The sequence below is a fragment of the Dipodomys merriami genome, unplaced genomic scaffold (genome assembly GCF_024711535.1).
Source record: "Dipodomys merriami isolate MVZ:Mamm:240054 unplaced genomic scaffold, mDipMer1.0.p SCAF_9, whole genome shotgun sequence".
Lineage (NCBI taxonomy): Eukaryota > Metazoa > Chordata > Mammalia > Rodentia > Heteromyidae > Dipodomys > Dipodomys merriami.
Window position 1 is genome coordinate 9,079,452 of NW_027206512.1, and position 120,231 is coordinate 9,199,682.

At 37.1% G+C, this 120,231-nt stretch overlaps 1 protein-coding gene across 5 annotated transcripts; it reads right to left on the reverse strand.

The window, feature by feature from the left end:
* Positions 1-16,074: 16,074 nt before the first annotated feature.
* Gucy1a1 (guanylate cyclase 1 soluble subunit alpha 1) lies at positions 16,075-89,643 on the reverse strand. 5 transcript variants are annotated; one of them, XM_070012995.1, is made up of 10 exons: positions 89,518-89,643; positions 89,106-89,179; positions 51,278-51,465; positions 45,848-45,909; positions 41,166-41,224; positions 38,905-39,614; positions 34,329-34,814; positions 29,127-29,270; positions 25,112-25,266; positions 16,075-18,039 (listed from the first exon to the last, which is right to left on the reverse strand). In XM_070012995.1, the coding sequence occupies exons 3-10, from the start codon at positions 51,434-51,436 to the stop codon at positions 17,835-17,837; spliced, it is 1,980 nt and encodes a 659-aa protein (XP_069869096.1). In that variant the 5' UTR covers positions 51,437-51,465; positions 89,106-89,179; positions 89,518-89,643; the 3' UTR covers positions 16,075-17,834. The 5 variants fall into 5 exon arrangements, with proteins under 5 accessions (XP_069869096.1, XP_069869093.1, XP_069869094.1 ...); XM_070012992.1 differs by having other exon boundaries at positions 51,278-51,635; XM_070012993.1 differs by lacking the exons at positions 89,106-89,179; positions 89,518-89,643 and adding an exon at positions 88,691-88,817 and having other exon boundaries at positions 51,278-51,635.
* Positions 89,644-120,231: the final 30,588 nt, after the last annotated feature.

Here is a 120,231-nt window from a genome sequence, read left to right on the forward strand (position 1 = left end):
ATCAATGAGCTTTTTAATATCAACAATTCCTCAAATAATGATTTACTTTTAATTCATATGCTTGAACACATCTCTCTCAGAGCCTCATTATTGGGGTTTTTTTTTTGAAACTCTTTTATAGAGATACACAAAATTTATACCTTTAGGAATTTTTACTAAATGTTACTTGATAGTTAAAATGAAAAGCTCAGAATGCTTCCAAAAAAAATAGAAGAGTGCATTCTAATATTTGATAATGGAGTAAAAAACATAGATTGGAAAAAAGACAACCTCTTCAACAAATGGTTTTAGGAAACTGGAAATCTGAATGCAGAACAGTGAAACTGAATCTCCATTGGTCACTTTGTACTATATGAATTGAAAAATGGATCCAAGACCTCTTAAATCCATGAAACTACTACAGGAAGGAGGGAGAAAAACAAAACTTCTCTGATTAATACGTTTCAAGGGCTCAGCAAATCCAAGAGGGAATTAACAAATGAGATTGTATCAAACTAAGAAGTTTCTGCATGGCAAAGGACAGAGTTAACAAGATTAAAAGGAAGTCTACATAATAGGAGATCTTTGCCAGACATATGTCTGACACTGACCTAATAATATCCAGATTATACAAAGAGCCCAAGAAACTCAACTCTTAAAGAATCAATAACCCAATTAATAAATGTTAAATGAGCTAAATAGAGAATTCTCAGAGGCAGAAATATAAATGATGAACAGACATATGAAGAAATATTCAACATCTCCGCCCATAAAAGGAACACAAATCAAAATAACACTGAGATTCCCTCTCATCCCAGTTAAAATACAAATAACAGATGCTGGCACAGATGTAGGGAAAAAGTAACCTATTACACCGTTGGTGGGAGTGTGAAATTGTTTACCACTCAGCAAAGCAGTTTGGAGATGCCTCAAAAATCGAAATATAGAATTACCTTATGATACTATTCTTTGGACATTTATCTAAATGGTTACAAATTAGGATACAATAAAGCCACCCACACAATCATGTTCTTTGTTCCACCATTCACCATAGTCAAGGTACAGAAATATATCCTTCAATGGATGCATGGATCAAGAAAATGTATGATATATACACAATGGAATTTTACCCATTCATTAGGAGGAATGATTTTAAAAAGGAGGGACTTGGTAAAAATAAGGGTGAGTGAAGTAAGTTAGGCCCAGAAAGACAAAGATTTCATATATGGAAGCTAGAACTAATATATAAATGTACAAGTAAACACAATGAGGCTGTGTGCAGTCATACCCCAATTTATTAACTGATATATAGTATTTTCAGTAGATGATTTAAATAGAATAATTAATTCCCTAGAAAAACTAATTCATAGTCCAACAAAATGAATATCAGGAAACGTACTTGAAAAGTGAATGGAGTGGGTCAAGGGATGGGGTAGGCAAATGAAGAGAGGAAGGCAGGGAAATCATTATCACAACACTTACTGCATATGTATGAAGCTAAATCATTGAAAGGAGGGCTTGGGTTGGGAGGGATGTGGGATAATTATGAAAGGGGTGACATTGATCAAGAAGTATGTACTCATAAATTAATTTGTTGAATGCTAAATCTTTTGTACAACTACTACATGGTAATAAAATAGATTTATTTCTTAAAAGGAAATAGCCTATTTGAGAGGTTCCCTTAAGGCATACACCCTGTTAGCAATTTTACCATTTCTAACTTTCTAACTGAGCACACACACACATTGTGTGTGTGTGTGTGTGTGTGTGTGTGTGTGTGTGTGTGTGTGTGCTTGGTTAGACTTTTGAAAATGCTATTGAATGTTCTACGAAGCCCATATGAACTTTTTTGTGAAAGTCAGTTTTGTTAAGTACTTTAATCCCCTGTGATTGGTATTTGTTCATATTTCTCATTTTTCACCATTTCTTAAGTAGTTGCTGATCACCTAGCTTGTAAAAATCCCATTAGGTCAGTTCATCTAGACACTCCTTTATTCCTGATGTTTCATCTAGCAATAGATCTCTCACCTTCCTTCTTAGTTATACATTCCCACTTTCCTTCCCATGCTCACCTTGGACTGGAACCCAATCTTTCTACTCCACTGGAAATCCTATTTCAGTGGTGCCTGTACCTGTCATGGTGATGCTCAATAAAATTATTGTTATCACACTTTAGCATACAACACTGAGTCATTTTTTCTTTAACAGACATTCAACTAGAATGTCCGTTAGCTGCACCAACTTTTCACATGCAGATTACTTTCATTTTTGTTTGAAACAAAATTTGAACATAAATAGATGATACAACTATATTATGAATTTTCTAACAAATATAATAGGAATAAAATAATTAAAAGGTGCTCCCCTGAATGGGTGTTCACATATAGTTGCATAAATATGCAATTAGATGGTGTTAATCTAATGATAAAACCTTAGTAACTTTTATTGGCATACAAAGCAGTACAATTACATTGGATATAATCACTTCCATCCTTACAAAATGTGCACATTGCATAGTCATTTAGAATTTATTTCAAAGAATCTTTATCTTTCCAATATTCCCATATGATAATCTCCAAATGCCACAGCGCATCAGACTTCAAGATAGAAACAAATGTCTTAAGCTACTTTGCTAAGATTCAAAGCTAATAATGATGCTTCACTTGAGAAGCATCAAAACCACATTGAAAAGATTCAAGTGTGAAAAAAAGATTCAAGTATGAAACAATTTTGATCCAATGAAATGATTTTAATGATATATAGCTGATTTTTAATTGCTTGTAAATAACTTTAGTTATTAATTAATTTTATATTCATTATCACCTTTGGTTTTCTACTAGATAAAAGTGATTGTGTTTGTTTTGCAGTAAGGATCAGATGCTTAGGGACTTTAATAAAATCACCAAGTGACTTAGTGACTCATTGTAGAACATTGATTCAAAATCTAGCCCTCCTTCTACATACAATTATGTTCCTTCATGCAACTAGAGAATCAGGCGTTGGTATTGGTTCCTTATGGTGCCTAAATGAATAGAAGAGTTTAGAAGAGAAGTCTCTGCCACTTACATAGCTTATTTTAGTTGCATAAATTTGGATAAGAATTCACATTTATTCCTTAAACTTTCTTCTCTGTAAAACAAAAACAGTAAAAACACTGATTTCTATACCTTTTGTAGTGTTTTACAGATGAGTTAACATTTATGAAAATGTTTTATGTGCAGTACATTTTAGTGTTCATTTGATTTGCTATTATTCATTGTATGATTGTTTAAACTACCTGGATTTTCATGTGAGAAACATCATGAAGGAAATATGATTTTCAGTTTTACTCTGAACAAATGACTGAACCTTTCTAACCCTGTTTTCTCTCCTGAAAATAAGGGAAATTGTGGTTTATAGTTAATCATACTGGAGAAGAACATACTACTCTGCTTGTTAATGGTAAACACTTATCAGATGTAACTTAAGCCATGTGCTTGTGAAATGACTTAAGCCAGGTGCTTGTGAAAGCATAATTTATATTTTATAGATGTTGTATTTGCTTAAATCCTTTAGTGACTATGTGTGTATGCATATGTGTGCATGTGTATGTGTGAGAAAGAGAGAGACAGGCAGACAGACAGAGACAATTCTTTATCTCTTTATTTCACTCCAGCTCTACAGACAGAAGACAAAGTCTACAGACTTAAGAAAGGACAAATGCTGTTCATTATATTATTGCAGTTTAAATAAACAAAAGCTCATCCTGGGGTATGTTTTGATGTTACGGCTACTAAAATTAGCTGAAATTCTCTTATCAGTTTTTTTCCCTTATTTCTTTCTTCTTTGTAATTTGTTATTTTTGTTTGCACTTCTATTTAAAAAAACCTAACAACAAAAACGTTCATTAAAAAGTTGGCCAACAGTTTCAAGGAAGCTCAGACCTCAATTGTTTGGCTTACTATAGGAATAAGTGAGTTTCTCATGCTTGATCCAAGATAAAGCTAATTTTACTGCAGCTATGGATTTTCTCATATGGAAAAAGATAGAGTGAACAGGAATTCTGAGTGATTATTTCAATATCCTAAAGAAATAGTAATAGGTATACTGTGCTTGGTTTTGTTGTTGTTGTTGTTGTTTGGTGTTCATGGGGCTTGAAATCTGGGTCTGGGTGCTGTTCCTCAGCTCTTCAGCTCAAGGCTAGTGTTCTACCACTTGAGACACAGCACCATTTCCAGTTTTCTGGTGGCTTATTGGAGATAAGAGTCTCACAGACTTTCCTTCCCAGGCTGGCTTTGATTTGTGATCCTCAGATCTTAGCCTCCTGAATAGTTAGTATTTCAGGCATGAGCCACCAGTGCCCGGCCTACTGTGGTTGTCATAATGATAATCCCCACACCAAGACAATATCCATATTCTGATCTCTAGAGCCAGTGAATCTCACCTTACATGGGAAATGGTTGTAGCAAATGTGATTAACTCAAAGGTATTTAAATTGATATGTAGCAGTTAGACATGTGTAATGGGAATAGAGAGATGCAAGCTAAATGGAAAACCTTTCATTCAGTGGAAACATATTGAAAGCCAAATTCTGAGACTGCCTAGAGATTTTGTTAAGGATTAACTATATGTATCCCCCTCAAATTTTTGGATTGAAGCCCCAACTTCTCACACGATGCTACTTGGCCTTTTGGGAGGTAATTTTATTTAGATGAATATATAAAGGTGAGGATTCCAATACACATAAAAAAGCCAGTCAGTAAGGCTCTCATCAAGACCTGAATCTACCAGCACCATAATCCTGGACTTCACTGTCTCTAGAACTAATAGAATACATGTCCTCTCAGTTTAAGTCACCCAGTCTATAAGATTTTTGTGATAGCAGGCTGGGAAGTGGCTTAGTGGTACAGTGCTTGCCTGGCATGCATGAGGCCCTGGGTTCCATTCCTCAGCACCATATATGGAGAAAAAGCCAGTAGTGGCACTGTGGCTCAAGTGGTAGAGCGCTAGCCTAGAGCTGAAGAACTGGGGGACAGCGCCCACAGAGTTCAGGCCCCACGACTGACAAAAATAAGATTTGTGATATCAGTCTATCTATCAGTCCAAACTGACTAAGACAGGTCTACAAATTACATTGGTATGTTAATTTTTCAATATTGTCAATAAGAGTTGAAAGTTTTACCTAATGCTTCCTCTCATAGTATGGCTTTGTCATCATGAGTATCAATCTTTTATTATTCTCCTCCTTATTACACTGCATTTCACTGAGAAAATGACCATAAAGATAAAGCTTACATACAATATAGAAGTCTCATCTCACCCAAAGGTAAATGTTGTTGTTTCTTTCTCTCTCTTTTTGTGAATGTGACTCAATATTTTCATTTTATTTTACTTTTATTTTCTTGGAGTAGTTGTATAAAGAAGTGTCAACTGGGAGAAAACAAGGGAAGGGCAGCATTGTCCAAAAAGAAATATATATTTCACCTGACTTACATAACTAGGAGAAGATTTTTACTAGCTATGCATCAGACAAAGTCCTCATATCTAAAATACACTTAGAGCTCAAAACATTAATTGCCTCAAAAATAGATTCTCAAAGAAACAATAAACTGATTAATAAATGGGCTAAAGACTTAAAGAGAGATTTCTCAGAAGAAGAAGAATGGGCAAAAGACATATGAAGAAGTGTTCAAGATTTAATTTATAAAATATTGTAAATCATTGAGATTTCACCTCACCCCAGTTAGAATGCCATTATCAAGAAACCTAACAATAACAGATACTGTTGAGGATATGGCTAAAAGGTAATGCTACTGAATTGCCGGTGCAATTGCCAGCTACTAATTTGCTGATGCAAACATGCTCAACCGCTCTGGAAAGTGGTATGAAGGTTTTTAAAAACATTAAACATAGATCTTCCCTATTCCCCAGCAATCCCACTCCTGGGCATTTACTCAAATGACCACAAACAAGGCCACACTAAGCTACCAGCACAACTATATTCATTGGAGTATTGTTTACAATAGCAAGATATGGAATCAATGCAGATACCCCTCAGCAGACAAACGGATCACGAAAATGTGGCATATTCCATTACAGAGAATGATATTGTACTACTCATAAGGAAATGGAAAGAGTTGGAAACGTGATTTTTAAAAAATCTTTTGGAGCATATGTTTAAAATGTAGATTCCTGAGCCAGTAACAAGTGCATGCTTATAATCTCAGCTACTGAAGTTACAGAGGTAGGAGGATCACTGTCTCAGTCTTGCCTAGCCAAAAGAAAATAAAGAAGAAAAGAGAAAACAAAAATAAAAGATCTTATCTAAAAATAATAAAAGAAAAATGACAGAGAGTGTGCCTAGTTCAAGGAGTTGACTTGAAGTCTCTGTACCGAAATAAGAAAATTACAAGCTCTGGGACAGGAGGTAACCTTGTTATTTTAATTGTTGGGTATGTTTGTAGAAATAGATCACTTTGACAGGTTCAACTCTTCTTCCAGTAATTTTTCAAAGCAGGTCGCTCACATTTAGTCTACTGTTTTTTTTCTAGGCTAAGTGCAATGCCTATACTTTTGGGCTCTTCTCATTTGATCTCAAGATTGAAAAGTGAGAGACGGAGACAGTGAACTCCCTGTGAAAATTTACCAGAGTCCTAAGTAGGCTGCATCAGTGACAAGAAGATTCTATATAGACTATTTCCACCTTTAGCAGTAAAGAGGTTCACTTAGAGTCAGGCAATTATCGTAGCTACTCAGGAGACTGAGGTCTGAGGATAGAAGTTCAAAGCCATCCCGGATAGGAAAGTTTGTGAGACTGATATCTCCACTTAATCACCAAAAACCAGGAAGCAGAGTTATGACTCAAGTTGTAGAATGCTAGCCTTGAGCAAAAAAACTCAGAGACAGTGCCGAGGTCCTGAGTTCAAGTCCCAGAATGGGCACACACACACACACACACACACACACACACACACACACACACACACACACACACACACACACACACAAAGATATTTGCTCACCACCTACTTGGCCACACTCCTGTTCTTTGTGCCAAACTTCTGCTTGGAAAAATCAACCTCCCTGTGCAGTTGGCTGTGTGGGATGTAACCAGAGCACAAAAACTGATCCCCAAATGAGGATCATCTTCCCTTAAAGTAGTGGGTAAGATGAGAGAGGAATCAGCATAGGCCCTTTTCAGCCTATACTATAGCCCATGACAGTGGCACTTTTATCCATATTTGTCAGAAAGCAACACTTACTTCCATGACTTTATCAGATACCCACAGCCCTATTTGTTTGTGTGTCCTTTGTTGTGCAAAACTCCCAGGTATGTAACTAGTGAGGGCATTTCTTGCCTCTATTCAGGAGCTACAGGGGTCCAGATTGTGCTCTAATAGTTACAGTAAAGGATGGGTAACAGCCTAGAGAATACCATCAGCGGTACAACTGTGGGAGAGTGAAGAAAGAACTTGAAACTCTCTCTATGAGGACTTACATAGGCTACAGCATTTAAGTTCTTCCTCAGATTCATCCCTTGAGCTGGAGGGACGAATCTTTTTTCTTCTTTTTAATCTCTTTTTGGCTGGGATCTTTATGCATGATAGTCACCCCAGGTTTTCTCTTCATGGGATAAAGCAAAAGTTCCTGCAGTTGCCATTAAACCCTAATAAACCTGATGCTTCAGTCCCGTTTGTGCCTCAAGAGTTAGTGCATTGGAAAGTTAGTCATCAATGTGACAATATGAGGAGACTTTCCTAAGTAAGATATAGTGGGAGGTCCTTGATTATTGGAGAGGCAGGCTCTAGGAAAAGAGTAGGCTAAATCTCCAAGGACCCTTGCTTCTGAAAGAGATTTGTTATAAAATGACCAGCCCTGGCCACAACAGCACTCTAGTTTCTTTTTTGTGGAGCCATCACTATGCTTTTTAGACTTTCAACCTTGAACAAAGTTAGCTAACTAAACTTTCTTTCTTTCTTTCTTTTTTTTTTTTTTTTGGGGGTCGGTCGTGGGGCTTGAACTCTGGGCCTGGGCGCTGTTCCTAAGCTCTTCAGCTCAAGGCGAATGCTCTACCACTTGAGCTACAGCGCCACTTCCGGTTTTCTGGTGGTTATTGGAGATAGGAGTCTCACGGTCTCTCCTGCCTGGGCTGGCTTTGAACCGCGATCCTCAGATCTCAGCCTCCTGAGTAGCTAGGATAACAGGCGTGAGCCACCAGTGCCGGCTTAACTTTCTTTCTTTATAGTGTTAGCTTAGTGTACATTTTGTTATAACATTGAAAAATAGACTTAAAACAATTGGTACCAACTTAGGGAGTTGTTTCTCTAACTTATACCTGAAAATGTGGTGATGGTTTGTTATCAGCTCTTTTTTTATTGTCAAGGTGATGTACAGAGGGGTTACCATTACATAAGTAAGATAATAAGAACATTTCTTGTCAAACTTGTTACCCCTTCCTTCATTTTTCTCCTACTTTCCCTTCCCCACTCCCAACCCCCAAGTTGTACAGATCATTTCCAACATATTAGCTCAGAAGAAGGCAAGTAAAAGCCTAAAATACTGTGATCAGAGTGTTGTGGGTGATTCTGGTGAAAGCTCAGAAGATGAAGAGACTATGGAAGAGCTGAAACATCTTAGAAATTGGTCAGCGCTGGTACAGTGGATATGGAAGGCCATGCTATGGAAGTCTCAGATGGAAAAGAAACTTCTATTAGACATAGGAATATCTATTACTTGCATGTTTCAAGTAAGCTAGGAAAGTTTTGATGAAATGATCAGAATGGCCATTGATTTCCCTTTTTTTTGCCTTGCATGTAAATATTGATCTATATGTTGCTCAAATGATACAAAATTCCACTCAGCAAGGATGAATAGATTCTAGTGGTCAACTATAAAACATGATAAAGTGTGTACTTAAAAAATGCTATGAGAGAAATTTTGAATATTCTCACCACAAAAATTGTGAGACAAAATGATCGATGTTTTCCACAGTATATAAAAAAATCATGATATATATCATCATCCTGTACATTTTTGTCAATTAATTATTGCCTTAAAATATACATTGTCTTAACTGTTGCCTGAAGGTCAGAGTCTTGGTTTAGCCTAGGGTGTATATTTGTATTAATTATGACATTGGAGCACACTTGAAGATCTCACTCCAATTATAGAGAAAGCTTATTTAATCAGGAGGAAATAAACAATAAATCAACACACTGTTCCTGAAGTTGTCTGTGAATAGTTAACATGAAACTTTCTCTTCATTTTTTTTTATACTTCATTCTTTTTCAATAAGGAGGGCCATTTGTTGTAGTGTTGAATAATCAATTGGTTAGCACTTTTATATAATTGCTGATTTCTAGGAACATTTCCCTCAAACGTCATTCATTACTCAGCATACAAGCTCCTCACTTTTTCTCTTTTAGACAGCCAAGACACTTTTGGTATCTTTCTTTGTTGACAGAACAGCAGAGAAGGGCCTGGTATTTTGCAAGTGACTAAGTTAGTTGTCACAGTTTTCATGGTTGTTCATAGAAGATCCATGATTCCTGGAAAATCAGTGACCAAGGATTGACTTCCTAAAATAGTACCAGAGAGAAGGTATTAGAATGACTTAGCATTGATTTCCTAAGCTTCGGTTTCCACAGAGCTGAATCACACCTACACAGGCAGCAGCAGGCACTTTAGGATACCCAGAGCTCAGATGCACACATCTTTTATCTTGTCATAAGTATGTCTGCCCTCTTCTCTGAAGGAAGATTTCATCTCTGTCATTTAACTGTGCTTGCTATAAAAAAAAATCGTGAAAAGATAAAGGACAATAAAGACAACTAACACTTCCTTCCTTTTTTGTCCTACCCTAACACTAACTCTGGTTTTCTGATGGAAAATTGTGTTCCAACAGAGCCCAATGGAGACAAATTGACTTCAACCTTGTACTACAACATATTTGGATAAGAAAGGATAATTTCATTATAAATTCATTTTTGCTGAATTTTTAGTTCTCTGTGATTTGATGGACTTCATAATTTTTGTTAGAACAAGTAGGTTTATACCTAAAATGTCCTATATCTTATTTACCTATAACCTTAAAAAAGGTATTTTGTGCATGACCTGTGCATGCCAATAGCTTGACACAATAATATTTTATTCTTTCTGTACCAGTAATGAGGTTTGGAGCCAGAGCCTGGGCATTGTCCCTTAACTTTAGTGTTCATAGCTAGTACATTACTGCTTGAACCACGGCTCCATTTCTGGATTTACTGGTTAATTGGTGGTAAGTCTCAAGGACTTTCCTGCCTAGGCTAGCTTTAATTTGTCGTCTTCAGATCTCAGCCTTCTGGGTAGCTAGGATTACAGGCCTGAGCCAGCAGTGCTCGGCATATAATAATCCTGATGTATTAGAGGTTTTGTCCAACTGTAGTTGCAAGATCTACATCATGACAAATGTATTTGTGTACCTTGGAATAAAATATATTAATTTTATGATTCATATTTCTTTCTAAACAGAACTCATTTTATCTTTTAAGAGCATTTTCATTTAAGCACTTTTATTACCATTTTTATGTAGCAGCAATGTCTAACAAACTTCTAAGACAAGGAGTAATATTTTGATAGACTTTGCAGCTCTGCCAAAAGCAGAACTCAAAATAAATGTGTTATTTAAAGTAACTGAAAAAGAAAATAAGAAAGGAATAGTCTTTGTTCCAAAGGGTTTTCAATGCAAAGTTCAATAACTATCCTTTACATAAAAAGCAAAATAAAAGAATTATTTAAACTAGGAAACAATGGGACACCTATTACAATGAATACTTTTCAAAAGTGGGAGAAAATTGTGGTAATGATGTTAAACATTTGCTGAAAAGCTCTAGTTGCCTCTTTATGAAACTGTATGAACAAAATATCTACTTTCCTTTATTTCTCAAAAAACGTAGTTTCCTCTAAACCAAAATTAATAGACTTCTTCCAGTTATTCATTCTCCCTTCACGTCAAATATTATTTCCCCCTTTTAAATAAGTTCCTGGACAAAATTTTCATTTATAACTATATATATTTATAACTATCTCAGTCTATATACCAACTATTAGTATGCTTTTCTATATAAGCATGGATATCAGTGTAGAAGTTTTATTTAATTTTCACTTACTCTAGAGAATCATTGTTATAGTTTCATTGGAAATGACTCCAAATTAGCCAGTGATTCTTCATTTATATTGAATCACATGTCACTTGGAGATTGGGGAAAAGGTAGAAGGTATGTATATGTGTGTGTGTGTGTGTGTGTGTGTGTGTGTGTGTGTGTGTGTGTGTGTGTGTGTGTGTGTGTGTGCATGTGTGTGTGTGTATACACTTAATTTTCTATCTATATACACATACATTATATATGTGTGTATGTGTGTATACATACACACAAGTTATAGAGCTACAGGAGAGAAGATCTTTTTTTTTTCTTTTTTTCTTTTTTTTTTTTTTCCGGTAGTGGGGCCTGAACTCTGGGCCTGGGCACTGTCCCTCAGCTCTTCAGCTCAAGGTGAGCACTCTACCACTTGAGCCATAGTACCACTTCTGGCCTTTTCTGCTTATGTGGTGCTGAAGAATCAAACCCAGGGCCTGATGCATGCAAGGCAAGAACTCTACCACTGAGCCACTTTCCCAGCCTGAGAAGATCTATATATCTATATCTATATCTATATGGGGCTTTGTGGGTGAGAAGGCTGTGGGTACGCATGCATGCACATATGAAGACAGAGTTAACATATCATGATAACTAATGTACTAATATCATGTAGTTTTCATAAGATTGGTGAACACTGCTCTGGAATAGTGACTAGCAAGATAGCAAGTCATACAGTTTACAAATTCTCAGTTGCCATGTGAGAGGAGTTGTAACTATATTTTTAAATAGTAAAATATTTTATTCATTTCAATTTTACAGGTTACAATCTATTCAGATAGGAAGACAGCTCCTTTGCCTGGATTCCCAGTTTACAAATTCTCAGTGGCCATGTGAGAGGAACTGTAACTATATTTTTAAATATTAAAATATTTTATTCATTTCAATTTTACAGGTTGCAATCTATTCAGATAGGAAGACAGCTCCTTTGCCTGGATTCCCTCAGCTGTACACAACTAAAATTGCTGCCATGTCTATAAAGTCAGAGAATTCCATATCCACTGTCACCATAACTTTTCAAAGAGCTTCATTTCTGAGCATTAATACCAGGTATAATAATTCATTGGGCTGCCCAGTTTCTGTAATAGCATATTTACTTTGACTTGCAGTTCTTAATATTTTTTTAAATTTCTTATTTTATTGTAAAAATGCTGTACAGAGGTTACAGTTACACAAGTAAGGTAATGAGTACATTTCTTATTGAACATTCTTACCCACTCCTTTGTTGTTCTCCCACTATTCCTTTCCTCCCCTAATCCTCCACCTTCTCCTTTACCAAAGTTGTAAAGTTCATTTCCGACACAGTGTCTTGTGAGTATCATTGCAATGATCATTCTTGTCCTTTCAGCATTTTTGTTATTACCATTAAGTAGTTGTACAAAGGAGTTGCCATTTAACAAAGACATTTATGAATACAATGCATCTTGCTCAGTGTCACCTTTTTCAACATTCTCACCAATCCGTTTTTTATGCATCTCTTCCCTCTCTCTTCTTAATTTATTAGGCTATACATTGAATTCTTGACTGAATTCTCTCTCTCTCTCTTCTCCTCTTCATTCATCTTTCCCTTTTCTCTTGACCCCATCCACATCTTTCAAGGACCTGGAGTTTATTTTGTTGAACTTTGACTGCCTAATCAGAATACAGCAAAGCCACCAAAACAACCATTTTCATTGCAGCAGTATTCACCAAAGCAAATGTATGGAATCAGTTCAGATGTCCCTCAATGGATGAATGAATCAAAAATGTTATACTCACTCATTATAATGAATGGTCTTGTACCATTTATAAAGAAATAGAAAGACATGCAATTTGTTTAAATTAACTTTGAAGTTAGCTCATACTTTTTTCTTCAATAAATATGGATCTGGCAGCATTTTAGACTAAATAGCTACCTTTAGAGTTTTACATCTACAGAGTTAAGTTGTGCTAAACACTTTTCTTCATATTTTGGGGGATTTTTTGACATGACATTAGTTAAAAAAATGTATAAGCTTGAAAATTAGCCCACTTTGTTCTGAAATCTTTTCCAAACATTTCTGAGATTAAGTCTTGGATATATCACTATGATTTTATGCTGATACCTACCCTAATTTTTAAGACTATGATATTTATATTTCATGTTTATTTCAAGTTTATATTTCAAGTTTATTATGATGCCAAGAATCAGAATGGATGGTAAGAGAAATATGGCCATTAGAATATCTCCTTTTTCTTAATGCTCATGTTTTTTAATTTAAAAAAATGCATTCATGAGGACTTCGCTATTTGTTTACAGGCATAGAGTATGGAAACAAATGAACATACAGGAAGTAAAAAGATGGTAGTTTCAGATAAAAGAATGTGTGGATTCTAGTGGCAAATCAAATCAGGTGCAGGTGTGTCTAAAACCAAACTTTCTTCAAAGGAAATATAGAGGGAGATAACATGCATACAGTTTGATGTGGTTTAAACTCAGAAAAACAAATGAATACCTATCATCAAGATAATGAAAGGAGCATCTAAGAAGGAACAACACTTCATCCAAAACCTACCAAGAACCAATGGAATCTGAACTTAACAAAAGTTACAAGGGTCTAATTAGTTCTTTACCATGAACTCTGGGCTGGCTGTCAAGACTGCATATTCTTCCCTGATTTTCACAAAATGTTTAGGACATGGAAAGTATCCCAGCCTAAGCTGTTCATAGTGACACTGTAAATAGAAATCCAAGAGACATTTTGATGTTATCTGCTTTAATGGGCTGTCAATGCTGTTTATCTATGCACAGAAGTGAATTGTGCTTCCTCTTGACTCTGAGGCATTGCATTTATCTTGAAGGAGAACTACAACGCATCTTGTTGAGGTTTTATTACATGAGGGGGAGGGGAGGGGAGGGAGAACCCTGGTGTTCCGTATCCACCCATGGGTCTTTAACTATTTCTCCAATTAACTGTCCAGGTTCCATTAACTGAAGGGTGGATTAGTACCAGGATACAACCTTAGGTGCTAAAGTCTGTTTTGTTCCTCAGTAAAAGGCAGGATCTGAATTAGTTCATATCTGGAACATCACCCAAAGATCCTATGGTAAAGGCATCATTCCAAGCTGCCTTTAAAGACAATAGTGAGACCCCCTAGCTCTTGCTCTTCCTCTTTCTCCCTTTATTTCTCAGCCATGAGATTGTTTATCTCAGCCATGTGATCCTACCATGATATGCTCTCCCAACCACAAGAAGAATAAAAATAATAAATCTACTTAATTATGGATGGAGATCTTTGAAACTGTAAGCCAAAATAAACTTTGCCTCTTCACAAGGTGATTTTCTCAGTATGTGTTACAGTAATGGAAAGCTGATTAACACATGATCTATCAAACCATCCTGACAAATATATATCTAAAAAGATTTCTTCACTTATCAATAATGGTTTATTTAGGTCAAACACATGTACTTAATCCTCTGCAATAAGTCATCAACATGTTCTTTTTGGGGACTTTAACAGTTGAGCTAACAGAGACTTGAGATATGAAAAACAAAACAAAACTTAAAAAAAGCATTTAGCATTGACTTTATTAGGGCTTTGTATGTAATGCTCTTGTGGAACAGTTCCTGCCTGGGCAATCTCAGGAGCCCCAAACACATACCCAGTACTATTTGGATTAGAATCTCTTGTTCATAGAGCACCTGCTTCATGCATCCTGTGCCTTCTTTGAACCTAAGCAGAGGACAGGTCTAGCAAGAGTGGTGTTGGTGTGAGTGGCAATAATAAGAGAAGCAATTTGGAGAAATATTAGTTAAAATAATACTATAACTCTTCTATTTTCTCTACCAAGGGATACCAGTGGCTTGAGTATTATGTGAAATTCAAGTGCTAGATAGCTGTCTGTTTATACTATTGATAAAATATCGAGAGGATAGCATGACTTATTTTACTTTGAAATGCAGACAAATATTTAGGTAAAATGTACAAATAGATATCCATTATTTTCATGTGTTTTCCAAAACTACTGTTCACAGATATGCATCTCATCTTCCCATTTTCAACCTTTAAGGCTTTCTCCCTATCTAGAATCTTTGATACTGTGGCTCACACCCATACTCCTCTGATTTGCTTCTTTTATTATTTTTTTCTGTGATTAACTTGCCCTGGTTGGTTTGTCTAGGGAACTTATCAGAGATAGTTTCTCTGGGAAAATACAGTGTTGATGCCTTTTTATTTAGATATAATGTCAAAATTATAGAAAAGTTGCAGGAATAGGAATACAAGGAACTCCAGTACAGCTTTGAACCCAGATTTATACACTTCTCACCAATTGTTCTATATGTGCAGGTATCTGTGCATGTAGTAATACATCACATACACATGGAAGATAACTTTATCTTCTTTGCAGTGATGGGATTCAAACCCAGGGCTTTACCCATGTGAGGAAAATGCTCTACCACTGTGCTGCACTGCCAACTCTGAAAAATATTATTGAATGGTAACTTACAAACTTTTAGAGCACAGATTAATCAAGTTGGGGACACTAATATTTGATGAAAATTGTTGTTATTTTATGTCTATTCAATTTCTTTAGGTTTTTTTCCCCCTATGTATTCAGTTCTAAAAAGAAAATGTTGGGCTGGGAAGATGGCTCAGCAGTAGAGTGCTTGCCTTGCATGCATGAGGCCCTGGGTTTGATTCCTCAGCACCATATAAACAGAAAAAGCTGGAAGTGGTGTTGTAGGTCAGGTGGAAAAGTGCTAGCCTTGAGGTGAAGAGCTGAGGGGCAGCGCCCAGGCCCAGAGATCAAGCCCCATGACTGACCAAAGAAAAAAAAAAAGGAAATGTCCATCTTTCTTTTTAAAAGAAATTCTTACTGAGTTTCTTATCATTGTAAGACTATAAATCTATAAATACACTTCCCTCAGACCTATGGTACACCCAATAACAGGGCAGGTTTTCAATGAGACATATCCAGTCCTTTAAGACATTAGGGTATTTATTGAACAGTAATCATTGCAGTATATACAATAGTGCTCCTGCTATATAGAGGTCAATTAGGGATTACTTTGCTTCCAAGCCTGGGCACAAGTAGACAAACTTAAAGAACTTTTAAACTGAGCTACTTTATAGAACCCTAACTAAGTAGTCAGTGTATGTATACATTGTATGGTTCTGCTGATCCTGATTTACATGCTATAATCCTCTCTTGCTTTCAAGTTGATCTCTTCTTTTGAGTTAATTTTAATCGAAGTATGAGTACATGATTATATACAATAACTGCACAGATATTAAGTGTCCAGTAAGTTGATCTTACCTCAAAAAATGAATCCTTTTTTTAAATCAAACTCTGATTTCAACAGAGTTCATCAGAAAACAGACAGTAAATATAAAATTTCATACTCTGTTACTATAACACTATGGTAAAATACTTGTTTAGCATTTGTGAAACCCTGGGTTCCATTCCCAGCGTAGGAAGGTAACATTCAAGCTCCAGAAAAATGGTTAGTTATTTCTGTGATGCAATCTCAGCCTTGTTTTTTTTTTTTTTTAAATCAATACTAGTGGTCTCCTAAGAAAATATCTTAAGATATTTCAAGTAGATAAAATAATTCACAGATATACACTTAATAATATAAAAACTTGATTCTAATATATATACACACACCATAAATGCTTAGCACAAATATTTAAGAAAAATGAGCTACAAAAATCATTTTTAAAAGTCTATTTTCCACTCCTGAACTTAAGAATTTTTTCCCATGGAAGTTGTATGGCTCATCAAGGCAATGGGTGATGTCTGCTGAATTAGACCCAAGTTATTCTCAGTGTGTGTGTGTGTGTGTGTGTGTGTGTGTGTGTGTGTGTGTGCATGAATGTGAATGTTGTACTACTTTATAACTTATCCCTTGGATGCACACATTAATCCCATGTTGCTCCATTCTTGCATATTAATAGAGGCTATAAGCTTCTATTATTTTGGATATTTTTCTGTTATAATACTCAAATTATTAGAAATTAAATTGGTAATATAAATTAATACAGCCTTTGCCATGTATAAAATAAAAATAATAAATGTCTAACAAAGAAAATTCTTATGGAATGATACATTGTGTAATGGGGAAACTCTAAAAATATTATTTGATAGTCACAGAAAAATTTGTAACATATTGTAATATAACACGTAGTTGTTTATTTTCTATTAAAAAAACCCAAGAAATAGAAAGGTGCAACTGAAGAAAAATATCTCAACCTATTTGCTTATATTGGCTAACAGCTAAATTAAGCATGACAATCAGATGCACAGTTGAAAGATTGAAATATCTTAATACTTCCAGGAATAGAGTCACTAATCAAAAGCTTTTATTAAGGTGACACTATCACAAACACACGTTAAATCCAGGAGCTTTTCCCAAGGCAGACGCCAGCAGGGGACTCCATTGCTCTATACATGTGAGTACAATAATTGGTATATGTACAAAGTGCTGAATTTTAGGTGCTGGAAGTTAGTGATTGTATAGAACAGAAACATTCTCCCAAAGTCACACTTTGAGGTTTGCTTTCTTTAAAGTACTGAGTGATTATGTCATTGTCATGTTACACTGAAGAGTAGATTGTGACTTAACTCCTGAAACTTTAATACTTCTCTTTTAACCTTCTGAATCTTAAAGTGCTTTCAGAGGTCCCATACATCCTCATAGGAGTCAAACCCCAAATACAAGGAAACAAACATCTGCATCACTAATCAATCCCTGAAGCTTTGCCTAAAAAGTTGGCATTGCCATATTCAATGTTGTTCTTTTGGAAGGATGGTTTTGATTCTGTTCCTTCTTGTTGATAAGCATCCAGAAAATGGCAGATTCCAGGAATTTCACTGGGGAAATTTGGTGGAAGCTCTTCCCTTGACCGAGGGGTAAACACAAAGCCAGGGCAGTCTTTGAGCAATCTGAAAAGATTAAAGATATTAATATGTGATGATGTCATAAATTAGTGACAACTTGGGAAAAGAAGATAATATGGTTACTAAAATATTCTAATGAAACCAGGAGCCAGTGACTCACACCTGTAATCCTAACTACTCTGGAGGCTGAGATCTGAAGATCAAGGTTCAAACTTTCCCTAGCAGGAAAACCCATGATACTCTTATCTCCAGTTAAGCTGTGGTTTAAGTGATAGAGTGCTAGCTTTGAGCCAAACAACCTCAAGGAAGCACCCAGAACCTGAGTTTGAACACCAGGATCAGCACACACACACACACACACACACACACACACACACACACACACAGATTCTAAATGATATTATCAGACATTTCCACAAAAGAAATAAAAAGAAAAATCAAATTCATAATAAGAATTCTACTATCTAATGTGTTTGACTTACATTAGAAGAGAGTAATTATAAAGTATTATTGTTTTGCAAAGCACTTGTGACTCACGCATGTAATCCTAACTACTCAGGAGGCTGAGATCTTAATTTGAAATCACCTTTGGCAGGAAATTTCCTGACACTCTTATCTTCAATTAACCCCCCAAAAGCCGGAAGTATTCCTATGGCTCAAGTAGTTGAGGGCCTTGAGGGCCAAAACTAAATGAAAATGCCCAGATTCTTAGTCCAAAGGCAAGCAGTGGCAAACACACAAACACACACATACACACAAATAAATGAGTAAAATAGAATAAAAATAGCTAAAAGTTTAACAATAGCAAAGTAAACCTCACGTATAATTATAATAGTATTGATACAATTTCCTGGATTGAAAATGGTATGTAGTGTCCATTTATCAATTCATTAATTGTACAAATATAACAGAGTACAAATCAAGGACAAGGAGTTATAAAAATATTAAACATATGTGAAAATAAGTTTTGAGTATTTTAATAAGATTTTTATATATTCCAAATTACTGGGATGCCAATAAGATTCATTCAGACATACTGGCTTTCTGTGTACTATTTGATACGTATGTGGAACATTTATCTTCATGAAAGCTTCTCTCTAACCAACTTGTCTCTTATTTGTTAGTATGGCTATTCAATTATGTTAACTCATTGTAAATTCTAGCCTCAATGTTTACATTTATGGCTTCTCTCTCTGTTTCTCTACATTTTATTAAAGGCAAAGTTAATAAGCATTCTACATAATGTTCTCCTCAGGCCATGGATGAAATTTTGTGAATAGTTTCAGGCTCTAAACAAACTTCTATAAAAATATCCTATATCATTTTTGTTCAACCAGATCGTGGCCCTCTGTTAACCAGTCCATGAGCTATGTCTGAATGAAAGAGACCAAGGAGGCTAAATTGGATTCTGTACTGTGATATTATTCTATGTACAGAAGAAGCCAATTGGGTAGAAATCCACATCTCAAGACTAAGTCTTTCAAGCAACACAGCATGTGAAGAATCTGTCAATTAAATTTTTTTACTAGTACATAAATAAATATGGAGTCATAAAACTAATAAAACTAATAGATATTATGTTTTCATCATAAAAATCAACATTGTTGAGTGGCTATATTATATAAAGCCTATTATTTGAATATACTCCAACCATTGGTATAAAATAGACTGGTTTATCTGGAACACAAACACATATTATGCAACAAGTACAGTATGTGTCTGAGTGATATGCTATATTTGACTCCCACTAGCTTGTGAATCAAGTATTAAATATTTAAGACTTTTAGAAGACAGACCTTTGGTGTGAATGTGGTATGAAATGTGCTGAAGTAGACATGTTAAAATCATAGCAACTGGGCTTGGAATGTGGCTGAGTGTTATAGTGTGTGCCTAGCATGCATGAAGCCCTGTTTGATTCCTCAGTATCACATAAACAGAAAAAGCACTGTGGTTCAAGTGGCAGGGCTCTAGCCTTGAGCACAGAGAGGGCTCAGTGATAGAGCCCAGGCCCTGAGTTCAAGCCCCAGGACCAGCAAAAAGAAAAATTAGAACAACTGATAAATATTACAAATCAGCTGTTTTTCCAGAAAAGTCACTGAGTTAGGGCTATGTAAATATATATATATATATATATATACATATATACAAATATATATATATATACATATATATTTACATATATTTATATATATATAAAGAGAGAGAGTATGTTCATGTAATATAATGTTCAATATAATGTACATACATTATATATATTATATAATATACATTATGCTTTAAAAAGAAATCACAAAACCACTAGCCAAGTACTAATGGCTCACACCTATAATCCTAGTTAACTCAGGAGAGTGAGAAATAAGGATCTCAGTTTGAAGCCATTCTGGGTAGGAAAGTGGAGTTGTGGCTCAAGTGATAGAGTGCTAGCTAGCCTTGGGCAAGAAAGCTCAGCATCTCAGGGACAGTGATCTGGCCCTGAGTTCAAGCTCCAGGAATGGCACCCATACACCCATACACACACATAATCCCAAAGCCAATATTGGGTACATTCAACGAATATCATAAAGAGACATGGGTATCTTGAATGAGGACACTTTTTTTGTTTTTTCTGGTCAATTGTGGGGCTTGAACTCAGGGCCTGCGTTGCTGTCCCTGAGCTCTTTCACTCAAGGCTAGTGCTCCACCACTTAGAGCCATAGTTGTACTTCTTTCTGGTTTTCTGGTGGTTAACTGGCGATAAGAGTCTCATTGACTGTTCTGCCCAGATTGGCTTTGAACTGCAATCTTCAGATCTCAGCCTCCTTCATTGCTAAGATTACAGGCATGAGGCACCAACACCCATCTGAGGACCTATTTTTCTCTGGCTTTGAATTTCTATCTGAAGGGATGTGAATAAGAGCTGAGTTTCTGCCTTCTCTGTGGCTTTTCTCCTCTCAGGTATGTCATATATTATTGATGAAGTTGGGAGAAAATGCTGAACATGCCCTGTACAGTTTCTTCAGGGCTGTATTGGGGATCCTGCCTGTCTGCAGAGAGCATATGGTCTCTGCTGTTCCTACAAATTATAAAAGAAGACAAGATCTGGTATGTCTGAAGTGGGACTATTGGTAACATTTTATAGTTATTAGTTTTAGCTTATGTTTCCATTCTTCTAAGTGAGGTGTGGCATCATTTCAAGTTGATCCACAGGCTTGACTGAAGGAGAATGGATTGGCTTAGGGCATGGTATGTGGAAAATCATTTAACCAAGTTAATTTATTTTTTGTTGGTTGTGGGGCTTGAACTTAGGGCCTGAGTGTTGTCCCTGAGCTCAAGGTTAGAGCTCTACCACTTGAGCCACAGCTCCACTTCTGGTTTTTGAGTGGTTAATTGGAGATAAAATTCGCATGGGAACTTTTTTATCAAGGCTGGCTTGGAACCACAATCCTCAAATCCGAGCCTTCTGAGTAGCTAGGATTACAGGTGTGAGCTAACTTGCCTGACTTTAACCAAGTCAATTTTAATATGCCATTTACTCATCAGCCATGAGGAGACCTAGAACAGGATTTATGAGTCTGTAGCTTGGTGAAGCTAAAGGCTTAAAAAGGGTGAGAGAATTCCTTTTTAAATGATTAACTTTCACGTGGACTTTTGCTGCATTGCTCAGGCTGGGCCCTGAGTGATCTTTTGGCTCAGCCTTCCTGTTATCTGAGACTGCCCCTGTCCTCATCAGCAGTAACTCATGAAAGTTAAAAAGAAAATGGGTCAGAGCACTGACAGGAAACCACTAAAATAAGTGGTGGGGAAGGAGCACAAACAAGACAGTGAGACAGTTCAGTCATGGGAAAAGTTTTAGAAAATCGGGAAGACATGGCATCAAAACACCCCATGTTAGAGCCTTGCCCAGATTCATGATGCCTTGGATTCATTGCCAGCAATGTTAGCAATATAGAAATCAGGAAAGCTAAAGAAAAAAGTATTTAAAGGAGGACTGCCTTTCAAGCCTATACAATTGTGACTGCGATGGAAATGGAGAAGATAAGGAGAGAATGGACCAGGATGTTAGCAGGGTATATGATGCTTCCCTGCTGTAAGAATGACTCCACCCAGTGAAGCCTAAGGGATAAGCATTGATAGCAGTGAGTGAAGGAGAAGTAAAGGGGGAAACAGAAACAATGAGTGTAGACAGGTGCTTTGAGATCAGCTAAGTAAAACAGCAGAAATCTGAGATGATTGTTGATATGAAAATAAAGAAGTTTCTATGTTTTCAAGAGAATTAATATGCTTGAGTTCTACAGAAAGAAATAATTGCCTCTAAGAGAAATTGACTATAGAGAGAGAAATTTGTTTTAGGCAGCAAAATTATTAAGAAGGTAACAGGACATAGCAAGACTATATTCCAGCAAAGACAGGGCAGCTGACCAGTGTAATATAAAAGAAGCTAGAGCCTCTGAAGTTACTACTCTCATGGCACCCACAACATGTCAGCTGGCAGTTCTAACCAAACTGCTGTGCTTTTGTGCAATATGAAGACATGTGATCAACCTAGACTGGGTTAGACATGAAATATTGCTGGAGTTCCAGGGGTTCTCAGGCTAGGCTTAGTGGTTCCCTCTATAATTCCAGCTACTGAGGAAGCTAAGAGTAGGAGGATTACATTTCTAGGCTGGCTTCAAGCAAAAATCACAGGACCCTATCTGAAAAATAACTAAAGCAAAAAGGGCTGGCATATATGACATAAGTGCCAGAATACCATCCAATAAGCACTAGGCCCCAAGTTCAACCAAAGAACACAACAAAAAAAGTTATCCTGAAGAAGATGAAAGATAATTTTCTTGGTGTCATTTAGCTATGATACAGAGCTCTTTTTCCCCATCCTGGCACTTGAACTTTGGGGCTAGGCATTATAACTGAGCTATTTTGCTGAAGGACAGTGTTCTACCACTTGAGCTAAAGCTACACTTCTGGCATTTTTGTGGTTAACTGGGACAAGCGTCCTAGGCTGGAATTTTGAACCACCATCTTCAGATCTCAGACTGCTAAATAGCTAAGATTAGATGCATGGGCCACAGGTACCTAGCATGTGACAAAATTTTTATTACAGAATTATTTCTTCCTATATGAAATAGTTCATTTTCTTGTTTAGAGCCTACAATGGCAGCTTTTAAGATTATAGTGTATAGGAGAGGAAAAAACAGATCTTCTTGTAGATAATAAAGTAGTTTCCAACTCTGCCAACATTTGCTTCCAATACATAAATCAGCAAATTTTAAAAATGTTTAGTGATGGGCTGGGAAGGTGGCTCAGTAGTAAAGCACTTGCCTTGCATGCCAGAGGCCCTGGGTTCGATTCCTCAGCACCACATAAGCAAAAAGAAAAAAGCCGGAAGTGGTGCTGTGGCTCAAGTGGTAGAGCGCTAGCCTTGAGCTGAAGAGCTGAGAGACAGCGCCCAGGCCCAGAGTTCAGGCCCCACGACCGGATCCCCCCCAAAAAAAATGTTTGGTTACCTAAAAGTTTTTTCCTAGAAAATTCTCCCCGGGTATCATATAGTAGGGAATTGAATTAGCCTTTGTCCTTAATAGCAAGTGAGCTTTTAAAATCCTGGGGATTTTCCAAGTTATAGGCATATCGTTATTTTTCATAAGTCCTTTGGGTCCTACCTGGGTTTGAAGTAATGACATGACCCAGAATGGGGTCAGGATTCCAGAGCTATCAACCAAGTAACTGGAAGGCTGGCATTCTGAGCCAGCCTGACACTGGACAAGGAGAGAAGGCTTTGAAAAGGAGCTCAGTTAGGGGCATTTGGGACTCTCCAGACTTCATGTTCCATGTGGTTAGTCCTGATGTATGTCCTTTAGAATTAAACTGTAAATAAGTACAAACCTTGTCTGAGTACTGGGAATCTATGTATATAATTATTTGACCTGAAGAATTCACAGGAATATTCCAGTACACTGATAATTAGAGTACTAGTAACCTGTAGACACTAGACATATGTCTTGTATTTGAAGAATGACAGTTTTATTGGTAATATGTTCCATAAATTGTATTAACAATATACTACCTCTGTGTTGTTACTGCTAGAATTACACCGCAGTGCATCAGATATCACATCTCAAATGTTTACTGATAAACTGAGATCATTTATAAGAGCTTTTTTGGTTTTTTGGTGGTGGTGGTCCTGGGGGTTAAACTCAGGGACTGAGTGCTATCCCTGAGATTTTGGGCTAAAGACTTGTTCCCTACCACTAAAACCATAGCTCTACTTCAAGCTTTTTGGTGGTTAATTAGAGATCAGAGTATCATGGACTTTCCTGCCTGGGCTGGCTTCAAACTGTGATCCTCAGTTCTCAGCCTCCTGATTAGTTAGGATTACAGTTCTGAGTCACCAGTACTGGCCTATAATTGCTTTTTAATGAAGAATGACAAAGGATGTGAAGCCTGTTAAAAATTACTATTGGAGATAGGTGCTGGTGGCTCATGCCTATAATCCTATCTACTAGGACACTAAGATCTGAGGATTACTATTTGAAGCTTGCTGAGGTAGGAAAGTCCATGAAAGTTTTATATTCAATTCAGAAATAAAATGCTGGAAGTTGAACTATGAAAAAGCTAAGGAAAAGCACCAGTCTCTGAGTTCAAATTCCAGTACTGGCACAATGAACAAACAAAAAATAATAATTGGGTAACAACTTTTTCATAAGGCTAAGTAGTAGTTTAAAAACTGTTCTTTTAATCTTTGTTTTCTGTTTTTCATTTTTAATTTTTTGCCAGTCCTGGGGCTTGAATTCTGGGCCTGGGAGCTGACCCTGTGCTTCTTTTCCTCAAAGCTAGCATTCTACCACTTAAGCCACAGTGCTACTTCCGCTTTTTCTGAGTTGTTTATTGGAGGTAAGAATCTCATGGACTTTTTTGCCCAGACTTTCTTGCCTGGGCTGGCTTCAAACCCCTATCCTTAGATCTCAGCCTCCTGAGTAACTAGGATTACAGGCATAAGCTACCAGCACTAGGCTAAGACTTTTCATTTTCTTATAAGATTACCTAAGAAGAAGAGTTAGGGAGAATCAACAAACCAATAGGGAGAAACAACAACTACATATAAATAAAGGCAATGGGTTTCAGGTATTAATGCAGTTTTTACCTGTAAGTTGTTGGACTGACATTGATTTTCCTTGGCACACTGCAGGACTCAAACTTGTTAGCCAGGGTGACATTGTTTCCAAAAAGACAGTAACGAGGCATTTTAACTCCAACAACTCCTGCAAAAACGGATCCAGAATGCAGTCCAATTCGCATCTGAAAACAGAAAAGAACACATTGTTCTATGTCTCTAGAAAATCACTTCCAGCTTCTGAAAATCCGATCTAAATGCTTCTAGCAGCAACTCTCGCCACACTCATTTACAAAAACATAACCAGGTGCAGGTGTCTCTCATGTGTAATACTACTACAATCGTAGTTACATAGAAGATTGAGATGTAAGGTTTGTAGGTCGGAACCAGCCTAGGCAGATAAATCTATTCTTGTCTCCAATTAACTACCAAAAAGCTAGAATGGGAGTAGTGGCTCAAGTAGTGAAGTGCCAGCCATAAGCAGGGGGATGGGAGGAAGCTGTTTGAGAGCATGAGGTTCTGATTTCAAAGATCCGGTACTAGCAACAAAAAGAAAAAAATAGCAGAAAAGGAAAAAGAAAAAGAAGACCAAAAAAAAAAAAAACAACCCCAGTTTTTAAAAGACTTAATTTTGGCAGTACTGAGGTTGGAACTCAGAGCTACTTTCTTCTTAGACATGTGTATTACTGCTGCTTGAGCTGTACTTTTAGCCCTTTCTGTTCTGATTATCTTGAGATAGTCTCACATTTTTTCTGAGGTTGGCTGTTATCTTCCTATTTATACTTTTTTACTTAGCCAGGAGCTGGGATGATAGATGTGTTCCAGTGTATCTTGTCTTCTTTCCTGTTTACCTGGGGCCTTACAAACATTTTTGCTCAGGCTGTTCTGTAATTATGATCTCCCAATCTCAGAATCCCGTGTAGCTTGGGATGATAGGTGTGTGCCATTGGGAGAGAGAGAAAGGGTGTCATAAACATTTTCTTAGCACTGGGTCTTAAACTGTGATCCTTCTGGTCTCTGCTTCCCAGCCAGCTAATATGATAGGTTTAAAGCTCTCCAGTACCAGATGTTTTGACTTAAAATAGTTTTGTAAACTGGGCACAAGTGGCTCATGCCTGTAATCCTAGTTACTCAGGAGTCTGAGATCTGAGGACTGAGATTTGAAGCCAGCCTGGGTAGGAAAATCTATGAGACTCTTATCTCTAATTAATCAGGAAAAATAAAGCCAAAGTGGAGCTGTGGCTCAAGTGGTAAAGTGCTAATCTTATAGCACACAAGTTCAGAGGCAGCATCCAGGCCGTGAGTTCAAGCCCCAGAAACACACACACACACACACACACACACACAAACACACACAACAGAAAAAAGAAAAATGGACTTGTTGATTCCAATGACTGTAATCTATACCCATGTAAATAAAACTGCAGGGCTGGGAAGGTAGCTCAGTGGTAGAGTGCTTGCCTTGCATGCATGAGTCCCTGGGTTCAATTCTTCAGCACTACATAAGCAAAAAGAAAAAAAAGCCAGAAGTGGCACTATGGCTCAAGTGGTAGAGTGCTAGCCTTGAGCTGAAGAGCTGAGGGACAGTGCGCAGGCCCAGAGTTCAGGCCCCATGACCAGACCCTCAAAAAAAATAAAAACAAAAACAAAAACAAAAAAAAAAAACTTCAGTATGCCTGGTAGGTGTTGGGGCAAAAGTTTGAGAACAAGGAATGATTTGGAGAGGCACTGAGATGATTTTTTTTAAATGAGATTGTCTAACATACCTGATTTCTTGATTATTTGAGAGGAAGTACTGCCACACACAGCAAAGTTTTATATTATAAATGACAATCAGGCACCCTGTTCATTATTTTCCAAATCTGCATAAGTTTGATTAGGTATGTGCACTTTAAATAAAGGTCATGGTCTGTGTAGCTTAGATGTAATTTAGAAATATAGGATGCCAGTTCAGATTAATTTTACTGCTGATTTCATGAATTCAGATATTTCTGCTAGAGACATCCAGGCTCATGTTTCAAAAGGTCATGTCATGAATTCTTCAAAAGTTCCATAATATATTTTGTATTAGGAGATGTACATTCAAAGACAAACTCTACTAGTAATTGACAGTGTGTATTTTCCATGTCTTTATCTTTTTTATAAAAGATAGGGTTATAGGAGTCTTAATGTCCAATGTATATCCACACTTTCCTGATGCTCAGCAAATCTTCAACTCTGTCCCTGAAATGTTTCACCAGTAGCTTCTAACTCCCTCAGCTCTTTCCCAGGACACATAAATTTCTATATTTAACTTATCAACTTACACATCACTAACGCTAACCTGTTATTACTCTGATATCATCTTTAAAGCTAGTAATAAATACTTCTCCCAACATTTTAAAAATACCTTTTCAAAAATAACTGCACTCATGTTATTATTTCTTCCTTCTCAATACAAACTTCTTAAGCATAAAATTAATTTGTGAATAATTAAATGGTCTTATTGTTAATGGTCTGGATATATTTACTTTCTGGCTCTGAATTCTCTCACACAATAAAATAGAAAGAATAAAATATAAGTTCTCCTAGTCTAAAAATGCAATTATAGAAATGAAGTCTGGGAAAGTGAGATGTTGTGATACTTTGGAAATACACTTTGCAAATGAGTTCACACTCTTCATTTAGATATGGAGTCCAAGCCATTTTTTCTTTGTCCAGATTTAGGATAGCTCTGATCAATGATCTGTACTGTCCAAGGTTAAGTCATAAAATGCTGTGTTGCTTTACCCTATCTTATTCACTGGGATGTGAGTCCCCAGGTAAAAGGGAGACTACTCTGAGAATGACATGCTTCATCTTGTCGACCCTACGGTAAAAGCACCAGCAGAGTATCAACTTTCTGTTCATCCTCACAAAGGAACTAGGCAACTAAGAGAGGTGGCCATGTTGGAATATGTCCTGCTCAGAGCAATATGATCCCAGCTATTACAAGTTGCTTCAAGCACTTGGTTTTTCCCAGCTAAGATCGAAGATATTCTGTTTTAAAGACACAGTGGCACTCCTACAATTTATACAAATTCCTGATACTCAGAATAATGCATTAATAAAAGATTTGTGGTTTCACATCACTAAATTTGGAGAACTATATTACACAGTTGATTTAGAAAATAGACATGACAGCTTAGAAAAATGGCTTCTGTTAAGGTTAAAGAAAGATAGTGCTAAACCTGAAATTACTACACGCACATTTTCTACTTCCTAAATGTCATAAGTCTCCAAATGGAATTCTACACTCCTTTTAAGATTACATTTCTGAAGGGCATCAGTTAGGGATTCTTCTATAGTAATTAAGGATAGAGTCTGTATCATTCTCATATTCTCGTAGGTTCATTTGATTATTTGTGATCATTATGGCATCTTTTGGGGATCTAGCTAATATGAAACTATGCCATGTTATAGACCTTGGAAAATATTGGTGGATTCATAGCCAAAATTTGTATTAATATAAAGTCCTCTACCAGAAGCAATGAAACTTAACTGTCTGGGACCTTCTAGATTCATTTAGATGTGATGAAACAGGCACTTTCATGGAATTTCGAAGACTAGCTTTTCTGTTGTGAGCATGTATGTTTTTACTTCTATGAGTGAGTGAACTTCTGGGGTTTCTATAGAATGCTTAGGAGAGGTTCCATTGTTCAGGCACACATCTTAGGATGGTCTCTAATGTAGAATTTCTATCTTGCTGATTAAAGCAGCAGTTTTCTGAGCATAGTTTCTTTTCTTATCTTGGCAATAAGGCAGCCAGCTTCTAGACCATGGGAAAAGGTAATGGTTCCGCAAGGTGACTTCTGGAGACATTTCTTTGAAAGCCCAGGTTACCAATGGCTTCTCCAGTCATATCAGTATTCCTTAAGTCATTAGATAAGCTATAGGAAATTTCTTTCTGCTTAAACTAGTTAGAGAAGATTTTGCTCTCTCCAGCTAAATTGCAACCAGTAATCTAATGTCTCAATACTCCACTAATAAATTCTTTCTCTAAGGATATCTCATCCCTATATCATACCTTAATAGGCTCTCCATGGGGAGACATAACTTCATCAGAGAGCTCCATCATCTTCAGGGCCATCAGGGCAATCTGGACAGCATGGGTATCACTCTCTCTATGTAATCCCCCAGCGACACAATATGCATCACCAATGGTCTCCACCTGGACATATAATGTATTGGACATATTCAGAATAAAGCTTAAGAAAAGCCACTTTGCAGAAATCAAGAACCATACAGCAGGAAGCACAGGTAAAATCTGATATTTTTAGCAGTGACTTCCCTTTTCAAGAGTACCATCAGTACCCTCCTAATTCAAGACTGCACGAGGGCAATGCAATCCTGTGAACACAACATCAAGTGGCTTTTTCTTCCACTTGCCACTGACTCAGCACGCCATTATCCTCTTCCTTTCAATGATACAAAATAGTATTTGTAGACACAAATGATATAATGGTATGTTTAGGATTAATAATAAATTGTTTACGATACAGGAATCACTTACCCACCAGGAAAATAGTGTTTTGCATGAAATCACCTCCTCAGTAACACATAAGTATAGAAAATGTGTAATGTACAAATAAGACACAAAATGTCATCAGAATACAAAAGATTGTTTTTCTATGGACTTTTGGGCATTTTACAGTAATAATTATGTGTCTATGTAGATATTAATTACAAGGACAGAAATAAAGTTAAATCATAAGAGAAAAACAATGAGTTTGGAAGGTTATTGGATTTCAAATTATTATACAAAATATCCTTATTGTTACAGACCATTTTTCTTTTAATCCATATGTGATACTGGTTACAGAGTGCTACATATTAATTTAAATTTACAAATAAATCTACTCATTCTGAGGCAATTGCATTTTTCTTCCCCAGATATGTATTGTAACTTATTGGATCTTCTCTATCATAGGACTCCCCTTTGAGTGGGTGAGGATGAGAAAGGAATAAAAATAAGCAAGGTGGGGTGGACAAAGCTTGAGTAATGACTTTTATCCTGTTATCTTTTACCCTATTAACTCAGAGAAAATGCCAAGGATCTTACAAAACCTCAAAAGGGCCTGCCTGTCTCCTAATCTCTGACTTGATCTTGTAAGTCTGCCCCTGCTCATGTTCTTCTACTGTCATCATCTTCCTGCTACCCCTCAGACAAACCAAATCTGCCCTCATTGCTATTCTTTTATCCAATAACCATTTGGCTTTTCTGTGGTTTCCCTCAGTCCCAGGTAAAACATCCCCTTTAGGAAGCTCTATTGAACCACTTTCTGCAAAGAGTTATCATCTTTAAACCTTTGCATTTCTCTCACTCTTAACTTGCTTTAACTCGAAAATATTGCATCGATTAGTTTCTTGTGAATTTGGTTCTTGTTTTTCTGGCTCTGAGTATACATAAGAACTCTGAGTGGATCTTTGTGTTCACTCCTGTATGGCCAGTGCCTAGTAATAACTAAACAGGCAGTGATGCTTTTTCAGGCATTTTTTCCAGCAATTAATTCATAAAATGAGCTCATCTGAATTTTTACTATTTCGGAGAAGTCCTATCATCATAACTACTTGGAGCTAAACATTTATTCTCTCTGCTCTTATAATATTTTGTGCCTACTTGAATAGAATTTGGCTTCCTTCACGGGGACAGGTTGAGGTGTCCTCCTGCATACTTTGTCCACTTGTGCTAACCAAATAATATTGATAGGAAGAAAATGACAACAAATGAAGTCCTGATGATCAGATCCTGGAAGAAATAAATTGATGATTCCTTTGACACAAGTCCACCAATCCTTCAACATATCACACCACTGATGGTTATATACTATATATAATATAGTATAAATATTAACTATATATAAATTAAACAGAATCCATGACCAAGTTCCCTTCTTATTTACTTTCAGCTATCTCCAGGTATTTTTACATGAATTTGGAAAGGGCCACAAGGTGGAAATGAGGTCTGGGTGGGCAGGTGACGTCCTATTCAGATAGATGTAGTTGAATTAGTCAGAGAGCTCTATAATTTCATCCTGGCAGGAGAGGGCAGTTTCAAAATCCTTAATAGGGTATTTGAAAGTGCAAGAAGGATGTTTCTGTTTTAGTAATCACAGTGGTTCCCAATGAAGAAAAAAAAAGTAACTTCCTTCTTATAGTTCTGAGAGGAGACATTCTCAAGAGGCAACAAGAAAAAAAAAAAGACAACTACAAATAAACATAGTAAATTCCACAGGAGGCCATAACACTTAACCTAACTGAAGCCAATTATTTTATCTATAATTACACAGGGATTTCTTTTCTCTTCTCCCCAAGGGAGTCATGGCTCTCTCTGGAATTTCCTGTTAGAAGGTTTTTAAGAGAAGGTTTTGATTTTAGTATGTCTAAAGAAACAAAACATAAATTATATTTGTTTCCTCCTCAATAATTTATTTCATGCTGGGCTACACCCTGAAGTGCCAGATTGCTATGTGACACGTTAAGCTTATGATTTAAGTCAGACCAATGAGATTAATGCCATTCACTTAATATCATGACCTATAAAACAAGGCAAAATAACTTACAGTTGTAAAATGCCAAAGTTTTTCCCCTTTGGTGCCAAGACTAGAGCTTGAACTCAAGGTCTCACACTCTCCCTTGTCTTTATTGAATAAGTCTGGCACTCTACAACTTGATCCACCTCATTGCCAGATTTTTGCTGGTTAATTGGAAATAGTTCTTATATTTGTCTGCTAAGTCTGGCTTTGAATCATGATCCTCAGATCTCAGGCTCCTAAATAGCTACAATTACAGGTTTGAGCCATGAGAATTCAGCTAAAAATTAGTTTTAAAGAAGCAGGTAGAATTTGAAATTTCTTCATTAGCTTTCCTCCTAACAACTGATACATTAAAAAGGAAAAGAGATACAATGACTGGGTAGAGGGTTATACAATGTCTGGGGTAGAGGGTTTCTACATTATCTCAGCATCTAACATCATCTGGCCACTAAGTCCTGGATGCCTAATCCACAATGTGTATTATCTAGCACAATCTTTACAATTCTGTTTGTGAAACATAGGACAGAGTGTGTTACACACATAAACTCTGTGTGATTATTGCTTTCTCTGTTCTAGAAAGATAATTGCATTTTAATCCAACTAGACAGTCTATGTCACTTAATTGGCCCAGCAACCCCACTTTTGAGCATTTATCCAAATGATTACAAACAAGACCATACTAAAGCTACCAGCACATCTATGTTTACTGCAGCATTATTTACCATAGATAAGATATGGAACCAACCCAGATGCCCCTCAGTAGATGAATGGATCAAGAAAATGTGGTATATATACACAATGGAATTCTATACCTCCATCCTAAAGAATTAAACTGCCCCATTTGTTAGGAAATGGAACGACTTAGAGAAAATTATATTAAGTGAAGTAAGCCAAGCCCAAAGAAACAGGTCCCATGGTTTCCCTTATTTGCTATAACTAGCATATGTCTGGGACAAGCAGAAAAGCTCAGATAAGGTGATGTTAACTGAAATGATCCCCGAGATAGGGACACAAGTAGTTTTTTCTTCCTTGCTATTGTTTCTAACATATTTATAAGGTACCAAGTGATGTTTTTGTTGCTTTGTATGTCCCTGCCCCCTGGTATAACCCCTGTTTTCACTGTATTTGATGTTGGTATAATTTGTGGAGGGCAAGGGAAAAAACAAAATGTTTATATAAGGATACAGATTGACCCATTGCAACAATGTACAAGATGCTATGTTGAAAAACAAACTTTACAATTTAGGTGGGGGGGGGCAGAGAGGGTATAGTTGTGGAGGTGGGAGGGATGAGATGGTAGGGGAAAAACAAAGGAAGAGGCAACAATGCTATACTCATTACCTTGCTCATGTAACTGTAACCCCTCTGTAAAGTATTTTCATAATAAGAAAACAAATTTAATTTAAAAAAAAGAAATGTAATTACACTTACTCAGTTACAAAACAAGAAAAGTAAAGGACAAGATTTGAATTTGTCTCTGCTCCATGCAAAGCTGTAAAACTGGCTTAAATATGTGATTTTGATTTCTGTTAACTAGCTATGAGCATTATCAGGTAAGCTCTGCATTGAACTCATCTATATGAAAAAAAGGTTTATAATAATCATTCTTTATTTTTTTATTGTGAAAATACTGTTCAGAGGGGTTACAATTACATGGGCAAGATAATGAGTACACTTCTTATCAAGCATTGTAGCCTCCTCCTTTGTTTCCCCTTCCCATCCCTTTCCTCCCCACCCCCCACAACACATCCTCCTCCACCCCTCCCCTCCCACACCAAAGTTATAAAGTTCATTTTTTGACATAACGTCTTGTACATCTCATTGTTGCAATGGGTCCACCTGTATCCCTGTTTTAACGATTTGTGTTTTCCCTTCCCCTCCACAAATTATACCAACATCATATATAGTAAAAGCAGGGGTTATATCATGGGGGAGGGACATACAAAGCAACAAAGAAATCATCTTATAAATATGTTAGAAACAATCGCATGAAAAACAAACATTTGAATACATATCTTAGGGTTCATTTCCCTAACATCAACTTATCTGACCTTTTTTGCTTGACTCAGACATATACTACTTGTTGCAAATACGGGAAACCATGGGACCTATATTTCTTTGGGCCTGGCTTACTTCACTTAATATAAGTTTTTTCCAAGCCTTTCCATTTCCTAACAAATGGGGCAATGTCATTCTTCCTGATGGAGGCATAGAATTCCATGGTGTATATATACCACATTTTCTTGATCCATTCATCTACTGAGGGGGCATCTGGGTTGATTCCAATTCTTTATTTTTATATGTTCAAAGAATAAAGGACTTCATTGAAATACTCTTGCATAACAATCCAACTCAGTTACCACAGTGAAATGGCTGGTCCATTGACTGTTAAACACCATGTTTTCCTGGTTCTTCTATTCAGCCTATTCTCCCTCCATTCTCTCCTCATTCTTTGAGAAGATAATGGGATAGTCCTTTCCTGAAACAATTAGCTATGTTTCAGAGCAGATTCAGAGCTATTTCTGGCTGGAGAACACCCACATAATTAGTACACAATGACTGTTCCCCGGATATAGTCAGAGTAACCCAGCAGAGAAAGCTTTGCATTTGCATTGCAATGCAGGGTCAGAGCATAGCACTTTTTTCCCAGTGACTTTTACCTATAAAATTGTCATTGCGCTGCCCTCCCCTACCTTGTAGACATCCAGCTCTCCACACTGCTGATCAAAGCGAGTGTACAGCTCATTGAGCATGGTGATGACTTGCAGTGGCGAGCACTGAGAACAGATGGCAGTGAACCCCACGATGTCCGAGAAAAGCATGGTGACATTATTGAACTTCTTGGCTTGTACAACTTGTCCTTGCCACAGCTGTTGAGCCACCTCACAGGGAAAGATGGAACACAGCAGATCGACTGTCTTTTTCTTCTCCTCTTCCAGGGCCTGGTGGGCATGCTCAAGAGTTGCCTTCAGTTTCCCCAGCCTCTTCTTCAAGCCATCTTGGGCTCGAGCTTGTTCACCTATCAAGACCACATCTCTTAATGCATTATGAATTGGGATGTCAGACAGGTAGAGGCCGCGTCCTGTGAAATCTTCTAATCTGTCCACACAGGGTGACCCCAAGAACAAAATGGCACTGGATTCAACAATGTAAATCATTTGGCCTTTGAGATCCATAACCTGTAAAGCAAAGGAAAACCAATTGCTGTGGATTTTGCAAGTTCCCAACACCTTTCTCAGATGGGAGGAGTTAGATACAGCAGCCCTTTGTGCTTGTGTTGTTGTTGTTTAACTGTTTTAGTTTGCTATGAGTTCCAATATGCATGCAGACATTTAAAGAATATATTAGAACAGACATTACACAGAAATTATTATTATAATGAATGCAAACATCTTGCTTCAAGGGTTACTCATAGCAATCTGTGGGTCCTAGTACTGTCCTTGACCTTTTTTACTCAAGGTTAGTACTCTACTAGTTGATCCACTGCCCCACTTCTGGCATTTTGGATTAATTGGAAATGAGTAATTGTTTAGAAATAAGAATCTCATGGACTTTCCTTCTCAGACTGGCTTAGAACTATGATCCTCAGAGCTCAGATTCCTGAGTAGCTAGGATAACAAATATGAGACACCAACACCTAGTTTCTTTCCTTTTTTCTTTCACTTTCTTTTACTTTTTCTCCCTTCCTTCCTTCCTTCCTTCCTTCCTTCCTTCCTTCCTTCCTTCCTTCCTTCTTTCCTTCCTTCCTTCCTTCTTTCCTTTCTTCCTTCCTTCCTTCCTTCCTTCCTTCCTTCCTTCCTTCCTTCCTTCCTTCCTTCCTTCCTTCCTTCCTTCCTACCTTCTTTCCTGTCCTGTCACTTCATGCTAGAGATGTTTGATAGTTATTAAGTCTCAGGGAAAAAATGGGGTTCTCCCTTTCTTCCCTCCCTCCTTACCTCTTTTCCTTCCTTCCTTATCTCTCTGCTTCTCTATTTCTTTATCTTTCTTTCTCCTCTCCCTTTCTTCCTTTTTGTCCTTCTTCTCTTTCCTTTTGTTTCTTCCTTCCCATACTTTCTCCCACTCTCCTTCTTTCCTCCCTAATCTTCTGCCCTCCTTGCTATTCTCTCTTTTCTTTTGCCCTCTATTTTCCCTTGTTCTCTCCTGGCACATGTGGAAAGTAAAAAGCCTCCAAATATTTTCCCTAGTACCTCTAGAAAGTTTTTTTATTTGTGTTTTTGGTGTTGTTGTTTTGTTTTTGTCTTATTTCTTTGTGCTAAGGCCCATAGAGCTGTCTTTCAGAAGTCATTTTACAATGGACCTCACAGAGCCTTGTCTAGAGAGGTCTTGTCTTTATTTCTATTTCAGCTTAAGCATCTAGTCAACAAATGAACAATCCAGAGAGAGGTAACCAGGGGGCTTGACCGCCATGAGGCTTCAAGTTCTCATCCAGATGAGGAGAAGATTTACTGGCAGTTGTGAGAACAGTGTGCACATATGTATTCATTACAGCCATGAAGCAAAAGTAACCATGGCTGAGTCCCCATTTTTCACGCATGTAATCCTAGCTATTCAGAAGGCTGAAATCCAGAGGACTGAAGTCCATGAAATTCCATATCCAAGGATAAAAGCAGAGTAGGAGTGTGGCTAAAGCAGAGCACTATCTAAGCAGCTGAACAACAATGAAACTGAGTGTGAAACATGTATTTAAACCAATTTGGGGAAGAAAAAGCCCAATTACAGGAGACTGGTTAAAGTAGAGCAGGACTTTGAAAATGGCATCCTGTTACAAAGGCACAATAGCTATGTGCATATGATCATATAAAATGATATTTATGGAAATGGACTCCAAGAAATGGAGTCCATTTTTATTGTTATTATAAAGGTGATGTACAGAGGGGTTATAGTTATATAAGTCAGGTAATGTACATTTAGTTTTGAACAATGTCCCTTCTTCCTTCATTTTCTTCCAGTTTCTCTCTCCCAAGCCCCCAACAAGTTGTAGAGTTCATTTTCAACATAGTGTCTAGTATCACTGCTTCATTTCTTCACCTTTGTTTCACTATTTCTCTGACCAAAAACAGACAAAACAGACAAACATATCTAAGACAAAAGGTACAGAAAATAACAGCAACAAAAGGAGAAAATAAAAACAGAAAACAAAAACCAAAAGGTAAAATAACCAAAAACTTCTTGTCTAAATTTCTTGTTCATTTCTATAGACATCATTTTGTATGATCATATGCACATAGCTATTGAGACTTTGTCATTGGCTCCTAAGAATATCATCCTTTGGTCGCACTGTGTGATATCTAAAGTGCTGATAATTTATTGTGTATAACTGTATTTTTTTTGTTTTTTTTACCATCCAGTATATTTACTTATAGACTTATAGGTGCATTCTAGTTACAACAAATGAGGGAAACCATGCAACCTATGTTTCTTTGGGTCTGGCTTCCTTCATTTAATGTTTTCCAAGTCTTTCCATTTCCTAATGAATGGTACCATATCATTCTTTATGTTGGAGGAGTAGATTTCCATTGCATTTATATTTCCTTGATCCATTCATCCACTGAGGGATATCTGGGTTGATTCCATGTCTTGGCTATGGTAAACAATGCTGCAATGAACATAGTGGTGCTAGTGGGTTTCGTGTGGTCATGTTTATGGTCTTTTGGATAAATGCCTAGAAGTGTTCCAGAGTGGTTGAACAAGATTTTATTTTGTTTTTGTTTTCCCTTTGTCTCTGCTTTTATTTATTTTTTTTTGTTTTCTGTATCTTTTATCTTGTTTGTAAGTTTTGTGGATAGTAAAGGGTGGGGGAACACAGAAATCCTGGGACAAAGGTTGAAAAAAAGCAGCAGTAATACTTACTAGACATTGTGTTGAAAATGAAGTATACAATTTATGGTGGGGAGGAGCAGAAGGGAAAAACTGGGAGAAAGTGAGTAAAGAGGTAACACTGTTCAAAAAGAAATGTATTTATTACCTGACTTAAATAACTGTAACCCCTCTGGTACATCACCTTTACAATAACAATTTTTAAAAAAGAAAGAAAATGGCATCCTGGATAGCCTCTAAAAATGTATATAGATCTTTGTCAAACTTCAGAGATTGTTTTATTTTTTTATTTTTATTTGTTATTTCTTTGTACTGAGTGGCCCACAGATTGACTTCTCTTGAGCCCTAGCTGGAGAGGCCTTGTCCCTATATCAATTTTGCCTTAAGCACATAGACAATAGCTAGCCCCAAAATGGGAACAGAAAAACAAACCAGGATTAAAGGAGGATTAATATGTATCATTAATGACAGAAGTAGTTGTGAAAGCTAATGCTTTTGGCAGTTTTGCTACAATGAACATCTTTCATTTAGAATAGAAAATTTTTGTAATAAAGTAATAATGAAGTTCTTCTTTTTAGGGAGGGAGGTATGAATTGAACTCAGGGTATTGAACTTGCTAGGCTACCATTGTACCATTAAGCCACACCCCTGTTATATTTGCTTTATAGATGTTCTTTCTCCATAGGCTCTCATGTTGTCATCCAAAAGGCCTTGGGCTGTGATCCTCATATCTCTGACTTCTGAGTGGCTGGGATTCACTATCACACTCTACTAGGCTATCTCAATTTTCTTTCTTAAAACAAACTGTGCTTTTTCTTTCTCCCTTAGCCTTGTTTTCAATACAGTAGTACACTAGTGAACATTCTATCCTAAGACTGAATGATTACCAAAATTCTCTATCATGAAATACCAACCTGCTCATGACTCCCATTCTATAGCAATCAAGACTGATTAAAATTCTACTTAGTTATTTTCTTCCACATGAAGTTCTGCTTGTTTATTGCAAAGCAATACTTTTTATTATTCAAAGTAAGCTATTTGAAAATAATTGAGAAGTTTTAATATAAACATTTATCTAATGTAGTTATAACTCATTACAATTTTAAAAAGGCAACTGCCTTCACTAAACATTTGTGAAGTAATCAGCTAACTAAATAAGCAAAAAAATACTAGAATGATTATGTTTTAAGTCGATCCCAGTCTAAAAAATATTTTAGAGTTGGTTTACTATTATTATTGTTAGTATAAATTATCTGTAAGTAGTTGTACAAAGGAGTTTTAATTCAACATGTCAATTTATCAGTGCAGTGTATCTTGATCAGAATCACCCCTTTTAGAGTAGTTTTAAATATCAAAGAATTTGACGTGATTCATACATTTTACAATTGATTTCAGGTCCTTAGCTATGGAGTGACTTATCTTACATTAGAGATAATGTTCTACTTTCCTTACCCTGGAAGATTTCTTCACAGAGTTATCCCATCTTCTCACTCGTATGACAAACTGCATATTCAACATTGTCATGATCCCACTAAAGGTTTGGTTGATTCTGGGAGTCAGAATATCAAAGTATTCTTCAAAGCTTGGCTTCCCTTGCAAGTCCCTCTTGTTGAGTAGCCTTCTGATGCCATTCCCAAGTTGAAGGATGGTCAGGTCTCGGTCAAACATGAAGTGGAATGGGAATGTCTTGCAAAAGAGTGATGTGGGAATCACCAGTGAGGACTGGGGTTTGCCTGGAGACAAGGATGGCTTGATGCTTTTCACATGAACAGAGTACAGCAAATAGGGCTGATTGACAAATTCTGTGCAGTCACTTCGGAAGCATGGAGGCATGAGGGACACGTCCACTTCACTTTCATACAATATATGGGCAGCAGCCTTAATGACGCCTGGGAGAATGAGGGATGTGATCCTTTTGGGGAAGAAATAGTAAACATTTAAGAACTCATGATCTTTATCCAGGCAGAGGATAGAGGCATCTTCTAGCCTGCCCATCTTCTCTGCATCTTGGCAGTGGCTGCTCTGCTTCAGAAGGGTGCTAAAGCTGTTCAGAAAGTCTTTCAGGGTGCCACCTACCACACCCAGAATATGCTGGTCTTCCTCATAACACAGCTTGAATAACTCTTCTCCCAGAGATACTTTGAGGATTTCCACTGGAACCCCTGGAAGGTAGAGCACACTTCAATCAAGTCAAACATGTCAGCTTGGAGCACTGTGCTGTTCACCTACTCTCAATTGAGACTTAGTATTGAGACTCATTATTTATTATAAGAACAGTTCCAACCCAAATCCAATACCAATATATTTAACTTATCAACATAGATGAGCTGCTAAAATTCTGATAATTCTAAGTAAAAGGCCTCAAGTAGTTACTTTTTTATGTGTATATAGATCAGTACAAGGGCTTGAAGTCAGGACATCTCATTCTAATTTGGCTTTCTCGCTAGTGGCTGGCATTGTACTACTTGAGCCACACATCCAGTTGGTTTTGCTTATTAGTAACATTTCTGCTAGCTTTGAACCATGATCCACTGGGTCTCAGACTCCTGAGTAGCTAGTGTGATCCCAGGGTCTCAAACTCCTGAGTAGCTAATAATACAAGCATTACCTACCAGCATCTACCTAGCAAACTTCACAGTTAATTTTAAAAGATGGTTGAATATAACACATTTCTTTCTTTTTAAAAATTTAATTTGATTTTATTGTAAGGGTAACGTCAGAGGGGTTAATTACCTAAGTAAGGTAATGAGTACATTCCTTGTGAAACATTGTTACCCCCTCTCCACGGCTGGCCTAAAAAAAACTACTGCTACTGCTACTGCTCTTGACTCCAAACTTCTTTTATTCTTTACACTTGGGATACACACGTTTCATTATAATATATGGGAAAATAATACAATCCTCAAGGATAGTATTATAATATATGGAGATTTAATAAGATCTTAATATAAATTAGTCATTGATACTGTTATAATAATTTTTCCTGTGCTAATACTTGGGCTTCATCTCAGGTTCCTGGACTTTACCTTTTAACTCAAGGATGATATTCTACCATTTGAGCCACAGTTCCACTTCTGGCATTTTGGTGGTTAATTCATGATAAGGGTCTCCCAAATTTCTTGCCAAGGCTAGTGTAAAAGCACAATTCTTAGATCTCAGCTTCCTGCACAGCTCAGATTACAGAAATGAGCCCAAAACACCTGATTTGTTTTAATTCTTAGCAATGAGTACTTTCAAAAGGATGGAGTGCTTTGGGTCCAGGTATCCAGACATTTAAAGAGTGAGCACAGCAAAGTCTCTCATCTATTTTTTTCTCTCAGGGTAATTATTAATGTGAGAACACTGCTGACCATGTTCCCATGGTTGTCTTCAACCTTTCAAAACCTTCTTTTATCTTGTTGAGCAGAATTTTTCATGTCTGAATGAGAGACATTTAGGCTCAGCACCAAAGCCTGTGAATGTCTGTTAGTCAGATTCCCACTCAGGCTTATCTACTTCTTAGCAAATAAACAACGATTCAAAGAGGAAATGTTTGAGCTCACACAAAAACATGTAGTATAAAAATACAGTTACTCTTTACATTAACATAACACATACGTTGAATACTTCACACTGGCAGTCACTTAGAAGTAAATATGAATATTTTTGGAGAATATTAGTTCTACAGGCATGGGTTATATTTTCTAACTGCACATAATTAAAAATTTGATTACCTGCTGCAATTGCTTGTTCGGCAATTGTTTTTTCAAAGTCTTCTCTCTCCAAGGGTTTCCTGGAAATAATCCAATATCTTTCATTATAAACTGATAAAGGAATGTTAAAAATTCAGATCAATATAAAAGTTCAGATTAATATACAGCCCTGCTGTTGGATAGTTTTGTAGAGGAAAATCTTGACCAGCAATTATAAAAGAAAGATAAAATGATTTATTCAGTTCCAAAACAATGTTGAAAACATCCAGTAGATATGAAATGATGTATAGTCATTATTAGAAAGTCACATTTGCCTTTGACGTCTACTTTACTCAAGTCTATACTGAAGCAAACCTCTTCTGGACAGAAATAGGAGAGTGAGCTGCTCAAAAGGTTGGTAAGGCTGGAGAGATACCTTAGTTTTAAAATACTTATTTCACTAGTAGAAGCACAGGGTTCCATTTCCAGCACCAAAATTATTTTTGAAGAAACAAAAAAAAGTATGGCAATATATCCTCAAATCCTAAGGGTTTTCCAATCATCCAGCTAAGAGAAAAAACCCTGCATAATGTAATTTAACTTACATGATCAAATTAAAAACAAGCTGTTTTTAATTTTTCATAAAAGCTTAGGACTTTATATTTACATCTCAGATATCATTGCCTTCAGCTTTTATCCTGGGTTTTGTATAAAAAATTAATAGTCAAAGTCATATGTTCTTTCATAAATCACTGAGCTTGTTCTCATATCTTGGATATTGGTAACAGGATACAATATGTTTTAATTGACAGGTTTCAATCATTTCAAATGAACAAATTGAAGACTCAACTTTGCTTAATTTTTATGAAAATTTCTCATCATGATGACTGATAATTACCAAATTTGCCCAACTATTCAAGTCTATTAAAAGGCATCCAATGTTCTCTTATTTATGTGATTTGCCACTAATAAGCCATTCTCATAGGAAGGATTACATTTTCAACATTTCAGTAATATGTGATAGATGTTATATTTCAAAAGAAACTATTTTCAGGAAGGAAATTGATCAACATACTGTTTTATCACATAAAGACATATTGCTTATAATTATTTAAAACACAAGGCATACATATGTTCTGTGAATTGAGTGGGTTGAAAATAACTAAATGATATTTTATCCAGTTTGGATCTCAGAGATCCTCAAATCCTTTGTGAGATATTTATTGATATGAATACATTTTTAGAGTTTTTTCCCTTTCATTTAAGCAAGTTCTATTCTTTTTGAAGAGCAAACTTCTTCACACACATGGGTAACTTAACAACTATAGTAGGAGAAAAAGCAGAGCTGAGTAAGTTGTTTTAACCAACACAGAGTGTAGAGCAAACTAAGTTTCTCCCCTTTGCCTTCAGAAAACACAGGGAGAGGGACTGGGAAGATGGCTCAGTGGTAGAGCGCTTGCCTTGCATGCCTGAGGCCCTGGGTTTGATTCCTCAGCACCACATAAGCAGAAGAAAAAAAAAGCGAGAAGTGGCGCTGTGGCTCAAATGGTAGAGCACTTGCCTTGAGCTGAAGAGCTGAGGGACAGTGCCCAGGCCCAGAGTTCAGACCCCACGACCGGACCCCCAAAAAAGAAAAGAAAACACAGGGAGATGTGGAAAAAATAACTTGTATTGTCAAAGCTCATAGGATTCTGTATAGACCAGGATAATGACGATTTACCTTGTGAACGTTAAAATGTATTTGTGACTCTAAGTATCACTATTCCACAATACTGCGAAATATGTGAAATTTATGTAATCACCTAATCTCAATTAGAGAAAAAAAGTGAGAGAAGGGATGGTGGGTTAAGAGAGATGCGTGACAATGTTGTCAGACACTTTGTACTCGTATACTGTTTTGTAGAATTGGAACTTCTTTGTACAACTACTTAAAGATAAATTTTTTAAAGCCATTTTGAAAAAAAAAAAGAAATGAACTTTAAAACTTTGGGCAGGGGGTAGTTGTGGAGGTGGGAAGGAAAGGATGATAGGGGAAAACAAGGGAGGAGGCAACAATGTTCAATAGGAAATGTACTCATTACCTTGTTTGTGTAACTATAACCCCTCTGTACGGCATTTTTACAATAAAACCGTACAAAATAAATAAAAAAAAGAAAAAAGAAAACACAGGGAGGCAGGAGCACTTGTGTGTGATCAGTAAATGCTTGCTTGTGTCACACACACACACACACACACACACACATACACACACACCATGTCACACATAATAATATGACACAATGATTCCAATAAAGGTAAGGATGTATCTGAGCAAACAGAAGATACTGGAGAGATGTGATAGGGGGTACTGAAATTTGTTCCCCTAAGCAACATGGTAGGTTGAAAATGGATAGGGAAGATGACAATTTGTTAGCCAAAGACAGTGTTTAATATATTAGATATTATTGTTTTTTGTTTGTTTTCCAAGTCCAAGAAAATAATCTGCAGCATACAGAGGGGTTGTAAGCTTTCAGCAGTTGGTGAAAGCAATAGAAGTAGTAGCTGAGTTGCCAACCAACTAAGAAAAGCCACAGAAATAAAGTAATACTCAGATCCAAGCAAAGCAATGCACTCTCAGTCTCTCTGTCTCTCTGTCTCTCTGTCTGTCTCTCTCTCTCTGTCTCTGTCTCTGTCTCCCTCTCTCTCTCTCTCACACACACATACACACACAAACACACACACACACACACACACACACACACACACACACACACACACACACACACACTATAATACTAAATGACCAGTATATCCATTTTTTAAGAAATCAGGAAAGTAGTAAAAGGTTCCCTCCTGCCCACCCCCCCAAGAATATCCTTACTGCATATCTGTATGTGGCTGGGGGAACATTCCAGAACACAAAGCTCTGAGAATAAATGCTGAGTGAACTGGGAGCCAAGGACAGAAGCAGGCAGGCCCAGTAGCAGAGCAAGAGTGACTTGTGGCTATCTTATCAGCCTAACTGAAAAATAAGGTCAGAGGGATCTGGAAGGCTTTTACTATCAGTCCTGTAAGCAAAGCTTCTGTCAGACTTAAATTCACACTCCCTTCTTCTGGCCATGACCCCTTCTTGGATTGGTCCTACTGCCTGCAAGTCTGGGACCAGTTTGTCAGCAAGGAAAATTCAGCACAGATAATCCCCAGGACAGATTATCTACTCATGAATAGGAGCCAGATGAATACATTTATAAAATACACTATTCTCCTTAATTACTCCGAACCCTGTCTCTCTTCTCAATTTGTCTGGGGAGATGAGGAAAAGGGTGACATTGATCAAGATGTACTGTACTTACAAACTGACATGTTCAATTGAAACCTTTGTATACAACACTTGAAGATAATTTTAAAAATAAAGTAAAATTCAATGTGAAATAAAATAAAATACATAAATGGTGGTAATGAAGTACAATATTCTACTGCTCTAGTCCACAGATTTGAATGCAAATATATATTCTATCATTCACAAATTAACTATTTTTTGCAATTTTAGGAAATTGAGTTATTAGTTATTAGCCAATCAAGTTACCCACCTCCAAACTGTAAAGATGCCAAATTATATTCGAAAAACTAACCATCAGATCTTTATAAAAGTCATTGTCTATCTCTTTAGGAATATTTTTAGAGGAAATCTTAAAACACTAAAAAATAGTAGTACAAAATAAGTAGTAAAAAGTAAAAGTACAAAGTTGATATTCACCAATGCAACCAATGAGAATACTGGACTGCTTCTCTAAGGATTAGCTTCTTCCACAGCCCCAGAGTCCACCTTTCTCAACCCCTTTTCCTGACTAGGTAGCTGAAAGCGCCCCACATAGAAGTGTGGGTGTCAGAATGGAGTGCCTACTGGTTCTTTTTGAATTTTGGTAATATTTGTAGACAAGAAATAAGTCCTGATTTGGGGGGATTCATGCCTTGTCAGCTGTTGAGTAGTTTACACCTCACACCTTAGGAGGGAAAAACAGGATCATGTGTATACATATACATTAATGAAAGTATGGTATCTGCAGGGGAGAATTCCAATGATGTGACCCCTTTAAACAACAAATTTACATAACGAAATGAATACCAGGAAGCTGCAGCATATGTTGCTGGGGGATTGGGGCTTTGAGATCAAGGGCTAGGGATAGATAAATTAAGAGAGGAAGGGTGGATGAATTTGCTCTCCCCCCCAAAAAAACAATGTACATATGCGAAAATAGAAGAAGATAAACTGAGGTGATGAGTGGGGTTAGGAAAGATGGGAGAGAATAATGAAAAGGATGACATTGATCACTTGACTGACATGTCGATTGAAACCCCTTTGTGCAACTACTTAAAAATAATAAACATAAATACATTACTATTAATAATAATTAAGAACAGTCTTGATGCAATCTGCAGAACAGCAGTGTATAGAAACTGGCTTCAGAACTCAGACTCTGTCATCTAAACACTTACAGAATCCCTAATGTTTTTCATGAACCCGAGTTTAGTCTTCCATAAAATATGAAAAGTAAATGCACTTACTTTCAAATCAGTAGTAGATGTAACACTCATTTCCATTTCTGTCATTCCAATATGTAGTGATAAAAGTCAATGAAACTGATCTCCCATGATCTGTTTTTTGTTAGCTTGTTTGTTTTACCAATAGTAGTTACCAAAATTGGGGGGAAGGGAAGTCATCCAACTAAAATGGTTTAACATACCTGCTTTCTTTTATTTTATGTTTTGCCAATGTTCTCTGGAGTGCAAGGTTCAGCTGTTCAAACTGGAAATGAAATAAAAATATTTTAGACATTTTCTTTTAGAAATTTATTTGAAGATAAATATTTTCGAAGTTTATTGTGAAGATGTATATGAGGAAGCAAAAATATTTTTCTTAGAATGGAAAGTGTAATTGATCTACCCTTTAGAAACTGAGACTGGTTTTCTATGCAGTTTTCAATCTTGGGAAGAAACAACAGGCTCAGACTAATTTCAGTTAATTGCATATTATCCCTTTGTTCCTAGCCCTCCTCTCATTGAAAACAAAACAGTTAAATCAAGTCAGGTTGCAACAGACAACTCTAATTTGAAATGTTGGGTCTTCTGGAGTATAGGACTGTGGAGATATCAGCTCTTATGGTTAAGAAATTTCCTTTGGATTCTAGTTATAGTTAATTTGTAAGCCACTGGTTTTGTTGGATTTTCACATTTTCACAGCACTTAATTTTTTCTAGTCTGAGACTATTTTAATTTATATAGATATGTTTTAATACTATGTGTTTTATTCTCCTAATTGCCGGAAGCCCATGACTTTTCATTTCCTTTCAGTAGGACTTTGGTTTTGAGGTGCATTATCCGATTCAAAGGCTTCAACTCAGTAAATGGATTCTGATTTGCTACAGTTGTGACTAGTACTCTACTGCAATCTACTTGAAAACACTATGCCTGAGGAGTTCAAAGGATTTGGTGGAATAAGGCCTGTAAAAAACAAACAAACAATATTACATAGTAAAAGAGACACAAATTATTAATAAGATTCATAAGTTTCCATTATTACAATTATGCCTTCTTATTTTAAGCAGTAATCCAACTTCACATGTCTTAATTATTTTTTCAAAATGAAATGACAAGTTTTCATAGATGATCAAAGAGACCTTTGAAATCGCAGGTATTCCACTTCTTTGGAGTGACAGCTTCCATTGTAATTTTCCCAAAGATAGTCAATTTTAAATGCTCACCACCCCCACAAAACATAATTGGAGAGTTAAATTTGACTATCTAAAATAAAAACCATGATGTCAAATTGTATTTGGAGCTTCTTATCTTATTGATAAGCTTCTTATCAATAAAGGGGTAATTATTCAATCTGTCAATTCAAAAAAGAATCATTGAACAATAGAGGTAGCTCTAAAAGTCTGGTAGATATTTGGACAGTTGGTGAAGTTATATAAATATACCTTTCAAATACATCGGTATTGGGACGCTTAGTATCATAGACAATTGACCTTAAGTCAATGCTAAATGTATTTCTATCTTGTAGAGTTCCTGAAGCCTACACCTCTTGATTATTACTCTTAGGAGTTTATAAAGAAACAACACAGCTTATTCTCAAAGCCTGTACTTCTCTTGAAGAATAGAAAAAGATAAATAACCTGTGAATTCTTCAGAAGAGAAAAGCAATAGATTTCACACAATCACATGAAAGGATTCTGGAGCTTCTAGAATCTCCAACTAGTCCAGTTAGTGAAAACGTTTCCAATTGCAATGCCAGCTCACACAGACTGGAAGAGCTGGCTACTTCTTCAGATACAACCAAACTAAATTATCACAAAGAATCAGGGAAATGTGACAGGATCAAAGGGACAAAAAAATCCCCAATAAGCAACCCTGAAAAATGAGGATCTATGATTTATGTAAGAACAGATTCAATGGCTGGGTGCCAGTGGCTCACGCCTGTACTCCTAGCTACTCAGGAGGCTGAAATCTGAGGATCACGGTTCAAAGCCAGCCTAGGCAGAAAAGTCCATGAGACTCTGATCTCCAATAAACCACTAGAAAACCGGAAGTGGCACTGTGGCTCAAGAGGTAGAGCGCTCGCCTTGAGCTGAAGAGCTCAGGGACAGTGCCCAAACCCAAAACCACTAGAAAACCAGAAGTGGCACTGTGACTCAAGAGGTAGAGCACTCACCTTGAGCTGAAGAGCTCAGGGACAGTGCCCAAGCCCAGAGTTCAAGCCCCAGGACCGACAAAAAAAGATTCAAAATAGTAATTCTACCAAAATGACACTAAATCTAGAAGTTAACACAGAGAGAAAATTAAGTCAGAAAAATATGAACAAAATGAGAGTATCAGCAAAGGGATACCATCATAAAAATGATCCAAACCAAAATTCTGCAGTGGAAAAATAATTTAACTGAACTAAAAAGTCAACAATGAGCTTTAGAACTGACTTCATCAAACAGAAGAATTAGTGAGCACAAAGTCAGATCATTTGAAATTATTCAGTCAGAAATTCTAAAGGAAAAATGATAGATACGAGTAAAGAGACTCAGTGTGCATCTACAGACACCATCAAATAAGTCAGGCAGTTGTATCAAGAGATTCTGTCACTGGATGAAGGTGAGGGTTTGTGAAATTTCCCTTTAAAAGCAAGGACTCTTCCGTTAGGGTCCTTGATTTCTATCACTGGTTAAGAATTTCTGGACAAGTCACAAAGGTAAGAAAACATGGCAGAACTTTATTGACTGAGTAAGCAAGCAGATAGACAGGCAGACAGACAAGCAGAAAGACGAGCATGGGTGCTCTTTGAAATCGAGGATATTTATATGATGAAAGCTGGGTATCTAATTTAAAGTTATGCAGATAAGTGTTTATCTTTGCTCTTAATCACTCTTGGTGTTACACTTTTACCACTTGGTAAAAGATTGACCAGCACTTCAAATATATGACCATTTCCCTTTTAGGAAAGTATGCATTCTGCCATATATTTTAAAACTGGTGTTTATCCTTGAGATAAAGAATGCATTCTGCCACAAATGTTTATTCTTTGAGATAAGCACTTTGTGTCAAGAGGAGCCATTTTCCAAGTATTTGCTTCTCCAGGATATGTGTCTTTTTTATGTTGTCCTTTCTCAGGTTTTAGAGCACACTAATTGTTTGGGACCAGCAGCCTAGATCAGATGGAGAAAGCTTGCTCTTTTTTTTTTTTTCCTTGTGCTAATACTGAGTGATGAAGCAGCACAAGGGATAAAACAAAGAAGATAGTGTTAAGTTTCTAAATACACTGATTCTAAATTCTTGGTTGCCATTCACCTAATTTTCCCTAGTCTGTCTTGCCTCATTTTCCCCTAAAATGACGTTGGTCCCTTAATCTTTTTTTTTAATTTTATTTTTTATTGTGAAAATACTGTACAGAGGGGTTACAATTACATGGGCAAGATAATGAGTACATTTCTTATCAAGCATTGTAGCCTCCTCCTTTGTTTCCCCTTCCTATCCCTTCCCATCCTCCCTCCACTCCCCCACCCAATCCCCCCCCAAAGTTGTAAAGTTCGTTTTCGACATAGCAACTTGTACTTCTCATTGATGCAACGGGTCCACCTTAATCTTAAGGGAAGTTGATGAGTGAAAAATGAGTCTCCTGTATTTGCTTGAAGCTCAGTTTTTAAATTCCTGTCTTGTTTTCTCTGCTCTATCCTGTCTCAATTCCAACATGAACAGGATTGGTATTGTAGCAACTTAAAATTTATCAAGTAACATAAAAATGGTGACACAGTAATGGCAAGATTCAGAGAAAGTGCTGACATTGCTCATATTCATCTCTGTCTATTCATCTCTGTCTCTTACAATTTTCCTCAACATCCTACTAATTGTACTTTATCATTCCTTTGTGTCTTCTCTTTTCTCACCATGCTAGCCTACATGGTTGAACATGGCTATTTTTCCCCATTGACAGCTGTTTGATTTTGGTAAAATCATTGAATTTCTTTATAATTTCCTGGTGATAAAGCAGTATTTCTCTGAAATTCCTTTTAGTTCTAAAAAACAGTGAGACTAGATTCTTCCACACATTTCAAAATGTGGTGAACTGTCTCACATAAATTAAAGATTGTGAATATATGCCAGATATGGAAGTTCACATTTGTAAAGCTAGCTACTTGGCTGAAATCAAGAGGATTATGGTTCAAAGCCAACGCAGGAAAAACAGTGTTGAGATCTCTTCACAACATATAGTTGGACACATGGGCACATATCATCCTGGATAAAATGGGAAAATCATAGTTCCAGATTAACCCAAGAATATAGTAAACATATGGAGGAGAGAAGGAGAGGAGGAGGAGGAGAAGACAGGAGAACAAAGAAGGAGGAGGAGGAGGAGGAGGAGGAAAAAAAGGAGGAGGAGGAAGAGAAGGAAGAGAAAGTAAAGAAGGAGGAGGAGGAAGAAAAAGAGAAGGAGCAGGAGGGAGGGAAGGAGGAAGAAGAAGGCCAAGAGGCATTATTCAGTAGTAGATCATCTACCTAGGAAGCAAAAGTTGCTGAATTCAAACCTCATACTAACAAAAAATGAACTTATTATGATAGCTAATTTGATTATGTCAATGCCTTAACCTTATAGATGAAATAAGTTTATAAATTATGAACACTTACAGAAGACTTTATGAGTATTTTCAATTGCTCTTCTTTTGAACCTTGCATGAAATAAGAACTCGGTCCTATCTACCAGTAAGGTATTTACTCTGTTCTCAGAGTTCTTCTAATGAACTGAAGGTGCTATAGATTTCAAAATGACATTATCTAACATAGCACACAGAAAAATAACAAATGTTCAGGGCTAACAACTCAGAGATACCTGCAGTCACAGGATCCTGCCTGTGAACAGATCGAGAAACAATTGAGCAGTCTTACAGAGTCAGATGGAAAATGGAAATTTTCACACTTTCAAAAAGTATCAAGCAAGGGCTGGGAAGGTGGCTCAGTGGTAGAGCGCTTGCCTTGCATGCTTGAGGCCCTGGGTTTGATTCCTCAGCACCACATAAGCAGAAAATAAAAAAGCCGGAAGTGGTGCTATGGCTCAAGTGGTAGAGTGCTAGCCTTGAGCTGAAGAGCTGAGGGACAGCGCCCAGGCCCAGAGTTCAGGCCCCATGACTGGACCAAAAAAAAAAAATTATCAAGCAATATATGATGTGCTTTAGAACTGGAAAAGGAAAGTCTGACAGAAAATACATTTTCCTCAAGGAATATTTAGCTTTAAAGTAGTCACTAAAAGATAACTTTAATAGCTAAAAACTGCTGAGCACTTACACTCCTACAAGAATTCATTGAAACTCCAGGAGGAAGGTAATACTACTATTTTCATAATACAGAGAGGAGATTGAGGCTAATAAAGAAGCATCACTGTCCAAAGTCAGGTAGTTTCTCAGAGCACAAGATAATTTTAAAAAGAATTCATAGCATTACTCATCTTAAGATTAAACGCAATGTATGGAATAACAGTTTTTAAAAATACTTTCATGTATTCCAAGAAAATATTCTGTACTTGTTATAATCTTGGAAGTGAGAAAGCAAGTGTTCCTAAGCATTTTCTTTAGAGAAGCATTTTGTTGTTTACAATCACAAAGTGTCATAAATATCTCAAAAAGGCAGGTACTCACCCCTGGGAAAATCAGTTTGCATATACTCTCTGCCAGTGTGTGAAGATAGACTCTGCTCCGGCTGGTCTTTCTTTGAGGCAGATTCCCCTGTGCGCTCTTCTCAGGGATGTCCTGGCAGATGGGTAAAGTTGTCTTGCAGCTTTCTGAGCTTCCGGCCATCTTTTCTGTGGACTCCTGAGGAACCTGACCTGGGGCCAGCAGGGAGAAAGGACACTCGCCTGTGATCTTGAGATCTTTGAGCTTTGTGCAGAACATGGTGCTGTCCTGGTGCTTGTTGTGGTTTCCTTGTGAAGAGCGCTGTTGTCTGGGGTGGGACTGGCAGCTACTACCAGTTCAAGATCACAGGGGACCCAGGTGTCTACAGACAGCAGAGTGAGAGCAGAAAGAGGAGTGAGAACATGACTTTATACCTTTATGAAGATGAAAACGGAGATGCAAAAAGGCAAAAAAGAGCATATCATCATATGTCATTTTCATGTGAAACAAAATTCTGATACACGTAGCTGTTTCAAAATAATCAGAACTGCTGGTAAAGATGTGCACCTTCTTACTGCACCACCAGAGTAACATACCTGCTTTTAGTATTTCTACACTTTTCAAATAAAATATATTATCTCAGATGTTTTAACCCAAACTACTAGATTCCACTTGGCCCAGTTTGGTGTCATCAGAATAAAAACCATGCCAGAGCAAGTCTAAGTTTATATTTATTAGTGCTAATACCCCTATATTCCACTATGCTGCCCTTACTAACAACCAGAATAGTGTTTTGGAAACACTTGAAGGAAATATACATATATAATGGTACCAAAGAATATGTTTTCAGATCTGAAACTAACTTAGATAGAAAAAAAATAAAAGCACACATACAAAAAAAACACAGTGAAATTGTCCCAGCCAAGCACAACAGCTCACATCTGTAAACCCAGCTACTGGAAGGTGGAGGAGGGGGGTGGAAGAGACCATGATTTGAGGTAAGCTAGAAATAATGGTCCCAGTGATTTTAAGAAACATAGAAGATCATCACAGTAAAAATTAATTGTTTTGCAAAGAACTCCTGAAAGAATATCCTAGGACTATTTTGCATACAAGCATGCAAACAAATACCATTCTGTAAAACAAAAAGTTGCCACTGAAATCTGATGCATTGCATGTTTTTCCTTACATGTCTGTGTTGATGTCAAGGTTGTAAATCCTCGCACAATTCACAACCCATTTAATGCTAATTGTCACAGCTAATTGTATGATGTGAATTCAACTTACCAACAATACTAATTAATAAGAGTGATCGAATGGAACCACCACCAATTATTTCCTGCTCTTAGTGAAAAAAAATTTAAAAAGGAAACCCACTGCTAACAACAATAACAACAACAACAAAATGCATAGTGAGCTGCATAGCATCTGCATCTAATTTTCTCCTTTGTTGCTGATGTAGCATTAAGAAATCTAGGTGTATACTCAGTCTCCTCAGCTACCATCTGACATTGGTAATCTTCACTCCAAAGCCCCCATGGCTCAAAAGTTCAATATTTCCCCCTTATTTGAAATGCTAGGAGATGATAATGTCAGGTTTCAAATGAAAGTCCATCTGCCTTTTGAGCACCACTATACTTCCCACTACCCCAAATTCATTAGAATAAGGTCCTGTTTATAAAGTAAGAGATCAATTAATCTTGAATATGTGGATTACAAACTTATATTAAAGTCAATCAAGATTCAAAACTCCTACTCATAGGCTGGCAGGATTGTAGTATTGGACTTATAGGTTTGTCATAACATGGTTTATGACATATCCTATCATTAAATTTTATCTTTAATCTCACTGGATTTTCACCTTGTTACTCAATTTTAGTGTTAGTTACTTATTTTGTTTTTGTGTTGGTCTTGGGGCTTGACCTTGGGGCCTAGGTTCTGTCCTTGAGCTTTTTTACTCAAAGCTAATGTTCTACCACTTGCACTTCCAGCTTTTTTGTAGTTAATTGGAGATGAGAGTCTCATGGACTTTTCTTCCTGAGCAGGCTTTGAATCACAATCCTCAGATCTTAGCCTCCTGAATAGCTTGGATTATAGGTGTGAGTCACTGGGGCCCAGATTCAATGTTTTAATTCCCATCTCGTATTCAGTCTGGTTGCTGCCGCATACAACTAATCACTCATCCCCAGTTATCCTCAAGGCAGAATGGAAATACCAATGGAATCCCATTACTTTCTTTTCCTCAATATCTTTTACATGGTCTCAGTAGGTACCAGCAATTGGTTGTAAATTGTCTCATCAGGTACATTGACTAATCAGGTTAGAAGAGTTGATGATTTATGTTCTGAACTAAAGCAGATAAAGAAGATAAGTTCAACAATGGGCACATCAGAGAACAGGGAGGCATAGACTACAGGCAGAAGCTGCCAGATGGTCTGTTACTTAAAATTAACCCCAATTCTGTGATTACCTGTAATTCAGCAATCTTCACGAAGACATAAAGCAAGATTGATTGATATATTCATGAACTAGAAGCACTTTTTTCCAGAAGGGAATAGGGGCTGTTTCTCTCACAACATTGACTGGCCCAGAGGCAGCGTAACTCCAGGAGAAATAGTGTTGTCCATTCTGAAAGACCTGAAGATGTATGACTTTCACCTCAGTTTCTTTTGAGGCTCAATTCAGTAAAACTCTGTACCATTTTCACTACCTCTCAATATAAATTCACTCTTATTAGTAAATTCTGTTCTGATTCCTGGTTTAAATCCACAATCAAACTTTTTTTTAATAAAGGACTGCAGTTATTTTCGGCACAGGAGGTCATATGCTTTGATCACAACTACTCAGTTCTGCCATTGCAGAAGGAAGACAGTCATACTCCATATATGGACAAAGGGGCATAGATGTATTCTAACAAAAATCTTATCTGCCAAATCAGGCTGTGAATTGGGCCTATGGACTGTTGCGTGCCAATGGTTGGCTATATAAAACTGCATAAATTTGGCAAAACATTTTAGTCCAAATGTAATTTTGACTCTAAGGCAGAGTTACTTTCTTATCTTAACTACCCATTCCTCCTGCCTCCAAAAATAGCATTCTATGTGGATCCAGCTGGGTTGTTTTTGGGTCTTTTTTTGTTTTTATTTTGGTTGCTGGGGTTGTGTGCTAGGCAAGTACTTTATCACTGAGCTACACCACAACCACAGATCTAGTTTTGTACAACTCAAAAACAATCAAAAGAGTTGTAGCTAATCTTAACTTATATATAATATATATGATAGATAATTCATAATGTATGATGTATTATATATTGTTATATATTATGTATCATAATATGATGTATATCATATAAGACTCTATAATATATAATAATATATTCCATATACATGAGTATATTAGTATTCAGAAGAAAAACTATATGTAACCGAATGTCACAATTTCTGTTATCTCAAAATATAAAAAAAGTAGCTGAAGAGGATACTCAAAAACATAAAAGAAAAAATAAAAGAAGACAGAAAAATTATTGGTTCAACTACATAAATTCCTAAAATAAATTAGTATATTTTATTTAATATTGGACCTAGGGCTTTTTCATAACTTTGTTCATGATAAATCTTCCTATTAAACGTTTATCTTCCACTCTGGGTTTCAACCCTGTTCTCAGTCTCAAGGATGTAATTCTTGACTCCTACCCAATCTGGCTGCAGCTGGATATAGTTGACAAATCAAACTTCTTTAGAGTTTCCCCTTCCCTCCCATATTACACACTGCTCTAATTCCTAGAACTGTACCTAACACTGTTTCTTATTAACTTACAAACAACAATGGACAAGTGACACTTACTTAAAGATGAATCAAATGTTTTGTCTCATTAAGTCCTATATGTACACACACCTGCTCCTGGTGATACTGCACCAGGAACTGGGTGCCTCCATGGCTGATCCACACGCAACCCCAGTTTGTCTTGGGTTCCCACCAGGCCTGCCCACATTCTCCCACTAAACTAATGGGGACTTCTAGTATTGTCAGCAGTCACTTCCCAAATGCTTTAATCAGTTGATGAAATAAGTGCAGAGCTTATATTAAAAGTAGTTGAGGGAAAGACAAATAAATAAATAATAAATTTAGTGACAAGGCCTCAGCAAGCAGTGGAATCATAGTTCACAGAAACCTGGAGAGGCCCTTGCTATCCCAAAGTTGATGATTGAATGGCCCCAAACATGCTGAAATCTCCCTCAATTTTACAAGTGAGTTTCTCTAGAGAGGATAATGCCCCAGCCATGAGTCTCATATCAATGACCAGATAAATCATTGTTCAGGTAAGGAGCCTCTCCCTCATTTAAATTGTGAGATTCAATTAAGCATGAACAGCTTATTTACGACATCTGGCCTGGTCATGGAGACCTGAGTTTAAAGACTGCTTAGGTACTTGGTGACATCAAATGCCTCTTTTATAACAGAAGGACTTATAAAGCATATTTCAAAACTCAAAGTGGTCTGGATGGGGTGGGAAGAATAAACACTAGGTCACCATCTGAAGAGCAAATAGTTCTATCCCAAGTCCATTGTCTGACATAGAGCCTAGACAATCCATGCTAACATAGCTAAATGTTTTCATATAAAATACCAAAGACAAAAGTTTTAATGCTAGCCCAAAGAGGAGAGAATTAAAAACTAAATGTCTTGGTAAGTGTAAAATTTGCATACTCTAGCACAAGTATTTGCAACCATTTTCATTAATAAACCTAAAGAAAGGAGCTAAGTTTATGGTTCAACTAGAAAACTAAGTTTTTCTGCCTTTAAAAAAATGGAAAGAGATTGGCACTGGTGGCTCATGCCTGTAATCCTACCTACTCAGGAGGCTGAGATCTGAGGATCTCAGTTCAAAACCATCCCAGGCAAGAAAGTCTGTGAGACTCTTATCTCCAGTTAACCACCAGAAAACCAAAACTGGTGCTGTGGCTCAAGTGGTAGAGTGTTAGCCTTGAGCTGAAGAGTCTGTGGAACAGCACGCAAGCCCAGCGTTCAAGCCCCACAACAGACAAAAATAAATAAATAAATAAATAAATAAATAAATAAATAAATAAATAAATAAATAAATAAATGGACGACATCAAGGGCCAGGCATGGTGGTTCATGTCTGTAATATCAGTTGCTCAGGACACATATTTGGGATGATTGTGTGTTGAGTTGAACCTGGACAAAAAGTGAATTCTATCTCAATCAACAATCCTGGGCCGGGCACTGGTGGCTCATACCTATAATCCTAGCTACTCAGGTGGCTGAGATCTGAGGATCATGGTTCAAAGCCAGCCCAGGCAGGAAAGTCCGTGAAACTCTTATCTTCAATAAATCACCAGAAAACCGGAAGTGGCACTCTGGCTCAAATGGTAGAGCGCTGGCCTTGAGCTGAAGAGCTGATGGACAGCGCCCAGGCCCAGAGTTCAAGCCTCAAGACAGATGAAAGGAAGAAAGAAAGAAAGGAAGAAAGGAAGAAAGAAAGAAAGAAGGAAAGAAAGAAAGAAAGAAAGAAAGAAAGAAAGAAAGAAAGAAAGAAAGAAAGGAAGGAAGGAAGGAAGGAAGGAAGGAAGGAAGGAAGGAAGAAAGGAAGAAAGAAAGAAAGAAAGAAAGAAAGAAATCCAGGTATGGAGTACAAGCCTGTGATCTCATTTATTGGGAAGGCTGAGACAGGAGTATTATAGTTCTAGGCCTACCTCAGCCAAAATGCAACACCTTATCTAGAAAATTACTAACATAAATAAGAAATGGGACATAAATCAAGTGGTAGAGTGACTGCCTCACAAGCATGAGACCTGAACTCAAGCTAAAAAGAAAAGAAAAATATATTGAATAAGATCAGCATTTTAAAGGTACTTGTTTTCATTTTTTTTTCTGTAGGAAAACAAAATGAACTAAGAAGCTTCAGACTCTTTAGTACATCACCCTTTCTAATCATGCTGTGACAGGTGTAAACTGCTTTTGCGGAAAAGCACTGACTCCTTACTTGGACCCACAAATAGACTGAAAGCAAGATAAAACGAGGCATTCCAGCCTCTGGTTTGTCTCTGGGTCCTTTGTCCTGAGCCATTCTCTCCTGCATTCACTCAATTGCCTTATTGGAAGCCTAAAAGAATCAGACACTAAGCAGATGTGTAACAGACTCCAAGTTTACCGGATCCCATCTGACTAACTCTGAGACAGTGGACACTCAGAACACCTCTGTTACCACATCTGGCCAGAGGAACACACCTGTGACTGTGACTATTTATGCTTGCTTACCTTTTGTCTTCCGCCACTGATTCTTTGTTCATTTAAGCCTATACCCTTATCTGTACCCTGAAGATGGCTGCTCATGCCATATAAATAATACCTCGCATTTCTCCACCCTTCACCATGTCTCTTTACTTGGAATACAGGGGAGAGTGGCTGTATCTGACATGTGGAGCTCCTAAAACTCTAGTCTCACTATCATTTCTTTACTGTCATACTTCTTGAAGGATCAAGCCTTTGTTTTTTAATATCATATTTATTCCAAAGTCTACAGCAATCCAGCTTTTGCTTCCAGCAGATAACTTAATCATCTTTGTTAAATTTAATAAGGCCTAGAAATCAAAGCTCAAGAATCTTTTGAATTTAGCATGATCAAATCTCTATTCATTTGTGTTTTCCCTTGTCTAATGGGACTCTCATTGAGTATCTCTCATTGTTATCATCGGATCATCTTCTTTATTTATTCACTTCTACAAATATCTGCAGATGTCCTGCTATGTGCCAAATGTTCTCTTAGACGAGGGGGAAAAATGATGTATGAAAGGTAGCCCCCTATCCTGCTCTTGTGGAACTTGGGGTGCCATCCAAACTAAATCTGCAAAGTCAATTCCAAGTGTGGCATGTGTTCAAGAAGAAGTGCATAGCACTCCAGGAATGTAAACAAGAGATCCAAACCCAGTCTCAAGATCTGAGCTAAGCCAGGTGACTGAACTAACTTCGTCATCTAAAATACTAAACTAATTCTAGAGTAGGTGATGAAGGGTGTCTGGGAGAATGAAGTAAGAGGACTGAAATAAATAAACAGACCTGAGGGTGATGAAAGCATGTTGAGTAAGCTAAAATTATCCTATGGGCTATCAACCCAGTGACCTGCAGCAAGAATTGAATGACAGATACTCCATAGCTGCAACATTCTTTAAGGTGTAGAAGGAAAAATGGATCAGACTTGGGCAGATGACAGAGACAGGTTGAGTGGAAATGGCTACTAGTGAAAAATGGACCAATTTTAGGTGTCTACTAGAGAGGGAATCCAGAGGCCTTGGTTCAAGACTGGTGTGAGGCCTAGAGGTCACATTCCTGTAACTTCACACTTAATACCACAGCCAAAGAAAAACTCTGGGAACCTTAAGGAGCCATCAAAATAGCCAGTAAAACATTTCCCACGACTTCGTTTATTCAATGATTACAAAACCCAGATGTTGAGGTTTTGATATTATATAAACCTTGTGGGAGTTGGGGCAATTCAATTCAGTGAAAATCTTTCCCACACATGTTTGCAATCCCAATCCCAGGACTCAGAGGGTAGAAGTAGGAAGAACTAGAGTTCAAGGCCAGCCTGGGCCATATAATGGTGAGACACTATGTCAAGAAAAGAAAAAGGAGGAAAAACAAAGAACAGAAGACATTTATTTGGAAAGTTATTTCTCCCGCTTCCGCAAAAGCTAAGAATTGGGAGAAATTGATATGTTAGTAGCAAAAATAATCAGTCAGGGAGTTGAAGCCTATACAGCTTACAGATAGCAATAAAAACTGATAAAACAAAACCAGCCCAACAACAAAATGGCGGGGGCAGAAGGCCACCAATAAATGAGGAAGCAAGAAAGACTTAAGAATGAGGGAGCCAAGCAGTGGTAGTTTCTTCCTGTAATCCTAGCTACTCAGAAGGCTGAAATCTGTGGATCGCAAAACCAGCCTAGGCAGGAAAGTCTGTGAGACTCTTATCCCCAATAAACTACTCAGAAAAAGGTAGAAGTGGTGCTGTGGCTCAAGTGGTAGAATGCTAGCGTTCAGCACAAAGAGGATAGCACTCAGGCCCTGAGTTCAAGCTCCAGGACTGACCTTTTTTTTTTTTTTTTTAAGAAAAATGAGGGAATAGGGACAAACAGTAATTTTTTTTGCATCAAACAGTTTAGGAAACAGGAGCCCACCAATCAGAAAGCCATCTAATTCTCACTATTTAACTCAAGGCCTAGCTCTATAATAAGGAAGATGGCTGAAGACCAGCCAACATAGCCAAAATGGGCTACACTGCTAACTTCCTTGTGGAATGTCTATGTCACCTGTCTTTTTCTGCCATATTTCTTTTATTTTTAACTTTTTTTCAGATCAGGTCCTTGCACTTGCCAGGCAGTGCTCTGCTACTGAGCAACCCATATTTCTTTTTAATAAACTTTACTCTCACCTTTAATATGTTCAACTCTTATCTGAATTCTTATCTTACCAAGTGGATTGATGTTGCTTAGCTCCTTTAAACTATCTGGTAACACATTAGGTGCATTGGACAGGAAGTTAGTATGTCTTTTAATGATTTGAATTCATTGAATGGCTACAGAATGATTCAGTTTATACTTCTGTGTGGAGCATGTACTATTCCAACAGACTACTACATCTATATGTAAGTGGAATCCATCTCCAAATACTGGAAAGGAATATAGTACTTATCTTAGACTTTTAGAAATGAAGACCCTTTTCTGCTAGGTCATCCAACACTAAGAGATCAACTCTGGAAGTATCAAGGACACTTTCAATAATCATCTCACCAGCTTCTCATCATGACACCTGCCTTACCAGACTACAGTATTGGACACAAACAATGCTTAAAACTATGTTTAAAGATATATTATATACATAAAATGCTTTGTTAAATGCAATTTCTTTGTATAACTATTAAAGATATTTTTTAAAGACTACATTTAATCTTCATTAAAAGTTTAAAAAAGGGAGCTGGGAAGGTGGCTCAGTGGTAGAGCGCTTGCTTTGCATGCATGAGGCCCTGGGTTTGATTCCTCAGTACCACATATGCAAAAAGAAAAAAGCCGGAAGTGGCGCCTTGGCTCGAATTGTAGAGTGCTAGCCTTGAGCTGAAGAGCTGAGGGACAGCGCCCAGGCCCAGAGTTCAGGCCCCACAACTGTACCCAAAAAACAGTTTAAAAAAAGGTGACTTTTTCATTGTATTCAAAGACATGATTGTAACTTTTTTCCATTTTGTATAGACTCTATTTTCACTTTATGATTTTCAGCTTTGACAGCAAATATTTACAGAATGCTTTGAAACTAATGAAAGAACAAAATATTTGAAAGTATAAATGCTAAGTGTATACACGTTTAAAACATTTTGTGAGCTAATAACTAAAATTATTTTATTAACATATAATTGATCATTCTTAAAAATTGAATAATATTACTACTTGTGGTGGGTCCTGTTGCTTAGGAAGAAATTGGATAACGTTTTCAAGGTTCATTCCTGACATGTATAAAATAATTCTCAGGAGTTCTTCCTAGGATTTTTGTCATAATGGCTTATCATGATCACTTAAAATATGCCTACTCTCTCCCTTATTTTTCTTCCACTTTCCCTCCCTCCAATATCCCCTCCCCACAAATTGTAGTGCATTTCCAACATATTGTCTTGTGAGTATCACTGTTGTATTGGTTTGTCCTTTGTCTCACCATTTTGTTGTTCCCCTTCCCTTCCTTAATTCAGATAAATGTATATACTCTACCCAGGGTTTCAAAATCAAATACAGTGACAACAGAGGATACACTATAGGAAAAAAAAAGAAAAAAATCACAAAAGGAAAAAATAATCACATGGTATTAAAAACAAAAACAAAGAAAACCCCTTGTTTCTATATGTTGAAGTTCATTTTGCTTAGCATCATCTTATATGGACATATATACATAGCTATATGAGTATTTAGCCATATACTCATCATTTAAAATAGGGAAACAATGTTTCATTGAGTTTGGCTTACTTCATGTAATATGATTTTCCCCGTCTTTCCATTTCCTTACAAATGGAGCAGTGTCTTGCTTTAACAAAATATAAGAAGCAATCAAAAATTCATGAAAACACCCCAGATAGCAAAAACAATCCTTAGCAGAAAAAACAGTGCTGGAGGAACATCAATACCAAACTTCACTGCATCTTGTATATACATTTTTCTAATTTGGAGAGAAGGGAAAAAACAAAATGCTGAAACAATGATACATGTTGACCCATTGTAAAAATGAGATGTACAAGATGTTATGTTGAAAACAAACTTTACAACTTGGGGGTAGGGGGATTTGGGGAGGTGGAGAAGGAAGGGTTGGTTCGGAAAAAAAGGAGGAGGTAACAATGCTCGATAGCAAATGTACTCATTACCTTACTCATGTAACTGTAACCCATCTGTTTACTATTTTTACAATAAAAAACATAAAAAGAAGGCAAAAATCACCTCTATTACAAAGCCATAGTAATCAAAACTGTTTGGTACTGGCACAAGAACAAATCTGAGGACCAATAGAATAGAACTGAAGATCCAGAAATGAACCTGCAAACCTATGCCCATCTAATCTTCAATAAGGGAGCCAAAAAGAATAGGATGGAAGAAAGACAGCCTCTTCAGGAAATGGTGCTGACAAAATTGATTAAACACCTGTAGAAAACTAAAGTTAGATCCTTATATATCACCCTGCACCAGAAGCAATTCCAAATGGATCAAAGACCTCAAGGTAAACCCAAACACCCTGAAAACATTACAGGAAAGCATAGGAGAAACTCTAGGGTTCCTTGGCACAAGGTGAAATTTTCTTAATAAAGAACCTGAAACACAACAAATAAAAGAAAGGCTGGGATTGCATTAAGCTCCAGAGCTTCTGTATGGAAAAGGACATAGCTAACAAGATCAATAGAAATCCCACAGATTGGGAGAAGATCATTAGCCATACAACAGACAAGCGCCACATATCTGAAATATACTTAGAACTCAAAAATTAAATGCCCCCAAAACAAATCTTCAAAGAAACAACATCCTCATTAATATTGGCTAAAAACTTAGACTTCTCTGAAGAGGAAATAAGAATGTACAATAGACACATGAAGAAATGCTCAACCTCTCTGGTCACAAAAGAAATGCAAATCAAAACAACATTGAGATTCCACCAAACCCCCCGTTAGAATGGCTATAATCAAGAAATTAATAACAACAAATGCTGGAGGGATGTGGCCAAAAAGAAACCTTATTACCACTGTTGGTGGGAGTGTAAACTTGTTCAACCACTCTAGAAAGCAGTATGGAGGTTCCTTAAAAGACTAAACATAGAACTCCCCTATGAGGCAGCAATTCCACTTCTGGGCATTTATCCAAATGATCACAAGCAAGGATACACTAAAGCTACCAGCACAACTATGTTTATCACAGCATTATTGATCATAGTTAACATATGGAACCAACTCAGATGTCCCTCAGTAGATGAATGGATCAAGAAAATGTGGTATATATAAACCTAAAACTCTATTATAAAGCTGTAGTTATAAAAACATCTTGGTACTGACACATGAACAGGCCCAAGGAACAATGGAATAGAATTGAAGACCCAGACATGATCCCGCAGACCTATGGCCACCTAATCTTTGATAAGGGAGCCAGAATTATCAGATGGAAGAAAGACAGCCTCTTCAACAAATGGTACTAGCAAAATTGGCTATGCACATATAGAAAACTGAAGTTAGATCCTTATATATCACCTTGCACCCCAATCAATCCAAATGGTTCAAAGCTCAAGGTAAAAGCAGAGATCCTGAAAATATTATAGGAAGGGATAGGAGATATGCTAGAGCTCCTCAGCAAAGGTTGAAACTTCCTAAATAAAGATCCAGAAACATAAAAAATAAAAAAGAAGGCTGGATAAATGAGATTGCATTAAGTTGCAGAGCTTCTGCAGAGCAAAGGATATAGCTAGTGAGATAAATAGAAAGCCCACAGATTGGGAGATCTTCACTAGCTATACATAAGGGTTTCATATAAAAAATAAACCTAGAGCTTAAAAAATTAAACCCCCAACAACAAATCCCCAAAGAAACAATCACCCCATTAATAAATGGACTAAAAATTAAAAAGTGACTTCTCTGGAGAGAAAATAAGAATGGCCAACAGACACATGAATAATTATTCAACATTGCTGCCCAAATCAAAACCACATTGAGATTCCATCTCACCCTAGTTAGAATCGCCATTATCAAGAAAACAAAAAATAACAGATGCTGGTGGGGATGTGACCAAAAGGAAACACTACTACACTGTTGATGGGAAAGTAAGCTGTTTCAGTCACTCTGGAAAGTAGTATGGAGGTTCCTCAAAAGACTAGACATAGCACTCCCCTACGGTCCAGCAACCCCATTCCTGGGAATTTATCCAAATGATTACTACCAGGCCACACTAAAGCCACCAGCACAACTATGTTTATTGCAGCATTATTTACCATAGCTAAGATATGGAACCAAGCCAGATGCCCCTCAATAGATGAATGGATGAAGAAAATGTGGTATATATACACAATGGAATTTTATGCTTTTATCAGAAAGACATTGCCCTTTTCCTTAGCAAATGTTTTTCTACTTATAAATTAATTGTGTACATCTTCAGCTTGAACTAGCTTAGAAACACCTGTTAATAGGGAATGCTATGAGAGTAAGGTAGGGTCTGCTGAATTCCCTAGGCCTGTGATCTTTCTCTTAGCTCAAAGTCACCAGAGCTCCCATATTGAAGCACATGTTACATGGTTTTCCTACACTATTTCCTCAACATTTTCTTTTGATTTCTTCCTTAAAGATACCTTCATCTTAGCTGGGTGCTGGTGGCTTATGCCTGTAATCCTAGTTACTCAGGAGACTGAGATCTGAGGATCACGGTTCAAAGCCAGCCCAGGCAGGAAACTCCATGAGACTCTTATCTCCAATAAAACCATCAGAAAACCGGAAGTGGCAGTGTGGCTCAAGTGGTAGAGCACTAGCCTTGAGCTGAAGAGCTGAGGGACAGTGCCAAGGCTCAGAGTTCAAGCCCCACAACTGACAAAAAAAAATGATAACTTGATCTCTTCTCTTAAGGTAAGGTCTGTAATTACTGCATGGCAGTTTTCATTAAAAGTCAATTTTTAACTGACCTTATTTAATTTTAGGATACGTATTGCTTTTATTTGTAATCATAGGTACTCTAATGTTTCATCTAACATATTTTTTCTCCATTAGACACTTTATTTGTATGGCATAGTTCTATAAGGTATGTATCATATCATATCACAAATTATTCTACCTGCCACAATGTTAGATTAAGATCTGTAAGCTGGGCAAAGGCTGACTAAAGTCCCCAACAAAATATTACATGAAGTCACATTTCCTTCACATTTGATTGTGATTTATGGATATAAACCTATGGGGCTTTTAAAATGAAAACAAATCTTTATCATTAAGCAATTGGGATGACTGACAGGTTTCATTTAAATGTTTTAATGATAACAGGTAATCATAACTTCTCTATATTTCAAGAATACAAATATTATACAATTTACATCTTTGTAAATATATATGTTTGCACTTGTGTATATGTGTGTTTTATCATATGGACAGACACGCATATACAAACACAAAGATGTGTACACAAATACAACTGAATGCATACATACATGCACTTGGATATATGCATTTGCTTTTCCCCTTTTTTTGATACTACTTGTTTATGTGTCTAGATTAGGCCATATAAAGGATCTCTGCATGTCTCATGAAAACTGACAGTCTGGACAAGTAAGACATGGCCTGGAGACTTGAGGTCTGTGGAGCCCGTGTGGTCATTAGAGCTCGGGCTGAAGGTCTGGTTGTCTTCTGTCAAGTCCTGGCTCTGACGCCACAGTCAAGGTCTTTTCTAACTTTTGCTGCAATTTTCTCCACCTGGAAAATGAAAACACTAGTGCAACAATCTCATGAATGTGTTGCAAGATTAAACAAAGCAATAAATAAAAAGCGCCTGAAAGATGCTGGCGCCAAGTACATGAGGAATACCATGTGACCTTGTCACTGGGTCACAACTTCATCTCGGTGTTGGACAAGTTGTAGAATTTTGGTGGGTTTCTGATATCTTTCCCACTGATAGCTGGTATCTTCTCCCACAGATGGGAGAAAATGTATATGCAAATATCTGGCTTTGACTGGCATCCATGGATCCACAGTTGTTTTACTTTTTAAATTTTATTTTTAATTTATTTCTGTAGTTCTGAAGTTTTGCACTCCTGTTTTGGCACTTGCTAGCTAGGCTGGTGCTCCTACTCCGAAGCCACACCATCAGTCATGGTATTTCTTGGTATTTTTGAGATAGGTTTTTTCTTTCTGCCTGGGACAGATTCACCTATATTAGATTTTCTGGATTGGCCTTAAGTTACAATCTTCCCATTCTCAGTCTCCAAAGTAGGTAGAATTACAGGTGTGAGCCACTGTTACTCAACTCCACATCAACAATTTAACCTGGGAAAAAAAGCCACTTTTAAGCTTCACTAAGGACATGATGTCTTTTGTACTAGATACATGGGCCACTTATAACAGAGATGCAATTATCAATGGTTTGTAACTTTTAAGCACATCCAATCCTTGCTTTGGGCCTATATAACCAAACATAAATACCTGATACCGCATTCTACTTGAGAGCCATGCTAACATATGTTACTAAATATATTTGTGGTACATTTTTTTCTATCTTCTCAGGAAGATCCAATAATATGTTATGCCTATGACTACATTTTTTTAATCATTTACCAAAGCCTATTTAAGGGATATGCACCAAGTGGCTGGTATTCTACATGAAAACTTGAACAAACAACAAGAAAATAATATTCATATGAATATTCACTATTCCTCTTATTGAATGTAGACCTGGAAAATTCTATTTTGATTTTATCTTATGTAAGTTTCTTAACTAATATATTATAAAATTCATTCAATAAGGTACCAGCACATAAAACTAAAGGATCATGCTTAATTTGCATATCTTTTTTGTTAATAAAGCTAAAAATATCAAATCATGAAAATTTTATGACATTGGAATACTGTTTTCTATAAATCCAATGTGGAAATTAAATATATGTATGTATATATATGTTATAACAACTAAGTTTAAACAAAAATTCAGTGATATCTGATTTTATTTTCATAGAATATTATATTTTAAAATGATTACTTTTGTTATGCAAAGAATCTTACATCTAACTACTGCTCTTCTAACCCCTCCTCTCAGTATCCAGTATCAATGCAGTGTTACCTTATTTATGTACCTACTTTCTGAAGATTGACTATTTTCTAGAAAAGTTGAAATAATGAGCAGGACACTGATTGGCATGCTCATTTTGGTATATTTGTAAAATCTCCCAATGTCCAGTGGAACCAGGAGATGCTGGGGTTCCTGACAAAGAAAAGTCAATTGGAGTTAATAACCAGACCATGACATATTGAATTAACATTTGAGAAGTAATGGACATCATCTCCAGGTTAGCTCATTCTTGATAGGAAGGTAGGAGTGGCAATCCAAGTATGAAGCCAGTAGTTAAAAACAAAAACAAAAACAAAAACCAAAAAGCCAAATTATCAGGGCTCTGATTTGTTCTACTTGAAATGAAAGTTCTGTAGTAAGAGAAAATGCTGACACCCATGGTTCTTCTAATCTAGCCTTTGGAAAATTTCTAAAGTGGTTGACAAAAAGGAACTATAAACGAATACAACTCTGAACTATTAAGACTTTTTACACTATTAGAAAGAGAACTTTACTAGACTTGATTAAGAATTAATTATGAAGGACTGGCCTAGCCACAGATAGAAGCAAAGAGAGAAACCAAGAGTGACTGGATGAAATATGTCAAGGTGGGTGATGCAAATGAGTGAGAAAGGAATCTGTGGAGCCCTGGAGGCCCAGGGGGTGATGCTTGCTTGGTTGGGGGCAGGGGGGAGAGGCTGGCCCTCAGGATACTGAGGCTACTGATGTGATCACTGCTATTCTATGTGTTCTAATGAGCAACACAGCAATTTCTGATTCTTGAAAGAGAAAATGATCTTTTGTCACCAACACTAACACTAGAACAAATCCTTGATGCTTGTGCTTGATCCACTTTAGCAAAAACTATTCAGCCAATTTCAAACTCAATTCATTCTGAAGTTTTACATACTGATTGGTTTGGAAGACATCATTACCAGACATGAATTATGACTTCTGAACATGTACTTAAAGTATATATTTAGATACTGGTAAAGAACACATTAAGAAAGGCTAAGCCTTTCTCACTGTATCCAAACCACAATTCCAACTTTTAAACTCCTTCTATCCATAAGTAGAAAAAAATGTTAAAATAAATCTGCCTAGTTTTCCTCTTATTACAGTGTAGTTTACTTAAAAGTCAACAAGAAAACACAAACATCTATAAAAGAGACAGTTAAGACTGGAAGAGATCTTGGAGATGAATTTATTGTACATTTCTGCACTGTGGATGATGGCATTTCCAACTGTAGAGATGGATGCGAGTCCACAGCTCACAGGGCCAGAGGTGAGCCCGGTACAAGCAGAATTCTACCATGCCCCCTCAGTAGCCCTCTCATAACCTCCTCAACTGAAATGCAGAGAAACTCTCCTCTTTAGTTGACACCCATCCCCTGAAGAGACTGCTTTAAGAAAAACTGACAGCTTATTTATTTCTTTAATGCTAGTCAGGACCTTGCACATGCTAGGCAAGTGCTTAACCACTGAGTACTTGTCCCAGCTCCCATTTCTTTTAAGTTGAATACATAGCAAATTTTTAGTTTTAGAAATATTTCACTTCAGTCCTTGCAGAGGGTTATATTTCATTTATATATCACACAAATAGTACACACCATAAAATTATTTTGGCTCATTTATATAGTTTCTATGTATGTGGATATGCATTGGTATGAATGTGTAATTTTTCTCTTTAACTTTCTCACTTTTTCCAGAATCTTCTTCAGTCTCTTTTCAAGTCTCCAAACATATTTTCTATCTAACCTTACTTATTATCCTCTATTTGTCACTTCATCAAAAGTTCACTGTGTTTCTAGCCTTCATCTAATCAGACAGTATAGATCACAACTATTTATTACTCTTTTTTACATGTTGGTACTGGAACTTGAACTCAGGGCTTTATTATCCCATTGGACATTTACCCTCAAGGCTGATTCTACCACCTGAAACAAACTTCCCCTTCCAGCTTTTTTTTACTTAATTGCAGATAAGAATCTCGTAGACTTCTGTCTTGGCTGGCTTTAAACTTTGATCCTCTGAATCTCAGAAGAGTTGCTAGAATGACAGAAGTGAGCCAACAGAACCTGACTATTAGCCAATGTGGATTGACACCAGTGCGTTTTCTGTTCAAATTAAGACAGAATTTCTTGTTCCAAATCACTTGGCATGAATTAAGAAGGGGTCCGGTTCATTCACTCTTTCTTTGTTTTATTTCCCTAAATTTAGTTTTTGGTAGTACTTGAGCTTGAAATCAAAACCTCAACTTGCTAGGCAGGTGCTCAGCCCTCCAGTTATTGTGTGTATGATGACACAAATACACATACATAAAATGATCCAGAATGTGAGACAACAACGTTTAACTTTTCCTATGTATTTTCCTTGTATCTTTTATTATTCTTTGCTGTAGTTTTATATTTTGGAAAGGTGACATTTCAACATACACAAGTTTACTAATACAATAAAGGCCTCAGTTTGCTATCTTTTTTTATTACTTTTTTATTGTAAAAATGCTGTACAGAGGGGTTACAGTCACATGAGTAAGGTAATGAGTACATTTCCTATTGAGCATTGTTACCTCCTGCTTTGTTTTCCCCCTACCATCCCTTCCCTCCAACCTCCACAACTACCACCACCACCACCACCACCCCCCGCCATAGTTATAAAGTTCATTTTCAACATAATGTTTTGTATATCTCATTGTTACAATGGGTCAACCTGTATCCTTATTTAAGCATTTTGTTTTTTCCCTTCCCCTCCCCAAATTAGAGAAGTGTATATACAAGATGCAGCCACCAACATCAAATACAATGAAAACAGGGGTTATACCGTGGAGGAGGAACATATCATGAAACAAAAAAAAATCACATGGTACATTATAAATACATTAGAAACAATAACAAGGAAGTAAAAAGGTATTTGTGTCCCTATCTTGGGGTTCATTTTGCTTAATGTCAACTTATATGGTCATATGTACATAGCTTTTGGCCTTTTCTGCTTGTCCTATACATGTACTAGTTATTGCAAATAAGGGAAACCATGGGACCTATGTTTCTTTTTCTTAGGGGGGGGTCCGGCCGTGGGCCTGAACTCTGGGCCTGGGCGCTGTCCCTCAGCTCTTCAGCTCAAAGCTAGTGCTCTACCTCTTGAGCCACAGCGCCACTTCCAGCTTTTTTCTTTTTGCTTATGTGATGCTGAGGAATAGAACCCAGGGCCTCAAGCATGCAAGGCAAGCGTTCTACCACTGAGCCACCTTCCCAGCCCCAAGGGACCTATGTTTCTTTACGCCTGGCTTACTTCACTTAATAAAATTTTTTTCAAGTCTTTCCATTTCCTAACAAATGGGGCAATGTCATTCTTTCTGATGGAGGCAGGAAGGAAGGAAGGAGGGAAGGAAGGAAGGAAGGAAGAAAGGAAGGAAGGAAGGAAGGAAGAAAGGAAGGAAGGAAGGAGAAAAATAAATTTAAAATATTCCTATAATTTAACTCCCCATCATTTTCTCCAGCTTCACTGTGATGTCATCTGCATGATAAATTGCATGTACTTTCTAGTGAACATTGCTTGTTGAGAAGTATTTAGCACAGTATCATGCCTCATTAGTAATTCAAGGAATGCAACCAAAGCCAATAAGTGTCAATGTTAAACTACTAATTCTATGTGATGGAGAGGACAAAACACATGCAAGAAAAGTGGTAAAATACAACAAAATCAAGATAGATCAGATTCTATAAAATACATTGCTTCTTTTTTGATTGATTGTTTGTTTCTTTGTTTGTTGGCCTGTCCTAGGGCTTCAACTAAGGACTTGGGCACTGTCCCTCAGCCTCATTGTGCTCAAGGCTAGCACTCTGCCACTTGAGCCACAGTGTCACTTCAACTTTCTTTGAGTGGTTTATTGGAGATAAGAGTCTCACAGACTTTCCTGCCTGGACTAGCTTTAAACAGTGATCCTCAGATCTCAACCTCTTAAATAGCTAGGATTATAGTCCTGAGCCACTGGTGTCTGGCTGGTACATTGTTTCTTGGAAATAAGCTTTAAAATGAGATGCTAACAACTTTGTGTAATTCAACATATCAGTTTATGAATATAATACATTTTAATCATTGCCATCTCTCCCATCAGTCTTCTACATCTCTCTCCCAACCTCAACCAACTGCTCAAGTTGGTTCCATTTCCACATACATACATTCAATAGTATGACTGCATTTGTCCACCCTTCCTCTCTCCACTCATTTGCATAAGCTAATAAAAATAAATAAAGTAAAATAAAATAAATGACTTTTCTCTAGTAGCTCATACCTAGCTACTTAGGAGGCTGAGATTTCAGGATCACAGTTCAAAGCCAGTTAAGGCATGAAAATCCATGAAACTCTTATCTCTAATTAAACACCCCAAATCCAGAAGTGAACTGTAACGCAAGTGGTAGAACCCTTGCTTTGAGTACAAAAGCTCAGAGATAAGAACCAAGTTCTGAGTTCAAATGCTAAGACTAGAAAAAAATAAAACAAAATAGTTCACTTATACTTTGTTCCAAATTTAATGAGCTTCTCAAAGCAATGATTTCCCTTTAATCCTCTTTAGAGTCTAATCTGAGAGAGAGTGAGAAAAAGAAAATAGAGTGAATATTCTTAAATGGCTACAATGTAAAGTCAAAATGGCTTTAATAAAAAAAAAAATGGGGAGTGAGCAGAGTTAGGCAGCAAGCAAAGTTAATAAGAAACATCACTTGTAGTCAGTGACAGCCAAAGGATTGTTAGGAAAGCTTCCCTGGAATGTGCAGAATTTGAGCTTACACTGGAGACTAGGGTTTGAACATAAAGACTTTGGCAAAAGTTCATGCTGAAGAAGGAGAGTGGTCCCAAGGGAAATCAAGGGATGAAGGAAGGTATACTTGGTGGGGAGGAGATAGGAAAGGAGATATTACAAAATGAACATTGGCATGTGGTGGCAGCTCACTAGATCTGAGGAGAACAATGACTTTAGAGAATTTTCTGTTGTGATAATGGTGGCATTACTAGAGAGATGTATAACACAAGGATGGCAGTAGGTCCAAATAGTGGATTTGTGTGTCTGTGTGCATGTCTGTCTACTTTTAACTATTAGAAAGGCATCTAGAAGAGACTTAGTTGAATATTATAGCCTTTAATTAAAGAACACAACAGACATAAATTTGTGCCCCATGCAGGAAAACAATAAAGTCAGGAATTTAATTGTCAATGTCTCAGTGGTACAGCAGAAACAAGAATGTCCAAAAAATTAGTGCTCTCTAGAATATTCATGTTTAAGAATTAAATAAGGATGTTGTGATTAAGATAGAAGCAGCAATTAGGAAAGTATGATGGGAATGGACAGGGAAGAAATACGTTTAAAAAGAATCATGTGCTGGGAGAGAGTGGGGAAAACCAAACATAAATTTGAGTCTTCAACTAGAAAGAAATGGGTGACATTCAGGAGATAATGATAGTGGAGTTAGTGTTGAAAATAAGGGGCTAGAGAACAATAATACCATTATGTCAGGACCTACTACAGCCTATGTGGACTTCATTGGATTAAGAGACACCAAATTTGAAACCAGGGGTTTTGAGAATAGGAAATCTTCATTCTTTGGCTCTATTTATGTATAGTGGTAGCTTTCTATATAGAAATAATTGTTATCCAGTATATATAGCCTCTGGTTATAGAAAAAAATATATTTCCATTCCATTCATTATAATGACAACAAGCTAGAGAATCTATGCAATCACAGGATTAACAGCATTCTTCAGAAATCATGAATATAAAGCTAAATGCTAAATGCTACAGTACCAGGCATTTTTGGCCCATACTTATAATCTCAGTGACTCAGGAGGCTGAAATCCACAGAATCATGTTCAAAGACAGTCTGGGCAGAAAAGCCCCTGAGACTCAATCTGCAAATTAATCAGCAAGGAGCAGGCTTGAGGTGTGGCTCATATGGTAATGCAAGCTGAACATGCTAGAAGCCTTGAGTTCTAACCCCAGTGAAAGCCCTTAACAAAAACTATAGTTAAATTCAAACATAATGGCAAAACTCAGAACATTTTCCTGTTATTAACATAAGCAAAATAGAGATGCTTGCTCTCAATACTTCTGATAAAGACAATATTAGTTAAGCTGCCATCAACAAAAGTTTAAAAAAAAAACAAAAAGAAAAAAAGATCACTTATTTGTTCCATCCATGTGTTAATGTTCATACAGGAATTCCAAAGAGATCCGCAAAACAACACGAATAAAAGTACAATGTAGAACAAGACTTCAGGATATAACAGTTAACTGTAATTTCTGTACTAACAGCAAACACTGGGGAATAGTTATAAAGTTATTATACAATTTTAAAGCCAAAATATGGTCATGTCAGCAAATAGGAAATACTAAGGAATAGATACAATAGAAAGTTTGCAAATTTGTTATAACAAATAGTACAATTGTGAGCACAATTAAGGAAAAGCTCAGTAAATGGACATATATGATATATTAAATTCAATACTACTAAAGAATCTCTTTCCCTTAAACTGGTTTGTAGAGTCAATACAAACACAGTCAGTTTTCCACCAGCTCTTCAGTGGGAATTACAAAGTGGTGCTAAGATCAAATGGCAGACACTGAAGAGTCAAATCAAATAACATTAATAAAGAAGAAACATGGAGAATGACCAACACATGCCTTAAAACTCTCATCTTGGACCAAACTCTGTAGAGACTGAAATGGGAGTGGGGAAATGGCAGGACTACTTTAGGAAACAGATGCAATTTCTGAGCATGCAGATATTCCTTATCACACAATACAGTATACCATTCCACAAGTTCATTCCAGAAAAACGAAACTTATATTCAAATGCAAATCTGTATGTGAACATTCAGACCAGCCTTAACTATAATAGCCAAACTGAAAATAATTCAAAGGTCTCTCTCATGGGAATGAATGTTGTGAATCCATACTGCACAGGAGCATTTCTCAGCAAATGCATATGACTAAATAAATTTCAATCCCGTTATGCTGAATGAAACCTGATGGCTCATACCTGTCATCCTCAGCCGTTCAGGAGGCTGAGATCTAGGGGGTCTCCATTTGAAGCTAGCGTAGGCAAAATGTCTTTGAGATTATATGTCCAAAATAATCAGCAAAATGCTAAGGTGAAGGCATAACACATATGAAAGAGACAGCTGTAAGCAAATATGCCAACCAAGAGCATATTGATCTGAGTTCAAGCCCTGGTACAGAAACTAAAAACAAATCTGCAGTGACAGAAAGCAGTAGCTTTCTGAGGGAAAAGGAAGGAGTGGACAGGCAAGAGCCCAAAAATACATCTTTCAGGAGTGACAGAAGTATCTTTTGTTTTAATTGAGGTAGTGGAGTCATGGGAATCTGCATGTGGCTAGATGTTATTAAACTGTAAACTTTGTACATATTCAGTCTATTATAAGTGGATTTATACTACCATACTATTAATTTAAAAAACATAAAAGCTCAGAGAAGTCAACTGACCTACATATTGAAAACTGTTATCCCTAAGGGAGAAGAGACCTCACCCCAGATGAAGTGGTGGTAGGTGACAACTTTCCCTAAAGACAGGGTCATGAGAAGCTGATTGGCTGCACGTAGCTACACAGTCAATTAACATCCTGAGAAACCCACCTTCATGACTTCTCTTCCCTTGCTGCCTTTCTCAAGGCCAATAAACTATGAATGCCCAGAGCATACCAAGAGATCATCTGGAGTCTATATCAATACCAAGACAAGGACTTGCTGAATGCTGAGAGCCAGATAAACTGGTTGAGAGAAACAACCTCTGACTTTTCCAAAGCATCAAGTATAAGGCAATGGTTGCTGATGGACAGCAGGGCCAAAAGATCCCTCTATGCACTGAATGTGGGGAGAGCCAAGAGGTCTCATCAGAGGCCCCAGAATCTGGCTTCTAGGCTGTGTGGTGCACATGAAGATACCCAAATGTGAGCTTTTGTGTCCTGGTACAAAGGCAACCTATTCTATCTTCAAAATTTGAAGGCAGTGGTCAACTTTATGGAAGTCAAATTACAGCACAGTGAATCTCACATGACTTACATGACTCAGTCATGCACCCATGAAGCCTTACATATCCATCATACACAGCATATAGACTGACATATGGCCCACAGAGAAAGAGAGAGCCCTTAGGCAGGAGAAGCAGCAATGAGTAGAATCAGACCATGGAAAGATGGCCCAGATATCGTTATCAGGCCAAAAACAAAACAATAGCAACAGAAAAAAGGATCCTGGCACCAATGGTTCATGAATGTAATCCTAGCTCCTCATTAGGCTAAGATCTAGAGAATCACAGCTCAAGCCCAGTCCAATCAGAAAAATTGTATAGACTTCACCTATAAAATAAGGAGAAAAGAGCAGGACTGGAGGTGTAGCTCAAGTGGTAGGGCACCAAGTGGGCCCGCAAACTGAGTACACTTGAGGTATAAAGTTCAAACACTAATATGAAAACCATTTAAACAGATAATGAGTAAGGATTTTCTTATATGTATTTAATTTGCAAACCCAAGAAATGAAGCAAACCTTTAGCCTAATAAGTAATCAAGACAGGTCATGATTAAATTACTGGAACTCAAAGATCAAAACTACAATGAAAACAACAAATTTTTCCCCTTCCCAGCCAGTTAGGGGAAGAAAGAAAGACATAATGAAGAGATGGAAAATGATATGATTTTTTTTACTAAGTATTTATCAAAAGCACTTAAAGTATAAAGTAAAACAAAACAAAATAAAACATACTATAATCAACAAAGTATAGCTGTATATCTATCTATCTATCTATCTATCTATCTATCTATCTATCTATCTATATTGCAAGAGTAAATGAGTCAGGTAGAGTGGTGCACACTTGTAATCCTAAAATTTAGGAAACTGAGGCAAGAGAATCATGAGTTAGAGCCCACCCTGAGCTGTGTAACAAGGTATTTCTCCAAAACAACAAAAAATTAAATATACAAACATATAAAAGCAACAAAAGCAAAAGCAACAAAATAAAGATCAAACCAAAAACTACAAATTTCCCAAACATTTTAATTATAAAGAGCCCTAGGTCAAGGAGGGAAGATTAAAGATCACTTGTTTATTTTAATTTGGCTGGACTTTGTTCACGTACTTTTAAATGTTTAAATTTGATCTTGATTGATGCATTTATCTAGAAGTTCACAGATCCTTGAAACCTAACTGTAAGTCATATAGGATAGAGTTTGTTCTATGGTATTAACTTGGATGTAGGCAGAAGAGTATTGAAATGGATGATCCTATACATCTGTAGATAACTAAATGCACTGCTATTCCAGTGTGCCCTACTCTGAACACTATTTCCTCATGTGAAAACCAGCCATGGGAAAGGAATAGTGCTCTAAGGATCTGATGAAGATAATACATTCCAATCAGGGTTTAGAACATAGTTTAATAAGTGTTCACAATCACTAGCTGGATATGATGATATCTCCTTGGTGGTTACCTTGTCCATGACATAGGTGATCAAAAGTAGCAGGTGTAATCTGCACATTCCAAAAGGTCTCCATAGCAACATCCTGATGCTGTGAGTATTTCTCCATCTAATTTGTCCTGAATATGGTGAGCTATCCCAGAGACTGCATGTGATGATCAAGTCATGCTAATGGAATGTGTGCTTGTGTAAAGGTTTCCAAATTAGTAGATTTAGAGATTAGCATAATTTATCCTCAGAACTTGGGATCATCCTAGCTATCAATATAATTATTTACTCTAATCTTATTACTATCTAATAAATAAATAGCTTCAAATTCTTATATTTCTTAAACTTCAGTGTATATACAAGAGGTAAGTGCATCAGGCTGTTTTGCAGTAATAATAAATTATTTTCACTTTTCTTAATTAAGATTTTTATCCCTTTCCAGGTTCCAGTGACTCATACCTGTTATTCCAGTTATTCAGAAGGCTAAGAACTGAGGATCATGGTCCAACGCCAATCCAGTCAGGAAAATCCATGGAACTCTTATCTCTAATTAATTACGAAGAAGCTGCTAGTGATAGAGAAACTAAAACTACACAAACGTAGCTGGGTATGATGGAGGCATCAATAATCTTTATGTAAGCCTATGTGGCATATCAGAAATGAGTTTCTACAAAAAGCAATATTTAATTTTAGTTTTGTAGAATAAGAACAATGTAGACACAACAAGAAAAGGCATCCTAAGAGTATACAAGTATGTACAAAAGAGGAGGTCGTAGAGGCAGAAAAAGATGGTGATTCATAAGGTACGTCTAAGTTTAGTTTCTGAGGAGCCTCCATACTGATGTCCATAATGGTTACAGTAGTTTATATTCCCATCTACAGAACATGAGGGTTCCCATTTTCTCCTGCTTCCTTACCAGTATTTGTTGTTTGTTTTCTTGATGGCCACCATTCACTACTGGACATATATCTGGAGCAATGCAAATCAACACAAAGAAGATACCATCACACCATGTTTGTTGCAATGCTGTTAGCAGTAGCCAAATGGAGAAATCAGTTGGAGTGTCAATGATAGACGAATGGATAAAGAAGATATGGTACGTACATACCATAGAATATTACACCATTATTTAAAAATAAAATTATGTTATTTATAGAAAAATGGAATTGGAAAACATAATATTGATTAAAACAAACCAGGCTCAGAATATCTAATGTCACTTTTTTTCATATGTGGAAATTAAGCCTAAAAGACATGTATATTCATGGACATCTACATAGGTATATATACCTGCATATATGAATTGATCTCTAATCACAGAACATTACTCTAACATGGGACTATATAGGAGGATGAGGGAAGGGAAGAGTGAAAAGGAGAGGTGGAAGGTGAGTAATTTTCAAATACCTGCCAACTATAGATAATGACAACATTAGAAACCTCAGTGAAAGCTGTTGAACAATAGGAGATTGAAGAGGTAGAGAGCTGGGAAGAGGGTGAATGAGGAGAAATATGATGTAAAGCACGTATCAAAATAAAACAACAAATTCTGCTGAAATTGTTTTAAGAAGGGGAATGGGATTTTGCATTGATAGAAGGGATGAGGCTGATCAGGATATACTATATAATGAAATTTCTCAGGTAAATATATGTTAATAAAAAATTAGCAGCTGTGCACTGGGGGTTCATGCCTGTAATCCTAGTGACTGAGGATCTGAGATCTGAGGATTGCAGTTCGAAGTCAGCTCAGGCAGGAAAGTACCACTGCTGAATTAGTTCACAAATCTGTTTCTAAGTAGCATATTCTCGATTGAAGGCAGGAGGGAATACAAGAAAAGTGCCTTTTGATACCAGACAACATGCAGTTAAAATATGTATTCCAAGAGACCTCTCCTCCTCTCTCCCTCCTCCACACAATAAAGAAAATCATCAACCCATAAAGCTGAGATTCTTAGGAAGGATCACAATCAGAAACTTTTAAGGAAGATATATGGGGGATTCCCTTATGTATGCCCTGCTTGCCCCTGGCCAAAGCAGCAAGTGTGCTGCAGGTAGAAACCAGATTAAGGCAAGATGAAATCACAACACAAAGAGCAGAGGAATGAAAGGTTCTGTGAAGATGATTTGAGCTCATGGTTCACACATAATATTCAAACTATATAGATATAGTATATACTATATACAGCTATAGTATATACATACATACTATATATACTCTGTATACATATATACTGTAGATATATAGATCATATATACATATCACAAATACATAGAGAGCTAGATTAATTCAAAGATATATATATATGACTATATATAAAACAATATACATAAACACAATGGATGATTATTTGCCCATTAATGCAATTATGTCATTTGCAGGAAAATGAATAATGTTGGAGACCATGTTGAGTCATGTTATATTGAGAAAAATGAGGATTGACTTTTATTCTCATACATGGAATCTAGGCCTTAAAAACATGAATGACAAGAGTGTAAATTGGGACTATTTGGGGCGGAAAGCAGCTGGAGGTGAGAGTCCAAGGAGATGGTGAAGGAGGGATGGATAGAATTAGTGCACTTCACATTAAGGAAACCTGTACGAATTGTTTTTATAAGAGGGAGTATCGGTCTGGCACTAGTTGCTCATGTTTGCAATTCTAGCTACACAGAAGGCAGAGTTCTGATGATTGAGGTTCAAAGCCAGCGCAGGCAGGAAAATCCCTGAGATTCTTATCTCCAATTAATAACAAAAAGCCAGAAGTGGAGCTATGGCTCAAGTGGTAGAGCTCTAGTCTTGAGCAAAAAAGTGCAGGGACAGTGCTCAGGCTCAGAGTTCAAGCCCCAGGACTGGAAGAAAAAATGAATGGGAATAAGAAAGCAATAGAGGTAATGAATCTGATCAAATTGCACCATATACATACATGTACATACCACAACAAAAACTCTTTCTTGGATTTAAATATGCCAATAAAAAGAGGAAAAATATGATTTGCTCTCCAAACTCTTATCAAAAAGAATCACAGCTTGAGATTTTTGGAATCTGAGGACACAGAGAGAGCCTAAGAGCTACTCATAGCCAGTTACCATGGAAAAGAAGCAGAAATCCATTCTGAGGCAAAGTAAGTAATATTTTTTTGGTCAAGGCAGATGTGTAGGGGGTGGGAAGGAATGTTCCTGATAACTAATGTCTACAAATATTTTAATATATTTAACAAATAAAGTTTTACACTGGGAGTATGGTAGAAAGACAGCCTTGTCCTGGTCATATTTACAATAGTGTCAATGCCCACAATGACAGAACAATATCTTTTATTAATTTTTGTCATTTTGAATATTTGCAGTGTGATTATGTTCATCCAACCTCAGCCTTTGTTGCATTCGTAACCTTCCAACGATTCATGCAAAGTCCTATCTGGACAAAGCTAATGCTCACAAACACGCCATCTAAAAGTTTGTGTTACACTAATGGAGTTTTGAAATTCTTTGTTCCATGTCTTGTCAAATTAATTGGATGGTCCATAGCCCCTTTATCTATGAATATACATCTGACACATTTATCAGATCTGTCAAAATGCACACAGTTCTAAATCCAATTTATACCACATGGTTCTTTGCTATGTTTATCATGGTAAAGCCTAATTTATAAGGTAAGCACAGAGATTAACAATAATTTTAACAAGAAATGCTTAACACTGAATTTTTAACGACAACAATACATTACCACAAAAGCTATTTAGTACTTGAAAATTGTTTATTGTTGAAATTTCCCACTGTAACTGTTTGCTATAGGTAACTGAAACTACAGAAAGCAAAACCATAGATAAGGGGGATTACTGAATATAAAAAGCATTTCATTCAACTAAGTAGCACATACTTGAAGTTGAAAGATGATCACCAGTGGAGAATAAGCGACTAACCATGCATCTATATGTGTGTGTTTATGTGTGTGTGTTTGTTTGTTTGTGTGTGTGTGTGTGTGTGTGTGTGTGTGTTTATACCTTGTGTATGCTTATCCTGGAGTTTGAATTTAGAGCATTGCTCTCTCATTTGGCTTTTTGCTCACTGCTGGAGCTTTACCGTTTAGACCATATTTTCAGTCCAGCTTTTAGCAAGTTAATTGAAAATAAAGGTCTCACACACTTTTCTGCTTGGGCTGGCTTCAATGTTCAGACTCCTCTATAGCTAGGATTAGAGGTGAGCCACCAGTGCTGGGTGTGTTTTGACTATAACTAAACTTCTCTAGTAAAAGAATTAGCTGCACAGCTTTGCCCTCAACCAATTCTTATCTCTTCAAAAAAATAAGGTAGAAAGAGAAGAGAGAGAGAGAGAGAGAGAGAGAGAGAGAGAGAGAGAGAGAGAGAGAGAGAGAGAGAGAGAGAGAAGAAGAGAGAAATCACATCTAGGAGGTAGTGATAGGAAGATCCAGGCTTGGGATAAGTCTAAGACAAAAGTTTCAGAACAGTCCATGTTAAAAAACAAAAACAAAATGAGAAGTTTGCCTTGGGCAAGAAGCAAGGCCCTATTTGATAAGTAACTAAATCAAAAAGAGCTAGCAGCATGATTCAAATGAGAGAGCAGCTGCTTACCCAGCATGAGATCTCAAGTTCAAGCTCCAGAAGCACCAGAAAAAAATCAAGAAAGAAATGAGACAAGAAAATAAATATAGTATGCTAGAGCTATAGTTTACAAAGGCATAGCATTTTCCTTCCTGTCCCAACACCTTAATCACCCACATAAGTACAAACAATTTACTAATCATCTCCCTGTAGTGCTCAGCACCTTCTGCCTAGTACCCTCTCCCCACCACAATCTACATTTTAATCCCAGGTATCAACATCATAGACTTGTTTTAAAATCTCAGCTGAGTCCTGGATCATGTCTGGATCACTTTCCTCAATTTCTCTATCCTGCATAACTGCATCCCTTCTCCTTAGATCTTTAGAAGCAGCTGATGAAAACTTTCCACAGTGCTTCAGTGATGACATATATAACCCTGAGACTGTTCTTACTTTGTTATCTGCCCTAAACAGACTCAAAATTCTTCAATTCAGGAACTAATTTAGCTTGTATCTCTCCAGTGACAAGTATAATCTACAATAAACTGTATTGAGAAAAGTGCAAAGAGAGACTGATGTGCTAAAAATAAGATGGTAAATTACTAAACAGGAAATAAGCTAAAGCTCTTCAAAATTGCAAAAAAAAAAAAGTACAAAAGGCCTTTTCAATCTCTGCAGTGAGTGCCAAATAAAGTGGTAACAATGGCATTTTTATTAGATATTATAGGAAGTGTTCTGCCTCCCAGGCAGAGTTGTGATGTAGAAATTAAAACAGTGGGTCATGACTGGACAGGCTTAACTATGCTCTCCTATGTTTCATCGCTGTTCTTTAGAAAAGTAATGTTCTCATTGATTTAAAAACAGGACAAAATTGAAAGTGACAAATATAAAACCCTGAATATGAAATGATATAAAATATTCTAGATGAGTGCCAATACATTAATAGGAAGAAATAATACTACAAAGTACCAAAAGTATTTGTGGATAAAAATGCTTGTTAAAATAATCCTTAAAAGTTAATGTGATTGGCAAGGTTTGGTGGTTCATACTTGTAATCATGTGTTCCCAGGAGACTAAGATCTCCAGGATAAAGGCTAGGAGTCAGCCTGGGCAGAAAATTCCTCCAAAGTCTTTCTCTAATTAATCAACAAAAACCCAGGCTGGAGGTGTAGCTCCAATGGTAGAACACGAGTAAGGCAAATATAAGGTCCTGAGTTAACAATCGAGTATCACCGAAGGAAAAAAAAAATGACAATTATTAAGACGCAGAGGATTAACAGAATATGAAGAACCTAGCCAGGTAACCCAATTTTCAAAGTAAAAAATGTATATGCACTAACTTTAGCACTTAGCCCTGGGAGCTTGACATGAACTTCAGGCCTACTGTAGGGAGATTCTTTAAAATGTAGTATCAGCATTTAAAATGAGAAGTAATATTATCTTAATCCAGTGAGAGATTACAGGATTGTGTGACATATCAAATATCAATGTAAAGGAATTTAGTGATTTCCTTTTATTTTTAATAAGGTCACTTGCTTCATGTCTGTTCTTCAAAGTGAAAATACACTGCAACAAGGTATTTGACCAGGTCTAACACCATACAGTTTTGAGCTACACAAAGGAAAAAAAGGAGTTACTTGACTATGTGCCCTGTAAAACAGCCTTCAAAAGAGTACTAAGTCATGCACTAGATAAAAGCAAGAAAGATCCTGACAAATGTCTTCCAGTTCAGTGTCTTTGAAGCCTTCATTAGAAACTGAAAAACTCTTATTGCCTCTTATCTTCAGGAAATGGTAATCTGTTTTATAAAACCAAAATCACCCAGACCTACAACTTTCCAGAATAATAAATGAACTGAAAATAAAGGTTAAATGTAATTACATTGAAGTATACTTTAAAGTTCCAAATGGAGCTGATAATGGTGACACATACCTTTAAGGCCAGTACCTGGAAATTTAAGGCAGAGGATAGTGAGTTTCAGAGCAGCCTGGACTACAGCATGGCACTGTCTCAAAAAGTAAAATTGAGGGGCTGGGAAGGTGGCTCAGTGCTAGAGTGCTTGCCTTGAATGCATGAGGCCCTGGGTTCGATTCCTCAGCACCATATAAGCAAAAAAAAAAAAAAAAAGCCAGAAGTGGCGCTGTGGCTCAAGTGGTAGAGTGCTAGCCTTGAGCTGAAGAGCTGAGGGACAGCGCCCAAGCACAGAGTTCAGGCCCCACAACCGGACCCCCCCCAAAAAAAAAAAAAAAAGTAAAATTGATTTTCTAAGGCTGTAAACAGCCAAACAAGCTGGGCTGGGCAGCTGATTTGAAAAATAAATGTCTCATACATGTAATCCCAGCTACTCAGGAGGCCGAAGTCTGAGAATACCACTCTAAAGCCAGTCTGTACAAAAAGTTTGCCAAACTTAGACTCCAATTAACAAGCAAAAAGCCTGAAGTAGAGGTGTGGCTCAAGTGGCAGAGTGCCAGTCTTGAGCAAAAAAGCTGAGCTAGAACTCAAAGGTTCAAAGCCTTCTTCTGTACTGAGCTCAAGCATCAATACAGATAGATAGATAGATAGATAGATAGATAGATAGATAGATAGATAGATAGATAGATAGATAGATAGATGAAGATAAGCCATATAATATGACTGAAAAACAGAAAAAATATGGAAAGAAGGAAGGAAATGAGAAGAATGGAGATTATTTTTTAAGTTTAATTTTCTATATACAAATGAACTCAGGAGATCAGATCTGGTCAGCATCATATTGGCCACGTGGTTGGTTGGTAGAGTCTGGCATTTTGTCTTCATATTGGGAGAAGGAATCCTCTTGCCCAATTACTGGAGGCAGGACTGAGCACTGATAGGCTGCTGAATCTGTCAGTCCAGTGCCTAGCACTGGGAATTTCCTGTGGATCTGCCCTCAGCACAGACCTATTTGGACCCTGACCCACTCAGCCGCCATGATGCCGTGCACGTCTGTCTCTGTGATTGTCTCCTGTGTACTGTCTCCTGGCTCGTCTCCAGTCAACATGGCGCTGAATTGGAGTATTGGTATTGTTGGTATTGTGTTTCCTAGCGTGTTATATGTATTTGGAGCCTGCAGGCCTTTGTAACAACTGGCTGCCAGCAGCCTGCCAACTGTATAATAATGACTCCAATATTCTATATTTTAAAATGTGGCTTTGGGGATGATTCACATTACAACGCTAATCCCACTAACCCAGTGGCCCTAGGATGGTGTTCTATGTTTACTCATAGGGACCACATTTAATGAAAAACAGGAGTCCATCCAAAGGAGAAAATGCTTGATGGTATAATCCACTAAACTATACCAAATAAAAATAGGCAGAACTGCCAGGCACCAGTGGCTCACACTTGTAATCCTAGCTACTTAGGAAGCTGAGATCTGAATATTGCAGTTTGAAGCCAACCCAGGCAAGAAAGTGAGACTTTTATCTTCAGTAAACAATCAAAACAGCCAGAAGTGGAGCTGTGGTTCAAGTTGTAGAGTGGTAGCCTTGAATAAAATCAGATCTGGGAGAGACCAGGCCCCTAGTTCAAGCATCAGGACTGGAACATACACGCATGTATACACACACACACACACACACACAGAAACAAAATGGGTGAAGTAACTGCATATTATTATTAAAGTCTACAGGAATTATTACATGTGAAAGAATTTTGTATAAGCATTCCAGAAAGAGAAATTGACCTGAACATTCCTAATTTGAATTAGGATACACAGATCATGTACTAAGATTATGAACAGACTAATTAACTAATAAATGTCCAGAATATTTACTATGCAGAATTTTATACAGAATAACTAGAAGGAAAAAAGCAATCACTTTATAACCCTATGAATTATTCCTTAAACTGTAGTTGGAGGTGACTTATTTGTCACCGAGGAAAGGACAAAGTTGTATCATTTTATCCAGCTGCGGCTAAGGTTGGGAAGAATGGGTCTGATGTGCCGAAAAAGAAACCTGGGGTTAGATGGACTTGAAATTACTGCCCAAAATGAGTGTGATAAAGAGAGGAATGTTAGAAAATGAGGGTAGTCAAATAAAGAGAGAAGAGGGTGCTAATGGCAGTGAGTTAGTGATATATTGGAAGAACAGAAGACTGTTGTCAAGGAAGAGTATCAGAGTTTTGGATAGTTTCACTGGGGCTCCAAACTGCTGAAAAGGCCCAGGGGTTGAAGAGTATCTGAAGAGAAGACATGGAGTCAAATATTTGGAAGTCAAACCTTACACTGGTTTGCTCATGCTGAATGAAATCCTGAAAACTCATAGCATTCCAATACTGAACATCCATGGCCTGTCAAAGGGCAGAAAGAAAACTGCAATTTTAGATTGTCAAGAAAGGAGGAATATTTGGTAGGTCAGTATGCACTGGAAATGGAAAGAGAGGAACAAAAAATAGTGGTTGTAAACAATCAGTGACTGAAACACCAGTTTCCAAGCAGGGCTGAACAGGCTTCAAACTCTGTCAGAGAATAGCACTGGAGTGCTTATACCAAAATATTCCATGCAAGGCACTTGCCAAACAAGTGCTGTCCTTTATGTCATAGAGATAACTTACAGCTTCAAGGCACAAAAGTCCTTAAGGCCGTGATAAAAAAAGGACAACAACAATAATTAGCTTAGACACCTACTGTGTCATTCCATTCCATCAAGGTGAGTCCCAGGGTGGAGAATGAGAGCTGGGGGGGGTGGGGGGTGGTACACAGAGAGAGAGAAAGAGATCTAAAATTGGCAGGAAAAGCGGACTTTTAAGTAGGCACTGTTAATGTAATGTGGCATCATGCAAGAGGCTAGGAAGATAGGGTGAACGTAGAGGAAGTATTCGGGATTGGGAAGTGAGTCCCCCTTCCTTTTCCTGGAGAGTTAATTTCTAAGGCCATTGTTTGGCCTCAACTTCCTGATCATTCTTCGCATGCATGGTGAGACCCTGGAGTTGGTATATGAGTTAGACTTGGCTTTACTTTTATAAAAATAGGAGAGTATGTTGACATGCATATTTTGTTAGTGGTAAGAACGCATGCCAGGTAAGAGAGGCCAGAAACTATAAACAATGAGTCTCACTTCCGTGGAAAGGCAGACCACGCCCCAGAGCCTTTTCAGTTTTAAAAGGTAGTACTCTGTGGGCTTATAGAGAAGATGGCCAGAGACCCCTGCAATCAGTTCTAAATTAAATTTGCTCATATACTTTAAGCCTCTTCCTACTGACCCCCAGGCTACAGGAAGATGAGATCTACTGGGCCTGAACCCAGTGGAGAGGAAATCAAAACAAAACAGACAAGGTATTTCAAAACTGCCCAGGAAAAAAAGTATGATTTAATATGGCCAAGAAATTACTCTACCCCCAGTAAATCAATTAACTCCTTTATGGGCAAAGAAATTGGCTCAAGAAAAGGATTAAAAATTGTCAAAAAGCTCTTTTTGTATCAGGTCAACATGGAGACATGCAAAACAAATTATTCAGTACTAGCAAGATGAACCAAGAAGGGACAGCATTGTAATTAGCAGTGTTAAACAAAAACTAAATGTTTCTAGCCGAGTGATGGTAGCTCATGCTTGGATTCCTAGCTTCTTAGGAAGTTGAGATGTGAGGATCGAGGTTCAAAGCCAGCTTGGGCAGGAAGTCCATGAAACTCCTAACAATCAAAAAACCTAAAGTAGAAATGTGGCTCAAGTGGTAGAGCACTAACCTTGAGGAAAACAAGCTCAGGGACGATGTCCAGGTCCTGTGTTCAAGCCCCTGGATACTCCCTTTCCCCCCATACAAATGTTTCTCTGAAGTGTGAAATAGTAAAACTTACTTGGACAAATATTTCTAATTGATTGACATGAAAACAATGCCATAGCCACACATTGGTGGCTCACTCCTGTAATCCTAGCTACTCAGCAGGCTATCTGAGCAAGGATTGAAGATAGCCTGGATGAAAGTCCCTGAGATTCTTACCACCAATAAAATGAGCTAAAACCTGGAAGTATTGGTAAAACACCAGCCTTGAGTGAAAAAAGTCATGCAAAAGTGTGAGGCCCTGAGTTTCATCCCTAGTACAGGCATGAGAAAACAAACAAAACCGAACAAAAAAACAGAACCATAAAAAGTTAAATATCCTACACTAGAGAAGAAAAGCCAAGCAATTTCCAAGTGAATCTGACAAAGAGATTAGCTCCATCACATTTCCTAAAAGGTTTCCCACTATTAGCATTTCAGGGCTTGTTTTATGTAAATGTTACTGTACCTTTCCATTTCTTTTCACAGGCAGATATTCATTCCTAATACTGCCTATTTTTCTACTTGGAAAAAAAGAGTAATTTGGGGTTTGGGTGGATACCTATTATACTAACTTAAACTATCCTGTAAACAAACTCTTTCTGTATGTGTTGTTAGCAAATGAAAATATAGATTAATTCTTTGTATGGTTTTTGGCAAAATTCAAATGTACACATATTCTAGTGGGTCAATAAAAATAATAGTTAAAAGACAAGATTTTGAAAGTCTGAGAAAATATATATAAAAAATCTATATTTTGTTTCCTAAATAGCTTATTGATATATTATTCATAATAATATGTTTGTGTTCTTGATTAGGTAAGACGTGGTGAGGAGTTTCAACACTGTATTTTGAAGTTTTTTACACTTCTCTTTACTTTTAGGTTGCCAGATGTAAATCAAATATCTGCAATCTTTCCTTGTTCTCAAAAGACAGAAACCCACCTTAATGCAGTTATTTTATATCTGAATATACACAAACATGGGATCTTTTGAATAGAATATCCTGTCCTTTAGAAACACTGTGCCCAGTACAAGTACTTTATATTTCAGGAAAATTATTTTTATTTTGTCATATTCTAAAAAGATCTTACAGTATATAAAAAAGAAGATATCCATCCATCCATCCATTACAAATTTCCACTAGTTCCACAGAACTTACTTTGGTAACTGATACACTTTAAAACATACAAATAAGTCTTTTATAGAAAATGTTTAATTATTATAACATAATTTTAGAAGCTTTCCTACTAGTCTAAAACAGCAAATCTCATGCGGAGAAGCCTATTGTTTTGAGAAAAAAGTGTGGATTACATACTTTTAACTGCACACTACTACTGGATCACAGCTCTCTTTTCTCTATCTGGGGACGCTCTTCTGTCACTCTAAATCAGGAGCAATTCCACCTTGAGTTCAAGACCTCTGAAGCAGATCCACAGACCTGTCATTTTTAACTCCACAGATAACACACTCACTATATCTTGACAAGTAAACTTTGCTTTGGAATGCTAGACCTTTCTGTATTGTTGGCTACCATTGATTTCTACCACCCTTCATAAAGGAGTTGTAGAAATGATGACTCCTGAAGAAAATCGATGCATAACCTCTTTAGGAAAAGCAGCAGATTACTTGTACCTTCTGAACCAAGTTACAAAAATTCTTATAATTAAGCACTTCAGTGTTGGTGTGTAAGTAACAGGGAAGTTAACAGTTTAGATGTATAGAGACATTTAATGAAATCACAACTAAAAGACCGATCCTAAGGAATTACTATCAATAAATTACAAATAAAATTCTAATTTAAAAAATCTATCCTTAGACCTAGTGGGGATTTAAGACGTTGGAAACCAAGATGCCTACAAGTAGTCACGTAAGAGGACTGCTTCACTTCTGTCTTCCTTCAGGAGATGTAAACTGTTTATCAAAAGCAAAATGAAGGAGCAGGAGCGACCATGAGAAAACCAGGGAGCAAAGGAAAGGCTCAGGGAAGCCACAGCCTGGAGTCACATGACCACACTGCCAGGCTGTCCTTCACACAAATGCCATCTAGAGATAGCTCCTCGGACAGGGCGCAGGCTGTGCATGCACACAAGAGGTGTGGGGAAGGTGAGGAAGCCCTGCTCCCCATCATCCATAATGCCAGCAGTCGAAATCAACACAGAAACCAGGCTAGTAAAGTGACGCGCGCGCTCCCCCACTTTGCAGACACCCCAGCAGCCGGCTGGAAGTTTTCAGGCTACTCTTCTCGGGGCAATCCAGAGACCACGGCTGGGCTCTGCACTGGGGAAGGGCGAATTGCTTACCCACCCCTGGCAGCACACAGGACGAAGTCAACCCCAGGCGCGGCCACCCGCCTGGCGGGCTCCAAGGTCCCTGGGTGCACTGGAGCGAGAAGAGAAGCCGTGGCGCTGAGCTGAGCTGGTGGACTCCAGGAGCTTGATGCCCAATGTGGGGAGTCCTGCAGCCCTGCGCACCCCGCACGTTCTCAAGGCGCGGCCTCGCGGGGCGCAGCCTCTGTGTCCCTGCTCCGCCCTCGGGGGGGCCCCCCAGCTTCTCTGCAGCGTGGGAACCGCGCCCCTGCTCTCCCGGTGCTAAGCAGCTGGAATCGTTGGGACAGCTTCTTCCCAGGATGGGAAGATGAAGGAGCCCAGCCAAAGGCCAGGGAGAGGGTCTGCCTCGCTGAGGGGACCGCGATCGACAGGAATGCCCCGCGCCTACTTACTCAATGGCTTCCCAGACCTCCAGAATGCGTTCCCAGATAGCCGGCAGCTCCAAGGCACGCTTTGCGAATTCGCACTGTGAAGGCAGAAAGAGGGAGTCAGCGGCGCGCCACGGTGGGCGGCTGGGACGACCCTGCGGTGGTACCTGTGGGTCCCCAAGCGAATGCACCTGGGCACCTGCAGCCCCTTGCTCACTTTGGCCAGCCAGTTCAACAGGCTTGGTAGGACGCGGCGTACCAGGGAGAGCCCATTGCTCCCAATGCCCAAGAAAATCAGTCCTGGCCTAGGTTTCTGAGTCTTTGGGCATTGCTCCTTAAGATGACCCTAGAGGATCCCTTGTGGTTCCTTTCCCAGCCGCCTTAGACCTGTTTTCCCCTTCCCTGCATCGAAAAGGAAAGTAGTGGCCAAACCCACCATAGCGAGGTCACGCCAGGCCCGGGTCACTGGGCTGCAGGCAGCGTCCCCCGCAGCAGGTGTCCTTGGTTTGGGTCTGCTCCCCAGGCTGCCGGCTGCCTCCTGCTTGGGGGTGTAGCCCTGGAAAGTGTGTAAAGCCTCTTGCAAGTCTGCTTGTGGAATACTGGCTGCTTTGAGTCCCACCCACTAATTCCAGCCTAGCCTAGGGCCAGAGAACTGAATCCCCATTTCTGCAGCCGCCCAATCGCCATCCCAGAAATTACTCCAGGGAGGCAGACACCGTGGAATGGGTCAAAGGAGGGGTCAAGAGAAAGAGATAGGGGATTCGAGGAACATTTGACACAGTTAAAAACAAACCAAAACAAAAGAAAAATATATTCTTTCTCCCGGTCCACAAGAAGAAAACTGTAGTTTTCCATAAGTAAAAACTGCAACATTTTTACTGAGAAATTGATAGCTAATGAGATGGGTTTCTTTCCCTATATTTCAATTTTGAAACCAAGCTTCTCCTTTGTGAATGTATTCTAAGGTTACAGATATTTTATATCCTGAGAGAGGTCTGCTTCTGCTGACCTCAGTGCACACACAGACACACACAGATATCGTATGATACACACACACACACACACACACACACACACACACACACACACACACACACACTTTTCCTTTAGTACACAGCAAAATAGCTGGAATGGTTTATCTACCTTCAATTTTTTCTCTGCCTTGTCAGAAAATTCTGGTTCTTCACTAGTAATCTTAAAACATTTGTCCTTGGAGTAGTTGGATTTAACCCAAAGACAGAAACAGAGAAATTTGCCCATAGTAACAATGAAGCAGCCCTGTTATTTTTAAATTAAATGGTATAAGTGCATCAAAGAAGATGAGCTATACTTCCTTAGAAGAAAATAGTTCCTAAAAAAACAACAGAGACATTATGTCTTAAAGGATTTGCTCATATCTGGAAAAGGATGAAATTGAGGAAACAGCTTTTTTTTGATGGAAGCAAACACAGGGGCAATAATAAGAAGGAATAGGTGACTGACACGGTTGAATAGATACTTATTCATGTACAGAAAAACATGGGGACATTTGTTGGATCCAAAAGTTATGATTTGCCCAGCCTCTATTTATGAGATTGTGTAAAGACTTGGTCATATTATGTTCCCTTTGACCTGACCCTTATCCTTTCTGTCTGGACCATGATTTTCTTACCTCATCCATTTTTATCTTTATCATATAGCAGCTATATGACATAGCATAGATAGATAGATAGATAGATAGATAGATAGATAGATAGATAGATAGATAGCACAAACTCCATTCTAAGTACTCTAAAGAGTTCCTTGTTATTAAGAAAAACTTTTCTAACCTAATTGTCTAGCAATAAATGTGTCTTATAACAGGGGTTGTATAAAACAACTACTGGCAAGTAGTGTTCTTTGAACTACAGACCCTGGCTAAATATATTGAACCTGAATATTTATTAAAATGAATTCTTAGGTGAATATAGTCAAAATCCTTTATATGCATGTGTGAGAATGGAACAATGATACTTGGTGAGAATACTTTGGGAAGGGGAGAAAGGGTTAAAGGGAGAATGACAAAGGGGTGAGCCTGATCAAAATACATTATACCCATAATGGACATGTCAAAATGAAATTTCCTTGCATTACTAATTGTTGCTAACAAAGTGTGAACAATATTATGTGATTCATAAATGTATATGTGTGTGTATGTGAGAAGCACTAATCTAAAATTAACTCATAAGTAAATATGCTTAAGCTTAAAATGGGTTTTATGAATCTTTCTAAATCTAGTGTTTTAGAAATAATGTCTTCCACTTTGAGGTTACTATTGCCCTATCTGTTCAAGTAAAATAAATAAACAAATAAGCTCGTGAGCATATTTCTACTGTTTTATGGACACTGAAGTTCATAAACCTGAAGGAGGAGGAGAGGGAGAGAGAAAAAGAGACTTTTTTGTATTCATAACAAAGGATAGATTGTCATATTTATTGAATCAAAAAAATCTATCAAACACAAGAAAGATAGGGTAAAATTCTACCTCTTTATTATTCCTTTCTCTAACATTACTGAGAGCCTGGTTTGTTTTTTATTTGTTTTTTTTTAAATCTGATTAGATAAACTGTTCACTGTAATTTTTAATAATTAGGACTATGGTAGCACTCCAAATGTCTCTTTTGGAATGCTCTGTTAGTTAGGAAAAGCACCCTATGGAATTAGAATCCATATATTCATTGTCTTAGTGGAGACAGTTTCATGAAGCAATTTGGCCGAAAAAAGCTCCGGTGGTAATAGTTATGTTGTGTGTAATATTTTGCCAGATACAATGTGGTTGGGAGTAGTGATAGCATGAGCAATGGCCCTTAAAGATTTGCATATGATAACTCTCAGACCCTTAAATACACTACTTTCTATAAAGAACAGCTGGAGGTGAAGGTAGAGTTAGATATGATCATCAGTTGGTCTTAAACATGGGGAGTTTGCCTGATCACACAGCACACAGGCTTCAGACATACTACAGTGCCAGGTCAGTACCCCTGGTTTCAGATACCAGGCTGACAGCCATGGATGAAGGCTCTAGGCCTTTTTAGGACAGACCCACACTCCAGGCTGATCCCTATGGTGCTCCAGACTTCACAGAAGTGGGCCAGCTCCAATAGAACTAGGGTCCAGGCCCAATCCTAGTAGACCTAGGTACTGATCAGCCACCATGATTTGAGCTCCAGGGCTATTCCATGCTGATCTCTATTGTTCAGGGACCTAAGCTATATTTCACAAGCTAGCTTCTAGGATGGCATCCACAGCCTCCAGGTACCTGGGCAAAACTTAAAATCCTAGGCTCCATGCCTGTCCCAGCATCAGGCCAGCCTCAATCTTTAGGTAGGTCTCTATGTCCTCAGGCTCTAGTGTACCCAGAGTGTAAGACTATTTGTGTTTATGTAGTGAAAGAACTAATATTTCCATCGATAGCATTTAAAATAATAAATTAATCAAATAAATAACAATTGTTATCAGTATTAGCAATTAATATTAAGATGCCCATTCTATCCAAGCAATCTGTGATTTAATATAATTCCTAAAAAAGTTCCAATGACATTTTACAAAAAAGTAGGGAAAAAAAAGATCTTGAAATTGCTTGAAATCACAAACAACTCCAAATAGCCAAAGTAATCTTCAGCAAAAGAACCACACTGCAGGGTAATTTCCTAAATTTTCAGCTATGGATTCCCCATATTAAAAAATAAGAAAGATCTCAAGTAAGTATCCTAAGCTTCTACTTTAAGACATTGAAAACATACCAAAGTAAACCAGAAGTCTGAATAAGGAAGGAAATAACAAAGATTAGTGTTGATATAAATGAAGTAGAAAGTAGGGAAAAATAAAAACACCAAAATTGTTCTTTAAAAAAAGCAACAAAAATTTACAGACTTTTAGCTAGAATGGCTAAGAAATAAAACAGTTTATCCATAAAATACAATATTATTCAGTAAAAAAAATGAATGAAGTATTGATATATACTGTTATTGGAGAATCCTTATAAACATAGAGCTCCCCTATGACCTAGCAATCCCACTCCTGGGCATTTACTCGAATGACCACAAACAAGGCCTTACTAAAGCTACCAGCACAACTATATTCATTGAAGCATTGTTTCCCATAGCTAAGATTTGGAACCAACCCAGATGCACCTCAGACGATGAATGAATCAAGAAAATGTGGTGTGTATAGATATATATGACATATCATATTAAGTGAAGTAAGCAGACTCAAATGCCCTCATTTGTAATAGTTAGTATATATCTAGGATAATCCTAGCAAATGAGCAGAATAGCTCAATAGCTATGCACCTATGACCATATAAGATAATGCTAAGTGAAATGAACTCTAAGACATGGACACATGTTGTTGCTCTTTTTAATGTTCTACATGATTTCTTTTTGCTTTTGTGTTTCCCTCCTGCCCCCGACACACCTATGGTTTATCCCCTGCTGTCACTGTATTTGATTTTGGTACCCTGGGTATTGTATATACATTTATCTGAATTAGGGAAGGGAAGGGGAACAACAAAATGGGACAAAAGACAAAGGGGGAACCAATGCTACAGCAATAACCACAAGACAATATGTTAGAAATGATCTGTATAACTCAGGGAGGGGTTTGGGGGAGGGAAAGTGAGAAAAAAATGAGGGAGGGGGTAACAAGTTTGACAAGAAATGTACTCACTATGTAACTGTAACACCTCTGTCACCTTGACAATAATTTTTTAAAAAAACAAAATAGAGGGGCTGGGAAGGTGGCTCAGTGGTAGAGCGCTTGCCTTGCATGCCTGAGGCCCTGGGTTCGATTCCTCAGCACCACATAAAGCAAAAAGCAAAAAGCCGGAAGTGGCGCTGTGGCTCAAGTGGTAGAGTGCTGCCCTTGAGCTGAAGAGCTGAGGGACAGAGCCCAGGCCCAGAGTTCAGATCCCACGACCGGACCCAAAAAAATTTAAAAAACAAAACAAAATAGAGGAATGATCCTAGGAAAAGTAAAAACTAAAATTACACTAAGTGAACAAGGGCAGTTATAGGAGGTTGTATATGATTCTATGTCTATAAAATGTCTGCAACAGGAAAATAGAAAAGATTAGTCTTGCTTAGGCCTGAGGGGAGTGGAGAATTGAGGGTGAAAAATGGGAAGAATATTTGATGATCTGCTTAGGCTCAACGTGCTCATAAGGGTCCAAGTGAATGGAAAAGAAGGCAGCAAGAAAATCAACATTACAGTCAGGGTCAGAGAAATCAGTGGCTGACAGACTTGAATGGCAGTTTCTGGTTTTAAGAATAGAAAGGAGCTTATCAAAACAAAACAAAGCAATAAAAGCATGTAACTTCTGGAAGCTGGGCTACGTTTCCCCCATAACTGGCATAATAGGAGTTTGTCACCATGCCCAGTCTTTGGTTGAGATAAAGTCTATAGAATTCCTTTTTGTTCAAGCTAGATTGCAGTCCAATCTCGCCTTCACAAGTAACTAGGATGATAGGTTTGAGCCTGTGTTACTGGCATGACTACCATTTTCTAAGTAAGAAAACAATGCAAGCTGCTATTAAAAGTTAAACCAATGAATTTCTTGCTTTTGTTCTGACATTTTAATTATGAGGGAATCAAAATAATCAAAACAGTGCTAGGCACTGTTCTAAGTCTTTTGTAGATTTACAACAAAACTTTAGAACATTATAATATTTGTTTACCTGGAGGAAACTGTTTCTTCACAGATACCATCATAATAGCACTTTTACCAAAAGGTAACTGAGATTTGGGATTATTGCTTTCCCCCAATTTCCACAGCTAACAAGTGGTAGAATCAGGACTGAAACTCAGAACTTCTGGCTCCTGACTCTGGGGTGTTAATCACCCTGGCAATTTTGAAAATAGCATGTAAAGTATCAGAATAAAGCTCTTCAGTGCAATTTTATTTACTCAGCCTCTGGGTTCTGAAAGGCTCCAGGAACTTGCAATTTAAGCATCTGTAGATCATCTGATGCCTTAAGGTCACATTCAGAAACAAAAACTTTTAAGGCAGTAAACTGTCTCATTAAAGAAGTCCATGTGCAACTATGCACTGAAGACCCTATTAACTACATCTTGGGTTCTTAACACCAGCACTTTAAACTGTTCCTGCTTTTGATTTCTTTTCTTTTTTTTGGGGGGGGGTCCGGTCATGGGGCCTGAACTCTGGACCTGGACGCTGTCCCTCAGCTCTTCAGCTCAAGGCTAGCGCTCTACCACTTGAGCCACAGCACCACTTCCAGCTTTTTTCTTTTTGTTTATGTGGTACTGAGGAATCGAACCTAGGGCCTCAGGCATGCAAGGCAAGCGCTCTACCACTGAGCCACCTTCCCAGCCCCTCTGCTCTTGATTTCTTTGCCTGATATTAGAAAGCTACCAAGAGATAAGTAGAAAAGATGAATAAATGACTTGTCTCTGTAATCCAATTGTTAACTTATTAAGGGCAGCTGTACTCAAAATCCCACATGTAACCACTTAGCCCTCAGTGTACTACGGAGAACTGGTGAAACTTTTGAGAGGTGGACCCTCTTGCCATGATGTACCACCTTTGCCCAAAGTAGCATAGTCAAACAATTACAGTCTGAAACCTCTAAAACAGGTAGCCAAATAAAACCTTTTACTTTCTAAGTTTATTATCTCAGGTATTCATTAGAGTAATAGAAAGGTCCTTGTCATAGGGAAGGTATTCTCAATTAATTATGTATTTAGTACAAGGAAGGAGGAAGAAAAGAAGGGAGGTAAGAGGGTGGGAAAGGAAGAGGAAGGAAGGAAAGATTGAAAAAAGGGAGAGAGGAAAGGAGGAAGAAAGAAATGAAGGGAGAAAAGGAGGGATGAAGGGAAAGGAGAGAGGAGAGGAAGAAAGGAAAGGAGGAAGGAAGGAAGAAAAGAAGAAAGGAAAGAAGGAAGGAAGGAAGGAAAGAAAGAAAGAAAGAAAGAAAGAAAGAAAGAAAGAAAGAAAGAAAGAAAGAAAGGAAGGAAGGAAGAAAGAAAGGAAGAAAGAAAGAAAGAAAGAAAGAAAGAAGGAAAGGAAGGAAGGAAGGAAGGAAGGAAGGAAGGCAGGAAGGAAGGCAGGAAGGAAGGAAGGAAGGAAGGAAGGAAGGAAGGAAGGAAGGAAGGAACTCAATGGCTCATAAACCTATAATTCTCTCTCTTGTAGGATATGGTTCATCTGTAGATAGCTTTTCTAGCATCCAGTCCTGGGTAAAAGGAGTCTTAATATATAACTTTTCGAAGAACATATTTATTGGAAATTCAAAAGTATCTTAACATGAAGAGAAATTAATCCATTTTTTTCATCTTACAGGTGCTGGGGAATTGAACTGAAGGCCTTGTGCATTTTAGGTAAGTACTCTACAACTAAACTTCCTCCTTAAATTCCCTCCATTAAATTTTAAGTAGTATTCCAAAGTAACAGGATTATAGGTTTTCAAACAGTGAGTTAAAAATCCTTGAAACTACACATTAGTAAGTAAAGGGGCCTCTCTTATTTTAATATATGAAAACTTTTTTCTGTCTCCTATAGTATATTTCAATTGGAAAAAATATGGTTTGAGAAAAATAATATAGCTGTAATTGAATCACCCCAGTAGGAGTCAGGCCTGGTAATTTTCATTACTTTTACCAACAGAGATGTTTGGTATTATAGTAATGAGATAATATGAATGTTTCAGAAATCACCTAATAATAGATAGTAATTTTGCTTTTGATTCTCACTGTCCTTCAAAAATCAGACTGCTTTACTTAAACCTCATTCATGAATGAGTTTCATGCATGCCTCTCTCCAAAAGCAAAGCTCACAGACCTCAGAATTGAAGAAGGCAGCCAAGAATGCTGAGAGACTCTTAAATGATGGTCTTACCCAGCAAGGCCAAAAGGCACAGCCTGAACCACGGCTTATAAAGAGAAAGCAATTCAAGTTTCCAAGTAAAGAGAACTCTGTTTTGACAAAAGGAAAAGGCAAATTATGCAGAGGCAGATTTGTTGAAGTCTCATTTGATGAAAATGACAGTTATGGCTGCTACTCTCATATTTATGAAATACTTTATTTAAATAGTTGACAATATAACCTAAGAGAAATAGTGTCTTACCAGCTCATTTTCTTATTACATTGTAGAGCATTCTATTTTGGTTTGATTTTAGAGATAGTTTCAGGAGTCTTTTTTTTTCTTTCCCATCACTATGGAAGCAATAGAGGAAAACTTTTTCCCAGAACTAAATATGTAAGAAAGCTGGATAAAAATTTAAACATGTTTTTAAGCTTATTCAGGCTGAAAGGAAGAGTAACAAGCTGAGGCTGGAAAGTAGGACAGTGTCACATTAAGTCACACTTAGTTGGCCATTTCCCTGAGGTCATTGTCTACACCTGGTAGGCCTGGGTATTTGTAAAGGGATGCAGAAGGCAAAGATAGGCCTGGAAGTAGGCAATGACAACACAGTGACAGAGCCCTGAAGGACAGGGAGGACAGGAGAGTTTTGTCAAACTCCCTTGTCGCCTCAGGAACTGGCTCAGATGCAGCAGAACAGAACACAACTCTCCCCTGAGCATCCCAACAAAGGCTATATTCCCACAGTCTTGAGCTAAAAATTCATAGTAACTCTACAGCTTGAAAATCCCCAGGTAGAACATTTTTTTTTTCTTTTTTAAAGTGAGCATACGTTGAGAAAGCCCTAGGCGCCCAACAGAAGCAAAAACACTCCTTACTGAAAACAAAAGAAAAAGAAATAATTCAGAATTTAGAAAAGGAGTGAGATGAAAATATAAAGAGTAGGTTAAGATGTATGAAGGCTATTACAAGGAGAAAACAGAGATTTAGGAGAAAGGCAATATTGAAAGGGACAGTGGTGGTTAAGATTTTTCTCAATTTAGTTCAATCATCCATCCTTTGGTTTGTCCAACAATTCCCAAGAAAAATAACATTTTTTTAAAGTCCATTCATAAATACTTTGGTATAACTAGTAAGTCAAATGCAAATGATCAGAGAGTATTCACAGTAGAATGTTACAGTAGAATGATTACCAGCTTTGCTATTTTTTTTGTTGTTGGTCGTGGGGCTTAAACTCTGGGCCTGGGCGCTGTTCCTGAGCTCTTCAGCTCAAGGCAAGCACTCTACTGCTTGAGCCACAGGGCCACTTCTGGTTTTCTAGTGGTTTATTGGAGATAAGAGTCTCACAGAGTTTTCTGCCCGGGCTGGCTTTGAATGGCAATCCTCAGATCTCAGACTCCCGAGTAGCTAGGATTACAGGCATGAGCCATCGGTGCCTGTGTGCTGCCCCTCAGCTCTTCAGCTCAAGGCTAGCACTCTACCACTTGAGTCACAGCACCACTTCCATCTTTTTCTGTTTCTGTGGTGCTGAGGAGTTGAATGCAGGGCCTCAGACATACAATACAAGCAAGCACTCTACCACTGAGCCACCTTCCCAGCCTGGCTAACTTCTTAAAAAAAAGAGTTAAAGGTAAAAGTGCTAGAGAAGACTAAAAAACATTGTCCACATAGAATGTTACAGTGAGCAAAACTGAGTTTCAAGTATTGGCCAATAAGAATGGGGACTTGTTCTTAAAACTTTTAAAGGCAAAACACTCTATCTTTTTTTCTAAACATTGACTACTAGAAGGACATTATTTGCAATCAGAACACTTGAGAGGCAAGAAAAAATTATTTAAAGATAATAGCAAGCAGGTAACATGTGAATAAGGGAATACAATAAGAAGCTTTGTTTTGATTGATTGATTGACTGATTTTATGTATACTGGAACTGGGACTTGATTCAGAGCCTGAGTGCTGTCCTTTAGCTTTTTTACTCAAGACTGGTGCTCTATCACTTAAATCATAGCTCTATTTCAGACTTCTTGATTGTTAATTAGAGATAAGAGTCTTGGTTTTGTGTGCGTAACTGGCTTCTGAGATCCTTAGATCTCAACCTCCTGATTACTAGAATTAACAAGTATGAACTATTGGTCTGGAGTTGTTTTTTAATTTTAGAATTTATATTTATCAAACAATAAATCCACAAGCTAAAAACTTGAAAAAATTGGATATACAACACATAATTACAAATAGATGAGAAAGTGTGTGTAGTTTGTCTACTTGCCTTGAAATTCCCTTTTATATATTTCTTGAAATTTGATTTTCTTAGAATTAGTTATTTAACAGTAGCTAATGATCTGACTAAGTTATTTTAGAAATTTTAATCATTCCGTAATCCTGTCAGTTTTGAGAAAGGAAATACTTCATGCTTGCATGACTTTTCAAAATTCATTTATGTTCGTTTTCATAAAAACTATCCCAGATTATGATTCTCTCAAGGATGATTTTAAATGTTTCATAAGTTTTGATTATTTTTATTAGTCCACACTAGCTTTAAATGACTAGCTTATACTCTGTGTTTTTCAAATTCATTTGAAGTTCTTTTTCTATTGATAATGATCATCTGATGTACCAAATTATAAACCATAAAAATTATTATATATACATATATAGTAATGATATGCTATAAACATACAATATATTGTAACACATGATATTTTGTATAGCAAAGAATAAATAGGTAGTGTCCCTCAGCTGAAAACATATGGCTAGGTCAAATTATTCAAACAAATCAGGAAGAGGAGTCCAAATATTAGAGCCAGTTTGAAACCCTAGGTTTAGGTGTTACTAGTCATGTGACTTAGGTCACCAAATTTCTGGAAGGAATTATGAGACATTGTCTCCTTACTGATATTTGAACCTTGAGTAAAATTAGGTTAGATATAAAAGGGCAGAACTTAAAAAAATACAGATCTTTAACAAATCAATATCAGATCTTACCAGCTATTCTTTACAATTAGTAAAGTCTACATAAGCAATATCTCATTTATTTTAGAAAGTAGATGTGTGGTTATGTTAGTATAAGTTTATTATGGATTTATTATCAATTTCCTTAAAAGAAATAAATAATATTCTTATTTTCTGAGGTGTTTGTTTCAGTGTCTTCAAACACATTGAGAATATAAATCTTTTGTAGAAAACTTGATTCCCATTCAATTATAAACTAATTTTGTTGTAGTGAACATACTGATTGACAACTAATTGGTATCCTTTTTAGTGAAGATAACTGATGAAAGAGTGATTTTAAATGACAAAATCACTTAATATTCCTTATCAGTCAGAGTTTTATAAGGGACTCTCTTGGATGATACTGTAACAGAATATAGCACTTCAAATTCCCATGACAATTGGGAAATAGTGGGGAAGGTTAAAAGGATTTGTGGAGTAAAAATTAGCTTAAAATTCAAGATTTCCACATTCAGGCAATTCTTCTTTCTAAAGATATTCCTTCAATACTACAGGGTAAGACACCTTTCTTTTAGAGAGGAAAGGAACAGCACAAATAATGATTACTATTATTATTAACCAATTCAAGAAGAATGTTTATGTTCTCTTTTGTAATCTCTTCACAAAATTAATGTTAGTAAAAGAAGCAACTTTGTGGCTGGGAAGGTGGCTCAGTGGAAGAGTGCTTGCTTTGTATGCATGAGACCGTGGGTTTGGTTCCTCAGTACCACATTAAGTAGAAAAAGCTGGAAGTGACACTTTGGCTCAAGTGGTAGAGTACTAGCCTTGAGCTGAAGAGCTGAGGGACAGTGCCCAGGCCCTGAGTTCAAGCCCCATAACCAATCAAAAAAAAAAAAAAGAAGCAACTTTTAACTTGAATTAGAAAGACAATTCAAATTACAATGATTTAGTAGAAAATGTATTAATTTAACTTAATTTTTGTGTTCAAATTCAGAGCTGCCACTCTTCCGCTTGAGCCACACCTCTACTTACAGCTTTTTGCTCATTGATTGGAGATAAGGGTATCATGAACTTTTATGCCCAAGATGTCTTCAAATAGTGATCTTCCGATTTCCAACTCTTGAATAGCTAGAATTACAGGCATGAGCCACCAATGCCTGCAATTGTATTTTATTTTTCCCTTTCAATACAATTTTTGCTATTTTTTGGTTGTTTTGTTTTTCTTCTTTTTTTTCCTCTTGTACCAACACTGGAGCTTGAACTCAGAGCCTTATGCTGTCACTCTACATTTTTTTGAACATGACTGGTGCTCTTCCACTTGAGCCTTGCCTCCTGTTAATGCTTATTTGGAGATAAGAGACTTACGAATTTGTTTGCCCAGCTTAGCTTCAAACCTTGACCATCAGATCTCAGTGATTTGAGTAGCTAGGATTATAGGCACGAGCCACAAGTGCTTGCCTGGTTTTAATTATTTCTTCATTAAAACCTGGTTTTATTTCACCACGATGTGGAATGAATCCTTCTAAGGCATTACATCTTCTTACAATTTGTTTCTTTTAGAAATTATTTAAAATTTTCAGTAAACTGCAAAGTCATATGCACTCTTGGATTTCATCTTCTACTTATCAAATATAAAGGACTGTTTATGTTAATTTCAAGAAAAGCCTTATTTTTTTTAGTGTTCAGATTTAATTTCACATTTGTTACGTATTTAACTTCTATAGTTAGGCTGAGCACAGTGGCTAAAGCCCATAATGCCAAACATTTTGGAGGTAGAGAGAGAAGCATCATGGTTTGAGGCTAGTCCTGGCAAAATGTTAGCAAGACTCCATCATAATAAGTTTGGTATGATGGTGCACATCTGTGATCCAAGCTTCTTGGTATCCTTCATTTAAGGATTATGGTCTGAGGATAGCCCTGGCAAAATTGGGAAACACTACATGACAAAAATAACAAAAGCAAAACATGTCTTGGTTATGGATCATGTGGTAGAGCACCTGTAAAGAAAGTCTTAAGGTCATGAGTTCAAACTCCTGTAACACAGAAAAAGACCAAAAAAAGAGATAAAGGGCACTAAAAATACTTATATGAATGTGTATGACTTTAATGGAGAGCCTGTGTAAATGTTTGACATTGTGCATATTTTATGGTAATTCCTATCATATTTTTAGATCATAGAATATGTCTCACCATAAATATAGGCAAAGTTTAATCATCATAACATAAAATATGTTCAAAACATACAAATTTTAGGCTGTGACTATAGCAAAACTGAGTAGTGCAGAAACCCAATGTTTGTCTTAATCCACTAAATTTAATCAAATGAGCATTAGCCTCAAGGTAATTGGCAATCTCTGGAATATCCTCTACTTTTAGATATTGAAAAAGAGAGCAAGGTAAATGCAGGCCTTTCTAGCTAATGAATATTCAGCTTCACTCATTTTGTGCCATCCAAAGATAAGAGATTTAAATGTACAAACTAGCTATTTGCTCACAAATCTTGTGAGAATTTCCATATCACTAGTTTTTAGGCGAAGTACTGAAATTCGGTTGGTTTTTTAATAAGAGCAGTGCCATCCCTCCTCTCCCAGTTCTAGGAACAGGAGTTTGAAATTGGACAGTATTTAAGCATTATTTTGCAAGAATTTTGGTGATAGATTTCAGCACTATCTTATCAACACATTACCAATTATATCATGTGAAATGTTTATTGTCTTAGAAGAAATTGTTCTTTTAATTCTTATGTATTCAAAACCCAAAAATAGAACTTATTATTTAACTTTTTCTTTCTTATTTATTAAAAAGTTTTTTTCTTTTTATTGAAATTGTCAATGTGTTTCCAGGAAGAATAGTCTTAAATTAGAGGACCATGATATTAAACACAATGATAAGCTTTTGAAATCAGCAGTGATTTTTAATTTCATATGCCAACTTGAGTGAGTAGCTGGTAAAAACATTATTTCTGAGTGAGTCTGTGGGAATGTTTCTAGAAGAGATGAGAAATTGGATTAATGAACTGTGTGAAGATGGTTGTCATCAGTGGAAGTGGCCATCACCTAATCCCTTTAGGGTCTGAATGAAGCAAAAGGTGAGGGATGGGTGTCCTTACTGTATTCTAACTCGGACTTCTAGCTGCTTCTGCCCTGCAAGTGTGCTCCAGGTTCTTAAGCTCTCAGATCCCTTTCCCTGTCTGCTTCCTGTCTTTGGACTTGAAGAATTACACCAGCAATGTACATGATTTTGTTACTTTGCAGTTGCCAGATTATGTGACTTACAGACATCAAAACCATGTGATTCTATGCCTATAACAAGAAACAAGGTGGTTCAGTGGTAGAGCACTTGCCTTGCATGCATGAGGCCCTGGGTTCGATTCCTCAACACCACATAAGCAAAAAGAAAAAAGCCAGAAGTGGTGCTGTGGCTCAAGTGGTAGAGCACTAGCCTTGAGCTGAAGATCTGAGGGACAGTGCCCAGGCCCAGAGTTCAGGCCCCATGACCGGACCCCCCCCCCAAAAAAAAATCCTCTTGGCTTTGCTTCTATGAAGAGCCCTGGATGATTCAAAATATGATAGGGAAACAAAATAGCAATAAGTCAGGGTTTTTATCTAACTAAAACAAAATAGATTAATTACTAAAATATACTTCTTATTTAAAAGTAAATATCCAGTGTAAAAATTGAGTGATCACATTTTAAAGCATTTTAAAGTGGCTTCATCAAAATTTATATAATATCAGCTGAGGTCCTAAGCTTTATTTTTCAGCATATTTTGCTTTTGTATTACTTAAAAGTGATTTCCATATATATATATATATATATGTATATGTGTGTGTGTGTGTATCTATCTATCTATCTATCTATCTATCTATCTATATATATATATATAAAGAAAGTTTTTGCTTCAAAAATCTCTAAAGTTCTAATTAGCTAAATTGAGCCAGGGAAATATTGGTAAGAGTTAAGTAAGTCCATAGGAAAGTCAGGGCAGGAGTAGAGCTCAGGGGGAGAGCAGATGCTTATCAGGCTTGAGGCCCTGGGCTCAGTCTTCAACACCAAAAAAGAAAAAAAAAAGTTGGACATATTCTCTCATTTCATTGATATGTGTGTGTATGTGTGTGTGTGTACTCTTGCTCACATTTACTAATTTTAATGTTTTAAATACATTTATTAATAATATAGTGTTTAGTGTTTATCAGAGATTAATCAATATTTCTTTCATAACCCATAAATTATAAAATATTTTTGACTCACAGTCTTCTCCTCCTTATAAATGTATATTACAACATATATATATGTATATATATATATATAAATGTATATTTTCTTTCCTGCAATCAACTTTGTACAGCACTGGTTGTTTTTAGTTGGTTTAAACACTGAAAAGCCAAGTGGTTGTATGACATCAAAAGAATTTTACATGAATTGTGACTAATCTATGAACTGGATGGTACTCATACAAAACATGGCATTCTGCATATGGATAGACTATACTAAGGGACTATATTAAAAACTCACATGTAGTCATTGAGCCAAAGCAAGCCTTCTACAGAACTTCTTAAAATCAGTTCTTAATGTAGAATTAACTCTTCTTTCAGAGAAATGAACTTTTTCATCTCCTATATTTAAATTTGACTCAGGGTTTAAATAAAAAGTCTTTCATAGTTACTGGTGTCATATCAGTAATGTTTGTTCAAGTAGTACGGAATTGTTTTGGTGAAAATTCCATTATTATGTTTGTAACTTGTGTCTTGTGGTTCATTATCATAAGGGATTTATCAATTTTATTTTTTAATACCAGCTTTCAATTAATTGACTTTCCCTCTTGCTCTTTGTTTTCTTGTCCTTAGATGCCTGCACTCATATTTTTTAAAAAAAATATTTCATTTTATATCCTTGATTTAGGCTGATGCTGTACATCTTTCTCTACCTTCCTGATGGAGTAGCTGAGATTCTTTATTTTAGATCATTTCCCTTTTCTAATATATGAGCTAAGTACTCTAAGTATACATACATTGTATTCCATAGATTTTTGATAAGTTGAATTTTATTTTCATTTAGTTCAAAATATTTTCTAATTTTCAGAATGTTTTTAGATTTATGTTGTTCAATATGGAAATATTTGGGGGAAAGAGGTTTCCAGCTACCATTTTTACTGTCTAAAACCATACATTCTTTGATTATTAGTCTTTTAAATTTATCAGTGCCTATTTTATGGCAAAAATGTGTTTTATCTTAATGTACGGTCTACATTGACTCAAGAAGAATATTCTATAAGTGTCAACAAGATAAATTTGATAAATAGTGCCATTCAAATTAAGCATTTGTTTACTGATTTTTTCGTCCTTAATCTATTTATTAATGTCTTTGTTATTTTCTACTGCTATAACAAAATACCATAGACTAGGAAATTTGTAAAGCAGGGAGTTTATTTCTCATAAATCAGAAGGCTGAAATGACTAAGGGCCTCTTGCTACTTATAATAGAATGGAGGGAATCCAAAAGTGACAACATTGGCATATAAAACAAAGAGAAAAATCCCAACATCTGTGTTATAGCTAGGTCTGCTTCTAGTGCTTACTTCATTTCTTCCAACTGTGTTTTCTGCAGCTTTATTGGAAATGCTTAAAATTTTTGTTAAAGATGGTTAATAAGAAACTGAGACAGAGTCATTTCATGCAATGATTTATGATAGGACAGGCTTTGCATTTGACTTGATGTTTCCTTTTACAGACTGGGGATTCACATGATTTTGAGTTCTTTTATATATCTCTGACTTTACTCTGGATATTCCTAAGTACTTCTCCCGGTGGAGTCTGTGTCTGGCAAACATGTGAACCATGATTCACCATTATACTCTAGGAGCTGTGTTGGTGTGGTGGACAGCTGTGGGAGATGGACAGAGTTCTATCATCGCATGAATCAATTTGTATTTTAGAGTTGGGCTGTGTTGCTGGCTGTAACATTCCATCCTGTCTCTCTTATATATAATTTTAATTTCTTTCTTATGTGAAGCAGGAAGCATAGAGTTAGAAGAATGCTTTTTTCTCAAATAGGATCAGGGCCGGATACCAAGACTTTCCTCATGGCATCATGGCCTCTTCTCAGTGCTTTCACTGTGCTTTCTCCCACCACCCACAGGAGGGGATTTCTTTTGTGGATCCTCATAGTGGATGTAGTGATGTTAAATGCACTAAATGTGAAGAGCCTTTTAAACCTGTGGCCCCCCAGCAGTTTCTCCTTCCACCCCAGACTACAGTCAACATCATGTAGTTATCAAAAGCAAATCTAAGCTGAAACTAGAAGCCATGCTTATAATATATTCAAAGATATAGTGCAAAAAAATTAAATATTTTTTCTTTATATAGACATGCTTATTTATACAGACATGCCCCTCAGTAGATGAATGGATCCAGAAAATGTGGTATATATATACAATGGCCTCGATCAGAAAGCCATTGCCTCATTCATAAGGAAATGACAAGACTTGGAAAAAAATCATATTAAGTGAAGAAAGCCAGACACAAAGAAACATAGCTCCATGATTTCCCTCATTTGTAACGATTAGGAGACCCTAGCAAAGGATCACAATAGCTCAATTGGTATGTTCATATGACCATATAAAATGATACTAATGGAAATGAACTCCAAGATATGGAAACGAAGGATTTTTTTGTTTCTGATGTTGTTGTTTATAATGTACTATATGAAATTCTTTCTTTTCTTTTTTTTTTCCTTTTTCCCTTTGGTTTATCCCCTGTAGTGACTGTGTTTGATTCTGGTGCGCTGTGTCTTGTATGTACGTTTACCTGATTTTGGTAAGTGAAAGAGAATAACAAAATGGAGAAACAAAAGACAAAGGGTAAAATGAAACAGCGATACCCATAAGACATTAGATGGGAAATGAGGCCTATAACTTGTGCGGTGGGAAGGGGGAGGTGATTGGGAGGAAGGGAAAGTAGGAGAAAAAAAAGGGAGGGGTGACAACAATGTTCAACAAGAAATGTACTCATTACCTTCCTTATGTAACTCTACTCCTCTGTACATCACCCTTATAGCAAAATAAAAGTAAATTTTTAAGTAGTTTAAAAATGTATTTCAAATACTTTTGAATATATATTATATATTATAATTTATGACATGTAATATATAAATATATTATATGTAACATAATATTTTATGTTATATACTTATTACATATGAAATATATAAATATAATATATAATATATAAAGCATCTCTAAAATATACAATTATATATAAATATTACATTTTTATAATTATATACATATTATTATATATTATACATGATATTATATACAAATATATATTTCAAATACTTTAGAATAACAGCCTATATCCTCAGGTTGCAAATCACCTTAGTCAAAATTAAGCATCTCAAAAGTTATATTAATTTCAATTATATTTTATATACCTCTGCATTCTAAAATGTGTTTGATTTGGAACCAGGTACCTGTGGTTCATGCCTGTAATCCTAGCTACTCAGGAGTTTGTGATCTTGGGAATCATAGTTAAAAGCCAGACCAGACAGGAAAACCTTTCAGATGCTATCTTCTAAGTAACTAGAAAAAAGCTAGACTGGAGAGGTAGCTCAAGCAATAGAGCAATAACTGTTCTATTGCTTCAGCTATTGAAAAACCCAGAATTCAAGCCCTAGTACCAGCGCGCGTGCACACACACACACACACACACACACACACACACACACACACACGTTTGATTTGAACTGATTTTTATGGGAAGACTCACCATTTTCAACTATAAATTCCATTAAAATGCTTGACTTTAATACCTTCTGCTCTATGAATAAAGTTGTCATACTCTCATTGCAATACTTTAATGTACTCTTAGCATAATCATACCTTGGATGAGATGTAATATTAACTCCATAACAAAGTCTACTTACCTATACTAGGTACAAAGAGTGAACCTCCCCATTTATAAGAATTGACAAGAATTTATTTATTTATTTATTTATTTCTCTACATAAAGTAAATTTATTTCTATAATGGGGAGTTTTTATTTGTACTAAATTACTTTCATTGCTAGGTGCAAGTAGATGTTAGCAATAATAATTTTCTTAGAAATTAGAGAAAAGGAAACATCTGATTTCCTCTGTTTAAAATAGAAATTTCTTATGCCCCATGTTGGAAGGACCAGTGGTTTAGAGGCCTATAGAGGCCTTTTGTTTTTCAGAAAGCGATTTTTCTATCTGCCAAGCTAGATAGATAAGATTTAAAAAAAACAGCCAAGACAAAAAATAAGTGGGTGTTGAGTGTTTCCTCATTACATCTTATTTAAAAACCAAAACTATGTGCTCTGGTCTTTGATCTGGCAGTTGTCAATGTGGTAGACCTAACACATTTAGGTGTTAGTATGTGTACTGTAATTAAGATTCAGAATTAGAGAGTATTGCTGCAGTAGAACATTAAAGAAATGTTTCAAAATGTAACTTTGGAAAGAAATTTACCATGCACTTTAGTAAATAAAATTTGTAGACACACACATGTGTGTGTGTGTATATATATATATATATATATATATGTGTGTGTGTGTGTGTGTGTGTGTATATATAAACATATATATATATACATATATATATATATATATATGACAAAAGCCATCTGAAAGTATACACCAAGTGTTTCAGTGTACAAAAATCAGGAACTTTAGGGATAAGCATGATGGTTCATGCCTCTGCAATCCCAGCTACTTGGGAGGCAGAGGGTGAGAGAATCATGGTTTGAAGACAGCTTAGGTAAAAATTAGCAAAGTCCTATCCCAGCTAAATCAGCTAGGTACAATGACATGTGCTAGATCAAAGGAACAGTATATACAACTGCCCTAAGAAAATTTGAGTTATAAAAGACAATGCTGCTGGTGTAGAAACCACTGGAAAAACTGTGACTTCTGCAGAGGAAGAGAGCAATGTTCTCTGGCGCTGGTCTTCTTGCCCAAGCACAATCATGCATGGAAGTGTGGAGTTCCTTGCGATGGTATCCACATTCACCCAAACTTGAATCCATGTTGGAAGTCACTGTACCCTATCCTCCGGCCTCCAGGATGTAAGGGATGCTGGCTCAACATTGAGGGCATCCAGCCCCAACCTTTTGCTCACACTCCAGAAAGATATCCTCTTTGATACTTTAGAGATTGCAGACACCGAAAGTGGTGAAGATAGTTAATGGACATCGTTTATCTAGTTTCTTCTCAGGTAGAAAGTTGTCCCTTTTGAGGCTAAACTCCTAAACTAACTTGTCTTAGTGCAATACGTGGCATGGTTTTGTTTACTCCCATCTCTACTGCTTGCTTACAGTGTTTTGAGGATAAGAACCATGTTTCCTTATTAGCAACTGACAGATATTTCTAAGTGAATAAGCAAATAAATTTCAAGTAGTGACTCAGAATTCTACATGCATGGGACCTATGTTTCTTTGGGCCTGACTTCACTTAATAAAATTTTCTCCAAGTCTTTCCATTTCATAACAAATGGGGCAATGTCATTCTTTATGATGGAGGAATAGAATTCCATTGTGCATATATACCACATTTTCTTGATCCATTCATCTACTGAGGGGCATCTGGGTTGTTACCATATCTAGCTATGGTAAATAATGCTGCAATAAACATAGTTGGGCTAGTAGCTTTAGTAGTCTTGTTTGTGATCATTTGGGTAAATGCCCAAAAGTGGGATTGCTGGGTCATAGGGGAGCTCTATGTGGAATCTTTTGAGGAACTTACATACTACTTTCCAAAGTGGTTGAACAAGTTTACACTCCCACCAACAATGCAGTAAGGTTCCCTTCTGTCCACATCCCCTCCAGCATCTGTTGTTATGAGAGTTCTTGATTATAGCCATTCTAACTGGGGTGAGGTGTTATCTCAATGAAGCTTTGATTTGCATTTCTTTTATGGCTGGAGAGGTTGAGCATTTCTTTTTTTAATTAATTAATTAATTTTTTTATTGTGAGAATACTGTACAGAGGAGTTACAATTACATGGGCAAGATAACAAGTACATTTCTTATCAAGCATTGTAGCCTCCTCCTTTGTTTCCCCTTCCCATACCTTCCCGTACTCCCCCTTCCTCCACACGATCCTCCCCTCCCCCACCAAAGTTGTAAAGTTCGTTTTTTGACATAACGTCTTGTACATCTCACTGTTGCAATGGGTCCACCTGTATCCCTATTTAAACGATTTGTTTTTTCCCTTCCCCTCCATAAATTATACCAACATCAAATACAGTGAAAGCATGGGTTATAATGTGGGGGAGAGACTTACAAAGCAACAAAGAAATCATCTTATAAATATGTCAGAAACAATTGCATGAAAGAAAAAAAAACAAAAACATTTGAATACTTATCTTGGAGTTCATTCCCCTAACATTAACTTACCTGACCTTTTCTGCTTGACTCAGACATATACTAGTTATTGTAAATAAGGGAAACCATGGGACCGAAGTTTCTTTGGGCCTGGCTTACTTCACTTAATATAATTTTTTCCAAGTCTTTCCATTTCCTAACAAATGGTGCAAAGTCATTCTTTCTGATGGAGGCATAGAATTCCATTGTGTATATATACCACATTTTCTTGATCCATTCATCTACTGAGGGGCATCTGGGTTGGTTCCAGATCTTAGCTATGGTAAATAATGCTGCAATAAACATAGTCGTGCTGGTAGCTTTAGTATGGTCTTGTTTGTTATCATTTGGGTAAATGCCCAAAAGTGGGATTGCACTTATTTATTGGGCAGTTGTTTTTTTGAGGATTTGTTGTTGAGGGATTTAATTTTTTGATTTCCAGGTATTTGCAATAACTAGTATATGTCTGAGACAAGCAGAAAAGGTCAGATAAGTTGTTTTTAGGTGAAATGAACCCCAAGCTAAGTATTCAAATTTTTTTCTTTCATGCAATTGTTTCTAACATATTTATAAGATGATTTCTTTGTTGCTTTGTATGTCCCTCCCCCACGGTATAACCCCTGCTTTCACTGCTTTCACTGTATTTGATGTTGGTATAATTTGTGGTGGGGAAGGGAAAAAACAAATAGTTTAAATAAGGATACTGGTGGACCCATTGCAACAATGAGATGTACAAATCATTATATCGAAAAATGAACTTTACAACTTTGGCGCGGGGGGGGGGGGAAGGTGGGAGGGATGTGATTGGAAGGGATGGGAAGGGGAAACAAAGGAGGGAAAAAAAGGAGGCAACAATGCTTGATAAGAAATGTACTCATTACCTTGCCCATGTAATTGTAACCCCTCTGTATAGTATTTTCACAATAATAAAAAAGAATAGTTAGAACAACAAAAAAAAATCTCAAAAAAAAAAAAAAGAATTCTACATGCATTCCCAGTAGATGCTGTCTGAGGTAAGTAGGCCAGAGTGCAGGAGTCATTACACTGTGATTACACAGTGGCTATAGGATACAGTTACTTAGACCAGAACTATCTGATACAACATGTCTGCTGATCTTGATGTTGGGTACTGAAAGTCACTTGAGATATTTTTGCTGTTGTTTGTTTTACATTCTCATAGAGAAGCATGGGCTTCCTATGGTTAATCTATATTGAAGACTGCACTCTGTTATTTATGGTAAAACTGTTCTTTCTTCCTCTTTCCTTCCATGTCTCCTCTCTTTCTTCTCCCCATCCCTTTTTCCTTTTCTTTCCAGATAATAAAACAAAGGGCCTTACTCAAGCTTGACAAACATTTTACAATTGTACCAAAGTCCCAACCCTGTTCCTTCTTATCTGTCCTGCACATAGAATGATAGAAAACACATTGCCAAAAGTGTCAACCTCTCAAACATGAGAAGCATAAGTTCCATGGAGTCCTAATTATAATGACTATATGTCATTCCTACTTTTGAATTGAAAAAAATGTATAAAATGCAAATGTAGTGACAATGTACAAAATTAATCTGAACCCATTATAATTTTAAGAAAATCTAAATGACATTTTGAACATATTTAACAACTGATCTTGGCACAACAAAATCAATAGTGTTTCATGACCATCCACTCTCATTTCTAGAAGCAAATACTGATCAAAATATTATGATCATCCCAGTTATAAACTCCTGTTATTGACAAGTCTAGATGTATAAGTTGCACATTTCATTGTTCAGGAGCACCAGTCACATATTTTGCTTATTTGTTGGATAGTATGTCCTGACATTTGTTACAGGAGCTCAGAAGCCCTTGTGGGGCGTTATGGGAAATTCAGGTATCAAATCAGTGATCATCAATAAACCAATACTAGAACCTTGAAACCTCTTCTAACTAACCTCATTAGTTTTCTATGCTTCAATGTTAATTGCTGTTCAAATTGCTGTTCAATAATATCCATCAATAAATATTGCAATAACTAGTATAAATCTAGGACAAGCAGAAGAGGTCAAAAGCTATGTACATAAGACCATATAACCTAATGCTAAGTGAAATGAACCCCAAGATAGGGACACAGGAGGTTTCATCTTTGTTGCTGTTCTTTTAATTTTTTATTTATTTTAATACTGTACAGAGGGTTTACAGTTACATGAGCAAGGTAATGAGTACATTTCGTATCAAACGTTGCTACCTCCTCCTTTGTTTTTCCCCTACCATCCCTTCCCTCCCACCTCCACAACTACACTTCACCCATGCCCGCCACCTACATTGTAAAGTTCATTTTTCAACATAGTGTCTTGTACATCTCATTGTTACACATACTTTCAATGGGTCAACCTGTACCCCTGCTTAAGCATTTTGTTTTCTTCCTTCCCCTCCCCATATTAGAGAAGTGTATATACAAGAGGCAGGGCACCGACATCAAATACAGTGAAAACAGGGGTTATACTGTGGGGCAGGAACATACAAAGCAACAAAAAAATCACATGGTACATTATAAATACATTAGAAACAATAGCAAGAAATAAAAAAAAACACTTGTGGGGCTGGGAAGGTGGCTCAGTGGTAGAGCGCTTGCCTTGCATGCCAGAGGCCCTGGGTTCGATTCCTCAGCACCACATATGCAAAAAGAAAAAAGCCGGAAGTGGCGCTGTGGCTCAAGTGGTAGAGTGTTTGCCTTGAGCTGAAGAGCTGAGGGACAGCACCCAGGCCCAGAGTTCAGGCCCCACGACCGGACCCAAAAAAAAAAAACAAAACACTTGTGTCCCTATCTTGGGGTTCATTTCACTTAACATCATCTTCCTACTTATAATAGACTATGTGATTTTTTTGTTTGTTTCTTTGTATGTTCTTCCCCCATGGTACAACCCCTATTGTCACTGTATTTGATTCCAGTGTCCTGCATCTTGTATATACATTTTTCTAATTTGGGGAGGGGAAGGGAAATAACAAAATGTTGAAATAAGGATACAGGATGACCCATTGAACAATGAGATGTTCAAGACAGTATGTTGAAAACAAACTTCACAACTTTGCAACAGTGGGTACAGGAGGGAGGAGTTGGGGAGGTAGGGAAGAAAGGAATGGTAGGGGAAAATAAAGGAGGGGGTAACAATGCTCCAAAGGAAATGGACTCATTACCTTGTTCATGTAACTGTATAGTATCTTTACAATAATATATATATATATATATATATAAATTAAGAAAAAAATATTGCAAGAATTTTTACTTAAATGTTGAACTCTTCTTTGTTTAAATGATTGCTGTGTACTGAAGCTTCACCAGTTTTGTTGCTATCCAATAAAAAGAGATTATAGAATTCACTTAGAAATCACTAAGTCCTTAACTTCTGCTTTCCCTAACAATATACTTGATTCATAGAAATTAAACTGGATGTCTTCTGTGGGTCATCAGTGCTACCCAACCCCAGAATATTCAAGAGAGATTAAAATTCCACAATCCAGCCTACTGAGTAACGAAGTTTCCAGAGTTCCAGAGTATTCTCTGTAGCAGAATCTGCAAAGTTTTCTCTACTCAATTGATTTATGACAGTCTAATTTATTCAATAAATTTGTCATTAGAACAATTAGATAAACAAATATTTTTAACATGACTTAATAGACTATTATTACTTAGATTTCTTTTATAAGTAATCATAAAAGATTTTCATAGGTAAGACTTACTAGATAGTTCAAGTCCGTTTTTGATGTAAATGCTTTCCAAAAATCCCTATCATATGGTGATTAATATAAAACACAGCATGGATACTGGAATTCTACATTGATTTTTAGAAACTGCATTAGAAAGATGATACACTACAATGCTGTAGATGATGATACACCACAGTTCTCCATAACAACAAAAAATAAACTTAATGATGTCAATTAAGAACCATGTCTTTCAATAAAGTTGCCAGAGGCCAGAAATCTAGATCAAGAGGCTGTGTTCAACATCTACCAAGGAGGTAATTACACACATCCTACTTGCACCATGAGTTTAATATGAAATAATGTTTAACATGAATCTTCTGCAACTTGATGTGCAAAAGGGACAGAAAGAAAATGGGGCCCAACATATGGAGCATTTAAAACAGAAACAGCTGCTTACTATCAACTTTTTTCTTCGGAAAATCTTTTCTAGTGATGAAGATACTTCCTCAAGTCCATGTATAATAGTGGAAACAGCTGGTTTGCCAATTCACATCTGTAAAGTCTCACAGTTGCATGGTGGAACTTTACTATGAGATTAGTGCAGCTTCATTTGGAAGAGTCTAAAAGAACATAAAAAAGAAAGTAAGTGCTTTTTGATGAAAGCTAAAAGAATTATTCTAAAAGAGGAATGATTATTTTCCACATTACAACATAATAAATTAACATTTTGTTGTTACTTTGCAAACAATCATGAAAAGATTAGCAGAACTAGGAAGAAATGGACAGTAGTCATGGAAGTAAGAAAACAAAGCTAACCCGGGTTTGACAGCCATATGCTCTTACTTTTTTGACTAGCAGTGCATTTGACATGCATGCACAGATCACTCCTGAGGTACCATCATCAATGATAGCCTTGTATCTGACTATAGTGATGGGTAGCAGAGAAAGTACTGATAGGATAGAAATTATGTATTACTCCATAATAGTGTTAATACCTGTAGAAAAGTAGGAAGCTATTTATATGTCTAAGTCCTTGTAGAATAAACTAAGCCACAGAGACTTTATTTTTATATTTAAAGATAACATTTATATACAATGTGTACATTGTATATAAGGTACATAAAGTACAGTGAAGTACAATTGATTTGGGGTATGTATTACCTACCCAGACTATGGACCTGTGGATGGCAAATAGGTTTCATTTCATGTGGAAACTGTAATCCATTGAAAGTGGCTACTTGGGGCCTGTGTTCAAGATTCTGAGACTGGCTACAAATGTGGGAGATAGCTTATGGATGTTTGGAGGAGGAATGTAAATGTGAACATCAACTTAAAAAGAAGAATGGTTTGTTTGGCTTGCTGTTTTGGAAGCTTTAATCAGCCTGCCTGTTGCTTTGAGCTTTGGGAGAGCAGCACATCAGGGCAGGAGTATGTGGTGGAAGAAGCTGTTCACCTCATGATGATTAAGAAGCAGAGAAGGACAGGATGAAACAGTAGAGGTGGGTTCTAGCAGCCCTTTCTGAAGTACTCTCCTTCTAACCTAACTTCCTCCCACTAGGACCAGCCTCTTGTGGTTTCAACAGGGCCACAGATGTGGACTGAGCTGGGAAGAGTGGATCCTTAAGTGACACTGTTCCACACCTCGAGGTGGGCCATCTGCCTCATGTTTACTAACCCTCAGCCAAATACAAGCTTATGAACTTGCTTAGTGAGTGTGAGAGTGGTTTTAAAATGGAGTTTATAAGAACTCAAACATATAAACAATGGTAGTAAAGGATGGCTTGCATGAAAATAGCTAAGAATTATTGAAGAGAAGATCATGATTACAGTTTGAAAATCTAAGCTATAAAAACACATTCACTGGCCTTGTCATCACTGTAACTCCTGGTGACTCATCTCCAGACAAGACTTGTTAATTTTGAGAAGCATAAAGATAACCAAAGCTTTTTGGTTGATGCTATGAGTTCCACAAAGAAGACTGCCAAAGACTTGCTGCTATCAATAGAAAATTATCTATTTCTGCACCATATAAAAAAATCTACCTAATAGGGAAAATACAGAGTAAGAGGAAGTTTAGGCTTAGAATTTATGTATGGGCTACCTCACCTATAACTAATGGACACCCACAAAAGAATATTATGGAAAATACCAGTCTAACTCTGAAGAATCGTTTCTAAAGCCTCTTTTACTTTCCTTCAGCTTCTATTTAAAATGATTTGACCCTTATCTGATGGCTGGTTTTTAAAGGAAGAATGAATCATGTCAAAAATGTCAATTTTGCTTTTATGAGGTTTGGCTAAGGATTCTATTTTCTTCATGTTTTATGAGATCTCAAAATAGATCTAGGAATCCCCCTCTCCCCCACTCCCACAACTTACACATTAGAGCAAGCACTGGAACACCAACTTGTATTGAAAAATTGCTTGAGACTCCCAGAGGGCTTTTGTCACAAGACATAGTTGTTCCTACCCCAGTTTTAAGAAGGAGCTCCAGGGTTCTCTAGGGGTGCATGGTTGCCTGGAGAGTGTGTTGGGAACCAAAACCCAAACAGTCTGACTCACTGCTTAATTGTTCTTCTGACCACTGTACACTCTTTGCTGTGGGAGGTCCTGAGGAAGTTACAACCTCTGACCCTTCTTCAAGAACAAATGCCCTTCTATTGACAGAATTATTTTTTTAGGCAGATATGTTTTACTAAAAAGCCACAGACAATATCTCCATGGGAAAAAAATTTGCTGTTATGCTGCATTATCTTTTTATCCCTTCTTCTCTTCTCTATCCTTTCAATGTCCCCGGATGATATTCAAAATCTTTGTCCATTTTTTGTTGTCATTAGAAAAAGTACCTGAAGCTATATATTTTCTAAAGGAAAATAGATTCATTAATCACACTGTTTTGCCAGCTGAAATGTCAAGATTGGGCAGCTTCCAGAGGATCATTTTTGTAGCTGTAGTATAACAGGGGGGAAGGTGTGACATCATCAGAGTCTGTACTAGGAATGAAGAGACAAGGAACAAAAGGGTAAGGAGATGACAGTTGGCTCTTTCTATATAACAACCTACTCTCATATGGACCAGGAGTACTGTGAAAATGCTGTTAACATCTTCTGAAACTGATTCCCTGGGACCTAGTTAACCATCCATGCCACTCTACCTCTCAACACATTCCTTGGGTACCAAGTTTCCAGCACATGAACCTTTGGAGAACACACTTAACTAACAACTAATTACTCTAGGTATTAGTTGAACCTAACTAATTACTTCTTATATCTAAGGAGCCCTAACAATGAATTACTCCTTATTCTGTTCATAATCTGCATATTGACGCAGTTTTATCTATCTTGTTCTGGTTTCTCTTGTTCCATGAAAATAAGGAAAATAGTCAAGAGTAAATCAGTTCCCACACCCGCAAATACTGTGAAAGATTTTCACATCAGAGTTGTATGAGCAGCATTTTCTTGGCTTTGGTGACAGGTGCCAACACTGAAAGGAAAATTTAGAGCTGTTCTGTAATACATGCCAGTTCTGCTTTCTGTTATCACACATTTGCAAACCTTTAGAGAACTCTGTGAAAAGTGTTCAGCACACATTGTAGCTTAGATTATATTTTGATTTTATGAAAACTTAAAGCATTCTCTTTCTTTCACTCTGTGAATTGTACCCAGTGTCAACCCCACAAGCCCCCGTGGACAATTTATCTGGGAATGACAAGCACAAGACAGCAAGGCAGTCTTCAGATTTCAGGTAGACTTAACAGTATTCCTTATTCTCACTTGTCTACATACTCTTTTTTCATACCAGAGCTTGAACTCAGGGTCTCACACTCTTGTTTAGCTTGCTTGCTCATGGCTGGAGTTCTACCACATGAACCACACGTCCAGCCTAACTATTTGCTAGTAAACTAAAAAATAACATCTTTCTGCCCCTGCAGACTTTGAAGCCAGATCTTTAAGTCTCATTGGCCTTAGTAGCTTGGATTATAGGTGTGAACCACCAAAGCCTTGTGCACTTTTAAAATTTTTCTGTGGTGATAGGGATCAAACCTAGTACCTCATACAAGCTAGGCAACTGTCCACCTCTGAGCTATATCTCAGCCCTACTACATGTATTTTTATCAAAAGTGCCAGGTTTTAGCTACTAAGATCTTAGGATCATGGTTATAAAACAGCCTGGACAGAAAAGTCATGAGACTCTTATCTCCAATAAATTACTCAGAAAAAGCCAGAAGTGATGCTGTTGCTCAAAGAGGAGCTGAGCACAAAGAGGATCAGAGACAGCATGCAGGCCCTGAGTTCAAGCCCGGGATTGGCACAAAAAAAAAGCCAGGTTTTATAACTTTAGTCTAGAATTGTGATAATATACATTGAGAATGCAATATAGTTTTTTGGTACAGCTTTGTATGATGTTGTAAGCAGACACTCTGAAATAAGTATTTTCAATCCATAGCCTCCTCATGCTATTAGTTATACCTTTGCTTCACTATGAAATGTCTAAACAATTAAGTGAATAATTTACTGCATATATTTTTCTTCTCTCACTTTTTTCTTTTTCATTATATTTTTTTAGTATTTTTAGCTTAGTTTTCTGCTTGTGAGACCTGCTTGACTATCACATTAAAACCCAAAAATGTTTCCATCTTAGCCTCTCCTCTTTAGATTGTTAATTTTACTGGGAAGTCTACTTAGTTTTGTACTCAGATCCTACCTAAAGGAATAGCTAAGTTTTTCTCTTGGTGCACTCTATCCTGTAACTAACCCAGGTTTTAATGTCTTATTCTCTGACTTAGCACTTCAAATCCTAATTTCTTAGTATTTATTCTCTACCAGCACTGTAAGCATCACCTTTGGCCTTTTGGAGAATGCCACAAGTCCTAGGAGATCTGATAATTTAGTGTGGATGTCAAAGTTGGAAAGCAAGGGATTCTGAACAAAGTCCCAAGAAAGTAGAATGGGAAATTATCTTATGTAATACAGACTCATGCCTCACCTCCATAATTAAGACAAGAGGTTGGTCGGTGCTTTACTAGATTTAAAGCTACCTAGACGAAAAACACAAGTCTAAAGTAAAAATTCCTAAATTTTATTGAGTGCTTTTTGATTATTTCTATCTTTTAATTTCCTCTTTTCATTCTAGATATTTTTCTTGTTGTTTTCATTATTGTTTCTCCTCCTCCTCTTCTTCCTCTTGTTTTTTTTCTTTCCTTCTCTTTCTATCTTTCTTTTGGTTAACTTTTCTCTCTTTTTATTAGGCCTATTTCTCAAATTTTTTCTGAATCTCTTTCGAGGTACTTTGATATTTTGAGTGAAGTCTATCATAGACTTCATAGCAGAGAACCAGGAATTGTGCAGATAGAGTAACCAGTGGACAGTAAATTAAATATGATGAATGAAATGGAAGACGAACATAAGAACTAGACCAGTAATTAACTGAGAATTAGAAATGACTCTAAATTTTCAATTTGGTAGAAAGTCAGCAGATACTATATATGTCTTTGGGATAATACTAGCCTGAGAAAATTTCTTTCTGGAGAAAGAGAGGGCAGATGAGATTTTAGCTTTAATCATACTGAGCTTGAAATGACAATAACTCATTTAAGTGGAAATATCCAAGAGGAGGAACACAGAAAAAGTAAAAGAGAAAGAAAAAGAAAAATTGGGGCTGGTGAAAGACATAGACAGGAGAGAACAATCTTTAGTTATTGTGGCTGTGAGAAGAGGATACAGAGAGAGGTGACAGAGAAGCATCTGAGCTCACAATTAGTGCTTCTAACACAGAAGTGCTATCCAAATAACAAAGAGTTGGTTTCTTGGAATCCTAGTGGAGATTCTGCTGGAGCTGCCATGACTGGAAGGGGAAGGCATGGAATTGTCCAATCAGAGGCTTTGCAGGTGGTTGAACCATGCTTTCTACATGAAGAAGCTCAGAGGTGAAACAAACAAGATCTGTATAGTATTAGAACATGAGGCTGCATCAGATCCTAGAGGTTGGCTGTGATTAGATTCTTTTGACAAGATGCTATTGTGTTTTCCCATTTTCTGGCCCAGTCTCAGCTTCCCATTTTTCTGCTAAAATTTTTCTTTCTCATTCAAGATGACTAGAGTGAGTTTTTGAAACTTACAATATAGAAATCACTCTTTCGGGCACACCAGGGAATAACATCTTCTTTCTGAGCCTAGAAAAGCATGGGCTGCTATAAGTAGACTCAGTACTGGGACTGGCAGCATATTTCACAGTGAAGATACCTTTGGTGATCTTAGAGGGATCAACGTCAATACATTGTAAAAAGCAACGTGTTCAGTTATTGTATG

What these genes read in the sequence shown, in the direction of transcription:
- Gucy1a1 (XM_070012992.1), bottom strand. Translation starts at nt 51,532, where the DNA reads ATGTTCTGCACAAAGCTCAAAGATCTCAAGATCACAGGCGAGTGTCCT. An exon ending in CGAACAAGCAATTGCAGCAG is followed by an intron (nt 39,615 to 41,165) that starts GTAATCAAATTT and finishes TCTACCTTCCAG; the next exon opens with GGGTTCCAGTGGAAATCCTC. An exon ending in GTCAGTCCAACAACTTACAG is followed by an intron (nt 18,040 to 25,111) that starts GTAAAAACTGCA and finishes TAATCTTTTCAG; the next exon opens with ATTGCTCAAAGACTGCCCTG.